The sequence below is a fragment of the Muntiacus reevesi genome, chromosome 11 (assembly GCF_963930625.1).
Source record: "Muntiacus reevesi chromosome 11, mMunRee1.1, whole genome shotgun sequence".
Lineage (NCBI taxonomy): Eukaryota > Metazoa > Chordata > Mammalia > Artiodactyla > Cervidae > Muntiacus > Muntiacus reevesi.
In genome coordinates, this window is record NC_089259.1 from 57,520,135 (window position 1) to 57,664,313 (window position 144,179).

Sequence of the window (144,179 nt, forward strand, 5' to 3'; positions counted from 1 at the left end):
GGGAGCCTCCCAATGCTAGAGAAGATAAAATGGATGGTTTTTCAAATTGATAGCCTAATTTTATTTCATAATCAAGTTTTCAATTAGTTGGTCAAATTAATTTTCAAAATACAATGAAACTGTAGAATATCTCATTGGTTTTGAAGTTGCTCTGCAGCCATACTCCTGGGCTTTTTCTAGAAAAATAAAAACATTTCCCATGGACTCAGGTTTCATTTAAATGCTAACACATTTTCTGTTATTTTAATGATAGGTCAATAATTAGGTCTAACTGAAAAGCTGCTAGTTGCATATTTCTAAATTTACTTTTATAGAACTAAAATAAAAGTAAACGTGGTTTTCTTTATTCCTCAGAAGCTTTTACCTTGTTTCATGGTGTATTGTCAAGAAATAAGGTAACATTCATTATCCTCATATCAGATATAGACTAGTGTTCATATCTGATTGAATTTAGACAATGAGAGAGAAGATCTAAATAGTTATATATGTATACATATATATAACATATGGATGTGTGTGTATATGGTTAATAAATGTGTGAGTAATAAATATGTGTAAATAATAAATGTGTTTAAATAATGCATAACTCTGAATATTATATAGGTATGTATACACATGGTATTTTTAAAAGCACATTAAATAAAGGGCAGTGTTTTAACATTTGATAGTAAATTTAATCATTTCCATTGATAAATTTGCTCTCTGATAATATATTTGACAAATAAGTGTCCTAAAATTCTCTTTAGTATCATTTATACTAATGAATAAAATTATTGTTTATTCATAAACATGTAAAAAGTATAAGTATACATCCAAGATTTCAATTGCCTCAGAATTATTTTTCCCATATGTAAAAAGCAATATGACCTAATTTTATTTAATTAAATCATTTATTATTTAGTAAGAATAATACTTTGCAGAAGAACAGGTCCCACTTTTGGTGGGTTATATTTAAAAAAGCAAATACCATAATGTGGATGGAGAGGAAAGCTGTTTGTAAGAAATGCAGCCCTATTATCTTTGGGGAAAAGAAATTAGGCTATTTCTATATGGAAGAAATAGTCAATGTCATTAACATCTGTCTGAGTTCCTATATGCTGAGTGAGAAATGTGCTTGTTTAGTAAACCACCTCAGATTTATGTCTACCATGGCTAAGTACATTTACAGAAAGAGCTTTAATGTCAACTGTAATACTGCATTTGTCCACAATATAAATCCACAGTAGGAGATGTTTTTAGATATGTAGCTCCAAGTTTTCTTTCTGGGAATACAGAGGGATAAAGATAGTGTGAAGAACTTGAGAGGCAGTCTGCTTTAAATCCCAGGTCCCAATTTAACAGCATCCTGACAGGGTGAGCTAGGATAAAGTGGAAGACTGAGTGAGGATGAGAAATAAAGCAAACAGTAACACTTTTAAAAGTTTATAAACATATAGAGAGCTGATTACGATATATAAAGAAAAAACTATATTTGCAGGTTATACTATAGATATAGACTATTTTCTTTTATTCTCAAATTTACAGATTTGGATCTCCCTTAGTTCACATGCTGTTTAATGATAATTTGTCTTTGTCTTTAGCTTGTTCTTTAAATTGTTAAAAGAGATGTCCCTAGTACAGCTCACCTCTCACTCTCCTTGCATCAGACTCTGTAAACTAAATGTCCCTCGCAGTTCCTAACTTGTAGCATCAGGAAAGCATTCTCATTTCAACAAACTGCATATAGCAATTACATTGAATCCGAGGTTGCTTCATTAGAAATTTCTCAAGGTTCACACTTTGAATCACTGACTTTTTTTTTGTTATGTTTACTTAGCAGTTAAATGAAAGTTGGAAATCAAAGAAATGTATCTGTGTTTAATTGAAGTTGCCTCTAGGATTTCTACTGAGTGTCCAGGATTCTACAGCACTAATATTAAAGGAGATCAGTCTTGGGTGTTCATTGGAAGGACTGATGCTGAAGCTGAAACTCCAATACGTTGGCCACCTCATGTGAAGAGTTGACTCATTGGAAAAGACCCTGATGCTGGGAGGGATTGGGGGCAGGATGAGAAGGGGACGACAGAGGATGAGATGGCTGGATGGCATCACCGACTCGATGGACATGGGTTTGGGTAGACTCCAGGAGTTGGTGATGGACAGGGAGGCCTGGCGTGCTACAATTCATGGGGTCGCAAAGAGTCGGACATGACTGAGTGACTGAACTGAACTGAATATTTTGTGGAGGAGAATAACTTTCAATTAGATGCAGGCAAAACACTCTTGAATTCTAGTCCTTTTCATATAAATTATTAATGTAGACAATGCATAATTCTTGTTGCTCTTTATTAAACAGTGTTGTTATTACAGCTGTGTTTATTTTATTGCCAATTGTATGTCCACAGGTGTGGCTGTGTATATGTGTGGAATCTCACTAGATGAGGCAGTGAGATAAATAGCCCAACACCCTAATATAAGCATATGAGTAAACATATTCAGAGGTTAATAAAAGTGAACTCTATTAAAAGAAATAGTATCATGTTTCTCAAGAATTCTTGTTTCTAGAGTCAAGCAGCCAGGTTATAAATTTTGGTTTTAAACATTTCTAGATATTTTAGGTGTCTGGTCTTGGACATATCACTCAAAATTTTAATTTTTAATCCCTTCCATCTCTACAGTGAAAATAACAATAACAATTACTTTATTTGTGTGTTTTTAACATTTAATGAGATAACTTGAATAAGACATATTATCTGGGGCATAGTAAACATCTGGGGTTGCACATACATATGCACTCTTTTTATATTATTATAGATATTAGCTACATTAATTTTATTTTTTAAAAGAAGTTTCATTTTACCATAGTTTACTAAGACCTTCTAGGTCTTCCCTGGTGGCTCAAGGGTAAAGAATCTGTCTGTCAATGCAGGAGACATGGGTTCAACCCCTGAACTGGGAAGATCACCTGGAGAAGAAAATGGCAACCTACTCCAGTACTCTTGCCTGAAAAATCCCATGGACAGAGAACCTAGTGGGCTATAGTCCATGGGGTTGCAAAGAGTTGGACACAATTAGTGACCAGCAACAACGAAGACCCCCTGATAGGAGATTGATATGGTTGACAAGGCAATTGTAGACAATTATGTCTGTGGCTATTGTCTGGGACACAGTGACTTTACTGGCTGTCCTGAGCTACTTTTCACTAAGCCACCTCTGCTCCAATCTCTCATCCTGAGATCTGTGACTGACTCCAAGGAACCTGGAGTTCTCAGCTGGACACTGAAACCTGTCTCACACCAGCCTCTTAAATGACTAAGCTTGTGCCCTTGATTTCTTTTCAGCTTCTCACTAAAGCCTGTTCCTTTCAGCTTCTGATTTTCTCAGCTCATTCTCTCCTCTATGTGCTTTACAATTGACTTTCCTGAGATTTAAGAGGGAAACATTTTCATAATGTCTTTCATGTAGAATTTAACAAAGCTTAGTGGCATGTGCCACCTTGTGTAAAATTTTACAAAGGTTAGTGTCATGTGTCAACTTTGTGGAGAATTTTCCATTACATAACTTCAGCATATAATCAGTTCTTACTCCCTCCTTTTGTGGTTTCCTGGTTCATATTTGCATCTAACAGAGTGCTTCATAAATTATTGTTAATAGCTCAACTTGTGCTTTTTAATTTTTATTTTGTAAGGATTATTGATATCCGGTTACACAAATTAGGCCACATTTTAAGATCCAGATTTACTGGATTACCCTAGTTCTTAGTACAGGAATAAAAGGAATCAACAATTCTAATTCCTAATTAAATTCCTTTAACATGGGTAAAATTAATACACAAATTCATAAGTAGTGGCATGGTTCCTAACCTATTCAACTGTTTTTACAATGAGTTGGGTTATATATTCACTACCTTAACTGTTAATATTTTCCCATTCTTGTAAAATGCAAATATTTTGCCAGGATAATAATTATTTATATACATATATATGTATGTGTGTGAGTGTGTGTGTGTGAAGTGAACATCACCCAGTCGTGTCCAACTCTTTGTGACCCCATGGACTATACAGTCCATGGAATTCTCCAGACCAGAGTACTGTAGTGGGAAGTCTTTCTCTTCTCCAGGGGATCTTCCCAACCCAGGGATCGAACCAAGGTCTCCCTCATTGCAGGTGGATTCTTTACCAGCTGAGCCACAAGGGAAGCCCAAGAATACTGGAGTGGGTAGCCTATCCCTTCTCCAACAATCTTCCTGACACAGGGATCGAACTGGGGTCTCCTGCATTGCAGGCTGATTCTTTACTAACTGAGCTATCAGGGAATCCCATATATGTGTATCAGAATGTTATTCCATCATTTCCTGCCTCATAGTATCAACTGCTTATGAATAGGAAGCATATCTTATTCACAGGCATATTCCTAATACATCATATCATAGTATATTACATTATATTATCTATATTTCATGAGTAAAAGTAATTTCTGAATCAAATAGTTAATATATGTCAGGAATTCTTGCTATGGTTTCTTAGTTAGTGTTCAAAAGACATGTTAAATTATGGATACAGGAAGACTGAGCAACCAGATAGAGGGTAACAACAAAATCATATGTCTCTGTGCTTTCTTGGGGGTACATTTGGAGAAATGAGAGAAAGGTTGAATCTCATTTTATTTCCTGTCTCACTGCAAGGACTTTATCTGTAGAAAGGATGCAGTGGTCTTAATAAACATCTCAGGCTAAAAAGCAGCAAAAGTAGGCCTAAGGCTATTTCAAAATTATATTGAAAATATCAATAAGTGATAATAATTATGAAAAAGGATAAACTATCAGAAAATAATCAGCTCTCTAAGAAAAAGAATTAAGTAGGATCACAATTGTCCATTTAATTGTGCATTTGATTATTAGAGGTTTTAGAAGTCATGTTACACAGATTAATTTTTTTTTCCTTTTGATATGTTCCTAACCAGCTGGGACTGTGAAACTGTTGGATAGCCACTACTGAGCAAATGAATGCTTTGTTTTTAGAATAACAGGTCAAGAGTTTTGCCCCACAGTAGTAAAGCTACGGTGTTCACTGGAAAGGGTCAGACTGTGTCACAGAAGCTAGTGAAACTGGACTCACTGTAGCCTCTGGCAAATCATGAAAAGATGTGAAATACTCTTAGATCCTCAGATGAAAGGCAATACAAGGCAAATATGGATGCTTTGAAAATGAATCTTAATTTATATTGTAATTTTCTACTTTAAAAAACACTTCAAAAAAGAGTGAAAATCAGAACAGATACTTTGCACAGGAATTTTAACATACCTCTTTTCACTAATGAAAACTAATGTGATGCAAATCAGTTTTAGAAATCCTTTAATATTACTTTTTCCTTTTATGTTTATTAATATGAGACATTTTAGAAATGATTCACATAACTCTGGCTCATGGGTATTTTTTATTCTAAACAACCACCATTTAAAATTGTGACAGACTTTAAAAGATATTACCGGTAGTCTAGTATACTTGCATTTACAGATTAGGAAATTAGTACCTAGACTACTTCTTTAATTTTCTCAATGGCATAACTGCTAACCTTTCTGTCAGCCCAGTACTTGTTTTCCAACACCTTGGATATTTTCATGACTGGGTATGAATGCTCTGATGATTATAATGATTTGAGATCATAATATGTTTGTCCTTGAATGTTGTGCCCTATTTTTCCCTAGGATATATTTACTCAACTTAATAAGGACAAAGACACATTATATTCATGATTTGAATGAGATTCTGCTTTCTCTAAAAATTTCTCCCAGAAATTTCTCATATTCTTTGTTATCTTCACCTAAGATTTTGTTTTCCATCAAGGAAAGCCAACGAATTGTGAAGTACCACCAGATCACTTAATATGGGTTTATGACCCTATGTGCATTTAAAGCATGCCTATTTTAAATAAGATGTTGAGTTACAATTAATCCAGATTATCCAGTTCTTAACATATTTTAATGAAAGTGTTGATCCTTTGTCTCTACACTGAGTCTCCATCAATGCAAGTGTTCAAATCAGTTGCCAAATAATTACTCTTGACACTTCTCTCTCTCACAACACTTTTCCTACAACTGTTGTTGGACAAGAGGACTTGGAAAGATGCTTTAAAATTTACTTAAACAGACCAACTCTGTATCTAAATATGTAATAGCTGTAAAAACTCCTCTTTATTTCCACATCTATCACCGTAGCAAAAATCATTAGCTGTGGTACTGAGATAGCTACAAAATAAATCACCTTATTTATCTAACCCAAATGATCCACATAATGTGTGCACTTGAACACCCCTTCCCCCCCCCCGCCACACACACACAGCAACTTGGTCAAGATGTCTAAATATAAGTTTTATCTGACCATAACTTTGTAGGTGTTGAGCCACACATTGGATTTGATGGTTATCACCTACATGGAGGAATATGTTTGTTTCCTGAGGATTCTACAACAAACTAGCATAAGCTTGCTGTCTTAAAACAACTGAAATATATAATTATACAGTTGAAAGTCAGAAATCTGAAATAGGCCTCACTGCGCTATAATAAAAATATTGGCAAAAGTGCACTCCTATCTGAAACCTCTAGGGGTAAATTCACTTTATTGCCTTTCCTGATTATTACAGGATGCCCCCATTCATGATCCCTTCTGTTTTCAAAATCAGTTATGGTCTGCTAATCACATCTTCCTCATTTTATTTTTTGCCCCCTTCTTCCACATTTAAAGACTCTTTATTTCCCTGAACCCATCAGGGTAATCCAGAATATTCTACCTATTTTAAGGTCAGTTGACAGAAGCCTTAATATTTTGCTACTTTCTCTTCTGTCATGAGACACATGAACATGTTCCAGGGATTAGCAGGCAAGCCTCTTTGGGGGGCCATTATTCTGCCTATCACAGCATATGATCAAAATCCATAAACGTCAAAATATGAAAAACATGAAGCTGTTAGTCTCAGTGCTCTCTCTCCAGCTACTTATATGACTTTATTTCATATCCCTCTAAACTTTTGCTACTTACTAAGATAGGGAGATTGCGAAAGCCATGGTGCAGCCATGAAATTAAAAGATGCTTGCTCATTTGAAGAAAAGCTATGACCAACCTAGATAGCATATTAAAAAGCAGAGACATTACTTTGCCAAAAAAGGTCTGTCTAGTCAAGGCTATGGTTTTTCCAGTAGTCATATATGGATGTGAGAGTTGGACCATAAAGAAAGCTGAGCATGGAAGAATTGATGCTTTTGAACTGTAGTATTGGAGAAGACTCTAGAGAGTCCCTTGGACTGCAGGGAGTTCAAACCAGTCAATCCTAAAGGAAATCAGTCCTGAATACTTATTGGAAGGACTGATGCTGAGGCTAAGCTCCAACACTTTGGCTACCTGATGCAATGAACTGAATTATTGGAAAAGATCCTGATACTAGGAAAGATTAAAGGCAAGAAGAGAAGGGGACAACAGAGGAAGAGATGGTTGAAAGACTTCACCGACCTGATGGACTTGAGTTTGAGTGAACTCTGAGAGTTGGTAATGAACAGGGAAGCCTGGCCTGCTGTAGTCCATGGGATCGCAAGAGTCAAACATAACTGAGCTATTGAACTGAACTGAAGATAGGGAAACAAATGAGGTAAATCATTACTTTGTGATGATATTTAAAAGCTTACTGATAAGGATAGAGTGGTAATAAATGCATCAACTTAATAAAAAATTTGACCCCTAAGACAGACTGCTTTTTAATCTACCTTCTACTTCAGTTTAGTTCAGTCACTCAGTCGTATCCAACTCTTTGCAACCCCACAAACCGCAGCACACCAGGCTTCCCTGTCCATCACCAACTGCCAGAGTCCACTCAAACCCATGTCCATTGAATGGGTGATGCCATCCAACCATCTCATCTTCTGTCATCCCCTTCTCCTCCTGCCCTCATCTTTCCCAGCATGAAAGTCTTTTTAAATGAGTCAGCTCTTCGCATCAGGTGGCCAAAGTATTGAAGTTTCAGCTTCAACATCAGTCCTTCCAATGAACACCCAGGACTGATCTGCTTTAGGATGGACTGGTTGGATCTCCTTGCAGTCCAAGGGACTCTCAAGAGTCTTCTCCAACACAACAGTTTAAAAGCATCAATTCTTCGGTGCTCAGGTTTCCTTTTAATCCAACTCTCACATTCATACATGACTACTGGAAAAACCATAGCCTTGACTAGACGGACCTTTGCTGACAAAGTAATGTCTCTGCTTTTTAATATGCTGTCTAGATTGGTCATAAGATGGACAAGAGAGTTATCATGACCAGTAACAGGTCTGAAACACACTGAGGAGTGGAAGCAACAATAAAATTACATTGAACTAGCCAAAAGGAAAAAACACACAAGATTCATTAATCTATCCTTCCAATTGTAGACCCTATCAGTTAAATGTGAGTACTTTGGACATTAATGTATAGAGTCACTTATTATAAACCTGGATCCATCCAGTATTTTATATTGGAAATCTTGCTAAGTAAATGCAAACCAATCTTCATATTCCATTGCCAGTGATGGAACAGAGAAGATGTCGGTGTTCAAAGAAAAGAACCTTCAATTTTTGTAATGCTTCAGTTATGGTCATAGTTTTTGGAACCACCAGGAATATTAGAATCAAATGAATTCAGTAGGAGATAATCCACTCCAGTTCCTTTTAATCTCACTAGCCATAGGAAGCTGCTATGTTAACATATGGTATCTCTATACTCCTGTGTATTGTAAGTCCTTCGCCAAACCTGTGATTTTCTTCTTTCTTTTTGAGATTCTTTACTAATTTTGTTTGACCACTTAGGCAGAGACAGGGAGAAAGTTGGGGGGCAATTTCATGTTTCACCAACATTTGTCTGCATAATCTCTTCCCAATCAAAAGAGTTCCCTCTAGGAATTATGGGACTGGGAAATTCATACATATACATCAATTCCAACTATACATTAAGATGCATTAGAAACAAAAACAATACAAGAAACTGGCCTAAAGAGTTCCACCCTTAAGTTCTCCCTAACTTCACCTCCACTTGTGAACACTGCACAAATATCTATTAGCTTAATTCAGTTACCTCTTCTTTCTGTGGTCCTGAATTTTGTATTCTTATCCAGTGGAGCCATATATTTGAGTCCACACCTTCTTGAAATTCCCCAGAAAACTCAGATCAATCTATTTGATCTTCAGTCTTCCTTGAACACAGAGAGACCTCAAGTACACCTCTAACTGTCTTTGTCCTTAAAGTGTTTGGAATCAGGATAGAGGGAGAAAGAAGAATCAAAAGGTGAAAGGAAGAGAGTGGCTCCATACTCTTAAACATGGCTATAAATACACTTTTGGTTTCAAGTGGCATGATGGAGGCTCATAACATAACCAAATACACTTCCAAATGTTTTTACTCTTCATGAGGTGATAAGATACTCATGACTCTGGCCATCTATTTTAGCTTTGAGAAACTTGTGAAACAGCTACCGTAGCCATAGTGCTGTCTGGCTTGGAACTACGTTAGTTCATTGCTATTTTTGTGAGTTTGGAAGAAGCATTCTTAATAAATGCTAAACCCAAGGCATTTGCAATCCCATTCCCAAAAATAATGTGTTTTGAGTCCTTGCCTGGGGACAAAACAATGACTGGGGTATATTTCAGTGTGTGGGGGGGCTGACTATAAGATTTTATTTTGATTTCATTTTGTCAGTGTCTCATTAATCAGTGTGTAAATTTAATCAGCATAGTAAACCCAATCTGGCATGATAAGAACACAGATACTAGTCAATGTCTCATTTCTATTTCCCCACAAGAGTTTATCACAGGAAAATCTCCCAGAAAACACAATATTCTTGTGTCAACTAGGCCCCACTAGGAAAGAAAAGAAACAAACAACAAAAACTACACATTCAAGAGAAAAAAGAAAACAAAACCTTGTGAAGTGTAGACTCACACCTTTTCAGATTGATGTACGGTAGATGTGGCAGACTGTAAGGGAGATTAGGTAGTAAAACTTCCAAGTTGCATTTTTCTTTAATGTACATTACACACTCCATCCCCTCATTTCCCAAATGAAGTGATCTGAAGTTCTGAAGTGATATCTGAAGTTCTATTAAGTGGTCTCATTTCTGACCACAGTAGTCGTGGACCTTCCTCGTTTTGAATATAGCAGTGTGTGTTGGTAATTTGATCCGCAAATGGGTCAGGAAGTTATTCCCACCTATGATAAATCTTTGTCCTATTTGATAAAATGAGGTGGACCTGAGGCTGATCATCAGATTATCAAGAAAGATCTTCTAATTCCCAAAGGTGTTAGCATATTCAGAATTACAGTTTTGGCAACATCTGTATTGAATCTTCTTTCCCATAATTTGCCACATCCACCTCCCGATTCCTCCCCATTAGAAGACAATAAATTCAAGGGCAATTTATTGACTACTTCAGCAGTAAATTTGATTAGCATGTTCACTACTTTATTCCCATAGCCTTCTTTCAAATCCCAGTAATTAGTCTGCACACCCCCTGAATTTTCTTTTCCAAAAAGTCATGTTTCTTTCAGCACACCATCATTGTCACCAGCTATCAAGGACTGTAAAGGGTTGAAGCTTTCACCTACTTGCAAGTTAATAAATATGAGAAGACAGAAGCATCCAGGATTAGAGAGGAATTTCAGTATATTTGTCCCCACAGTCAAATAGCAGTAGGCAGAGAATTTCAGTCCAAAGTTTGCTGAGTGCAAATTCCCACTTGGCTATGAGAGGTGGGTCAGCTGGCACTTGTACATTACAGAGAAAGATTGAGGTTTGGGAACTTGAATCTTTTCTGAAGGAAATCTGTTCTTCCCCTGGTAGGACATATCACTTTTCGTTACCCGTGCATGATTAGTTACTTCAGTCATGTTTGACTCTTTGTGAATATACAGACCATAGCCCACCCAGCTCTTTTGTCCATGGGATTCTTCAGACATGAATACTGGAGTGGGTTGCCATGCCCTCCTCCAGGGGATCTTCTGAACCCAGGGATGAAACCCACATGTCCTGTGTCTCCTGAATTGGCAGTCAAGTTCTTTACCACGAGCGCCATCTGGGAAGCCTCCACCTTTCTTATACTGGACAGTAAACATGCATGTCATTTATGCTGAAGGGAGGTGCTCTTTTTCTCCCAAGACCATTTGCCCTAAAAGAATTCTTTAAACATTTAATTTGGAACAAAGTGTAGTCTGTGCCTCACTTTCAAGATATGAAGAAATTTAAGAGTCCTGTGGAGAACACTTTCTCAGCTGAAACTGAGCAGGACCCTTCAGGAAGAATGTCCAGGATCTGAGCACCCACCCTGCAACGCTTGCTACTGATGATGTCTTGGGAAACTCTTTGCAGAAAGCCGTTGGTGAGTTCTGACTTTTCAAGCAACTAGCTGGCCTTTCTCCTTGCTTGGCACTGTCTTTCTCCTTGGCAGTAAGGAGTCCTTTCTTTCACCTCAACTAGGTGTCAGTGTTTAGGCTTTGCTGCCCATCCCATGAGAGTCCAGTTGGGTAACACATGGGCTTACTTAAATAAAATCATAGAACAAATTGAAGCCTCATTGATGATGGATATTCATGTACTGTGAATATGGCAGTGGTTAAATAAATGTGTATACTTGAGAAAAATTATACACTGATTTATAAAATAAATTCATGTTTATTAAATATAAAAAGGATATATTTTATTATATGCAAATTATCTATTGAGAGTTATATTTTTTAAATCATACAGTAGGTGAGGTTAATAATTCCTTGTATTAAAGCTTTTGAACTGGGAGCTCAGAAAAACAGAGTTCAAGTATACCATTTCAAACTTGCATAGTATTGACTTATGCAATTGTTAATAAAAGTGTACACAGAATATGTCTGAAGTTAGAAAGTGAAAGTGAAAGTGAAGTTGCTCAGTCGTGTCCAACTCTTTGCGACCCCATGGACAGTAGCCTACATCAGGCTCCTCCGTCCATGGGGTTTTCTAGGCAAGAGTACTGGAGTGGGTTAGAAGACTATAGTAATTTATTTATTGAATTTAAATCTAGGTAATTTAAATTACCTAATAAAGTAATTTCAAAACTGTTTTTTCATTTTGATCCTGTTTCAAGACTTTGAAACACATGACTCCCATCCCATCCCTCATTTCCACTTACATTAATTATATTCATCATGGAGAGTACAAGCTACATAGTACTTTCCAATAGAAGGTTTTCCTTACAAATCTGCTACACTTCCCCTACAGCTACTTTAGATAAGCTTTCAGAGAATACTCCCCTTCTCCTTTGGATCACTCATTCAAATAAAAACTATTTATTTATTTATTTATTGCCTTTAATTTTTTTCCGTGAAACTAAAATTATGCCTGGGTCATATTAAGGACAAATAGTTTCAAAATAATAAATCAATACTATAATATGGATATACTCTTAAAGCCTTTCCTGATGGATGTCTTTACCCTTTTAAGATTGCTTTCTCCTGGGAATGTGTTGGCTTCTTATGACCTTGGTGTCCATAGCCCTTACTTTACAGGACTACTTATGAGTGACCTACTAAAAGTTAATATTTTAGTAAGAAGGGCCATTTATATCAGAACATAGAAACTTGAAGACATTTATGAGGCCGTTTTTAAAAAAAGAGAAATAAAATTTCTTTGCCAGTGATGACCTTATTCAATGTAGAATTATAAATGATACATTTATGGTATGACATTTCCTTGTCAAAAGAACATTGTAGTCATTGTTGCAAATCTCTCAGATTCTTCAGAGAATATCCCCAATGCCTAATGCATGAATACTTTACACTTGAAGGTGGATGTTTATGAAATTGGTGTCTATATAAACAAGATATCATGGACCCCTTATGAAATAATTATAGAAAATGTATAAAATGCTTTAATACAGCTAATTAGATAGTCCTCATAGGCATAATAAAACATACCAAATAAAAATTTAGGCTGACATTTTTCTTTTCTTCGTAAAAATTTAGACAATATTTAGAAAAAGTTACATTCTTGTGACAATGGCAGACAGCATTTTACTTGCTCTGATACTTAAGGCATTATAATGAATACTGGGTGGGGAGCCATTCCCTTCGCCAGACCTCCCTGACCCAGTGATTTTCCTGACCCAGGGATCTTCCTAACCCAGAGATCTTTCCTACTCAGGGATCAAACCCCAGATTCTTGCATTGCTGGCAGATTCTTTACTGTCTGAGCATTCAGGGATCCCTAGTAATTATGTTATTCTCTCAGTTATAGGTCCCTTGCAATTAATTAATTTCTACTGATGGCTCATTGAAAAATGAAGTTTTCATATAATATGAACCATCAGATTGATGGCATTTGATTTTAAGTTGGTGCTGCATAATAATTGGAGTATTATACCAACTGATGACAAAAATTGATAGATTGCTTAGCCATTTTTATTAACCTTAAACTGTAAGCTTTTTAAGAGTACAATTGGAAATATTTTTGCTTTGCATGTATTTTAATTAATTCCATATTGGAGAGTGGGGAGTTTGAAAAAGAAATTAAGCAAAATTAAATGATTATGATTTAGCTTTGCTCACATGATTATGACTTTTAGATTTACATTTCAGCTTAGAGTTTGCATTCATTTCTTTTCATCTATTTATTTTTTTAATACCCATTGAATGCCTAGGTCTGGCCCTGGTTACACAGTAATAAAGATTCATGATATAACTTGTGTCCTAAAGATGCTTATTTTTTTACACAGATTAACTATAAATAAGTTGATAGCAAAAAAAAAAAATAATAATAAAATAAAAAACACAATAAAACCAAACAGTTGAAAACAAGTAAAATAACAGATATATTTATTCCATCTTTTTCTTAATTCAATAAAATATATTTTGCAAATATTGATACATGACAGGTAATGTGTTAGGCACTGAATACATATCAATGTGAAAAAATTCAGAAACAATGTTTTATTCACTCAGCTTACTGTGAATTAATCAAAGAAAGATTAATTAATCTTTAATTAATCAAAGATTAATCAAAGAAAGATGTAAATAAAATCCATGACATATGCATTGAAGGGACAAAAATAAATAGATGATTTGAAAATCAAACATTTTTCTCCTAGAAAGGAAACCTAAATGATGAGGTGATGTCACCCATTTCAAATAAATGAAATCATGTCTACAAGTTGAGTGTTGCAGGCATGAGGAGGAAGCATGAAAAATAACATTGTTTTTGAAGGTGGTGAGACAAGGCACTGAACATTTTAAAGCATGAATTAAGAGTCTAATTTATTGTTTAAAATAGATGCTTTTGCCATATAGATAGGAATTTGGAGAGTTGAATAATTTTAAAAAGTGCTTTTAAGTACAGTATGTATGAACTGTAGCTATGCATTTTAGTTGTACAGTTTGATGAGTTGAAAATGCATATCTTCCCATGTAATCAAATCCACAATCAAGATATGGAATGTTTCTATCATCTCAAAATATCTTCTTGTGTCTTTTTGCAATCAATCTCATTCTCTTCCAATTTCCCACAACCCATCTATCTAGATATCATGTTCTAGAATGTCTTATAAATGGAATCTTACAATATACATACTTATTCCTGTCTTTTTTCACTCAGTATAACATTCTTGATCTCTGGTTCCTCTGCCTTTTCTAAAACCAGCTTGAATATCTGGAAGTTCTTGGATCACGTGTTGCTGAAGCCTGGCTTGGAGAATTTTGAGCATTACTTTACTAGAGTGTGAGATGAATGCAATTGTGCGGTAGTTTGAGCATTCTTTGGGATTTCCTTTCTTAGGAATTGGAATGAAAACTGACCTTTTCCAGTCCTGTAGCCTCTGCTGAGTTTTCCAAATTTGCTGGCATATTGAGTGCAGCACTTTCACAGCATCATCTTTCAGGATTTGAAATAGCTCAACTGGAATTCCATCACATCCACTAGCTTTGTTCGTAGTGATGCTTTCTAAGGCCACTTGACTTCACATTCCAGGATGTCTGGCTCTACGTGAGTGATCACACCATTGTGATTATCTGGCTCGTGAAGATCTTTTTTGAATAGTTCTGTGTATTCTTGCCACCTCTTCTTAATACCTTTTGCTTCTGTTAGGTCCATATCATTTCTGTCCTTTACCGAACCCATTTTGCCTGAAATGTTCCCTTGATATCTCTAATTTTCTTGAAGAGATCTCTAGTCTTTCCCATTCTGCTGTTTTCCACTATTTCTTTGCATTGATCGCCAAAGCCTTCGACTGTGTGAATCACAATAAATTGTGGAAAATTCTGAAAGAGATGGGAATATCAGACCACCTGACCTGCCTCTTGAGAAACCTGTATGCAGGTCAGGAAGCAATAGTTAGAACTGGACATGGAAGAACAGACTGGTTCCAAATAGGAAAAGGAGTATGTCAAGGCTGTATATTGTCACCCTGCTTATTTAACATATATGCAGAGTGCATCATGAAAAATGCTGGGCTGGAAGAAGCACAAGCTGAAATCAAGATTGCTGGGAGAAAAATCAATAACCTCAGATATGCAGATGACACCACCCTTATGGCAGAGAGTGAAGAGGAACTGAAAAGCCTCTTGATGAAAGTGAAAGAGGAGAGTGAAAAAGTTGGCTTAAAGCTTAATATTCAGAAAACTAAGATCATGGCATCTGGTCCCATCATCTCATGGGAAATAGATGGGGAGACAGTGGAAGTAGTGTCAGACTTCTTTTGGGGGGGACTCCAAAATCACTGCAGATGGTGACTGCAGCCATGAAATTAAAAGACGCTTACTTCTTGGAAGGAAGGTTATGGCCAACCTAGATAGAATATTAAAAAGCAGAGACATTACTTTGCCAACAAAGGTCTGTCTAGTCAAAGCTATGGTTTTTCCAGTGGTCATGTATGGATGTGAGAGTTGGACTGTGAAGAAAGCTGAGCGCCGAAAAATTGATGCTTTTGAACTATGGTGTTGGAGAAGATTCTTGAGAGTCCCTTGGACTGCAAGGAGATCCAACCAGTCCATCCGAAAGGAGATAAGTCCTGGGTGTTCATTGGAAGGAATGATGCTGAAGCTGAAACTCCAATACTTTTGCCACCTCATGCAAAGAGTTGACTCATTCGAAAAGCCCCTGATGCTGGGAAGGATTGGGGGCAGGAGGAGAATGGGACGATAAAGGATGAGATGGCTGGATGGCATCACCAACTTGATGGACATGAGTTTCAGTAAACTTCGGGAGTTTGTGATGCATAGGGAGGCCTGGCGTGCTGTGATTCATGAGGTTGCAAAGAGTCGGACACGACTGAGCGACTGAACTGAACTGATAACATTGTTGAGATTTATGTCGTTTCTCATTTGCATCAATAGATGGTTCCTTTTTATTATTATTAACTAATAATGTTATTTATTTCATCTGATGGTTGCAATTGCAGTAAGGCTATTTGCATGTATGTCTTTTATTTTGTCCTATTTTTTATTTTAAGATTGATATTATTCCTTAGAGCTCAGTGGTTTAAACAATACAGATTTACTGTTTCATGGCTCTGTAGGTCGAAAGTTCAGTCTGGTCTGACTAGTTTTTCTGGTCAAAGATTGACATAGCCAAAATCAAGTTGTTGACTGGGTTGGTAAGAGGAGGCTCAGGGGAAGGTCCACATCCTGGCTGACTTAGCTTGTGGGCAGAATCTGGTTCCTTGAAGCTGTAGAAATAAACTTCCTGTTTCCTAGCTGTCAACCTATGACTTCCCTTAGCTCTAGAAGCTGCTCTTTATTCCTTACACATAAGCCCTTATATCAGATTCAGCTATGATATCTCAAATCCTTTCCACAAATGGAGTCTCTGGGTCTTCACTTTTTGCCATATGTCTCATCCTTCTGGGATGAGAAAGTTCTGATGTGATTATATCGGCTCACCTGGATTATGCGGGGTTATCTCTATATTTAAAGGTCTAACTTTAAATAGGTAAAGATCCTTTCTCCATGTAACATAGATATTTACAGGCATCAGGGATTAAGGCATGGCTTTCTCTCCCTCTACAGCTCCATTGGGCCTACCACACCTTCCTTATTTGTGCCATTTAGTGTATGATAATGAGGCTTAACAAGTCTTTACTAAAACTTACATCATTTTCTGCCTTAGATAAAAAGGAATCCTAATGAGTGACCTGAAATGGTCCAGTTTGCATATATCGACTGCCATGAGTGACTGAACCCTCAGCTGTGTCCGACTCTTTGCAACCCATGCAGTGTAGCCCGCCAGGTTCCTCTGTCCATGGAATTTTTCAGGCAAGAGTAATGGAGCAGGTTGCCGTTTCCTACTCCAGAGAATCTTCCCGACCCAGGTTTCACAACAGGGTGTCTTGCATCTCCTGCATTGGCAGGAAGATTCTTAGCCACTAGTGCCACATTTCCTTTTTTGAGGGAGTAAGAGTTCAGGACTGTGGCTATTGTTTATCTTCAATAAAGTTAGAGTTTCTTTTTATGTAACATTTATTTTAACTAAGTCATAATATTTCCATAAACTTGTAGATTTCTTAAGGCAACATTTTATGACTCACTTATCTTTTACTCACAGTATTGAGAAAGCAGATGTTCACTTAATAAATAATTTTGAAAGCTGATTAATCATTTAACTAAGTGATAAATAATTAATGCTTATTTATTACTAGAGTAGAAATTTTAAATATTTTATCTGAGGATAACACTTGCTACTTGAGCTAGTTGTATAAATATATGTAAGAGATCTCTAAGGAGCAGAGTTCATCCTTTGGGAAAATAAGCCCTGCATTTCTGTTCTAAGTTTCATCTCACTTATTTAACTGCTCTTTCTTTTCTTTCTTTCTTTCTTTTTTTTTTTTTTTTTTGATATTGTTTCTTCATTTCCACTATTTTCTTCCTCAAGTGAAAACATGCTTATCCTATCTATGCTAAATAATTGTGATAGACAGGATAATGCCACCCCACCTCCAAAAGATGTTCAAGCCCCATGCTCCAAAATTTGTGAATTTGTTATGTTGCATGACAAGGGAGAATTAAGATTACAGGTAGCATTAAGAGTACTAATCGCTAAAATAAGGTGATCAACCTGGATTATTCCGGCAGGCCCAAAGCAATCACAAAGATTCTTTTTTTTTCAATTAGTTAAGTATTTTTTTGGCTGAGTCAGGTCTTAGTAGCATCACGTGGAATCTTTTAGTTGTGGTATGCAAGCTCCTAGTTTGGGCATATGGGATCTGTACACCAGACTTGGAATTGAAACCAGGCCCCTTGTATTGGGGGTGAGATTTAGCCACTGGACCACCAGGAAAGTCTCCACATTTTTTTTTTTTTTTTAAGTAACTAGGCACAAGTGACAATTAGCTGTTTCAAATTTTTCATTGGATGTTTCCCATCCCACCAATTTTGTTGGTAAATTTACCATCAAGTTATCTTATTGTAAATACATATTTATACATGTCTTGTTAGTTTGTACAAAGGTTTTTTTGTTTATTTGTTTTATTGTTTTCCTACTGATTCATTTTTATCTTCTGAAGTCACTATTTAATGGAGGTTGTATTTTGATTACTTATTAGAAATGCATGGGTTGTATTTAATATTGTTTAGATTTAAGACCTCTTTAAAGAATTACTTCATGTTCAACAAATTGTGCAACCTCATGTTTCATTTTTAGCTGAGACATTGACCTGTTGAAAACATTTTTTTTTTTTTTACCTTGTATCAATTACCCACCTTTTAACATCTCCACTGTTGTTGTTCCATGCCTGTAATTTCTTGCTCATTGAGATAGCCCACTATTTTTCTTCATTTGTTTCAAGTATTATCCATATATGTATTAGGAAGAGAAGGTCATATTATAGTTAGATGGAGTCGATCTTAAAGTGAATTTAACTCTTTTCATGACAAACCTTTTCTCAAACCTCACTTTGAAATGCCCTCATGCTAACTTCACAGATTCATTTTCTTTTCACAGTTTGTAAACAGACTTACGTTCCCTAGAACAAAGGATTTTGAATATTTTCTATAGTTTTATAAAATAGACAACAGTAAACTTTGAGAATCAATTATTTATGAAACAACCAATTCCTTAATAGAGATCTGACTTTTCTGTATATTTTACTCACACTGAAACAAAACAAAGCAAAAATTACTTGGTAATTTTAATTTTTAGTTAAAAAAATCTCAATGTCCCTGAGATTAAAGTTTTTACCTACCCCTACAAATATTCACCTTTGAGTAAATGGTTAAGATATATGAGATATTTTCTCCTATGGTGGCTGGGTTTACTGACCCTGGATGATGGATGAACATTTATGTACTGCCTTGATTGACCAGCGGTGTTTTCCAGATTGAAGTTAAATGACCTTGACTTCTTCCCCTGATGCCAAACAGCAGCGCCATTAGGAATGTGAATGATTGGGCAGTTTATGATGTCTACCCAGCGTTTCTTCTTTTATGGCTCAACCTTCTGTAATTTATTGTTTGAGTTTAGTTTCACCACACTTCTAGATAACTTTTATAAATTATCACTGAGTTAGTTTCCCAGCAGTTATTCCTTGAGGAGTCTTCTGCTCTCTGTCTGACTGTCATATAAGCACTCCACACTGAGAGACAGTGTCTGCTTTTGAAAGGTTAAAAAAAAAAAAACAAAAAAAACTTCTTAACACTGAATTTCTCCCGACAGTTCAGGGTTTCCTCAGATGATAACTAATCTATCCACTAGTACATGAAAATTATTATAGGACTCGCTAATGCTTCCCTATATCATAGGATGCTAAGTCACTTCACCTTTACAGTCTTTTGTATTGCAACTCACCTGCTCAAAATATCATGCTTCACTCACCTGGGAATTATTTTTCACATTTTGTTTTTTGTTTCTCAATCATATTTCTTTTCATCATTTTTATCAATAAATAAACTTTATAGATAATTATGTCCATATTACCCATTTGAAAAACAGATGTTTTTATATTTTTATATCTATTTTTGTCTCTCTAATGCAATATATTTTTATTGGCCTCAAACATTTTTGAAGTTATGCATTTTTTTTAAAATGTACACTTTGAATTCAAAATACTATTTAAAATAATTTTAAATTGCTTTTTAAAAATCATATATATATAACCATATTTGAATCTTCTAATTACAAATTTCAAAGAAATATTATCTCATATTTGTTTACTAATTATACTCTTAAAGATCTATTAAGCATCATAATTTTTGTGATTTTCTGCACATTTAAAAATAAAATTACTGAGTATTTCAAAATTAAGTAATCTAAGTAAAAGTATATATCATAACCAAACATCAGATTTTTCTATAAACTACTTTCTTGGTTTGACAGAAACATACAGTAAATTTAAAGTATGTTGATAAGCAAATTTATTTCCAATATTTGTTTACATATCTCACAGGAAGAACAACTTTTCAGTAACCAATTTTAGAGATGGTATTTGAAATTTCTTTGCTTTTGTCTGTTTCTGCTCTAGAGACTGAAAATTTGGAGTGAACTTGTGGGTGATGACAAACAGCATGCGTGCTCTGCCAGGAACACAGGGGTGTAGTAGTAAATAAAAAAATTAAAACTTGAAGTAAGCAATGTAGCATTAATGAACTCATGACTGATCATATACTATAATGTAAAACTGGCAACTGCTTGCTCCCACTGATAATTATAGCTAGTTCTTTTAGCAGACGTTATTTGGTCTAAGAAGAATCCTTCTAGCTTTACATGACAGGCAAGTGACAAGACTTTTAATATTAATAAAGATTAATATCATATGATAACTTTTATTTAGCATTGATTATGTGCCAGTCATATCTCAGCTGGTAAAGAATCCACCTGCAGTGCAGGAGACCCCAGTTCGATTCCTGGGTTGGGAAGATCCACTGGAGAAAGGATAGGCTCCCCACTCCAGTATTCTTGGCCTTCCCCTGTGGCTCAGGTGGTAAAGAATCCGCCTGCAATGTGGGAGACCTGGGTTCGATCCCTGGGTTAGGAAGATCCCCTGGAGAAGGGAAAGGCTACCCACTCCAGTGTTCTGGCCTGGAGAATTCCATGGACTACAGTCCATGGGGTCACAAAGAGTCAAACACGACTGAGCGACTTTCACCTTCATGCACCAGTCATAACTAAACATTTACCGTGAGTTAGCACACCTAGTCTTCACAACATCCTTTGAGGTTGGATATTATCCTCTTTTTAAAAATGAAGAAACTGAGGTGTACAGTTTGGCTAACTTGTCGTATCAGACACTGAGGAAATGTCAGATCCTAATTCACACACAGGCGATCTTATTCAACTGGCAGTCTTTCTTGTATCTTAAAAGGAATGTGGATGGGAAATGCACTTGTAATGTGTTGGGAAATAACAATCCCACATGAGTCTTTGAGTCCTCACTCAACATAAAGTGAGCCTTGAGTGTGGAGCATTCTCAGGAAGAGATAGAGAGTCCACACAGCCTGTGTTAGGCTTCTTGTCTTGTGTGGGAATATCTTTCTGTTTCGGTCTCACAGTATGCTCCTTTGTTATGCTTCAGGTTATATGTCAGTGGCCCTCAGGCATGCCCCCGGCTTTTGGTATTTCAGATTCCATCTACCGTGACTTGAGAGGGATGTATGCAGGCAAATAGGCAATTGCCCTATGCCAGCTGCCAGCAGAGACCCTCTAACCATGAGAGACCTATGCCCATTATCAAAGCTGATCTTGCTATGTCTCTTCTCTGTGTGAGCAAAGTATGGTTCCGTCCAGTGTTTTGTTGTCTTATGTTTACTTTTCTGACTTCTATAGCAAGATGAAATGAGCAAAAGCATTTGAATTCACCAACTGGGATTAGTTAAATGTTCACAATGCTCCTCTTCCCTGAGGTTAATGCCTGGTGCGTGGTACTGTGTACAACAGAATCCTTGGCTGGCCTTCGGGAAGAGGTAAGTTCTGAATACTGATCTTGCAGACTCCTGGAAGCAAAAATATTTAAAATTTGAATGCTTCCACTTGGATGTTCAACATTAATAAAAACACCTCTACACCACCTTGTATCAAGTCAGTTACTCTGAAATAGAACAATACCCTGAAGAAGAATTTACCTTGAAGGATAAGAAAGTCTTGTCTGGCATTCAATATAAATTTTAGGGCATCAACACAGTATACTACCAATTCTCCAAAAGAATTGAATGAGATGATTCAATGGTAGTTCGAAGTTTTTTACTTTTAAACAAATGGTTGAAATCGTGAACAGAAAATTATAGAATCTATTACTGGATTTTTAACCATGAAACATATATAATTGAACTTGATATCACTTGTGCAGAGTTCCCCTCTTTTAAGGACTATTGTAACATAGCAGGAGAATATAACCACAATAAAACTAGGGAAGAAGCTAGAAGGGCACGATAGGGGACCCAGGCCAGGACTTTACTGAAGCACTATGGGCCAACACAGCAATCATGGTGCTCCTGAAACCATGCCTCTTGTAGGACTAATTAGAGCCTCTGATTCTCTTTTCATGGAACACATGAATTCATAATGGATCCCACTGGAATAAGAAAGCAACTGGAATTTAGATAACATCTTATCTTAATAAGCATGTATTACAAATGAGCTGAAAACCTCTGTGATTTTAATCCACTGAAATTTTAGTCCTTACATAGAGCATTGAGCATCTGAGTCAATTAATTTTGCATGAACAGCAGGCATAACAAACTCAAATGCCCCAAACTAACTAAGTGTGTCCAACTCTTTGCGACCCCATGGACTGTAACCTGACAGGCTCCTCTGTCCATGGAATTCTTCAGTCAAGAATACTGGAGTGGGTTGCCATTCCCTTCTCCAGGGGAATATTCCGGACTTGGGGATCCAACATGGGTCTTCTGCATTGAAGGTGGATTCTTTACTGTCGGAGCTAACAGGGGAGCCCCACTTCCCCGTTTGTGATTTTTCAGTGAATTGTACCACCGTCTAGTTGGTTCAGCAATTCAGACACCTTGATGTCATCTTTGACCCTCCTTTTAACTACTCCAGTATCCAATTATTCACTAAATTCTATGATACTGATATTTCTACTTCTATCTCTTCTGGCATTACACAGTTTTTACCATTGTTTTGTTGTTGACATGCAACTCTACTTTTTCCTCCAAATTATAGGAATAATCATCTTTGGTATCACAAATTCATTCAGATTAATATCCTGATTCAAATTTGAGAAATTCCATATTAATTTCTTACTTTATTTTACGCAGTGTATAAGGCCTATTGAGGTGTGTCTTTTTTCAACATCACTCTTCCTTTTCCCCCACTGTTTACATATATCCTATACTTTGGCCACACGGATCAGCTTGTCTCTTTAAGGGTTCAACAGTCCCTCATTCTCATTCTAAAACTATCAGTTTCATATAGACTACACCTCTATCCCAGGGCCTTTGTAGCCCATAGTCTTATCTTCAGGATATTGTTATTTTTCTCTATCGTAACTATATGATGTAGTTTTAATCTGTGAAGAGGAGCTATATTTGCTTTTCTCAGTTCAGTTCAGTCACTCAGTCATGTCTGACTCTTTCCAACCCCATAGACAGCAGCATGCCAGGCCTCCCTGTCCATCACCCAATCCTGGAGCTTGCTCAAACTCATGTCCATTGGTCAGTGATTCCATCCAACCATTTCATCCTCCATTGGCCCCTTCTCCTGTCTTCAATCTTTCCCAGCATCAGGGTCTTTTCTGATGAGTCAACTCTTCACATGAGGTGGCCAAAGTATTGGAGTTTCAGCTTCAGCATCAGTTCTTTCAATGAACACCCAGGACTGATCTCCTTTAGGATGGACTGGTTGGATCTCCTTGCAGTCCAAGGTACTCTCAAGAGCCTTCTCCAACACCACAGCTCAAAAGCATCAATTCTTTGGCACTCAGCTTTCCTTATAGTCCAACTCTCACATCCATACATGACTACTGGAGAAACCATAACTTTGACTGGATGGAGCTTTGTCAGTAAAGTAATATCTTTCTCTCTTATTATTATTATTATTTGCTTTTTAATATGCTGTCTAGGTTAGTCATAGCTTTGCTTCTAAGGAGCAAGCACCTTTTTATTTCATGGTTACAGTCACCATCTGCAGTGATTTTGGAGCCAAAGAAAAGAAAGTCTGTCACTGTTTCCATTGTTTCCCCATCTATTTGCCATGAAGTGATGGGACTGGATGCCATGATGCTGGTTTTTTGAATGCTGAGTTTTAAACCAAATTTTTCACTCTCCCCTTCACTTTCATTAAGAGGCTCTTTAGTTCTTCTTTGCTTTCTGCCATAAGAGTGGTGTCATCTGCATATCTAAGGTTATTGATATTGCTTTCAGCAATCTTGATTCCAGCTTGTGCTTCATCCAGCCTGGCATTTCTCATGATGTACTCAGCATACAAGTTAAATAGGCAGAGGGACAATATACAGCCTTGATGTCCTCCTTTATGAATTTGGAACCAATCTGTTGTTCCACGTATGGTCTAACTATTGGTTCTTGACCTGCATACATATTTCTCAGGAGGCATGTGTGCTGGTCTGGTATTCCCATATCTTTAAGAATTTTCCACAGTTTGTTGTGATGCACACAGTCAACGGCTTTGGCATAGTCAATAAAGCAGAAGTAGATGTTTTTTCTGGAACTCTCTTACTTTTTTGGTGAGCCAACAGACGTTGGCAATTTGATTTCTGGTTCCTCTGCCTTTTCTAAATCCAACTTGAGCATCTGGAAATTCTCAGTTCACATACTGTTGAAGCCTTGCTTGGAAATGTTGAACATTACTTTGAGAGCAAGACTGCTAGCATGTGAGATGAAAAAAATTATATGACACTGAAAGACAAACTTCCCAGATTGGTAGGTCCCCCATATGCTACTCAAAAAGAGTGGAGATGTAACTCCAGAAATAATGAACAGATGGAGCCAAAGTGAAAACAATGTTCAGTTGTGGTTGTGACTGGTGATGGAAGTAAAGTTTGATGCTGTAAAGAAGAATATTGTGTAGGAACATGAAATGTTAGGTCCTTGAATCGTGATAAATTGGAAGTAGTCAAACAGGATTTCACCATCTCCCAGAGTTTGCTAAAATTCATGCTCATTGTGTTGGTGATGCCGTCCAACCATCTCATCCTCTGTCTCCTCCTGTCCTCAATTTTTCCCAGCATCAGGATAACAAATATGTTTTCTGGTAAATGAACCAGCAAACTCTAATTACTGAGCCAAATCTAATTATTTCTATTAAAATTTTGGTTACCCACCTTGCACTATGCAAAATGGTGGTCTTTGTGTGGTTTACTTCTAAGATCCACCACCACATCCCTCTAGTTCTATAGTGTGACAATTCTTACTGAGGTTTTTTTTTTTTCCTCTGTTGCCTGTGTTTGCTAAGCAGAATCAAGCATTATTTCTGCTGCATGAGAATCAGATGGAACCATTAGACATCCTATGAAAAAAAGTAACGCTTTCTGGTCAGAATACATGTTGAAATTATGCTGCCTGGTTTTTTATTACCATGGTATTTCAATGTACCCTTCCTGGGAACAACAGTTAATGACCAATACTGTTTAAAAATGTAATGTCTTGTATTGCATACATTCTGCTTGAATTTAACTAAGACACATGCTATCTTTTTATTATTAAAAGATATAATTTGATTTCCCAAATCAAATTTAGATAGATCAATATTGCCAATCTTGTTATTTTGCCTCTGATTATTACTGTATCTAACATTATTTTTAACATTAATTTCTTGACTTAAACTCATTTTTGAAGGGAGAAATCATCTGATTTCTGCAAAATATGTAATGTATGAGATAAAAACATTGATTTATGCCTTAAAGACATATGTCTTCTGTATTTAAATATAGGGCAGATATTTGGCTACTTTTCTACCACTCCAGTATTCTTGCCTGGAGAATGCCATGGACTATATAGCCTGTCAGGCTCCTCTGCCCATGGGGTCGCAAGAGTTGGACAGAACTTAGCAATTAAACCACCACCACCACTAGCATTTTAAAAAGGCCCACAGAGATCAAGAGAAATGGAAATGCAAAATAAATATGCTATCTTACTAAAATTGAGACTATTTTAAAGGGGCTATAAAATTCTAAATTTGACTCCATTGCTTTCATGAATTATTTTCAGAATATTAAAAAAGAGAAAAAAAAGAAAAACTTCCTTGAGTTAAAGGACCCAGAAAGATGTGATCCCTCTGACTTGCTGAGCTCATCTCTCTCTCTCATTTTAAGTCCTCTGTTGGTATGCTGTGAATAGCATGGTCTCTACTAAGCTGGTGCTTCCTTTCAGCTACCCTGCTTCCACAGTGGGCAGAGAGCTCTTGATCCATGCTGCCCTCCTATTAGCAGGATCATCTTGCAGAGAAAACGCACTAAGCCTCACTTCAAATCATGTTTTAAGATGCTTGTCATGTAACCCCAGCCCTCCATCTAATAAACATCTCAGTGCTTCGAGCTTAGCTTATGTGCACAGGCATTTCTTCTGGGCTTTGTTTTGTTCTGTTAAAAAGAGATTGGAAAAATCACCACTCTCTTTTTTCATTCAGTTGGAAAAAGAAAGTGTTAGTAAGGTCACTTCTATTAAATTAGAAGAAGAAAATAAAAACTTCAGTCTTCTATTTCTCTTGCCTCTACACTTTCTTTTTGAGTGGTCTTAAGGCATTGTATTATAAACACCAAAAGGCAATGGATATAAGAAACATGGGTGCTGTGACTAGAAATGCAGAAGTAAAATCAAAGTTCAAAAAAATCAATCCATGTGTATTATTAATTTAGTGTTGCGCTGGTAATAAAAATAAGCTATGAAGCACACAAGCACAGGAAGGTAATAAGGACAATGATTTCTAAGTAACATAAACATCAAGAAGACAGCAGTGATTTCATACAGATTTTTTTTTAACCATTTCTGTGTAAACACAAAGATCTTTAAACTCTGCTTCATGTAACTGCATACATGTTTTTGAAAGACAAAAATGGCTGTTATATGCAAGTGGAATAACAGTGTCACTTAAGAAGACTAAAAGAGTGGCTTACAAAAATAAGCTATTTGTTTTTTTAAAATTAAGCACCTATAGCATTTTGATAAATGATGCAGATAGTATGAAATATATGTTGTCAGATAAAATACAGGATATTCAAATTTGAATTTCGAATAATCAAAAGATTTTTTAAATTGAGGTAAGATTCACAGAACATAAAATCAATCATTTAAAAGTGTACATTTCTATGACAGTAGTATGTTATGATGTTCTACAATGAAAACCTAAATCAAGTTCTAAGCATTTTCATCACTTTGCAAGATAATCTTATGCCCATTAAGCAATCCTTTCCCACTCCTCCTTCCTCCCAGCCACTGGGGACTATCATTTTGCTTTCCATCTTGATGGAGGTTTTCCATTCTTGGTATGTCATATATTGTATAAACTGAGATATTCTGTGTTTGGATCTTTTCAATTAACAAGCTTTCAAGATTCATTCACTATGTAGCATGTACCTATACTTCACTCCTTATTGTGGCTAAAGAATATTCCACTACATACATATACCACAATTCATTTATTTATTCGTCCAATAAGGAGTATTTGTACCATTTCCGTTTCCTTTTGGCTATAGTGAATAGTGTTGCTATGAACAGATGTGCACATGCGCTTACTTGAATATTTAATTTCAGTTGTTTTTGGTATTATATCCAGCAGTGAAATTACAGGTTCACGTGGTCATTCTAGGCTTCCATCATAGCTCAATTGGTAAAGAATCCACCTGCGATGCCGAAGACCCCGGTTCGATTCCTGGCTTGGGAAGATCAACTGGAGAAGGGATAGGCTACCCACTCCAGTATTCTTGGGCTTCTCTTCTGGTTCAATTGGTAAAAAATCTGCCTGAAATGCAGGAGACCTAAGTTCGATCCCTGGGCTAGGAAGATCCCCTGGAGAAGGGAAAGGCTACCCACTCCAGTATTCTGGCCTGGAGAATTCCATCGAGTCCTGAGTGTTCATTGGAAGGACTGATGTTGAGGCTGAAGCTCCAATACTTTGGCCACCTGAAGCGAAGACCTGATTCATTTGAAAAGACCCTGATGCTGGGAAAGGTTGAAGGCAGGAGGAGAAGGGAGCGACAGAGGATAAGACGGTTGGATGGCATCACCGACTCAATGGAGATGAGTTTGAGTAAACTCTGGGAGATGGTGATGGACTGGGAGGCCTGGCGTGCTGTGGTCCATGGGGTCAGAAGAGTCAGACACGACTGAACGACTGAACTGGCTGACTGACTGAAGCAGTCCATGGGGTCGCAAAGAGTCGGACACTTTCACTTTCACTCTTCATAGTCATTCTATGTTTAAATTTTTGATTACATGCAAAACTGTTTTTCCACAAGAGTTGTGCAGTTTACATTGCTGCCAACAGTATACATGTGTTCAAATTTTCCATGTCTTAGGCAACAGTTGACGTTTTTCTTTTCATTGCTGTTGCTTTTGTTTAATATAGCTATCCGGATGTGTATGAAGCTATAATTCGCTTGGTTATGATTTGCAGTTCCTTATTAATGATATTGAACATCTTTTCACACTCTTGTTCTCTATTTGTATTTGCATATATTTTTTGAAGAAATGTTTATTTATGACTTTGTTCACTAATTTGAAGGAAGAAATTTAGGCACTAACTCAAAAATCTAGTCCACAGCTGGGTTGGTCTGGTCTAAGGAGTAGCAATAGTAATGTTGAGACTTCAGAAATATAATATCATAAAATCATAAAATTGTACAAACTCATGCTGGATTTTTTAAAAATTCTGCATATTCACAAAGAACTCAGACTAGGCAAAATGTATACATAACCATTATGGTTTGGCCTTAATTTTCCATTAAGTCTTCAATTTATGTTAGCTTTTATATTTGCCTATATTATTACCTTTATAAATATAATATTCTACTGTAACTCCTCTTTTTTCTATATGGTTTAAGAAACAAATGAATAAAACATGATTATAACTTTATGTTATTGGCTACATAAGGTGTAAAACTAAAACTTGTGATAATAACATAAAGGGAAACAAAAACAGTATTAATTAAAAAGAGATTACTACAATTAAGGGTTAATTTTAACCCTCAGGTTACTTATGGACTTCATTTTCTAACAAAAACTGATGTGAGGCAGTTAAAATATTCAACCAGAGTAATGTAAAATGAATCTCCATGGAGAAATGATAATGTTCAAAAAATTTCATAGGATAATTTAAAAATATACTAGCACCAAATGGAGTTATAGTATTTAAAAATAATTTATGTTTGCATGTTTGTATTTGTGTAATCATTTTTTTTTAATATATGCACTCTGAGAAGGGAATAGTGCTACATAAATAAATTCAGAATTAAGTCATTTCATACTTTTAGGGGAACTTTTTTTCCCAAAACATACTCATGAAAATGATGGAATTCATTGATTGTTGAAAGCATGTAGCTAAATTATGTGATAATTTCACTAAATTGTGACGTTCAGAGTACTATACTATTATTGAGACATTAGATTTTCATCAAAGGTTAAGAAATTCAATGTTTTAGGAAGTGGCCTGGGTTAAGTAAATTATGTAAATTAATAGCTAATTTAGCCTACCCTAAAGAAATATGTTCATTTCTAACCTGCCAACTTAATCTTAGAAAATTACTAAATGCTGGAAATGTCTAAACATTTCAGCTTGAGTGCATGATTAAAAATGTAATGATAGATTTTCTTACTCAATTTGTACTTAAAGTGAAAAAGTCACATAAAATGTGACTGTAATTAAGTTCTCTAAAGCTTTCTTTGATAACCAAGCCCTCTGTAGTTACTATTTTATTAAAACCAAATAAAAAGTTACACTGATACTTAAAGTAATTTCATATGTTAATATTTTATGTGTTGTCTGTGGAACTTGGAACTCTCCATTCACTCCTTTACTTTTCTGTCATTTTGATTGTCTATTATATCTTGAAATCATATTTATTCACAAAATCAGTTATATTTTAACTTATGAGGTGGTTTCTTATCTCCATAAAATTGTCACATTTTCACCACAGGCTAAAAGCTCACAGATATAACATCTAACCTCAGAAGTTTGTCATCAGAGGTGTTAATATGAGACTACCTTCTAAATTGTTAATTATAACTTTTTACAGAAAGTAACATGCTATTTCAATTTTTGAAGATGATGCTTATCAAACCCAGGTCCCCCATATTGCAGACAGACTCTTTACCGTCTGAGCCACCAGGGAAGTCCCTATAAATAAGCTAAGTTATTTAAAAGATATTCTGTAAAAACAACTAAACCATAATAAACTATCATATATTTTACACAATATAATTTGTCAAAACACTTATATTCTTGACATAATCAAGAAGAACTTTTAAGATTTTTTAAAGAAAAGATCAAAGTGTTTATTTGCATAAATTAATTTCAGGGCAGAATTGTTATATATTTTCCAGACAGAAAAAAAAAAATGATATATAAATAACTAAAGTAAATCACAGTAAAGTAGTCAAACTTGCATGACACTACTGACAAATATGCATTATAATTAATTGAATATTTTCTATCTATTTTCCTGTTTTATTTCATTTGGATATAAATTTTAACAATCATGATTCCATTTTTGAATACAATGGGAAAGTACTTTTATGATTTATGGATATTTCACTATATTATTTATGATATAAATGTTAATTCCTTTAAGGTCAAATTATATTTCCCTGAGATAGTAATTAGTCAAATAATTCAGATATTCCATTTCCAAATGGCTGACTCTCTTTTAAAACTGAAAATATATTAAAATCAAAATAAGGGAGTATAAAATAGTACAAGTTAGTAATAATAAAAAGTATAGGGAGAGAGAGAAGATTGTCTAAAACTTCTTAGAAAATAGGAAAATAAAGACTAATATAATATGGAAAGGAGGAACAAAGAACAACTTTTCAGTGAGCAGACACAAACACAACCTTCAGTTCAGTTCAGTTGCTTAGTCATCTCCAACTCTTTTCAACCTCATGGGCTGCAGTACGCCAAGTTTCCCTGTCCATCACCAGCTCCTGAAGCTTGCTCAAACTCATGTCCAGTTGATTGATGAACTCCAACCATCTCATCCTCTGTCATCCCCATCTCCTCCTGCCTTCAATCTTTCCCAGCATCAAGGACTTTTCCAATAAGACAGTTATTTGCATCTGGTGGCCAAAGTATTGGAATTTCAGCTTCTGTATCAATCCTTCCAATTAATATTCAGGACTGATTTCCTTGAGGATTGACTGGTTGGATGTCCTTATAGTCCAAGGGACACTCAAGAGTCTTCTCTAACACCACAGTTCAAAAGCATCAATTCTTCAGTGCTCAGCTTTCTTTATAGTCCAACTCTCACATCCATACATGACTACTGGATAAAGCAAAGCTTTCAATAGACAGACCCTTGTTGGCAAAGTAATGTCTCTGCTTTTTTAAATATGTTCTCTAGGTTGGTCATAGCTTTTCTTTAAAGAAGCAAGCATCTTTTAATTTCATGGTTGCAGTCACCATCTGCAGTGATTTTGGAGCCCAAGAAAATATAGTCTCTCCCTGTTTACATTGTTTCCCCAACTATTTGCCATGAAGTGATGGGACCAGATACCATGATGTTCTTTATCTGAATGCCATTTTAAGCCAAATTTTTCACTCTGCTCTTTCATCTTCATCAAGAGGCTCTTTCATTCTTCTTTGCTTTCTGCCATAAGGGTGGCATCATATGTGTATCTGAGGTTACTGATGTTTCTCCTGGAAATCTTGATTCCAGCTTGTGTTTCATTCAGCTTGGCATTTTGCATGATATATTCTACATATAATTTAAATAAGCAGGGTGACTATATACAGCCTTGACACACTCCTTTCCCAATTTGGAACCAATCCATTGTTCCACGTATGGTCTAACTGTTGCTTCTTGACCTGCATACAGATTTCTCAGGAGGCAGGTAAGGGTGATATTCCCATCTCTTGAAGAATTTTCCACAGTTTCTTGTGATCCAAAGAGTCAAAGGCTTTGGCATAGTCATTAAGGCAGAAGTAGATGTTTTTCTAGAACTCTCTTGATTTTTTGATGAACCAATGGATATTGACAATGTGATCTATGGTTTCTCTGGCTTTTCTAAATTCATCTTGAACATCTGGAAGTTCACATACTGTTGAAGAGTGGCTTGGAGAATTTTGAGCATTACTTTGCTAGTGCATGAGATGAGTGCAATTGTGCAGTAGTTTGAACATTTTTAGCATTGCCTTTCTTTGGCATTGAAATGAAAGCTGATCTTTTCCAGTCCTGTGGCCACTGCTGAGTTTTCCAACTGTGTTGGCATATTGAATGCCGCACTTTCACAGTGTCATCTTTCAGGATTTGAAATAGCTCAACTGTAATCCCATCACCTCCACTAATTTTGTTCATAGTGATGCTTCCTAAGGCCCACTTGAGTTCACATTCCAGGATATCTGACTCTAGGTGAGTGATCACACCATCATGCATATCTGGGTCATGAAGATATTTTTTGTATAGTTCTGTGTATTCTTGCCACCTCTTCTTAATATCTTCTGTTTCTGTTAGGTCCGTATCACTTCTGTCCTTTATTGAGCCCATCTTTGCATGAAATGTTCCCTTGATATCTCTAATTTTCTTGAAGAGATCTCTAGTCTTTCCCATTCTATTGTTTCCCTCTATTTCTTTGCAGTGATCACTGAGAAACTCTTTCTTATCTCTCCTTGCTAGTCTTTGGAACACTGCATTCCAATTGGTATATCCTTCCTTTTCTCCTTTACCTTCTCCTTCTATTCTTTTCTCAGCTACTTATAAGCCTCCTCAGACATCCAGACAACCATTTTGCCTTAGGTAATCAAGTAATAATCATCATCACAGTGATAAATCATGTTGATATCATGACTTCATATAATGTGAGGAGAATGGTATTTTACCTCTATGGTCTTCTTCTAAAAAACATAACCCTCCACCACCCCCCCAAAAAAATAAAAATAAAAAAACACAATCTCATTGCCCAGTGTAATCATAAGGCCACCAGCCAAATCCTAATAGAGGGACATTCTACAAATATCTGACAAGTATCCTTCAAAACTGATAATGCTATCAAAAAGAAGGAAAGTTGAGAAACTATCACAGCCAAAAGAGTCTTAAGAGATATAACAACAAAATGAAATGTGATATGCTGTATTAGATCCTAGAATAGAAAATCATACACTAGGTACAGCTGAAAAAATTTAATCTTTTTTTTCATTTATTTTTATTAGTTGGAAGCTAATTACTTTACAATATTGTAGTGGTTTTTGCCATACATTGACATGAAATAGCCATGGATTTACATGTGTTCCCCATTCCAATCCCCCCTCCCGCCTCCCTCCCCATCCCATCCCTCTGGGTCTTCCCAGTGCACCAGCCCTGAGCACTTGTCTCATGCATCCAACCTGGGCTGGTGGTCTGTTTCACCCTTGGTAGTATACTTGTTCCAATGCTGTTCTTTCAGAACACCCCACCCTCGCCTTCTCCCACAGAGTCCAAAAGTCTGTTCTATACCTCTGTGTCTCTTTTTCTGTTTTGCATAGTGGGTTATCATTACCATCTTTTAAAATTCCATATATATGTGTTAGTATATATCTTTATCTTTTTGGCTTACTTCACTCTGTATAATGTGCTCCAATTTCATCCATCTCATTAGAACTGATTCGAATGAATTCTTTATAATGGCTGAGTAATATTCCATAGTGTATTTTAATATTGATCTAATAACTGTATAAATATTACATAATAAGGAAAGATGCTAACAACTGAGTCTGTGCTATCTGGGAAATCTCTGTACTGCCTTGCATTTTTTGTAAATCTGAAAATATTATAAGAAATAAATTTTAAAAAATGTATTTGTAAAACATGTGAATCACATAGACTTAACTAACTTGACAATAAAGTTTCTAAGAATCAGTGTTTGAAATCAGAGGAAAATTTATGAAGGACATTATTTTCAATTTATAAAGAAATATACATATAAGCCATCCCTACCTTGCATATCTGTACACCATTCACTTTTAAGGTGAATTATATATGGATATACTCAAGTCACATACTGGAGTAATACTGGGACAGAATTTTTCTGAAAAATAAAAGAGACTATTTAGAAATGTACTCTAATCAATAATTGTAGTGAAAGGAAGTCTCGGAATATTTCTTTCACAGAAAACTCATAAATTAGCCTTGACAGGTTGAAAAAGAAGATATCAGGACTTTGGAAAGGGTAATCACCAAATAAGAGATTTACATGCAATAGACACTATCACTCAAAATGGATGCATCCAGGGACTTCCCTGAGGGCCCAGTGGTTAAGACTTTGAGCTTCCACTGTAGGGGATGTGAGTACATTTCTGCTCAGGAAACTAAGATCTCGCAGCCTGACCAAAAAATTAATTAAGCAAATTAATTTTTTAAAAAAGGGCACATCCAAAGACCTGAGAACTGCATATTTGTCAGTAAAATCAAGCTAAATTTTATAAAATTAGACACTGGGAATTTAAAAAATATTAGTACTCAAAGTTATGTTCTCATTATGATATCTTTGCTTAAGGGGTTATGAAGTTGGGCACTGGGACAAGAAGTTGTATTGTATATTCTACTTCCTGTAGTAAAACATTTCACAAAAATAACATAAACCACATTTATTTTCATATATTGGCATTGGTGAAAAACTGTAGTATTGTGATAATACTATGAAAACATGACAAAAATTCAAAATCCCCAAGCTATGTAAACTTTCACATATTTAGATTATTTTCTATTTATAGTAATAAGTTTAACTCCATTGTACACACAGTTGAGGATTCATAAGATAATCATTTTTTCTAAAATGTTTTAATTCGTGAGTAAATATACATATCCACAAGTCTGTAGGGGAGAACTTAGATTTCATTTTGTATCACCATTTTATTGCAAAGAAATTCATATCTCAATTCCTATGAAATTGCGTTTCTCTGCTATATTCCCAACATACATTCTTAGTAGACTAAATTTTTCTGTATATAAAGATAAAGGGTCCCTATTCTGATTTTACTTTATACTTCAGGTTTTAAAAATGATGCCATCAATGCACAGAAAATAAAACCCAAAGCAAATCTTGCTATGTATCAGCAATCATTTCTAGATAAACAGGATTTGGCAGGGTCAAAAAGCTGACAGTGAATTTATGAGGAGACTAATAGCAACGGATGAAAACTAGTCATGAGACTGAGGTCGCATCATTCTTGTTGAGATTGCCAATGTATAGGGTTAAATTCACAGCGCATGTTTACGAGTGGTCACCCGTGCCAGAATATATTGTTGTTAATGGTATCGATACAAAAATTGCTCAGACCCTTTCTTCAAATTCAGATGGTTTAGTAGAGGAGACAGACATGTAAAATATTCCTTAGTCCAACGTGCTGGGTGTAAATATTATACAGATTTTAGGTGGGTTCAATGACAATTGAGATTTCGATGTGATTTAAATTAATTCATGTTCTGTGCAAGATTTCTCTAGATATCTATGTTCTCAGGTTCTCATGATCATCTCTGGCTCCTGGTTTCTCCCCTGGCTGCATGCATATCCTCAAAATCCACAACACTGTATTTTATTTCTGATCTGGCATAGGGTAAAAGTTGGATTTCAGCCCCTCTTATATAAGTAACAGACAAATCTCCCCCAAGTAAAGACACCAACAAAGACAAAATCAATTACCAGTCCCTGCATATGCCACACGTCTTTCAGTTTATTTTGGAGGTGAAACACAGGTGATTTAGGCAGCCACAAAGCAAGTTAAAATTTTGGAATTTTAGATATCCCAGTTCTCAAAAGTATGACAGCCAAATTGGCAGAGAGCTGAGCCAATCCACTACTCTGCTGTTTTTTCTTCTGAAAGTCATTTCTAAATTCAGTTTCCCTTCTAATGCAATGGGGGCCATCCGTCTCTACTACTATTTCCAGAATACTATTAATATTTCATACCTGTGATTCTTTTACTTTGATTGATTTATAAAATTATTTTCCTAAATATTAATAGTACATCCTTATAAGAATTTCCCTTAAAGGCATTGCAGAAACTTCTCCATATGTCTGTGTTACTATAAATTAATACATACACATAAATGTTAATGATATTTTCATTTTATGCATAATATTTATAATGCATTAAATTAGAGAATTTTGTAAATGCTACTCCAGCTTAGCAAAATGTTAAGGAGCATGGTGTCAGGAGTTAAGGTGCATGATGTTCTTCTAAAAGTGACACATACATCTTTAACTTTGAAGTATACTGTTGTTGCTGTTCAGTTGCTCAGCTGTGACCTACTCTTTGCAACCCCACAGACTGCAGCATGCCAGGCTTCCCTGTCCTTCACTGTTTCCCTGAGTTTGCTCAAACTCGTGTCCATTGAGTTGATGGATGACCAAAGAAAACAGTGAAAGGAGAGATTTTGAAGAGGGAAAGGGTTTTTAAGTACAAAGACAATGAGATGTGAAAAAGCATGGTTAGTATGGTGAAGTGGGCTTCTCTGGTGGCTCAGATAGTAAAGAACCTGCCTGCAATGCGGGAGGCCTGGGTTTGATCCCTGGGTTGCGTAAATCCCCTGGAGAAGGGTAGGGCAACCCACTCCAGTATTCTTGCCTAAAGAAATCCATGGAGAGAGGAGCCTGGCGGGCTACAGTCCGTGGGGTCACAAAGAGTCGGCTGGGCGACTAAGCTCAGCAAAACACAGTATGGTGAGGCATGAGGATCTCAGAGCGCTATCCTATTGGCGTTGGTATAATGCTGTAATATTGAGTTGGTAAATGGGCATCAGATGGGGAGGCGTATACTTCAGAGAAACGAAGCTCAGGGCACTGTGACTTAGACGGTCATGTTGAGGATATTGAAATCGATCTTGCAAGCTCTTGAGACACCAAGTAAAGGATTAGAATATAGAATATAAAATATCCTTATGAAACAAATCTACTACTTAGTGTGGAAAAATTCATAGAAAAGCAAGAAAGAAGCTGGTGTCAAAGAATATGATGGACTTTATAATAGTGTAAATGACTGATGGCAAAGTCCAGAACACGGGTAATAATGATGTGAGAGACCGTAGATTCAATGATTTAATGTGTCCTTTATCTGCTAACAATCAGTTCAGCTGATTGTTAAGTGCTAAAAAGCCATACCCTCACTATTATAGGGAAAACAAAACAAAAAAGGCAAAGCAAAGTGAAAGAGCAAAACTACTGATCATTGGTCGCTAACAAAGGGAAATGTAGGAAAGTCAATAGCAGAACATGGTAACCAACTTGTAAGCTGTTGCTTTAGTCCACATGAGACATAAAGCTGGCTGGGGTGACAGGGGTAGCTGAGGAAATGTGTAAGTCTGATTAAATTCTAGAGTCGAAAGGAGGGTGGACACGTGTTATTAATAACGAGCGTTGGAACTTCCCTGCTTCCCAAGACTCCATGCTTCCAATGCAAGGGACACAGATTTGATCCCTGGTAGGGGAACTAAGATTTCACATGCTGTGCAGCACAACTAAAATCAAAAATACAAAAACTACCAAAAAAATTAATAAAATAATTTTCAAAAAGAAATACTTTAAAAATACCATGATTTAAGACTGTCAAGATTTGGAGACAAAGGAACTGAGTAGTATAGAGTTATGAGAGAAACAGCAAGATTCTCTGTGAGTTCGGATTGAAACAAGATAAGTTTGGGACATAAGTTTGAGACATACTTGATAATTAAGAGAAGATTTCAAAAATACAGCTTTAGGTGGAAAGCTGGAGTTCAGTTGAAAGAGCTGCTGGATGGATGAAAGCTTAAATAATATATAATTAAAGCCATATGCAGAGAAGGCAATGGCAACCCACTCCAGTACTCTTGCCTGGAAAATCCCATGGACGGAAGAGCCTGGTGGGCTGCAGTCCATGGGGTCACTAAGAGTCGGACACGACTGAGCGACTTCACTTTTCACTTTCATGCATTGGAGAAGGAAATGGCAACCCACTCCTGTGTTCTTGCCTGGAGAATCCCAGGGACGGGGGAGCCTGGTGGGCTGCCATCTATGGGGTTGCACAGAGTTGGACACGACTGAAGCAACTTAGCCGCAGCAGCAGCAGCAAAGCCATATGACTGTAATATTGAGTTAAAGCCAAATGAGTGTAAGATGACTTCAGGATTAATGATAGAGGAGGAGAGATTAGAGACTTAAATTTGGAAAATTGAAGCTAAGCAGCAAAAGTGATCAATATTATGTAACTAATATGATGTATCTTCAGTTCAGTTCAGTTCAGTTCAGTCGCTCAGTCATGTCTGACTCTTTGCGACCCCATGGGCTGCAGCACGCCAGGCCTCCCTGTCCATCATCAACTCCCGGAGTTTACTCAAACTCATGTCCATTGAGTCGGTGATGCCATCCAACCATCTCATCCTCTATCGTCCCCTTCTCCTCCCGCCTTCAATCTTTCCCAGCATCAGGGTCTTTTCAAATGATGTATCTTAAGCCAAGTAAAAAAATGTTCCAGTGTGAAAGGATAGGCCACTGAGGTTAAATGCTGATGAAAGGTGGCAAAAAAGAATCGATGTTGATTCTGAAAAGTAAACATTTCAGATGACTGGGAAGAACTGTCTGTGATTTTACCATAGTAATGAGGGGAGAGTGACTAACAGGAATGGGAGTAAAAGGTAGAAATAATAAAGATATGGAGACTGCAAGTGTAGAAAACCCTTTCCAAGAGATTGGTTATAAAGGTGAGCAAAGATTTGATATGGTAGTGGGGATGAACATGGGTCAGGAAGAGTTTCTGTCTGTGTGCATTTGAAAATATACACACTGATGGAAATCATTTGAAAGAGAAGGAAAACGATAATGCAGAAGATACTGAAGTACATATTTTCCACAGAGCTAATGTCTTAAGTAGTGATTATCTACTAGCAAGTCCATAAATATATTTAAATGTTATATTTAATAAGTTATTAGTGGCGTTGCAAAGGACTAATATTTACACTATTTTCTAAGTTAAAGGAATTCCACTTTCCAAAAGAGTAAGAACAAGGACATTTGCACCATTTTACATTTTTATTATTGACTATGGCATGTGTTAATTTGGATTTTGAAATCTTAAATATATAGAAATTTCATATTTGAAATCAGTAAGATCTGCAAGTAATACAGTGGTTTAAATGGCTTAATTTAAGTCATGAAAATGTTAATACACTCATTTGTGGTTTCAAAGAATGTTAAGTTATTGACAAAATTAGAATGTGAAATTCATGTTCACAACATTTTTGTGCAAAGTTCTTTAGTTCTTCTCATCTATAATTATTTCTTAGACAAAAATTTTAATCAGACTTATACATAATCAGCAAACACTTTTAATTAACTCAAACATTCAATAAAGTGTGAGTTCATATTCTACGTAGTTTCTTGAGCAGATTTAAAACTATTTAAATAGCAATATTTTCCCAAAGAATTTTTATGTAACACAACCTGTCATAAACGTCTAAGTTTTGAAAAACACATGTATTCAGTAAAATTGAAATGATACTAATAGAAACCTATATTCATATAGAAATTCAGAATTTCTGTGGTTGACATTTAGAACACTAATATGTTGAATTGCTATGTAATTGCTATTTTTCTAGAGCAGTGATTCATCTCCAGGGTATAGTTGCCCACACAAAGGCACAATTGCCACTCTATGTGTCATAAACGTGTGTAGGGTCAAAATAAACTTTAAAATCCTGTAAATAATGATTATGTACTAGACACACTAATAGAAGAGACTTTCAAATTTAATTGGGGCCTAAATCAAACTTCACCTAATATTATCTGAAATACTAACTCAACAAGCAAACTCCAACACTATTAGTGATACTATGTATACTTTAAAGGTTAGTATATCTATATTCTTTTAGTGAAAGTGAGTGAAGTTGCTCAGTCATGTCTGACTCTTTGCAACCCCATGGTCTGTAGCCTACCAAGTTAAGTTAATTTGAAAGATCAAGGAAATTATTGAAAATTTTATAGATTGTCTTTTTTAGTATAATGATTCCTCAATCCAATAGCCTATTTTAGCTACAATCTGACATTTTTTTCTTAATGATTTGAACTGTTCAAAGAAGCAGTAAATATTGATGGAAGTTTGGAATACAGAAGGCAGAGATTTATAAATAATGTTTTAGAAACTCAAGTTATGTGAACAGATTGTCCAGCCTGAGTTCAAACAGAGCACACATCTGAATGTCACAGTTTCTCATGATGAGTTTTGATTAATTAATCTTTTTAGGGCTTAGAGGTCTCTGAATACTTAATATGGGACCTTATTCAGGAATGTTGAAACCTAATAAACAATCATCCACCAGGATGTGATTTAATAAGTATTTTTCAACCTGTCATTCATTTTCTATTTGTACTCACCTATATGCAACAGAGATATGGCAAGTGTTAACATTTACTCCAAAATAGGATATAGATTAAAATACATTAAAATTCAGAGTTGAGTTAGTACTTGGCTCATGAAAGAGTCAATGAAAACCAGTTTTGAATGATACAAATTAAACACACTACTGAATTACTTGATTTTCATTTTAATTAATCCTTGTTTTTAATCCAGTTTAATTTATAATATTAAATACAAAATACTTATCAAGTGCCATGCATTATTCTAAGTGTGTATATTAATTATCTTTTCACATTTAATGAGAAATACTCAGAGCTGCATAATAGCTACTGCTACTATCTTCAGTTTATGGATAAGAAAATGGTAAAGAGTTGTTATGTAAATAGCCACATGCCCACAAATAGGAAATGGTGAGGCTGATGTTCAAATCGAAGCAGTCTGTTTCTAGAACATCATGGTGGAACTGGGGATGTGCGCGCACACACACGCGCTTTACATATAAAATAAAAACTTAACATATAGCAACAGTTTAAGTTAATTTTCTTCCCTTTCTAAACTGTCAGTGCTTAGTTCAAAATTAACATCTTCCATACAGATAAATTTCAACATTTACCACCAAGTAAAACACTCCAAAGCACTGTGCATTTGTTGTCTTGTACTTTTATGGCTTATTTGGATAAAGTATTTGCAAGTATAAGTGAGTGCATATGCAAGCCCTAGTTCTGCATGGTTCTGGAGCAGCGAGCGGTGGAGAGGAGATACCCCATGTCCAAAGTCATGCGCTTCGCTGGACTGGCCGTGTGGATATACCCCACGTTCAAGGTCAGAGAAACCCCAGTAAGATGGTAGGCACTGGAGCGGCGGAGAGGAGACACCCCATGTCCAAGGGCAAAGGAGAAGCCCCAACAAGACTGTAGGAGGGGCGAATTCGCGTTTAGAATCAAACCCCACTCCTGCCAGAGATGCTCGGAGCGCTCAAACAAACCTGGTGTGCACCAGGACCCAGGGACCCCACAGAGGCTGAGCCAGAGCGGTGTGTGAGCGTCTCCTGCGGAGGGACGGGTTGGCGGTGGTCTGCTGCAGGGACGGGGGCTCTGGGTGTCGGTGTGGCATAAGTCCTCTTGCAGGAGGTCGCCATTAACCCCTCCACAGAGCAGCCAGAACTTACACAGGACTGAGGAAACAGACTCTTGGCGAGCACAGCAGAACCTTGTGCACCAGGACCCAGGAACAGTGACCCCACAGGAGACCTGCCTGTGGGTGGCTGGAAGTTTCCAGCGAAGGTGTGGATCTGTGGTGGCCTGCTGCAGGGTTGGGGGCATGGACTGTAACAGTACATGCCTGGGATCTTTTGAGGGAGGTCACCATCATCTTCATTACCTCCACCATAGTTTGGCCCCAGGTAAATAGCAGGGAGGGAACACAATTCCACCCATCAACAGAAAATTGGATTAAAGGTTTATTGAGCATGGCTCTGCCCATCTAACAGGACTCAGTATCCCCCTCAGTCAGTCTCTTCCATCAGGAAGCTTTCATAAGCCTCTTATCCTTCTCCATCAGAGGGCAGACAGAATAAAAACCACCATCACAGAAAACTAACCAATCTAATCACATGGAACACAGTCTTGTCTTACTCAGTGAAACTATGAGCCAAGCCATGTAGGGCCACTCAAGATGGGCAGGCTATGGCGGAGAGTTCTGAAAAAATGTGGTCCACTGGGAAAGGGAATGTAAACCACTTCAGTGCTCCTGCCTTGAGAACCCCATGAACAGTATGAAAAGGCAAAAAGATAGGACACTGAAAGATGAACTCTCCAGGTCGGTAGGTGCCCAATATGCTACTGGAGATCAGTGGAGAAATAGCTCCAGAAAGAATGAAGGGACAGAGCCAAAGCAAAAGCAACACCCAGTTGTGGATGTGACTGGTGATGGAAGCAAGGTCTGATGCTATAAAGAGCAGTATTGCATAGGAACCTGAATTGCCAGGTCCATGAATCAAGGCAAACTGGAAGTGGTCAAACAGGAGACGGCAAGAGTGAATGTCGACATCTCAGGAATCAGCGAACTAAAATGGACTGGAGAGGGTGAATTTAACTCAGATGACCATTATATCTACTACTGTAGGCAAGAATTCCATAGAACAAATGGAGTAGCCATCATACTCAACAAAGGGTCTGAAATGCAGTACTTGGATGCAATCTCAAAAACGACAGAATGATCTCTCTTTGTTTCCAAGGCAAACCATTCTATATCACAGTAATCCAAGTCTATGCCCTGACCAGAAATGCTGAAGAAGCTGAAGCTGAAAGGTTCTGTGAAAACCTACAAGACCTTCTATAACTAACACCAAAAAAAGATGTCCTTGTCATTAGAGGGGACTGAAATGCAAAAGTAGGAAGTCAAGAAACACCTGGAGTAACAGGCAAATTTGACTTTGGAGTACAGAATGAAGCAGGGCAAAGGCTAATAGAGTTCTTCCAAGAGAACTCACTGGTCATAGCAAACACCCTCTTCCAGCAACAAAAGAGAAGACTCTACACACGGACATCACCATACGGTCAACACTAAAATCAGATTGATTATATTCTTTGCAGCCAAAGATGGAGAAGCTCTATAAAGTCAGCAAAAACAAGACTGGGGGCTGACTGTGGCTAAGATCATGAACTCCTTATTGCCAAATTCAGACTTAAATTTAAGAAAGTGGGGAAAAACACTTGACCATTCAGGTATGACCTAAAACAAATCCCTAATGATTATACAGTGGAAGTGAGAAATAGATTTAAGGGACTAGATCTGACTGTTAGACAGAGTGCCTGATGAACTATTGATGGAGGTTCATGACATTGTACAGGAGACAGGAATCAAGATCAAGTTAGGCTTCAACAATATGCGAATGCAAAGATGGGCTCAATAAAGGACAGAAATGGTATGGACCTAACAGAAGCAGACGATACTAAGAATAGGTGGCAAGAATACACAGGAGAACTGTACAGATAATCACAATGGTGTGATCACTCACCTAGAGCCAGACATCCTGAAATGCAAAGTCAAGTGGGCCTTAAGAAGCATCATTATGAACAAAGTTAGTGGATGTGATGGAGTTCCAGTTGAGCTATTTCAAATCCTGAAAGATGACACTGTGAAAGTGCTGCACTCAGTATGCCAGCAAGTTTGGAAAACAGCAGTGGCCACAGGACTGGAAAAGGACAGTTATCATTCCAATCCCTAAGAAAGGCAACGTCAAAGGATGTGAAAACTGTCACACAATTGCACTCATCTCACATTCTAGCAAAGTAATGCTCAAAATTCTTCAAGCCTGTCTTCAGCAATGCATGAACCGTGAACTTCCAGAAGTTCAAGCTGGTTTTAGAAAAGGCAGAAGAACCAGAGATCAAATTGGCAGCATCCACTGGATCATCAAAAAAGCAAAGGAGTTCCAGATAAACATCTACCTCTGCTTTATTGACTATGCCAAAGCCTTTGGCTCTGTGGATCACAATAAACTGGAAAATTCTGAAAGAGATGGGAATACCAGACCACCTGACCTATCTCTTGAGAAATCTGTATGCAGGTCAGGAAGCAACAGTTAGAAGTGGACATGGAACAACTCTAGTTCTGAATAGGAAAAGGAGTATGTCAAGGCTGTATATCATACCTTGCTTATTTAACTTATATTCAGAGTACATCCTGAGAAACGCTTGACTGGATGAAGCCCAAACTAGAATCAAGATTGCCAGGAGATATATAAATAACCACAGATATGCATATGACACCTCCCTTATGGCAGAAAGTGAAGAAGAACTAAAGAGCCTCTTGGTGAAAGTGAAAGAGGAGAGTCAAAATTTGGTTTAAAGCTCAGCATTCAGAAAACAAAGATCATGGCATCCGGTCCTGTCCTGTCACTTCATGGCAAATAGATGGAAAAACAGTGGAAACAGTAGCAGACTTTATTCTTTTGGGCTCCAAGATCACTGCAGATGGCGATTGCAGCCATCAAATTAAAAGATGCTAATTTCTTGGAAGAAAAGTTATGGCCAACATTGACAGCATATTGAAAAGCAGAGACATTACTTTGCCAACAAAGGTCCGTCTAGTCAAGGCTATGGTTTATCATTAGTTGTGTATGGATTTGATAGTTGGACTATAAAGAAAGCTGAGCACTGAAGAAGTGATGCTTTTAAACTGTGGTGTTGGAGAAAACTCTTGAAAGTCCCTTGGACTGCAAGGAGATCCAACCAGTCCATCCTAACGGAGGTCAGTCCTGGGTGTTCATTGGAAGGACTGAAGTTGAAGCTGAAACTCCAATCCTTTGGACACATGATGCGAAGAGCTGACTCATTTGAAATGACCTTGATGCTGGGAAAGATTGAAGGCAGGAGGAGAAGGGGACGACAGACGATGAGATGGTTGGATGGCATCACCGGCCAATAAAGATGAGTTTGGGCAAATTCTGGGAGTTGGTGATGGACAGGGAGGCTTGGTCTGCTGCAGTCTATGGGATCACAAAGAGTTGAACAGGACTGAGCAATTGAACTGAACTGAACTGAATTTGTCAGTATACACAGTATGTTTTCAACCAAAGATTTATATATACAGAAGAATGGGAGTATGCAACTTTTTTTTCTTCTAGAGCATTTAAAATACACTGTAAAATCAATCCTTGTATTTTTATATAGAAGAATTTCAATATTTTATATAAAGCTATAAGTATGTATTTTAGAGCTTTATCAATTTTGCTCAGTGATTTGCTTGTATTTTTGCATACATCATCAAAAAATCAGTTATTTTCTAACAGAGTTTCTTAGATTTGTTGCATTATGACTTTTTAAAAATTGTGATATTTTGCAGGGTATGAATTGCAACTATAAATTAAATGTATGTGTGAATTAAAATAAATATCACAAATAAAATTATTTAAGAATTGGTAAATACACTCAAATGTGTATTTTTACTTTATACTTGAAAAAATCTTACAACCAAATTGTTTTATTTTATTCAAGTAAGAAAATCATCACAATAAAGCTCAATATTTTCATATTTTTTATTATAAATTATGATGTATATTCCATTGTTTTTTATGAAAACAATTTCTGTTACTTATCACTGATCTACTTAATACTGTAAAGGATGAGGTGAAAATATCATATCATATCAGATGTAACTTACCCTTTTCCCCAAAGCTCAGTTGTCATCCCAGCATAAAATAAAAAGTCAATTTTAAACATGCATCTTGAGGCTGTTTCCTCTTTTGCACGAATTGTGTACTCTTAGTTTTTATGTTTCAAGAAATCTCATCATGAGATGTTATCTCCAACATTGTTTTAGAAATAAAGGATGCACACTTTTAATATACAGGTTAATGCATTTTTATGTATGAATAAAGAATTAATACATTTATTAAACTCAGGTATATTCCATCCCTTTATCTATGGAGAAGAACTATGAAATAAATAAATGCTTTGATATGAAGGGTGATTTAGAGAAAGCTTTTAGTGGAATGGTAGAACAAAAAAGGTATATATCCCTGATTTAAAAGCAGAGATGGAATTATGAAATCCTAATTTGGAAGAATTATGTAGGTCACCAGGAAATGATTTAAACTAGAAGTAGAATTATGGAACATTTTGCACTTACTTGTTCATTACATTGAGGTAATCTACACTAACCACCTAATTAGTTAGATTCGAGGCACAGCCACAGCTTTGGGAATGATGATCTATCCTACATTAGTGACATTATAATAAACATCAAAATGAAGTAAAAATGAAGATGAATTAGTTATCTTGATCTTGAGTGACATTCTGGGGTTGCACATGAAAGAGTTTATGGTGAGCTCATAACCAAAATGAGGTCATGATGTAAGACATGCAGGTAATGTTTACAAGTTTAATGTGAGTGCATACTCAAGAGAGACTGAGTCTTCTGTTAGTACATAATTTGTTTCTACTTCTGACTTTATTTGAAGACACTGTGGAGACATGTTTACTGGTAGCACCTTGGACTTGATTTTTACCTTGATGCCATTCTTTGTCTGATAGCCTTTTGCTATAGGGAAATGGAGATTTGTTGCTGTTGTGCAGTTACTGAGTTGTGTCCAACTCTTTTGACCCCATGGACTGCAGCATGCCAGGTTTCCCTGTCCATTATCATTTCTCAGAGCTTGCTCAAACTCACGTTCATTGAGTCAGTGATGACATCCAACTATCTCATCCTCTGTTGTCCCCTTCTCCTCCTGCCTTCTATTTTTCTCAACATTAGGGCTAGAACTAGTTATATTTTTAAAGTCAGCAATCCCTGCTTTTGCATATTCTTCAATTTTTTTTTGAAAATGGAAACTAATGCCTATTTAGTTATTCTTTCTCCTATTTTATAATTGGCAGCTAGAAGCCAGTATATAATTTCTAAGCCCAGCCTGAAATCTTCCATGTTAGGTTATCTTCCATAAGCACACATGAGATCTTCCTTGAACTTTTCACGTTATTATAGCAGCAGCTGAATTTCTACTACTACATAAATAGGTTCCTGTTTTCTCCAGACTGAAAAAACAGCCACCTCACTCTTCTTCAAGATCTCAACAACAGCCTCAATAATTGAGGCCTCCAATTTTCATAGCACTCTCTTCCAGGCTCTTTAGGCTCTACTTGCCACCATTACAATGCATTGCTACATGTTTAAGAGTTTTTACATCACCACTTTCATTATTAAATTATTTTTCAATGATTTATTGTGGCATAACAAACTAAACTCAAATTTGATGATTTAAAATTTTGTTTTTCACACCAGATTTTATATGTCAGAAACTTGGAGAAAACTTGGCTGGGTAAGTATTTTGATCCTTACGGTATCAACTGAGGCACTTGGTCATATTCAAGCAATGACCATCCTGATATAGAGAGTTTGATATGACTTAGTTTCCATGTCTTGTACCTGGGTTGGAATGACTGGTAAAATCAGGAGTTGGTAGCACTGGTATATCACAAAATGGCCTTTCCATATAACAAGCCTGGACTTCCAACAAAGTGGGGGATGTCCAGTGCGTGAGTTAGTCAGAGGGTCACCACTACACCATGAAATGTAGCAAGAGAACAAAGGAGGAAAACCCAAATATTTGGCTCACCCTCCTCCCCATTTTGATTAGTTCTTATTGGTCCAACCCAAGAAGAAGCTACGCAGCAAGACTGGCAAATTAATGTAGAGGGGAAAGAGTGAAGTGTTGATGTTAAACAGAGGGTTAAATAGAAAAAAATTGAACATTCCACCAGTCTTGCTGTTCAGCAACTGCTCATTCACTTTATTTAGTTTAAGAAAATCTGTTCCATTGCAATGGAGATGAAAAAAAAAAATTATCATCAGGCACCATATCATTGGGCAAATATTAATTCAGTTGGCACCTCCAGTTCTAAAGTTTGTGGTCCTGGCAACAGTGTTTTGAACAAACACATGCTTATCCAGGTTATGTAAGATTCTCTTGGAGTACACATTGCAGCCTCTTTTATGAAAAAGAAATACAATATAACCTATCTGTGCCTGACTGGGTGTTGCACATTGACCTTTCCTGTGGGTAGGCTATGGGTAGGCTGAGATAGCAAGATTCTTCCTGCTCAGCAAAAACCTACATTGTTTGAGAATTTTTGCCCCTAATTACCACAATTTTGCATAAGTAAGTAAGTGTTAGTTGCTCAGTCATGCCCAATTCTTTGTAACCCCATGCACTGAAGCCCACCAGGTTCCTCTGTCCATGAGATTTTCCAGGCAAGGATACTGCAGTGGGTTGCCATGTCCTTCTCCAGGGGATCTTCCCAACCCAAGAACTGAACCCGGATCTCCTGCACTGCAGGCAGATTCTTTACCAACTGAGCAATAAAGTCATTATTCATAAAAATATTACTTATCCCAGTAATTACAGCTATATTTATCTTAAATTCCCCAGCCACAGGAAAAAAAAAAGTTACTAAAGTTATTAAACTGAAAGCTTACAAAATGAGGCTACTACTAGCTGGGGTGGAAGATTCTGATAAACAAGATAAATTTGAATTTGCAGCTACACTATGGTTGCAGATAAGATTATGACTATTACATTCTGTTGAGTTTGTTCACACTTTTCAGTTATGCCACTGTGATCACATTGTACTTGTGCCTATTAAACAACATAGGTAACCAAATGAAGGTGACTTCACAAGAAGATTTGGTTTATTTGTCTGATTATTGAGAGACATTTTTGCAATGTCCTCTAATGTGCATATTTGTGGGGCGGGGGAATGTCTTCATACTTTGCATTTATTTTAAGTCATTTCAGCCATTCAGCTGTGTCTGACTCATTGCGACCCCATGGACTGCAGCACACCAGGCTTCCCTGTCCATCACCAACTCTGGGAGCCTACTCAAACTCATGTCAATTGAGTCGGTGATGCCATCCAACCATCTTATCCTCTGTTGTCGTCCCCTTCTCCTCCTGCCTTCTGTCTTTCCCAGCATCAGGGTCTTTTCCAATGAGTCTGTTCTTCGCACCAGGTAGCCAAAGTATTGCAGTTTCATCTTCAGCATCAGTACTTCCAACGAATATCCAGGACAGATTTCCTTTAGGATGTACTGGTTGGATCTCCAGGCAGTCCCAGGGACTCTCAAGAGTTTCTCCAACAGTTCAAAAACATCAATTCTTTGGCACTCAGCTTTCTTTATAGCCCAACTCTCATATCCATACATGACTACTGGAAAAACCATAGCTTTGACTAGATGTACCTTTGTTGGTAAAGTAATGTCTCTGCTTTAAATGGCTTCTCTTTGGATTTCCTCATCATCAATTTTTAAATTTTGAGTTGGAAGATAATTGATTTACAATGTTGTGTTGGTTTCTACCATACAACAACATGAATCAGTCATAACTCTGTGTGTGTGTGTGTGTGTGTGTATATATATATATATATATATATATATATATATGTATGTATGTATGTATGTATTTCATGTCTTTGGATCATGACTTCTTAAGACCCTAACTAGCTACTCAACTCATTATGACTGCCCATAAGTCACAAACCAAGATCTGCATCTCGGGCCACTTTTTCTTCCTAACAAAGTAGAAACCATATATTTTGCTCAAAGTACTATTTTCTTCTCAACACTTTTTCATAACCAATCTTGCATAGGGTTGTTTTTCAACAGCCATCGCTTCGAGATGATACCAGCTTGAGATGCAGACTCAGCTGCAAACCAACCTGCATTGTTCCCTCTTCTGTTAATAGTCATGCTGGACACCCCATGAGGTCATCCCAGTGCTGTGAAGGGGATGTGGCAGAGCAGCAGGGGTGGGTGTTATGGTAGTCTGAGCCGCCTGTTCATGTAATTTATTTGCATCTTTTAAAACCTGCCTGGATCCAGTCTGTGTACACCATTTCTATTCAAAGAAGGAATGCCGCTGTGCATGCCTCAGATAATACTTGGTTTATGAATGGTAGCTCGGTTCAGAGACTTCTTGTTCCATGGCCAGTGTTCCTGATTACTAAAATAGTTACTTATACACCTTGAGATAATTCTAGTCAGCAGTATGAGGTCTAAATAATCACTACAGGCACAGGAAAATTACATTGCATATATATATAGTCTTGACATCCAAAATCTGTCTACTGCAATCATATGGCTACTGGTTACATTCCTTAAACACACACTTATGTGCTTATGTAGAATTATATCCAAGCTCCTGTAAATTAAAAAAAAAACAAGAAAACTAGGGAATAAAAGAAATATTGTCCCTGTTTTATAGGTGGCTTTGTGTAACATGATAGCTTTAACTTAAAGTCAATTTCTCCAAGACTTCCTGGTGGTTTTTAGCACACTTAGTGGTAGATCTCAAGGTTAGGGGTGGAAAGAAAAAAAAAAAGTCACATTTGATAGACCTTTGACCAACTATAAAGATATTAAACAGATAGAGAGATATATAGCCTCTACCTATATAGCTACATGCAGAATATGCATTTATATATTTATTGTACAGGAAGCAAAGGTACTTCATGAATTATTTTCTGACTTGATGACCAGAACTTTCAAGGAAGTCCTTCAGTGAAAGGTGACAGAGATGTCAATGGAAAAGGTATTTGGACAGAAACCTAGACAATGTATTAAAAAACAGAGACATTACTTTGCCAATGAAAGTCCATCTAGTCAAAGCTATGGTTTTTCCAGTAGTCATGTATGGATGTGGGAGTTTGACTATAAAGAAGCGCTAAAGAATTGATGCTTTTGAACTGTGGTGTTTGAGAAGACTCTTGAGAGCCCCTGGGACTGCAAGGAGATCCAATCAGTCCATCCTAAAGGAAATCTGTCCTGAATATTCATTGGAAGGACTGATGCTGAAGCTGAAGCTCCAATATTTTAGCCACCTGATGCAAAGAGCCAATTCATTGGAAAGAGCTCTGATGCTGGGAAATATTGAAGGCAGCAGGAGAAGGGGATGACAAAGGATAAGATAGTTAGATGATATCACTGACTCAATGGCCACGAGTTTGAGCAAGCTCCGGGAGCTGGTGATGGGCAGGGAAGCCTGGCATGCTGTAGTCCATGGGGGCTGTGAAGAGTCAGACATGACTGTGACTGAAAAACAGCAACAAACTAATGTAATAAGGAACTTACATTCTGGATTACAACCCAAACTTATTATAATTTTTTTTTTTAATTTTTTTCAGTAAAAGTATCAGATCTTTACGAATCTTTATGAATCAGTAAGCATGGACTATTGGATACTGCCTGTCCAAAGTTTAATAAAATTGTATTCATCCTCTTAATACATATAATTTGACTTCCTAGCATATCTTCAGTTGTAAGCTCAAATATTTATGACTTCAATAATTCAATAACATATTCTATGAAACTTCACTACCTTAAGTTATCCTGAAATTGATATATTTTCAATGAAAAAAGACATTTTGAATATTTTTAGGAGCTGAGTGTTCAGAGCTAAATTTTCTACATTTGAATCTTAGCTCTACTACTTACTATTTATTTGACTTTAGAAAGCTACTTAGCTATTGTTTCTTTGGTTTACTCAATTGTGAGATGAGGATAATAACAGTATTTACCCCATGGGTAATTGCAAGAGCTAATAAATAAATACATTAAAAGTAATTAACACAATACTTAGTACACCTCAAACAATATGTAAATGTAAGTTGTTCCTATTATTACTAATTTCTGATTCTTTTAGTGTGTATGAATAAAAATGCATAAACTGTAAAATGTATCAAAGTCACATGCAGTGTTAGAAGTATGTGGAATTGTATTTATCTTAAAATTTTGTATATCTTAAAATTGTTGAGTACATTTGGAGGAAATGTCACTCTATTTTGACAGGTGACATAAGTAAGGGTCCTGTATACATGTAATGTATTTTGTAATACTAACTCTTTGAGCAAAATAACCAATGGCAATTAGAATGATTAAAAACTAAGATAATTCTTGCCTCATCTGGTCATCTTAAGATAATTCTCAATGCTATACCACATACATTTCTTGTGTTATACAAGACAGGAGGATAGGGGTTTTGCAGGAAAAAAAATTCTAGTGAAAATCAAATATCAATTAATCTAATAGGGGAATAATTTTGTGATAAACAGAAAGGACATTTCAGATACAGCTGTTGGAAGGAATGGAAATATAGGTGTTGAAAATGTTGGGAAAACTAAACACAGTAAGAAACAAGTATTCAATTTATACTTGTTTCTTGTCTTTCTAAAGTTACATGCTCCTTTTAATGATGAAATAATTTCATTTCTTTAATATAGGCAAAGTTAACCTTGTATTCACACAGCCTATGCCAAATAGGATATTTAACATTCTGTATGAAATAAAATTCACTCTTTCTAAGCAGAAATTTATTTATTTAACAACATATTCATATGTAAAGGATATTTTAGGGAGCTTTAAGACTAAAATGCTGCATCTGATAAAGGCAGTATCATATAACTTTTTCGGGGGGAAGACGGGGAAAGGTAGTTTAAAGTGAAAAAAATAGCAGGTGTGAAATCTCAAAGGCATAGGAATGGAGAAGGGGGGGCAGAAATAAGTTCAAGGTGATATCATGAGTGTATGTAAGTAGTCATGGCAAGGGTGGGATGGGGCTTAATTTAAACTGAAAGATGTTAAACAATGATGTTGAGAAAATAGATGAAATAGTGTGGAAGAAGATAAACAAACCAAGACTTTTAGCTTAAGCATTTATTGAACCAAAAATAAACTTAAAATGGATTAAAGATCTAAATGTAAGACCAGAAACTATAAAACTCCTAGAGGAGAACATAGGCAAAACACTCTCCGACATAAATCACAGCAAGATCTTCTATGACCCACCTCCCAGAATATTGGAAATAAAAGCAAAAATAAACAAATGGAACCTAATGAAACTTAAAAGCTTTTGCACAACAAAGGAAACTATAAGTAAGGTGAAAAGACAACCCTCAGATTGGGAGAAAATAATAGCAAATGAGGAAACAGACAAAGGATTAATCTCAAAAATATACAAGCAACTCCTGAAGCTCAATTCCAGAAAAATAAATGACCCAATCAAAAAATGGGCCAAAGAACTAAACAGACATTTCTCCAAAGAAGACATACAGATGGCTAACAAACACATGAAAAGATGCTCAACATCACTCATTATCAGAGAAATGCAAATCAAAACCACAATGAGGTACCATTACACGCCAGTCAGGATGGCTGCTATCCAAAAGTCTACAAGCAATAAATGCTGGAGAGGGTGTGGAGAAAAGGGAACCCTCTTACACTGTTGGTGGGAATGCAAACTAGTACAGCCACTATGGAAAACAGTGTGGAGATTCCTTAAAAAACTGGAAATAAAAAACTGCCATACGACACAGCAATCCCACTTCTGGGCATACACACTGAGGAAACCAGATCTGAAAGAGACACGTGCAACCCAATGTTCATCGCAGCACTGTTTATAATAGCCAGGACATGGAAGCAGCCTAGATGCCCATCAACAGATGAATGGATAAGGAAGCTGTGGTACATATGCACCATGGACTATTACTCAACCATTAAAAAGAATTCATTTGAATCAGTTCTAATGAGATGGATGAAACTGGAGAGTGAAGTAAGCCAGAAAGATAAAGAACATTACAGCATACTAACACATATATATGGAATTTAGAAAGATGGTAATGATAACCCTATATGCAAAACAGAAAAAGAGACACAGAAGTACAGAACAGACTTTTGAACTCTGTGGGAGAAGGTGAGGGTGGGATGTTTCAAAAGAACAGCATGTATATTATCTATAATGAAACAGATCACCAGCCCAGGTGGGATGCATGAGACAAGTGCTCGGGCCTGGTGCACTGGGAGGACCCAGAGGAATCGGGTGGAGAGGGAGGTGGGAGGGGGGATCGGGATGGGGAATACGTGTAACTCCATGACTGATTCATGTCAATGTATGGCAAAACCCACTGAAATGTTGTGAAGTAATTAGCCTACAACTAATCAAAAAAAAAAAAAAAAAAAAAAAAAGAAACTTGGCAATCTGAGAATAACATGGAACCATATCCTTCAGGGGACAAGGAACTTAAATATTTTAAAAAGTTAAATACAGGGGGTGGGGGGGGCAAGCCAAATTTTGATTAGTACTAAGAATTGATCACTATTCAAATTTTCAGAAGACATAGAAAAACTTACATTGCATTTATCATGAGCAGGAAGAGGGAGCAGCAATACTTAAGTCACAGTTGTGTGTGCCTGTGTCCGCTTAATCATGTCCAACTCTTTTGCGACTCCGTGAACAGTAGCCCATTAGGCTCCTCTGTCCATGGGATTTTCAAGGCAGGAATACTGGAGTGGGTTGCAATTTCCTGCTCCTGGAGATCTTCCCAACCCAGGGATCAAACTTGAGTCTCTAAAGTCTCCTGCGCGGGCAGACAGGTTGTTTACCACTAGCATCATCTGGGAAGTACACTTATCAATTGGATGATTTCAATCTAGCAAGGCAAGGAGGAATAGTTGGGGTTCAGTTCAGTTCAATAGCTCAGTCGTGTCTGACTCTTTGTGAGCCCATGAACCACAGCACGCCAGGCCTCCCTGTACATCACCAACTCCCAGAGTTCACCCAAACTCATGTCCATTGAGTTGATGACACAATCCAACCATCTCATGCTCTGTTATCCCCTTCTCTTCCTACCCTCAATATTTCCCAGCATCAGGGTTTTTTCAAATGAGTCAGCTCTTTGCATCAGGTGGCCAAAGTATTGGAGTTTCAGTTTCAACATCAGTCCTGCCAGTGAACACACAGGATTGATTTCCTTTAGGATGGACTGCTTGGATCTCCTTGCAGGCCAAGGGACTCTCAAGAGTCTTCTCCAACACCACAGATCAGAAACATCAACTCTTCAGTGCTCAGCTTTCTTTATAATTCAACTCTCACATCCATACATGACCACTGGAAAAACCATAGCCTTGACTAGACAGACCTTTCTTGACAAAATGTCTCTGCTTTTTAATAGACTGTCTAGTTTGGTCATAACTTTCTTACCAAGGAGTATGCATCTTTTAGTTTCATGGCTACAATCACCATCTGCAGTGATTTTGGAGTCCCCCAAAATAAAGTCAGCCACTGTTTCCCCATCTATTTGCCATGAAGTGATGGGACCAGATGCCATGATCTTAGTTTTCCGAATGTTGAGCTTTAAGCCAGCTTTTCACTCTCCTCTTTCACTTTCATCAAGAGGCTCTTCAGTTCTTCATTTTCTGCCATAAGGGTGGCATCATCTACATAACTGAGGTTCCTGATATTTCTCCCAGCAAACTTCATTCCAGCTTGTGCTTCTTCCAGCCCAGTGTTTCTCATGATGTACTTTGCATATAAGTTAAATAAGCAAGGTGACAATATACAACCTTGACTTTCCTATTTGGAGCCAGTCTTTTGTTCCATGTCTAGTTCTAACTGTTGCTTCCTCATCTGCATACAGGTTTCTCAGGAGGCAGATCGGGTGGTTTGGTATTCCCAACTCTTTAAGAATTTTCCACAATTTGTGGTGATCCACACAGTCAAAGGTTCTGGCATAGTCAATAAAGTAGAAATAGATGTTTTTCTGGAACTCTCTTGTTTTTTTTGATGACCCAGCAGATGTTGGCCATTTGATCTCTGGTTCCTCTGCTTTTCTAAATCCAGTTTGAACATCTGGAAGTTTACAGTTCACATATTGCTGAAGCCTGGCTTGGAGAATTTTGAGCAATACTTTCCTAGTGTGTGAGATGAGTGAAATTTTGCAGTAGTTTGAGCATTCTTGGCTTTGCCTTTCTTTGGGATTGGAGTGAAAACTGATCTTTTCCACTTCTGTTGCCACTGCTGAGTTTTCCAAATTTGCTGGCATATACAGTGCAGCACTTTCACAACATCATCTTTTAGGACTTGAAATAGTTCAACTGAAATTCTGTTACCTCCATTAGCTTTGTTTAGTGATGCTTCCTAAGGCCCACTTGACTTCACATTCTAGGATGTCTGGCTCTAGGTGAGTGATCACACCATCGTGATTATCTGTACAGTTCTTCTCTGTATTCTTGCCACCTCTTCTTAATATCTTCTGCTTCTGTTAGGTCCATAATATTTTTGTCCTTTATCGAACCCATCTTTACATGAAATGTTCCCTTGGTATCTCTAGTTTTCTTGAAGAGATCTCTAGTCTTTCTAATTTTGTTGTTTTCCTCTATTTCTTTGCATTGACGCTGAGAAAGGCTTTCTTATCTCTCCTGGCTATTCTTTGGAACTCTGCATTCAAATGGGAATATTTTTCCTTTTCTCCTTTACTTTTTGCTTCTCTTCTTTACACAGCTATTTGTAAGGCCTCCTCAGAAAACCATTTTGCCTTTTTGCATTTCTTCTCCATGGGGATGGTCTTGATCCCTGTCTCCTGTACAAGGTCACAAACCTCCATCCATAGTTCATCAGGTACTCTGTCTATCAGATCTAGTCCCTTAAATCTATTTCTCACTTCCACTGTATAGTCATAAGGGATTTGATTTAGGTCATACCTGAATGGTCTAGTGGTTTTCCCTACTTTCTTCAGTTTAAGTCTGAATTTGGCAATAAGGAGTTCATGATCCGAGCCACAGTCAGCTCCCGGTCTTGTTTTTGCTGACTATATAGAGCTTCTCCATCTTTGGCTGCAAAGAATATAATCATTCTGATTTTGGTGTTGACCATCTGGTGATGTCCATGTGTAGAGTCTTCTCTTGTGTTTTTGGAAGAGGGTGTTTGCTATGACCAGTGCGTTCTCTTGGAAAAACTCTATTAGCCTTTGCCCTGCTTCATCCCGTACTCCAAGGCCAAATTTGCCTATTACTTCAGGTGTTTCTTGACTTCCTACTTTTGCATTCCAGTCCCCTATAATGAAAAGGAGATCTTTTTTTGGTGTTAGTTCTAGAAGATCTTGTAGGTTTTCATAGAACCATTCAATTTCAGCTTCTTCAGCATTTCTGGTCAGGGCATAGACTTGGATTTCCATGATATTGAATGATTTGCCTTGGAAACAAAGAGAGATCATTCTGTCGTTTTTGAGATTGCATCCAAGTACTGCATTTTGGACTCTTTTGTTGACTATGATGGCTACTCCATTTCTTCTAAGGAGTTCCTGCCCACAGTAGTAGATATAATGGTCATCTGAGTTAAATTCGCCCTCTCCAGTCCATTTTAGTTCACTGATTCCTAGAATGTCGACATTCACTCTTGCCATCTCCTGTTTGACCACTTCCAGTTTACCATGATTCATGGACCTAACATTCCAGGTTCCTATGCAATATTGCTCTTTACAGCATCGGACCTTGCTTCTATCACCAGTCCCATCCACAACTGGGTATTGTTTTTGCTTTGGCTCTGTCCCTTCTTTCTTTCTGGAATTAGTTCTCCACTGATCTCCAGTAGCATATTGGGCACCTACCAACCTGGAGAGTTCATCTTTCAGTGTCCTATCTTTTTGCCTTATCATACTGCTCATGGGGTTCTCAAGGTAAGAATACTGAAGTGGTTTGCCATTCATGTGTCCAGTGGACCACATTCTGTCAGATTCTCCACCCTGCCCCATCTGTCTTGGGTGGCCCCACATAGCATAACATAGTTTCAGTGAGTTAAACAAGACTGTGGTCCTGTGATCAGATTGGCTAGTTTTCTGTGACTGTGGTTTCAGTCTGTCTGCCCTCTGATGCCTTCTCTCAGTGACTACCATCCTACTTGGGTTTCTTTTACCTTAGACGTGGGGTATCTCTTCATGGCTGCTCCCCCAAAGCGCAGCCACTGCTCCTTACCTTGGACATGGGGTATCTCCTCATGGCCACCTCTACTGACCTTGGACGTTGGGTATCTCCTCTTCGCCACCACCAAGATAGTTGGGGTAACAGTCTCATAATAATCAGTGCAAAAATTTTAGTATATCAATACCTACTACAATGCAAATTTGAATATTCAGATGTTTTATAAAGAACTTTGAAAATCACTTGATAAAATTCAGCTTCTTAAAAAGAAGAATTAATATTGTAAGAAATGTAGACAGAAAAAATCCTTAGATTAAACCAACTGGGTACAAGGATATTAATTAAGAACCTGTTGTTCTAATCCACAGAGAAATAGTAATTGTATGAATTTGGGAAATGACACATGAAGAGAAATGAACAGAAATAAGACAGAGCTAGGTGGTCAGATGAAAAGTAATTTGTAAATAAGCATGGATGATGCAAGGAGTAGGAAGGAGTCAAGAAAATTTACTGAATTTCAAGATTAAATAGTTGGTAAAATAGTGGGATGAGAAATTGTTTTCATGTGGATACAAGGTGGTGGAAGGAGACCTGAACGAGTTGGTGAAGGGAGACCTGAATGAGCTTGTAGCATGGGGAAAATTAAGTGTTGGGCTTCCCTGGTGGCTCAGCGGAAAAATCCACTTGCAATGCAGGAGCCTCAGGAGACGCGGGCTCAATCCTTGGGTTGGGAAGATCCCTTGGAGGAGGAAATGGCAACCCACTCCAGAATTCTTGGAGGTTCTTCAGAGGAGGTTGGGGGCTACAATCCATGAGGTCACAAAGAGTCGGACACAACTTAAGCGATGGAGCATACATTCACGTAGTGAAATTGAAGCAACTGAAGACATCTAAGTAGGGATGAACAATAGAAAGGTGGATATGGATGAGAAACAAGGTTTGTGCCGGTGTTAAAGACCATTAGCATTACTAGGATAGCATAGGCACTTAAGACTAGACTCCAGAATCTGACTGGCTAGGTTTGCTATAGTTTACACAATGTTTTATCTTTGTGCTTCAAGGTACTTACTCTATTTAAGAAATTTAATGGGTATATTTACATCATGGAAATTGGCAAAACCAACAAATGAGGGCTTTTTGATGAAAAGTCTATCTTAAAACTTACCAGCAAACCAACACAGTGTAGGTTGTTTGCAGATGATGACACATCCATAAAGAGATACTGCCTGGTCTCTTTGCTGTTTTGTTTGTTTGTTTTCTTTATTTTTTTTAGAATGCCCTCATCACTGAAGGGCCTGACATCTTAAATTACTGACCATGTTGAATTAGAGGCCCACATGTATCCAATAAGTCTTCCCAGGTATTTCATTGGTAAAGAATCTGCCTGCCAATGCAAGAGATGCCAGAGAGGCAGGTTTGATTTGTAGGTCAGGAACAGCCCTTGAGTGAAGAAATGGCAACCCACTCCAGTATTCTTGCATGGATAATTCCATGGACAGAGGAGCCTGGTGGGCTACAGTCCATGAGATCTCAAAAATTCAGACACAACAGAGAGACTGAGAGCAAACACAGAACACAACACATTGACCCAGTAAACACCAAGGAACACTCACCTGAGGCAGGTATTTCTCTGTGTATAATCTGGAGGAAACTGGGAAGAAAGTGAGCTTAGACTGAATGACTTGATCAAGAAAGAATGACCTTAGGGTAAGTGCAAGAAAATCTAGTGTAAAACCCTGAGAAAAAATAAAAGGAAGAAAAACAGAAAATGGAAATAATCAGAGAATGTAAGTTTTGGAAGATGTAACATTATGTTTGTGCACCTGTCATCATGTTTCCCTGATAGCTACATTGGTTAAGAATCCGCCTGCAATGCAGGAGACCCTGGATCGATTTCTAGATCGGGAAGATTGCTGGAGAAGGGATAGAGTACCCACTCCAGTATTCTTGGACTTCTCTTGTGGCTCAGCTGGTAAAGAATCCACCTGCAGTGTGGGAGACCTGGGTTTGATCCCTGGGTTGGGAAGATCCCCTAGAGAAGGGAAAGACTGCCCACTCCAGGATTCTGGCTTGGAGAATTCCATGGACTGTTATAGTCCATGAGATAGCAAAGACTCGACTGAGTGACTTTCACTGTCACTTTTTTCACCATGCTTCAGAAATGCCCAGGTGGGTGATAATGTCATAGTGGGTGAGTGCCAACCCCTGAGCAAGACTATGCTGTTCAATGTGCCCAAGGTCACCAAGATTGCATGCACCAACCATTACAGAAATTTTAAGACTGCACACTTCCCCATTTCTCCAAACCAATTAATTTTCCAATACAAATAAATATTTTTGAAGATATTAAACCTGGGAAGTAAAGTATGGACTCCCCTTTATAGTCTTTGGGGATCCATATCAAAAGTTATGGTCTTTCTGCACAGTTGCCAAGATCATTCAAGTAGTTTTATCAGTTGCCCTAGTTGTTAACGCTTAATAAGTGAGTGAAGAAAAATAACACAGACTTTCTTGCTTTTTCCTCAGTGAAGCACAGACAACTACATATGTAGGAACATTTTTCCAATGTGCAAATGCTTTTGCTTCCTAATTAAAAATGTTATACGTGTTGATCACAAACTGTTCCATAGGAATCACAAGACAGAAATTTATCATATCCCACTGCTTAGAAACAGCAACGGTATTTTGGCAAATATTTTAACAAAATTTTATATGTAAGCAAACACACATTCTCAGGAGACAATGATAAAATCATTCCATGCACCCCGGTTGTATATTGCATTTCTCACTGAACACCTGGTACACATTTCCCAGTGAATCCACTCTTGATTGTCTCATAAATGGATATAAGACTGTATTTAGCATTTAAAAAAAAAACTTTCAAGAGGCAAGTAATCAGTAAAGAATCATTACCATTATTATTAGAATTTCAATGGCTACAATGTATTCCATTTTATGAATTTACCATAATTTATTTAACTTGACCATTCTAATCAAGTATTAGAATATTTTGTTCAGTAGTAAAAAGACCTTGAACTTTCAAATCAGCGCAATTTGATCATATATTTAATCTCTCAGAGCCTCAGTGTTTTCATCATAAAATGTGAATAATTTTGCAATTAATATTGTAGTGTTCTTGGGGGGCAGGAATAAATAAAATAATATAAAAAAGTTTCTATTGTAGGAAATAGTACATATTTACTATTAGGTAATTTAAGTTTTTATTATTATGTTTTATTATTTTAAATTTATACTCATGTTTCGTTGCATATCTAGTGCACAAAATTGCTTGTTTTCTTTCTAATTATATGATTTCAACTACTCTTCTTTTATTTTGTTCTACTCTATGACTTAAGAAAAATACTAAAGAAAAATCACAGATGTACTGATATTTGGATAATAGAGTATGTGATGGGATAACAGTACAATAATAATATATATTTATTTTTTTAAAAAAAACTATTGTATGTCCTTTTCCTTGTCAAAGTTTTAAGTATATAACATTGTATACTTCAAAATCTCTCCCTGTGGAAAACATAACTATCCTTATCTTACAGAAGAATAAAATAGGACCAACATGCAACTTATTTAAGAACTGATGATTTTAACTTAGTTTAAGTTTAGTTCCTCCACATTTTCAGCAACACTGGGAGCCAGTCATTTTAGTTTAAGCAATTCACATAAGTATGCAGTATCATCTCAATGGGATTTTAATTTGCATTTTCCTAACAACTAAAAATGCATACTAAGTTGCTTCAGTTGTGTCCGACTCTTTGTGGCCTTGTGGCCCATAGCCCACCAGGCGTCTCTGTCCATGGGATTCTCCAGACAGGAGCACTGCAGTGGATTGCCTTGCCCTCCTCCAGGGTCTCTTCCCGACCCAGGGATCAAACCCATGTGTTTTACAGCTCCTGCATTGGTCGACATGTTCTCTACCACTAACACCACCATAATAATTCATTTCTTTTTATGTGACCATTAGCATATTTGGCAAAGATTCTGTTCAATTTTTTTTTTTTCATTTTCTTTTTAATTGGTCATTTCTATTCTGATTATTTGGGTTTCCCAAGTGGCTTCATGGTAAAGAATCCACCTGCCAATGTAGGAGATGCCAGAGATGCAGGTTAGATCCCTGGGTCTGGAAGATCCCCTGGAGCAGGAAAAAGCAACCCATTCTAGTATTCCTGCCTGGAAAATTCCATGAACAGAAAGGCCTGGAGGTCTAGAGTCCATGGAATTGCAGAGTCAGGGATGATTGAGAACACATGCTGATTATTTCACTTCATGATTTATTTCTATAGCTTGATTACAAGTAATTTATGATATTTTTTTTGCAAATAAAAGACAGCTTTACTTCTCAATTTCCAATCTGAGTGTCTATTTTTCTTCCCTCATTGAACTGGCTGGAAATCAAGACAATATTGATTAGATGTAGCACTGAGGCAGGAAGCAGATGGTTCTCCCCCCAGTGTTAAAACAATTGGACATTTATTCTCTATTGAATAAAACTCCAAGACAAGATTATCAGGGTAGTTAAGGAGGGGGATTGGAACTCCTTGGAAGGAAAGTTATTTTCAACCTAGACATCATATTAAAAAGCAGAGATGTTACTTTGTCAACAAAAGTCCATCTAGTCAAGGCTATGGTTTTTCCAGTGGTCATGTATGGATGTGAGAGTTGGACTATAAAGAAAGCTGAACGCCAAAGAATTGATGCTTTTGAACTGTGGTGTTGGAGAAGACTCTTGAGAGTCCCTTGGACTGCAAGGAGATCCAACAAGTTCATCCTAAAGGAGGTCAGTCCTGAGTGTTCATTGGAAGGACTGATGTTGAAACTGAAACTCCAATACTTTGGCCACCTGATGCGAAGAGCTGACTCATTGGAAAATACCCTGATGCTGGGAAAGATTGAGGCAGGAGGAGAAGGGGACGACGGAGGATGAGATGGTTGGATGGCATCACCGACTCAGTGGACATGGGTTTGGGTGGACTCTGGGAGCTGGTGATGGACAAGGAAGCCTGGCTTGCTGAGGTTCATGGAGTCGCTAAGAGTCAGACACCACTGAGCCACTGAACTGAACTGAACTGAATTGATTGGGACCCGCCCAGATTACATATTTTTCATTCCCCAAGTCAAGAGACCTCCTGGACCACACATGCATAGAAAAAGCTCCGTGGAGGTTGTGTGAAGAGATGTTCTTCCCAGATGCCTTTTTGGTAGGATCCATCTTGGCTAAGAGATCCATGCACACACATGGAATGATTCTGAGATATACCAAATAGGGACTGTAAACTAGGCAAATCAAAATGACTGGCCAAAGGAAAACTGGAAGAAATGCCCCCATGTAAGTGTTCTAAACTGCCATGTGTGCACAATATAGGGACTCCCCTCTGTGTCTGCCCGTGTGTCTATCCATACTTATTGTACTCTTTTCCTCCTAATAAATACTTCACTTGCTTCACTACTTGCTGTCTTTGTGAAAATTCTTTCTTGCAAAGCCAAAGAGCCAGGGCCTTTGTCACTGACCACTAGATGCTAGGATCTGGGGCTCTTACCTCCACAAACCAGCCCAATTTCTGGTTGGGAACCCAAGCCCTGCTCCAAGCTTTTGCAGGTGGAGGCCATCAGAGATCAGCATAATATGACATGTTGTCTTTTTCTTGATGTTAAAGGAAGAAAGCTGTGGTACATATACACAATGGAATATTACTCAGCCATTAAAAAGAATACATTTGAATCAGTTCTAATGAGGTAGATAAAACTGGAGCCTATTATACAGAGTGAAGTAAGCCAGAAAAAAAAAGACCAATACAGTATACTAACACATATATATGGAATTTAGAAGGAAGGTAATGATAACCCTATATGCAAAACAGAAAAAGAGGCACAGATGTACAGAACAGACTTTTGGACTCTGTGGGAGAGGGTGAGGGCAGGATGATATGCGAGAATGGCATTGAAACATGTGAAATATTATATGTGAAACGAATCACCAGTCCAGGTTTGATGCATGATATAGGGTGCTCGGGGCTGCTGCACTGGGATGACCCAGAGGGACGGGATGGGGAGGGAGGTGGGAGGGGCTTCAGGATGGGGAACACATGTACACTCATGGCAGATTCAAGTCAATGTATGGCAAAACCAATACAATATTGTAACGTAAAATAAATAAATTACTTAATTTTAAAAATTAAAAAAATAAAATAAAATATTCAAAATTTCAATACTAAGTGTGATTTTTTTGGACACCCTTTATCAAGTTGAAAATTTCTTTTATCCTTAATTTACTGAGAATTTTTATCAGAAATACATCTTGGATTTTTAAAAGTACTTTGTAATAGTTGTTCTAAAAATCATATATCTTTCTTTTTAAAGTAGATGATATGACAGATTAAACTGATTTTGAGCCCTGAAGTAAACTCACATTTCTGAATTAGTTGGCCATAATATATTTAAAAATATTAAATATATTGTTGGTTTCTACTTTTTAAATTTTTAAACTTTTAAAATTTTCTTTTGTACCACAAGATATACTGATGTTCTTACTCTGCTTTCCTGATCCTGCCCTCCTTGGTAAATTGTATTTAATTACCAATTACTAAATTAAAATTTTATTAAGCATCTTTAAAATGTTGTTTTATACTTCTCATCAAACGTGGAAAAATCTAGCCAATGGCTTTTCTTTCATATATTTTGCTGTATCCCATCATCTCTTTTCTTCCAGGAATTCAAATTGCAGCTAGGATAGACTTCTTAAATTTATCCTACAGCTTAGTATTTTTCATCCTTTCTTTTCATTCTTCACTATTTCATTTTAATAGTTTCTCTTTTCTTACTTCAATTTGCTAATATTTCCTACTTTGATGTCTAAATTACTGCTAATCTCACCTAGTGTTTCTTTATTTCCTACTTTGCGTATTTACATCTGGATGTACAATTTTTAAATATATCTTTCATGCCTCTACTTACTTTTTAAACATATGAAATGCAATTTTGATAATTGCCTTAATGTCCATTTCTTCTAATTGGAACATCTATGTAATTCTCTGTTGGTTTGCATTAATTAAAATCTCTTGCTATATGATTTATATTTTCCTCCCTCTTATCATACTTGGACATTTTTGTGTCCTTATAAATGTTCTTGAGCTTTGTTCTGTGCAATTTATTCCCTTGTAGAAATTGTATCCTTTGGCATCTTGTTTTTATGATTGACTAGGCAGGAATGGGGCCATATTCAGGCTAGAGTTAGACTTGGTATTGAGCCAGTCTCTTCTCTATACTCATCACAATATCCCATGAATCTTTAGACTATCTAGTGACAACATGTAACCTTCTTAGCCCCATGTAAGCACTGGGCATTCTTACCCCTAATCTTTTCAAGATGACTATTTCAGGGGTCTCAGTTAATTGTGATACATATCTACACTTCTCAGTACACTGCTGAATACTCAGAAGCGCCCACTGATAAACTCCAGAGTTCTCCACATGCAGTTCTTTCACCTGAAATTCTGTGTATTGTAAACTGCAGTCCCTTTGTCTTCCTGCAGCCTCAGATTTTCCTCCTGAACTCAGGATGTGTGCCACGTCACAGTCATGGTCGACTCTGCAACCACATGGACTGTCCATCTGGCTCCTCTGTCCGTGGGGATTCTCCAGGCAAGAGTAGTGGAGTGGGTTTCCACGCCCTCCTTGAGGGGATCTTCCCAAACCAGGGAACAAACCCAGGTCTCCGATATTGCAAGCAGATTCTTTACTGACTGAGCCAGTAAGGAAGCCCCCTAAACTCAGTGAGGTTTATCTTCATTCACTGTGATCTTCAAACCTTATAAGGGCACTATTATGGGACAATCATAAAGCTCACCTCACTTTTTGTTTTCTTTCTCTACAGGATCATTTTCATTTATTTGCTGATCTCTAATACCTTTAAAAACATTTTGCACATTTTTTGCCATTGTTTTGATGCTTCTATGGGGAAAATAAAAACTCTCTCTTGATATTTTACTTTGGCCCAAACCTTACTATTGTGTTTCTAGTCATTTTCTAGATTTCTGTAGAGGAGAAGCACACTATGATCATCTAGGTTAACACACTCACAAGATATTTCCCTCATTTAATTTTAACATTCGTAATAATTTCATATCATAAATTATTTTGTGCTCCAGGGATTAAAAATAAAATGGTAGTTTCCATCCTTTATTTTTAGAAGATCAACATAGTAATTTTCAAAACTGCCTTTTAAGAATTCTCAAGGTATGCACATAACGACATGGGAATGTAATTGGCATTCAATACAGGTTTAATTGGGAACTTGGCAGATATTCAGCAAATGCTACCTAGAAGAGTTGATTACAGAATTACATTTGAATTGATGATTTGGAGTTTTCAATGGAAGAAGACACAGCATGAAAGCATTTCAGACATGGGTAATAGGGAAAAAAATGTGCAAAAGTGTGAATGGAATATAATGCAAAGTTTCAAACAGACTAGTTCTCAATTATGAAGCAGAGTTCTGGAAAGTTAATTCAGCATTGAAAGATGAGACTGAAGCAGCAGACTCTTGCTGGATCAAAAAAGATCCTGTATAATAGCCAAGCTGACCACGATCCACTGATGAGAGTAGGACAAGAAGCTGAATAATGAAAATAAAATCTTTGAGAAGCCATGTGGAGCCTCCAACAAACATTAGAAAACATAATTTGTAGAATCAATCATGGTGATGAGATTTTTGACTAATATCATCCCAAGTCATCATGAAAATATTAATATTATAGCAAAAGACAGACAATAGGTTAATTCTAAGATATGAGTTTTTAGCAGGTATACAAACGATGAAGCAGGATCAAGGGTTTTGTGGATGATGCTATGAAACTATGAGATGATTAGTCATGAATTTCAGCATTAACAAAGAAGGAAAATAATGTTGGGTTGCAGTGGGTACAACAAGAAAACAGGAAGTTGTTTTCTGAAAATGGGATAGAAGAATTTAAGATTCTGGAAGCTCCCCAATTCTAATACAATTAGAATGATAGCAAATGATATTTTTTAAAAAAAGATATGAGCTGGTTTTCCTTCTTATGATTTTTGTCCTAGAAAATAGTATACTCCATTGATAATGCTGTGGCTCTTTGTGGAAGGTACTGATGGAATAAAGCATAATTTCTAAGACATTTTAATGCCAAAACTAAAAGTTTTGGCCTCCTTCAATCCTCAAGCACTAAGTATGATCACCCTACACTACAAAATACATAGACTATCCATTTTTCCTGGGTGCCAAGCACTGTCTAATTCCTGAGATTTACAGTACCCAATGGTGTGTACTGAGAAACTCCTCACAGTCACCCATTTTTGAGAGGGAGGGGAGTTAACCCTTGCTCATCCTTCAGGTTTCAGTTTTAATGTGACATTTTCCAAGAAGCAAGTCATTGGACTTCCTCTCTTGCCCTCTCAGTGAGGTTAATGTGTCTTTATGTATAAGCAGAAAATACCTATACTTACACACTTTGATGTGATATTGTCAAAGTTCCTACTTCTGCCTGTATTCAAAACCAATATTGGGAAACTGATATTGGCGTATATACAGTACTGTGTATAAGATAAATAACTAATAGAACATAGTATATGGTACAGGAAATTATAATTAATGTTCTGTACTAACATAAACGAAATCTAAGGAAAAGAGGATATTTGTATACTTATGGCTGACTCACTTTGCTATATGGCAGAAACTAACATAACATTGTAAAACAACTATATTCCAATAAAAAATATTTAGAACAACTTTTAGCATTCCTTCTGAGGATCACCATTGTAAGTACGAATAAGCTGTGCACAGATTCTCAGTGAATAATAGTAACTGCTTGTGTCCTCATTGAGAAATCTTTCTTCCTAAGGAGAAACTCTTCTGTTGAATATTATGGCTTCCAAATATTCCTTAAAATCCACTGAGTCACCAAGGATTACGTATTATCCACCCAGTGATCTTAAACATAACCTTTCTATAATATATCTATGTCACCTATATTTGCTTTGCTACAGTGGCTTAAGAGGAAAAAAAATACACTTTGACTGACACAGTGGCAAATATTATTTCTCCATTTTTGCCGATGCCTGGGATGGGAGACTTATAGGCTCCTTAAACATCTCTTTCCAACACTGTTCCTTGAAGGTGTCTCATGCTCACAACAACCATTGTGAGTACCAACATTCTGGATGCAGTGGCTCGGTATTTTTATTTCTCTTTCAGTTCTAGCTCCTATTCCCTCTGGTTCCATTTACTGCAGAATATACATCTTTACTGCTGGCGGCTGCTGCAGCATGATGCTACATTAATGCCTACAGAACTGCCGCTGGTGCCAGTGTGGAAACTTGCGGAAGCTGCTCGCCTGTGCTTCTGTATCTTTGTGCTGCAGTACCATCCACAGTGGTCTAATTGATACCCAGCAGTGACCCTAGAGTTCCAATCATTCAGCAGACACTCTTTAGTGAAACACGTCTTTGGGTTTTCACTTGCTGTTAATCTCTCCCAGGAATTCTGATCCAAGTCCGTGGGAATTAGAATGGGAATTAAATGTATCCACTTGTGCAGTTACTTACTGACTTACTAGCTCAGTCAGCATACATTTATTCAGTTTCTATTAAGTGTCAGGTGTATAGCTAAGCTGTGAGAATACAATGAAGGAGTGGTTCCTGGCCAAATCAAGTGGCCAGGCTAGGGTAAGAGACAGACACTCAAGGTTTGTTTTTGTTTTTTGTTTTTGTTTTCATTTATCCCAAATATTTAAAATACAGTATCCTATGTCAGGCCTTCAGATGGAGTAATAAATAAAATTGATCAAGTCCATGCCCCTTGGAAATGAAATTTATCTCCTCTTGAAGAGACTTATTGAACATAAACTCAACTAGCGACAGCTGTAATGAAGAAAAACAAAATGGAAATATATGACACTATTACATACAGTGAATTATAGAGGAGTCTTTTAAGTAGAATATCCTCACTACCAATATGTCATTTAAGCACAGATCTGATAAGGATATAGTGAAAATAAGGATATAGTGAAAATAGAAGGATAATAGGCAATTACAGTAAAACATGAAAGGTCGCTGTTATGATTGTTTTGAATAGTTTATGCTGTTGTAGTTTAGTTGCTTAGTCATGCCAGAATCTGTGCAACCCCGTGGACTGCAGCACGCCTGGCTTCCCTGTCCATCACCATCTCTCAGAGTTTGCTCAAATTCATGTCCATGGAGTTGTGAGGTTATTTAACCATCTCATTCTCTGCCTCCCTCTTCTCCTCCTGCCTTCAATCTTTTCAAACATCAGGGTCTTTTCCAGTGCGTCGGTTCTTTGCATCAGGTGGCCAAAGTATTGGAGCTTCTGCTTCAGCAGAGGCCCTTCAAATGAATATTCAGGTTTGATTTCCTTTAGGATTGACAAGATTGATATCCTTGCTGTTCAAGTGACACTCAAGAGTCTTCTCCAACACCACAGTTTGAAAGCATCAATTCTTTGGCACTCAGCCTTTTTAATGGCCCAATTCTCACATCTGTACATGATTATTGGAAAACATAGAGTTTGATTTTATGGGCTTTTGTCAACAAAGTGATGTCTATGTTGTCTAGGTTTGTCATAGCTTTCCTTCGAAGCAGCAAGTGCCTTTTAATTAATGGCTGCAGTCACTGTCTGCAGTGATTTTGGAGCCCCCGAAAATAAAATCTGTCATTGCTTCCACTTTTTCCCCTTCTCCTGTCACAGTTTAATAAGCCATGTTTTTCTTTTCCATGTTTAATGCTTATTATTAAAAATAATTCACCTACATCTTTTTCCTCTTCTTTATTTTACCCTCTACAGTTAAAACTACCTCACAGCTAACTTGGATAGAAAAAAAAAGAAAAGAAAAAACACAATTTAATCATGCAATTTTTCAATTTGAACTTCCAGTTGGTTACTAGTTACTAAACATGGATTTAGTGCAATCTCCTCTTTTCGAAAATCATTAATTCTTTGATTGAAATCAATAGGCATAAGCAACCTAAATATGCACATTGATTAGTCAACAACTGAGGTGATTCAATCAGTGAAGTTACAGATGATCATTTGTAAAAGGTAATTAGATCCTTTCAATGCCAAAAAAAGTTCAGATCTAGTCTTTATGAATAGTGTATGCTGATAAACGGATCATGGCTTGTATTTTTATCTAAAGGGATACAACATCAGAGACAAATTAGTTATGGCTCTTATATTTTCATACATATATTTGTGTGTGAGAGAGATTTCTCACATTGAATGGTAAGATGAAATTTCCTAGTTTATGTAGAATCAAGAAACTTTTACTCACTCTTGTTTTTTAAATGGAATACATAGTATGCTTGAGTGTATAAAATTAATACAGTTTTCTTTAAGCCACAAAGCATATATATATGTGTTTAAATATCTTCTGATTCTATTAGGTCCATACAATTTCTGTCCTTTATTGTGCACATCTTTGCATGAACTGTCCCCTTGGTATCTCTAATTTTCTTGAATATATATATATGCATATATATACACACACACACACACACACACACACACACACACACACATAATTATAAATTCCAGATGTCCAAGCTGGGTTTAGAAAAGGAAGAGGAACTAGAGACCAAAATGCCAACTGTTGCTCAAATATAGAGAAAACAAGGGAATTTCTGAAAAGCATCTATCTCTGTTTCATTATCTACACTAAAGCCTTTGACTGTGTGGATCATGAGAAACTGTGGAAAGCTCTTAGAGAGATGTGCATATCAGACCATCTTATGTATGCCAGTCAAGTAGTAACAGTTAGAACCCTGTATGGAACAATTGACTGGTTCAAGATTGAGGTGTTAGTGGAAAAAAATCAAGTCAGAGTATAAATCCTCAAGGAATTTCAAATAGCATAATCATATAGTTAATTCCCAATGCCTGTTTTATTTTAAAGTGACTGGTTGCATTTATCATTAATTAATTTATTTTTAATTAATTTTTATTGGAGTACAGTTGCTTTACAATGTTGTTAGATTTTACTCTACAGCAGTGTGAATCAGCCACACATATACTGCATCTGGCACAGTGGTAAAGAATCCGCCTATTAATGCAGGAGACACAAGAGACAGGCATTTGATCCCTGAATTGGGAAGATCCCATGGAAAAGGAAAGGGCAACCCACTCCAGTATTCTTGCCTGGAAAATTCCATGGACAGAGAAGTCCAGTGGACTATGGTCCATGGGGCCGCAAAGAGTTGGGCATGACTGAGCAACTTGAGCATGCACACACACACACCTCCCTTTTGGACTTCACTCCCGTTCTGGTCACCAGAGTGCATAGAGTTCCCCAAACAATTATCCATTTTATACATAGTATCAATGGTGTATGATTACATTTGTCATTAATTACTATACTACAGATTATCCCCCAAAATGGCAGCTAAAAAGAAAAATACAACTTATTATCTGACAATTTCTGATGTCAAGAATCTGGATGCTACTCATCTGAGTCGTCTGGCCCAGGGTTTCTTACAATGCTGCAAAATCAATTTGCTGGCTGGAGTTGCAATCATCTCAATATGGATCTGCTGTTCATGAAGAAGTGCAGCGCAGTGAATGTGTGCTCATTAGTGTCCAACTCTTTGTGACCCCATGACTGCCGCCCATCAGGGTCCTCTGTCCACAGAATTCTCCAGGCAGGAATACTGGAGTGGATTGCCATTTCCTTCTCAGTGGATCTTCCCGACCCAGGGACTGAACCCACATCTTTAATGTCTCCAGCATTGGCAGGTGGGTTATTTACCACTTGGGAAGGGATAACCTCTATTGCTTTGTTCTCTTTGTCTTCTTTCTGTATACCCCCTGAAGAATCACTATAGCAAGAAACAAATGACTTCTGGCCAAAGACTTTAAATGGGAGAAATTTAGGTTACCAGAAAATGTACATGAAATCACCTAGAGAATTAAGACCTGGAAACTAACGCCAATAATAGTTTATAAACTCTTGTGCACAACTCAGACCTGTAAATACATGAATCTGATTCTAAGTAGCATGCCTAAGACTTTGTACACTGAGCAAATATATTTTCATTCACGTCTCAGATCAACCCCTGAGCAGTGCACACACACGGAAGGATGCAATACCACAGTTGATCTTTTTATTATTGAATTATAAGTTACATGTATATATGTGTGTATATATATAAGCAAATATATATGTATGCATGTACATATTCTGGTTATAATTCTTTATTAGATACATGATCTGCAAATATTTTCCTCCATTCTCTGAGTTGTCTTTCTTAATGGTATCTTTTGAAGCATAGAGTTTTAAACTTTGAAGAAGTCTATTTGTGCTTTTGTTGTCGTATCTGGGAAAATGCTACCAAATTCACATTCACAAAATTAGCTCTTCTATGTTCTTCTAAGAATTTTGTAGCTTTAGCTGTTATAGTTAGATTTATGCTTCATTTTCACTTTGAAGAGGACTCCATCTTCATTTATGCTTTTGCATGTGGATAGACAATTTGCTGAAAATACTGTAATTTCCTTTTTCAACTGTTTTGGCACATTTGTAGAAACTCAGTTGACCATAAATGCAAAGGACTATTTCTAGAAATTCAGTTCTATTCTACCGGTCAAGGTGTCTATACCAAAACTGCACTGTTTAAATAGTGTGATTTTAGTAACTTTTGCAATTGTGATTATGTCATTTAACATTGTTCTTATTCAGTATTGTGTTAGCTGAGTAGATTATGATTTTTCTAGCCATATTAATTTTTGCAGTTTGAAAAATAAGTGTAAAAGTACAAAGAAAAAGAAAAGTTGAAAATAAAGTGAAAAAAAATGGTCCTAAATATAAGTCAGAACGACCACATAAGTGATAAACATACTATATATTATTACCATAAAGTTTAGAGCTTTGGAATTTAAAGTCTGCAAAGATATAATAGACATCCTTCAGATTTTTTATGTTTAACAGTTAATGATGCTATTTAAATTATTTCATGAATTTTACATTAGACTGTACTGAACATATAATTTAAATTAGGAACCAAAGCAAATTTAAGGTAAAACAGTAAAACTTTTAAAATTTAAAAGGTTTTGTTAAAAATTGAAGCATGCTTGATTTACACTATTGTGCTAGCTTCTGGTGTAGAGCAAAATTATTGTAATATAAATATACATAAATATGAATTCATATGTGAATAAATAATATGAAATATACAAATAAAGAATATGAATTCATATGGTTGGAGAAGATATATAAATATATATACATATATATATTTTTTATGGGGCTTCCCAGATGGTGCCTATGGTAAGAACCTACCTGCCAATGCAAGAGACCTAAGAGACGTGGGTTGGATCCCTGGGTTGGGAAGATCCCCTGGAGGAGGGTATGGCAATCCACTCCAGTATTCTTGCCTGGAGAATCCCATGGACAGAGGAGCCTGGCGGGCTACAGTCCACAGGGTTGCGCAGAGATGGACATGACTGAAGTGACTTAGCGTGCACAAATATTTTTATGCAACTTATATATATTCTTTTTGATATTCTTTTCCATTGTGATTTATTATAGGATACTGAATATATCTCCTTGTGTTATACAGCAGGACATTGTTTATCAATAAACATATAAAGTCTTAATGAATATGTTGAGATTAAATTTGATTTGAAAAACCAAAATTTAATCATCAGTCTTAAAAATATAATTTCCAAGTTTCATCACTTAGAGAACCTGGATGAAATGACACTCAGAAATAAGGAACAGTATTCTACCCAGATCTTGTTTTGAATGATGAAACAGAGACCTTGGAGGCTGGGAGAGTTGCATGACTATAGGACATTTTATGCCAGAGATCAAGGAAGAACACAATAAATAATAGGTTTTTTTTTTTTTTGATCTGCTACTAAAACCAGTTTTAAGGTGTCATACTCCTTGAATGCTGAAGAATATACACACAAAATTATATATGGATTAGTCATTGGAATATTCAAAAGAGAAAAATATTTCCACCATGCTAGGTATCATGAATTCAACTTTTTTTGAGAAACAGACCATGGATGAACTAAACATTTAACCCAGCTTAAAAAAAAAAAAAAAAGTGGTGTTCATTCTCATTTAATGGCATTTTATTATGAAGTTGTCAAGTGATACAGAAAAAAATATAGTATCATGAAAATCGATATTCTGCTACCTTTAATGAAATAATAGAATTCAGATAAGGATCATTGATAAATGTTACCATTGGTTGAAAGGTGATGCTTTATTATTCCATATATATTGCTTCCTAATCAAAAAGGACAGATGTTTTTCAGGGAGAAATCTGCCAGTCATCACTTTAACTAAATGCTTAAAATAATCATTCCTAAAAGTTAGGCATTTAGATTGGCTGTAATAAGTGCTGCTTAATGGGATGTAATATTAAGTACCCAAATCACTATGAAGAGCTCTTGCTAAAAATGTTTAACCTGAGTCTAATGATGACTTAGCCTATTCTTCTCTTTGGACACAAAATTGAATGATTCAAGTTGAGGAAATCTGATCGGGCTAATTTAGCACTCTATTCAAACACATTGGTTTAAGTTGATTCCTTAGTAAACAAAAAAGATCCTCACAGGGATCAATAAGAATGCTGACTGTATAGCATGGGGAATTACATTCTAACCTATAATGGAATACAATATGAAAAATAGAATCCCTATCACTTTTCTATATGCCTGAAAATAACATAATATTGTAACTCAACTTTACTTTAATAAAAATGGGAAAAAATTAAAAGAAAAAAACAGCAACAAAAAGTAATGGAACTGGGGGAAGAAAGATGAATGGAGCATTAGTAAACCTAGGCATGTTTAAAAAGATAGTAGTAGTAGTAGAACTAACCTGCAAATTTTTTATGCTGAAATTCCTAGAAATGATTTTTATTGTTTTTACTTTTTCTTTACAGCTGAGAAGATATCTGCATGTTTGTTTCAAAGAGAGAACTAAAAGGAGTTGAGGAGTTAAACATATTTTTCTGACCACTCATTTAGCTGCTGTGTTAAGGACAAGAGTATTCAATAATAATAAAGTTAACAGTTATTTCCTTATCTCTGACTTCAATTTGAGTTGGTACTTTATGTCAACTTCACGTAGGATATCACTGGGAAGTAATTTCTGCACATGATAAATGCTTAAATTTATCCCTGGCTTCAATAATGATTCAAAACTTTCATTAAAATTATTCTTTTAATTTACAAGAATGCAATATAATCATGTCTCTTTTGATTGGTTGATTTGTAACATTGAAAAATATTTAATATTAAAATTATCCTTCATTTAAACAATTTTCTTACATGTATAGTGTAATCTTTAACTAATGTCAATGTTTAATAGAATATTTATAACTTAAAATGATGCATTTGCATTAAAATATGTATTTTCAGTTTTTTCTTACTCTGGTTTTGGTTTCAGGGTTAAATTATATTGAAAAATTAATTGATATATCTTTTCCCTGTTTTATATCAAATGACATGAAATCATATTTTTTGAATATTTGAGCAAGGAAGTTATCTTGAATTGGGGTGAATCTTCAATGATCCATTTTGTCCTCTTCATAAATTAAATTAGTATTTGTCAGAAAAGTCATCAGATTCCTTGAGGTTTTACACATTTTCCATAGAATCACACATAATAGGCCATGATTACCTTATAAAGTTGATAGAAACTAAAATATGGATTTAAATAATTCATCTGTAAAGTAGATTACGATTGCAGAAAATTGCCTCATTTCATTCTATATAAGTGATATTTTAGAAAATGAAATTAATCAATCACTCAAAATTATGACAACTTTGTATACTACACATGAACAAAATTAAGTTTTACAGTCATGAAATACTAAAAATGTACATTGAAAGAACATTTGAATTATTATTAGAAAATCTAAATGTGTATCTCTATATATAAATATCTTGCTTGGTGTATGTTAATCTATTTTATCTAGGCTAAGCTTTTGCATCAATAATTTCAAATATGTTTCTCATTTAATCCTTCCAAATGCTAGTAAATTTTTTGACATATTTACCCAGATTGTTAAACGCAAATGGCCTATTTTCTCCTTAGAGTTAAAAATAGTTTTCTGTATTTTTATCCATTTAAAAATGTCAGAAAAACTTTTTAAGACTTTATATTTATTTAAACATTTTAATATGCATATTGCATAGACCTACAGGAAAATTTTATGATATTTATGAGACAAGCTACTTAATAATAAATCCTATTAGTTATAAGAGATAAGTTGTACATATTTTTGAACTTTCTTAAACTATATTTGTATTTTTAATGAAAATATATTCCCAAGATTTTCTTCTTCATTATATATACTAAAACATTTTTAATTGCATTAGCCAGACTTACCAGAAAAGAAATATTGAAGTGCAGGAAGAAGCAGTCTTTTCTTGCTTCTGTTCCCAGTAACAGTATTGGATATTGATTGATTGGTCGTGTTCAACTCTTTGCAACCCCATGGATTATACAGTACATGGAATTCTCCAGGCCAGAATACTGGAATGGGTAGTCTTTCCCTTTTCCAACCTTTTCCTGGGTTGGAATCTTCCCAACCCAGGAATTGAATCCACATCTCCCGCATGGCTGGTTGATTTTTTTTCTTTTTCTTTCTTTCTTTTCTGTTCTTTTTTTTTTTTTTTTAACCATTTGAGTCACAGGGGAAACCCAAGAATACTGGAGTGTTCAGCCTACCCTTTCTCCAGCGGCTCTTCCAAAACCAGGAAAAGAACCTGGGTCTACTTCATTGCAGGCGGATTCTTTACTACTGAGCTATGAGGCAAGCCCATTACAGCTTTATCAAAACATTGTTGAATTACTTGCATCATTGCTGAAAATGCATGAATTCGAGTATAAAGAGATTAGTGAGAATTTGCAGAGCTATTCTAAGTTTTATAGATATATGCTTCATCTTATAATCCTTGAACGATAATATTGCACCTATTTTACATGTGGTAAAATCAAGGCATAGAGAATTATTGCAACTTGCCACTGTAACACAGATTTTGTATATGCGTATGCATTTGCATGTGCGCATGTGTGTACTTACATATATTTGTGTGTGTAATCACATGTGTAATCACACGTAATATACACATATAATTACATAACCTCTTGTTTTTGTTGATTTGCAATGTAACACTGAAAGAAGACCCTGACTGAAATCAGTTCAGTTCAGTCGCTCAGTCGTGTCCGACTCTTTGCGACCCCATGAATCGCAGCACGCCAGGCCTCCCTGTCCATCACCAACTCCCGGAGTTTACTCAAACTCACGTCCATCCAGTCGGTGATGCCATCCAGCCATCTCATCCTCTGTCGTCCCCTTCTCCTGCCTTCAATCTTTCCCAGCGTCAGGGGCTTTTCCAATGAGTCAGCTCTTCGCATCAGGTAGCCAAAGTATTGGAGTTTCAGTTTCAATATCAGTACTTCCAATGAACACCCAGGACTGATCTCCTTTAGGATGGACTGGTTGGATCTCCTTGCAGTCCAAGGGGCTCTCAAAAATATTCTCCAACACCGCAGTTCAAAAGTATCAATTCTTTGGCGCTCAGCTTTCTTCAAAGTCCAGCTCTCACATCCATACATGACCACTTTAAAAACCATAGCCTTGGCTAAATGGACCTTTGTTGAGTGGAATGGGGAATGATAAAGAAAGATGCAATGTTTTGATTCATTTGAGGAATATTAAAACAGGAGAGCAAAAAAAGACATGAATTTTTTTTAACATAGAAAGAACACTGCCTTAGTTAAGTATTATGAAAACATTTCCAGCAATAATGGAATTCCTTCAATGTGTCTCAAGAATAATATAATTTAGTAAATTATGCTTTTTTTTTTTAAAGTTCCACTGGTCTTCTTTGCAAAGTTTATTACAAATATTTTACACTTACAGGTAAAGAATAGAGTATGAATTAATCTCAATAAAAAACAAAATTTATCATTTAGTTATGGAGATACAACTGAAAGTCAATTTCAAATGATTTCTTATCAAATGAATTCAAGACATATCTGTTTGTTTAAGAACAATAAAATTAAGCCTGTTTTTACAAAATTCATTCATATTCTTTGCTCTCCTGTGGTTAGTTGTTCAGTCATATCAGACTCTTTGCGACTCCTCGGACTGTAGCCCACCAGGCTCCTCTGTCCGTGGGGATTTTCCAGGAAAAAACACTGGAGTGGGTTGCCACGCCCTTCTCCAGGGGATCTTCCTAGCCCATGGATGGAGCTCAGGTCTCCCACATTGCAGGCGGATTCTTTACTGTACCGTCTGAGCCACGAGGGAAGCCCAAGAATCCTGGAATGGGTAGCCTATCCCTTCTCCAGAGGAACTTTCCAACCCTGGGACTCAAACAGGGGTCTCCTGCATTTCAGGTGGATTCTTTACCAGCTGAGCCACCCGGAAATGAATTAATGTAATAAAAAGTGAAAATAAATATTAAGGAGACTGCTTCACTATTATTTTTATATGTTGCTATCATTAGCTGATAGACAATACAGGAAAGTAAGAATATAAAACATCATAACAAATGTTGGGATTGTACAAGGCTTATTAGAGTTATATAGCAGTAGCTATCAAAAAATGAAATGTAAGTTTCTTTTACCCAATGGTTCATGTTTCAGACATATATACTTATGATAGAGTCTGTATTATATGGATAGGAAGCTATTTAAATAATCCAAGCATGAAATAATGAAAATCCATAACTAAAAATATGAAATATATACATGAAGAATTTAATATATTTGTAAAATATCTAGGAAGTGAAATCTAAAGAGCCTCTTCTCTGCTTTAATGTGAATAGTGAGTAGAAAATGTAACCTTAGATATCTTCTGGGTTTTATTTTATGGTGACTTAATAATAGGCAATACTAATGGTGAAACAAAGAATATAGAGTAGCACCTATTTGTCACATATTGAGATGAGTTTAGATTTGGACTAGTTTAATGTGTATTGCCTAGAACACATCTGGTTACAAATATTCAGGGTATAGTCAAGGAAAATATTGTGAAATGAATAAATAAACTATGAAACAATACTGCAAGTTAGATGTCAGAGTGAAGATTTATTCAAACAATATAAATTTTGGCCTCAGCATCATATAAATGGTTGTGGAAACCATGACTATGCATGAGGGTTCCAATCTGCATAGCTTTGCCTTTTTCTCCAGTAATGTTATCAGCCAAGAAGTAGGAGTAGAGAAATCAAATGTTTTTATGTGTGATTTATGGCCACAACTTGACAACATAGCATCTGAATCCCAAAAGCACAGTCTTTTTTTAAAAAATATATCAAGCATATATTTCACCAAACTGGGTTGATGACTTTTCTATGCATTACTATGTATTCTGCTTAATTTAAGGCATACACACACACACACATGACAAAATATGCTATATAAGCATGTCCTCCATACAATACAATGCTTTTGAAATTATCCTAGTATTTCATTATTTCCAGATTGATGTCACTTTAAGAGTGTAAATCTCACTTGTATTTAAGTATAAAGATCACTTGAAGTTAAATTTATTTTTCTGTTGAGAAAGCAGAATAGTAGGCTCTTGTATTCCACCAAATGCTTACTAGGTCTGACAGTAGTACACATATCAGAAAATGTTCTCTTCAGACTATTTGGCTGATTGATACTGGAAATATATCCCACTTTCTCCAATTCATATTATCCTTTAGAAGCATGCAGCTAATTTGGATGTTGCTCGGCAGATGATATTTTACCAACCTCACTGGCTTCCAGTTTTACCCTATATATGAAAAGTAGGAGAAAATTATGCAAAGTACTATGAAGAATCGTGTATGGCAGGAATAATTCAAACATCTGAGATCAGATTGCTAACTTAAATATATGGAATGGCAAGGATAATACTATCGTGAGCTTTGGTTGTGATTAAAAAAAAAAACAAAAACAAAGTGACCATCTCTTCTCCATCCCTTTTATTATTGCCATTAATTATTTCACTTATATACAAGCACACACACACACACAAACAAACACCTATGATGGGTTAAACTTGAGATTGTCATGATTTTATGATTTCAGATAGCAGAAATTTCAACTACATAATTCCTTTTTTAATGAACAGGAAATAGAACATCTGTCTTTCCGTGACTATCTTTAAAGAATATAAACCTCCTTTCCGACCTCTTTCCCTCTAGCTCTTCCTTCCTTCTATTCGTTTACTGTTTTTCATGCTTCTATATCGAAACACATTTAGTTCAGTTTCGACCTTAGTGGGACGAAGGATTTTCCATTCAGAAGGTTAAATTCTATATCTCTTTTGAGATTATATTTTAAAGATTTGAACTTATGCATTTTTGTTGAAAAGAAGGATCCCAGATTTCTAGGACAGTAAAGATATGTGTTCTTGGAGAGAGAAGGATAAATAAAGACATTATATATATATTTTTAATTCCTATAGGAATGGAATCACAACAGAATTATTAACTCAAAGGATTTTATTTTTATGTCACACAAATTTTTAACCTGTCAGATTCAACTTCCTGGGTATAAAAAACATAAGGTAGACTGGAAAGTTGACCCACTGTGTGGTTCAGCTAAGTTTGGGATCCAGGAGAGTGCCACTGAGTAGCAATAACATTTTGCTTGAAAAGCCTCAGATTTTACCAGCTCTCAGCTACCATGTGCTCCAGTCAACACAAGTAACTTTGTAGAAGCCTTAGCAGTCCCTCCACTGAAGGTTAAAGCCTGGCTTTTTCCAATTATTTCAGATAAAACAATAAGTTTTCTGACATCCCCAGCAACTATTGAAAGAGTCAAGTGACAACTACCAAAACTACTGAGAAGTTAATACCCTACAAGATACATTTTGATGATTGTGGATAAGAGATTCAAGAGCATGCTGAGGGTTAATTTCTGCACTGTTTCATCCTTTGATAAACTGTTTCTTTACCACCTGCCCAGATATGTCCTCCACATTGATTGACTGACTCTGTATCTTCTCTGGGTCTTGCCAGGTAGCTCAGTGTTTAAAACACACACACACACACACACACACACACACACACACACACACACACACACACAAACCATCAATCTGCCTGTCAATATAGGAGTTACAGGAGATGTGGGTTCAAGCCCTGGGTTGGGAAGATCTCCTGGAGGAGGAAATGGTAACCCACGCCAGTACTCTTGCCTGAGAAATCTCATGGACAGAGCAGCCTGGTGGGCTACAGTCAAAATGGTCACAAAGAGTTGGACACAACAGAGGGATTGAAGAGGCACCCATATATCTTTTCTAGCAGTGAGTAATGTATCTGTTCCCATTCTTTCTTGCATGTCTTCTTTTTCCTCACTCTCTTTGTCCTAGCCTTACATCTCTCAGTAAAATATTAGCCTTAACTTTCACTTGGTTATGTATTTTTAGCTAACCGTAGGCTAAGAAATCCTAAATCAAAATAAAGTTTATATGATCTATCATGAGTCTAGGAATGGTATAATAAAAAGAGATCAAAACATGAGAAACATGATAGAATTAGCGAGAATGGAAGCATGCAAAAAATTAAAGGTATCTTGAAAGTATAACAGGTGTGCTTATAAATGAATGTTCAATATCTTGAAATTTGGAATTCTCCAATAGTGGAAGTATAAAAAAATATGTAGCAATATTGCTAATGCAGAAGAAAGTTTATAGTCTCTCTAGACTCATTGTAAGGAAAGGCTTCCCTGGTGGCTCAGATGGTAAAGAGTCTGCCTGCAATGCAGGAGTCCTGGGTTCAATTGGTGCCTTGATAAGTGGGGTCTGTTAGTATAGGGCAGTTTTGTTTAGTATGATTTTTCTTGTTTAGTAAGTTAGATTGGTGCAAGAGAAGCCATAGGCTCAGTTATGAAGCAGGATTCAATTGATTCTAGGTGTTGAAGAGAACATTCTGTGGAATTTAAATTTTTCAAGTCAGTTTCTTACATAGGCATAAGGTAACTGATTAGAGAAGGAAATAGTAACCCACTCTAGCATCCTTGCCTAGAGAATCCCCAGGGACAGAGGAGCCTAGTGGGCTACAATCCATAACACTGCAGAGTCAGACATGACTGAAGTGACTTAGCATAAGGTAACTAATGGAGCTCATTGAGAATTACATGCAACAAATGTGGTATGGGCAGATTGGAAAGAGAATCCTGAATGTGTTATCATTGTTTGAGCACAAAAGATGCAGAGGAAAGGTATTAATGGAATTATCTAAAATTACTAATTTTTTCACAATATTTTTGTTGCAGTTATTCATTTAGAATGGGTTGAGATCCCAAGAAGTATCTGGAGTAACTTCAAGGGATGCGGGCTGCCTGAGACTAGGGAAGGTTGTGAATGACTTGGACTGAGCAAGACTGACTCCATCTTCTATGGTGTGGTGATTGCCTTGCTTAGGAATAGATCCCCAGAAAGTCTGTATCAAATCATGAACCAAAAAGGAAAAGTAATGAGTCAAGATAAACTGATATAAAAAATGTAGGCTGATTCCTGAAACTCTGCTATTATATTCAAAGCTATGCAATTTTGACTTCAGTATAGGCTTTTATATTAATGTAGCATTTGCATTATATGGACGGCATGGTAGACAGATAAAAGAATCATCTCTTTAGGAATAGTTGGTGATATAGAAGCTATTACTTTAACACTTTAAATAACCTCTTTTCATTTTTTATTCATAATATGTAGCATCAACAGCCATGAGATAATGTTTCTTTCTTTTTTTTTTTTTTTCTAAGTCAGCTCATATTCTCTTCGAACAAACTTAGGGCATTCATTTTCCCTTCATTTCTCTACAAGATAAGCCTCTCAGCATTACCTAAATCACCATCCATTGTGGCCATAATTATTTTTACTTTTTTCATTTGTTTGCCTTTCATGAACATTCTCTTTAGTTTCACTGGCTTCATTTCCACTGTTTTCAGGTTTATTATCTACCATCCTATCTGTTTCATCATTCAGCTCACTCCTGAGTTATCAGGGAACACATTATTAATTCTATTGTTCTGTTTCTTCTGGCTGACATATTTAACAGAATTGGATAAAATTTTCCTTCTTTCATACAAGATGAAGCCTCACTGTGCTCTTTGCCAATAATGACTTCCTTGCTATAACCTTTCATTTATTATGATTGTATTCAATGTTCTAGGGAGTAACAATTTGACAGATTATCAACCAAAATTTTGTTACATGAATAGTTTGTGATCTCATTAAAGTCATGAGTGTTTCCCCAGGTAATTCAATATTAAATTAATATTAAAGCCTAATACATTATCATTGTATTTTCTAACTTTCCTAATTTATGTAGTGTTGGTGTTTACACAGTGTCACTTTGTTTAGAGTGATTATAAGTTGTTACAAGGCTAATCTTATGTTTATAATTTACTCAATAATTTAGCTATGATTTTGGGTAGGTGACAATATTGTAGCTCGCTTATTTCTTCCCGTATTTTTTGTAAATATACAAAAATGCATGCTATAGTTCAAGAAAACACTAAGATCACACAGAGGTATTCATATCATAAATACATATTCACTGATCACTTCTTATGTAACATGCATTGCAGTAAGCACCTAAAGAAACAAAAAACTCTCCTCAAGCACTTTACAGCATAATGTGAAAGTTGCTCATAACAATGCAGAAGTGTACTAAGATTTTCAATGAATATAAGAAAGGTAAATTTGCAATTGTCACTTTCGTGGTGCTTTGAGAAATATATGTATACACACACACACACACACACACACACACACACACACACACACACACACACACATATATGGATTCAAGGAAGTATTGCATATAGGTTTTTAGAAATTCACATAGATGGTGAGCCAGAAATAAAGACCTGGAATCTACAACCCTTACTATGATAGTTATTGAAGGAGAGGGAATTACAGCTCTTATAGAATATGGGAGACATGGGTTTGAGTTTGTTTCAACTTTGATTTAACTTCAGTGAAAATAATGGGTGGAGTAAAAGGGTAACTTGGAGCTCAAAAACGTGCACAGAGAATATAAAATCTTCTATTTATAATACAATCTACAATGGAAATTAAAGAGGGTTATTACTAGAATACTTTTCTTTTTAATATGGAAAGATCTGAATGTATGTAATTGATGATGTCAAAGGCCTGTAATAAAGAAGAGTCAGAGAGATTCTGGGCTCAGTCAGAAGGGAGGAGACATTTGTAATGAAATTCATGTTAAAACCAAAGGGATCAACTCAGAACCTGTATTAAGAAGGCTTATCCAATCTGTGGTACTGTATCCTAATACCAGCAGTATAGAGAATAGGGAGTCTGCATCATTCCCAGACAATCTAATGTTGATGTGAATGCCAGTAGATAAGACCTCTGTATATCAGCATTTCTGGTGTCATTAGTGAATATCTATAATACAACAGCATCCAGATCTCCTCATCTGAAAGTGAACTTTGAAGTTATTTTCCAAAAATGATGGCTAGAAAGTGCATAAAATTTTTATTCATAGGGATGTTCTGCCTATAACAGATCTGCTTACTTAACAGGGAAGAAAAGATTAAATCTATACCATTTCTGGGCTTAATACATGAATTGAGGAATATTAAATATCCTCATGCTTAAAAGAGAATCCTAAGTATGACCAATAACAGCTAAAAAAAACAAAGAAACAATAAAAAACTGAACCAAAGGAAACAAAGATAATTTAGAAAAATGAAAACTACAATAAGCTAAATTTAAATTCAACTGAACATCAAATATTTTGATATTTGAAGAAATGCATTCCTTAAGAATATGATAAAGTAAAATAACAATTAAGAGAAAGTAAAATAAGAATAAAAATTAAGTAAAAAAAGAAATCTAAAAAAACTAAATGTGGAATTTATATTTTAAAGAAAAATAAATGGGCTATGAATTACATATTAAAAAATCCCCCTTAAGATATAAAGAAAGATTTTAAAAGAAGGCATATGAATCAAAGATGAACAGATATTTTTGGAGATGCTTTATCAGTTTAGATGCTTCCAGTTGCACATAGGAAAAAATCTAACAAATTCTATTAAAAATGTGCTTGCTTTTGTATCCGAAACATCCAGAAATGAGATAAGGAATGAAATCTCCTTAAAAAAAGCACAGCCTCTTTCTCTGTGGCTGTCTTAGTTTTGTTCTCCTGTGCGTGATCTTATCCTCCAGCTGCTTTCTCTGGCTGTAGCAGCAGTTCCACGTGCCACATTTACATGACATGCTATCCAGATAACTGAATATCTTTCAAGTAGCTTCAGCACAACAGGAAGGAAGTTTCTTTTCCAGAAGCCCTAGTCACATCCAGTTTCATGACCCTGCATCCACATTTCAGAGAAGGTATGTTGAAAGCCCTTCTTGCCCTGGCCTGGGAGCCAGAGTATGCTCTGGCTGGTGTGATTAAGTGGGTGTGGGTCTTTTGCCCACCTTTAAAACGGGGAATGTCCTAGTGCAGAGTTTTCAAAACCACGGGGATCATCCACCTGTTGTTGCTGGTTGAAGCTCTGAACACTGGGAAAAGCTGATTCATTTCCTCACCTCAGGAGGGGGCAACTTATGGGCCAGTATCAGGCACAAGGAAGACAGCCAGTTGGTGTAATGAAGGGATGCATTGTCCATGTTCACTTTTGAAAAGGAAATGGCAACCCACTCCAGTATTCTTGCCTGGAGAATTCCATGGATGCAGGAGTCCAGTGGGCTACAGTCCACGGAGTCACAAAAAGTTGGACGCAATTTAGTGACTAAACAAAGAAATAATTCACTTTGCAAATATCCTAAGTGCTATCCAATGTGAGAAGCATGACATTAGATAACAGATAAAAACACATGACACATGGTCTCTCTCAGGAAAGAGACCAAAAAAGAAATGGAAAAATGTTATATTTGGGTACATTTAATGATACTTCTTCCCTTTTCTTTATGAAGAAAAGACAGACTCTACATGTTTGTTTTGACATAAGACATGAAAATTAGATCCTAGACACGACACATTTCCTTGATACACATCAGCCTAAATTGTGCAACACACTCAATCCTGAATCAAATAGGATGGGAAAGAGTGTTACACACACACTTTTAAGAACAAATAGAGATGAGTTAAGAATAATGACCCTGGATTTCAAGGTTGTATGGTACAGTCGTGATAATCTCAGTAAGAAAAGATTCAGTGCCAAGCAAATTTTCATAGTGTGTTCAAAAAAAGATATTAAAAAGAAAGGAGAGAAAAAGGATGAGAAGCACTTATGAAAGAAATTATAGAAGAAAATTTTACTTTCAATCTTAGGTGACACAAAAGAGCTAATTTTAAGATGAACAGAGTAAGTAAAAAATGCTCATATTCATACATACATTTATAAAATTTTAAAATACAAATGGTAAAGAGCAAATCCTTAAACTAAGAGAAAGAGAGGGAGAAACATTTCCTAATAAAGAGATTAAAAATAGAAACTAGAAACAATGGACTTCACAGATACTAGAATCTTGCTCTCAATTGTGTGAGAAAAAAGGTGTTTGGAGGCCACATTTAAATTCTCTTCTGAGCTAAATTATTAATCAGCTGTAAAGTCATAATAGATGCTTTCATACATAAGTGAGAAAGAAAATTATCTTCTGATGAACTTTGTTTTTGCTCTAGCTAAATGGTGTTGGTGTGTTATTTCAGTGGGGGAGGAGGTGAGTATAAAAGACATGTGGCCCAGGAGACGATGACTCTAAGTATAGAGAACAGGACAAATACTTGCAGTAGCCCAGTGGAGATCTTCAAATTATGTAGAGACAGTCAATAGTGAGATTCTAAGAAATAAGTCATCTGACAAAACATCAAGTATTATTGAAAACAGAAAAATAGTGATAGCAAAGATACAAAAATAAAATGTTAAGAAATTAGAAAATCTAATAAAAGCATTTATGCATAAAAATTAGTTTAAATAGAGATCAAAACAAAAAATGTGAAGAGATTGAAGTGTTACAATAATATCAAAATATTTGTTTTTGAAACTAAGGATAGTAATATTTGAGTGTCTGTGTGTTGACAATGTGTGTGTATGTGTGTGTGTGTGTGTGTTTGTGTGAGTCGCTCAGCCATGTCTGACCCTGCGACCTCATGGACTATAGGCCACCAGGCTCCTCTGTCCAAGGGATTCTCCAGGCAAGAGTACTGGAGTGGGCTGCCATTTCCTTCTCCAGGGGAATCTTCCCGACCCAGGGATCAAACCCACATTTCCTGCATTGCAGGCGGATTTTTTACTGTCTCAGCCATCAGGGAAGCCCCCCAGTTTTCAGGTATAAAAATCCCATTGTTAGGGAGAAAACCGAGGCACACTGACCCCCCCACCCCAGGCCTCTATTTGCAAATCCAAGGTCTAATGTATACCCTCCTGCTCTCCACCCCCACTGGAATGAGCTGCATACAAGCAACCTTTGCTACATACAGATGAAACTACAGTATTTAAATTACTTAATAAATACATCATTAAGCATAATTTTCTAACGACAGTGAGAAAGTTCTATAGCTTCATGATCTTATAGTCTAGAGACATAGAATTAGAAAAAGGTTTTTTTGAAGGCAGAACATGAAAACTCATAGCATCCTTGAAAATACTAATACAAAAATAATTGTTGACAGAAATTGGGGACATTGTGAGTAAAACCTGCTCTCAAGATAAGACTGAAATTTTGTTACTAGTTGATTGAAATAGATATAAAGCTTTTGTAGATTTTAAAGTTGAAGCTATGTTTTATAGGAAGAAGTAAATGCAAATTTTCTTACACTGACAAATAGAAAAAAAACATGGATTAAATGTGTTCAGTAAACATAAATGAATTTTAAGCACTTGCCTTTGAGGAGATGGGCTTGAAACAGGGAAGGAGAGTTTTGCAGAGATAATGTTATCTGTCTACTAAACTACTCATTTTCATCCTGTGTATGCAAATAAGATAATAATCAAATCTTTATGCCTCCATTTGGTAACATGTAACTAGTTTCTGCCAACACAATGTGAACAGAGGGAAGCAGGCCTCCTGGCCACGAGCAGCTCACATTTTCTCCTATCTAAAGCAAGAACCACTTAAAGGTGGTTCTACCCCAGCAATTCTACTAGGAACCAGTCTTTGAAAGAGCAATGAACAACATTTTCCATGTTAAGCTGCAAAAATTTGGGGATTTTATTTCACACTGGTTGGATATAATTGCACTGAATAATTCAGAATACAAGGAGACTGCTTCATGATAAACTCTTCTAAGTGCAAATGATATGCTGTCACGGGTGTGTATCACTCTGCTGAAAATTGTTTTAAAAATGTCAACAGAAGTAAAAGCAAAAAAAAAAAAAAAACTCTTTGCTCTTGTTTTACTAAAGGTTAAAACTGCATGCAGTGCAATTTTCTGAATATCATTATGTTCATAATGCCAGGTTTCAGAAGGCACTATGTTGAGACCTATGATTTCAGTGTCTTTGAAAATTTTAAAATCTTTATTTTCCTAAGAAAATGAAAACAGTAACTAGATAAAGATACATGCATCATGAGCATGCATGCCGTGTTCATTTTCAGCCTTATTTATAGTGGCCAAGATATGAAACCATCTCTTTCTATCAATGGATAAAGAATATGTGATATATACAAACACAGTGGAATGTTATTCAACCATAAAATGGAAAGCTTGCCATTTTGTGACCATATGGATGGACCATGAGGGCATTATGCAATGTGAAATAAGTCAAATGGAGAAAGACAAAAACTGTATAATTCAACTTATATGTGGGATCTAATAAGAAAGAAACAAACAAGAGAAAACCAAAACTCATATTAATAGATAGAGGGAATAGACTGATGGTTGCCAGACATGAGAGGTGACCAAAAGACACAAACTTCCAGTTATAAAAATATAAGTTCTGGAGAGAGAGAGTGTACAGCATGGTGACTATAGTTAATGATACTGTATTATATGTTTGACTGTTGTTAGGAGAGTAGATCTTAAAAGCTGCCATCACAAGTAAAAATGCTGTAACTATGTGTGGTGATGGATGCTAACCAGACTCTCTGTGGTGATCGTTTCTAATTATACACAAATATCAAATCAGTATGTGGCACCCTCAAAACTAATATAATGTTATATATCAATTACATCTCAATATAAAAGTAAACAAAGGTATATATTCATATTGAAACATAACCAAAATAGCATAAATGATTAATTTAAAATATGTGTAAACATTAGTGAAAATTTTCATAAGAAATGATAAGATCATATGTTTTGCAAAAAAAAAAAATCTTTAAATGAGAGGGACCAAATAATCACAATAGACCTCAAACAATCAGAATAGTAAAATGAGGAACACTATAGGAACTCATTGAAGAACCACAAGCAAAAAATGCATGGAATAATTTAAATACCACAAAACTGTTTCATTAATGCAGGAGAGTGTGAAAAAAAATGTTTTTTGAGTACATATTTACAGAACCATTAGACCAGGAGTCCTCAACCTCCGGGATCTAGTGCTCAATGATCTGAGGTGGAGTTGATGCAATAATAATCAAAATAAAGTACACAATAAATGTAATGTGCTTGAATCATCCAGAAACCATCCCCACCCCAACCTTGTCTGCGGAAAAATTGTCTTCCATGAAACCAGTCCCTAGTGCCAAAAAGTTTGGTGTCTGCTGAATCCGAAGCTTTCTAATTCTTTTACAGTGCACTCTGGCATATTATTAATAGTAAGCCTATTTCTTTATTCATGCAAACTATTAGCTTCACACTACCCCTGTTATAATTTAAACTTTAAAAAGAAGCGGTACAATGGACTATATGTTTATAAGATATAAAAGCATCCAAAGTATATCAGTCAGAATTTCCTGCATTGTAAACCAATGCAAACTTAGTGGTTCAAAGTAGAATCATTTTTTTAGCCCACAATTCTGTGGCTCAGCTGTGTGATTCTGCTCAGCTGGCTCAGCTGATCGCTGAGCCTCCCCTGCCAGCTGATGAGTCACCTGGCTGTTAAATGCTCCAGGATGGCCTCACGCAAATATTCCACAGCTGGTGGCCTGATTTAATAGGGGGTTGTGCTGTGACAACTCATTTCTGCTCTTCGTGTGTCCTTGTCAACCAGGAGGCTGGCCTGGGTTTTTTCATGTGATATCCCATGGTAGTCTCAGGACTCCAAATGGCAACAAGAATGCACATGCTTATGTACACTTTTCAAGCCTGGATTTGCATTTCAAAATTTGTAATGTCTCATGGCCAAAACAAACCTCACCACGAGGTCAGAGTCAAAGGATAGATGGAAAGACTATACTTTTTATTGGCAGTATCCACAAAGCATGCATACTCAGTCGCTTCAGTTGTGTCCAACTCTTTGAGACCCTATGGATTGTATCCCACCAGGCTTATCTGGCCATGGGATTCTCCAAGCAGGAATACTGGAATGGGTTGCCCTTCCTTTCCTCAAGGGGATCTTCCCAACTCAGGGATCCAATCCCTTCTCCTGCGGCTCCCACACTGAAGGCGGATTCTTTACTGCTTGAGCCACCAGGAAAGCTCAGGATCCACACTATTATAGTGCAATAGCATCGTTGCAACAAGGGGGCAAACTTGTGACCACTTTGCAATCTAACAGAAATGGCAACTTTCATATAACTAAATGTCAAGAGTTTAAATATACCTTGTGTATGCATATGTATTTCTATTTATGTATGCATGTATTTTGTAATATATACATGCACTATTATATACACAAAGCATGTGTTGCATGCACGTATTTTTCAAGGTGTTATTTGTTTATTTTCTCAGCAATAATTTATAATCCTAAACAGTTATCTCTTTCATGATGACTTCATGGACTTTTACTCATTACCAAGAAATCTTACCATAGTCAGGCTTGGAGAAATAATATTGAATTCTCTATTTCAGGAAAGCCTGGGAAGCTGTGGAGCTAATATCCTAGCATGAGAAAGACCAAAAAAAAGTTTAAAAATGAATTGCAATTTTTTTTTTTTTTAAGATTTTGCCGGGAAAGCTCTGGTTTAGTGGATCCATTAAAGCATCATAAGGACTGATGCTGAAGCTGAAACTCCAATACTTTGGCCACATGATGCCAAGAACTGACTCATTGAAAAAGACCCTGATGCTGGGAAAGATTGAAGACAAGAGGAGTAGGGGACGACAGAGGATGAGATGGTCGGATGTCATCACTTGATGGACACGAGTTTGAGGAAGCTCTGGGAGTTGGTGATAGACAAGGAAGCCTGGTATGCTGTAGTCCATGGGGTCACAGAGTCAGACATGACTGAGCAACTGAACTGGACTGAGTAGATCCACAAAAGATCTAGAATAGCAATTTATTTTAGGGTAATAAACATGTGGTGGGCTTCCCTGGCAGCTCAGTGGTAAAGAACCCACCTGCCAGTGCAGGAGACACAGGTTTGATCCCTGAGTCAGGATGATCTCTTGGAAAAGGAAATGGAAACCCATTCCAATACTCTTGCCTGGGAAATCCCATGGACAGAGGAGTCTGGCTGGCTACGGTCCATGGGGTCCCAAAGAGTCAGATACAACCTAGCAACTAAACAACAACAACAATAAAGCTAGAGATACTCCTTAACTGGTGCAGGATTACAGGTAGTTTCCTGTGGCATAATATTTTCCTTTAAACCACTACTACTTTTATAACAAAATGAATTCAATTTTCCACAGTACAAGATTTAAGTACTTTTGTGCTACCGAGAAGTTATTAAGTAAAATGTAATAAGTAGTTTAGAATTCTACAGTAGCCTCGAGTCTCTTTCTTCCTATTATAATACTATGACATCCATTTCTTGTAGTAGTCATATGCCTTTATGTAGTAAAAAATATCCTTGTCCTTCTAAGCATCTTAGCATGACAATAATTAAATATCTTAGGGTTTCTGTGTAGATCAGAGAGATCTGTGCATGGCTACTCTTGAAGGAAGTTCTCTTAAGGTGGGGAACCTTGCATGATTGACTCCACTAGGTATTACTTTACATGGTTCTAGCATTTTCAGTGGTATTAATTTGTTTGGTTTAAAAACAGATATTTGGCTTAAAGTATTTTAAAAAGGTAAAAGCAATCACTGAGTTATATATATTCCATATTTTTTGTAAGCATGAAACATAAACAGGAAACATAACATCATTATACAAAATTTTTTGAAACTTGAAAGCAACCAAAATGTCCTTCAGTAGGTGTGTGGTTAAATAAGCTGTGATACATCCAGACAATATTATACAGAGTGAAGTAAGTCAGAAAGAGAAATATAAATATATACTAATGCATATATATGGAATCTAAAAAGGTGGTACTGATGAGTTAATTTTCAGGGATGCAATGGAGAAGCAGATGTAGAGAACAGACCTATGGACAAGGGTGGAGGAGAGGAGGGTGATGGTGAGATGTACGGAGAAGAACATAGAAATTTACAATACCATAAGTAAACTAGATAGCCAATGGGAATTTGCTGCATGACTCAGGGAAGGAGCTCAGACAGGGGCTCTGAGATAGTCTAGAAGGGGAGGGAGACGGGAGCGGACATAGGTGTACCTATGGCTGATTCTTGTTAATATATGACGGACAACCACAGAATCCTGTAAAGCAATTATCCTTCAGTTAAGAAAAATAAAGTGGCAAAAAAGAGAAATGAACTATCAAGCCAGGAAAACCCATGGAAGAAATTTAAATACATATTGCCAAGTGAAAGTAGCTAATCCAAAAAGGCTAAATACCATGATTCCAATTATATGATATCTAGAAAAGGAAAAAGATAATATGATCAGCGGTTTTCAGTATTTTGGTGATGCGGAAAAGTGGCCTGACAAGTGAAATATAGGGTATTTGGGGCAATAATACACACCTGAAAAAACCCTGATGCCCTGATTGAGGGCAGGAGGAGAAGGGGATGACAGAGGATGAGCTGGTTGGATGGCATCACTGACTCGATGGACATGGGTTTGGGTAGACTCTGGGAGTTGGTGATGGACAGGGAGGCCAGGCATGCTGCGGTTCATGGGGTTGCAAAGAATCGAACACAATTGAGTTACTGAACTGAACTGAGCTGATGTAATATTGTAATGGCAGAAATAGGTCATTATGCATCTTTCAAAGTCCACAGAAGGTGTATAGAGTGACCCTAATTGATGCTTTTGAACTGTGGTGTTGGAGAAGACTCTCGAGAGTCCCTTGGACTGCAAGGAGATCCAACCAGTCCATCCTGAAGGAGATCAGTCCTGGGTGTTCATTGGAAGGACTGATGCTGAAGCTGAAACTTCAGCACTTTGACCACCTCATGCGAAGAATTGACTCACTGGAAAAGACCCTGATGCTGGGAGGGATTGGGGGCAGGAGGAGAAGGGGACGACAGAGGATGAGATGGATGGCTGGATGGCATCACCGACTCTATGGGCATGAGTTTGAGTAAACTCCGGGAGTTTGTGATGGACAGGGAGGCCTGGCGTGCTGCGATTCATGGGGTTGCAAACAGTTGGACATGGCTGAGCGACTGAACTGAACTGAACTGACAATAGCTATAAGTTTTAGTTACTAATATTGTATCAATATTGGTTCACGAAGAATCACAAACCTACCATACTACCACAAGATGTTAATAACCCGGGTAACATTGTGTATGTGTATGTACTGGAGAAAAGAGGTATTTTGAAAACTCTTTGTACTCTTTTGCTCAATTTTTTGTAAACTTACAACTATTCTAAAAAAGTAAACTAAAATGTAAACTGTAAACTTAAAAATGACCAAAAAGTTTATTTGTTATCAGATAACACACAAAGAATCTAACACAAAAGAAAATTGTAGTCAAGGGGTAGAGACATTATTTTCCTCTTATGCAGGACATAAAACCGCTCTTATTTGTCTTTAGAAAATGCAGAGTCGTATTTATTTTGAACTTCAATTAGAAAAATATCAATCCTGGTAAAATGATTAGAAGTTAATACTTCCTTCATCTTAGTACACAAAATATTGTAGCACAGAGATGAAGTTAGTGTTTGAGATCAAAACTATTATTATAGTAGCATTACTAAAAGATATTCTACCAACAACCCAATTCTACCAGCTGGTAGCATAACAATAATAAGCTGACTTAAGCATCAATCTTCAACTTTACTAATAGAATGTGATTTGCATAATATTTCTTTTTATGCATATATCTAAAATTTATCTTTCCAAAATAATGTGTAGTATTACATTATTACAGGGACTTCCCTGGTGACCTAGTGGTTAAAATTTTATTTTCCATTGCAGCGGGTACAGTTTCTTGGTCTGGGAATTAAAATTCCACATGCTGCTTGGCCAAAAAAACAAAACCTAAAACAGAAATAATACAGTAACAAGTTCAATAAAGACTTTAAAAATGGTATATATTTAAAAATCTTAAATCTGCATTATTACCTTGTTTGTTTCAAATATCTATGAAAAATATTATGAGTTTAACATTTAGGAAAAATTCCAGAAGAGATAGGTTAACTCATAAGGACTCTAAATTTTAGCATATTCAAACTTTTCAAACAACTATGTATACCTTAACTATGGTTGCTTCAAAAACTGTAGCTGCATGTAGTAAAGAAAAAATGTAACATTAGAGAATATCCCAGTTCTCTCTAAGATATATCATTTAAATGGGATTTCTGTTCTGTAAATTGAATCAAACCATTTACAAAGTAGTGTTTTCTTACTCTTATTGATGGATGTGAATGAATTCTTTATCATTGTTGCTATCATAGCAGAGTAGAGAAATCTAAACAGATAGATACAATTTTTGCCAAGAACAAGATCAATTTCACTTTTTGGCAGTTTCTAAATTGTATTTGTCAATTGTTAGTGAAATTATGGAGATAGATGATCACTGATCTTGACCTTTCATTACTCCAAGGCCACAGTGTGAAGCAGCAGGTTGCTGCTGTAAAAATTTTTGCTTTGTTTCAATTTACAAGATCTCAGGGTTATTTCTCAAAGCTCAGAATGGGATAACTGTCTGGAAAGGCTTATGGAACTTCCACTATCACATTTTAGATGTTATAGCAAGCTTCTAGACTTTGGCACATCTTTTTATCTTCTCCTACCTATTTATAGCTCACATTGTTTTAATTATAAACCTATGCAGGCAGATTTGGGGGTATAACTGCCCCTGGTATTTTCACTTATTTATTGAATTTGCTTCATAATAAATTATTTTCCTTTGTATCCAATAACTAGGTGTGTCCTTCTTGAAAAATATTTTAAGTTTAAATTTTTAGTAGGAAAAAATATGGTCAGGTGATTGAAATCCCCAAATTAATAGCTTTTTCTTATGCATATTTACTTAAAATACTAGAAATTAATTTAAAAAATGAGCAAGTCATGATCACTCAGTCACTCATAGATTAGAAAAATTAATAAACCAATTATGTGTGTGTGCTCAGTTGTGTTCAACTTTTTGCAACCCCATGAACTGTAGCCCACCAGGCTCCTCTGTCCATGGGATTCTCCAGGCAAGAATACTGGAATGGGTTGCCTTTCCTCTTCCAAGGGATCGTCTCAACCCAGGGATTGAACCCACATCTCCTGAGTCTCCTGCATAGCAGGCATACTCTTTACCACTGAGCCCCAGGGAAGCCCCAATAAAAACATAACTACACACTTAAAGATTTTATACGTATGGACTTACATTTTAATTTTGGCACATAATCACCATTCCCTCTTCCTCTCCACACCACACACACACAAATACACACACACCACACACTCAATGAAATGCTATTTTGAAGAGAAGCGCTCTCTATGCCTTTCAGTGAATAATCACTTTCTATGGAGATTGTTGTGTCCACAATTCCAGAATCACCCATCTACGCTGTGAAGGCAGACAGACTGATCTATTTTGAGGTCTAGGGATGTTGCAAAAGAAGCCCGTGCATACTCAGTTGCTTTAGTCTTGCCCAACTCTTTGGGACCCATTGGACTCTATCCTCCCAGGCTCCTCAGTCCATGGGATTCTCCAGACAATGGTATTGGAGTGGCTTGCCATGACCTCCTCCAGGGGCAAAAGAACTCCATTTTCTTTCAAATATTTTCCTTTATATGAAACCATTTAGTTACTACTTGGACTAAGCAATTCTCCTTTGGGGACTTTCTATTAAAATTCAACTATCTTCATCTGATATTTTTATTTATTTCCATCCATTTTCATCTTCAAAAGATTTACTATCAGACGTTTTAATAATTACCCAAAAATCAGAGCTCAGTGTCCTGAAAAATACAACATTGGACAATTCTTAATGTAGGAAAGTGAAGCTATTGCTGCATAACAATTGGTGAGCGTGGGAACCACCATGATTTCCTAAAAGGCTGTTCTGGCAGATGGAAGCTACATAAACCTGCATGCTATGTCACTTCAGTCATGTCTGACTGCTTGCAACCCTACGGGCCTGCCAGGCTCGTCTGTCCATGGGATTCTCCAGACAAGAAAACTGGAGTGGCTTGCCATGCCTTCCTCCAGGGAAATTTCCCAACCCAGGGATGGAACATGCCTCTGTCTCCTGCACTGGCAGGTGGGATCTTTACCATTAGCGCCACCTGGGAAGCTATAGCAGCATAGGTTGAGATTTAATCTTTCTCATCTAAAGTTGTTTCCATTACTTTATTAATTTTGTACTTTTACTTTTTCTGTTTTAGTTTATATCATTATGCTGCTGACCACACGTTAAATCCTAAATACTATTTATCTTGGATTTCCAGTATCATAGTAAGTGGAAAAAAATAAGAGATTTCCTCCAAAATGATGGAAAGGAAAAGAATGATTTTTATTTATATTGACTCCAAACTTGGAGTACCTGTAATCCTCTTACTCATTATTAGTCTGAGTTTTTATACACTGTGAAAGCTAATGAAATTTCTTTTGCTCTTGCCTATGACTACTGTAATCTTGTATGACCATTTCAAGTAAATTCTTTGGTAATAATAACAAAGCTATTTTTAAAGATATCATGTGCTTTGCCCACTAAGCTGTAGACTGTTGGAAAGCAAATCTATTTTACTTTGCTTCTTTGTTTCTTTTTTGTTTAAATCAGAAATGTTAACCTCACTATCTGACATGTAACAAAAAGTCAATTAATATTTCAAATGAATGAGAGGACTGATGAAAAATCATTTGTCATCTACAGACTTACATTTCAACTATTACACAGACTTTCTACTTAATTATCAAAGTGATTCTTCAGTAAATTTTAACAGCCTAAGAAACCAAAGCACTTCTCCCTCTATAAAAAACTGACTAAAGAGCACTGTTAGTTCAACTTATTTTTCATCATATTTAAACCAACAAACAACTGTGTTTTACTGTTTCCAATTTATTTGCCTAGGTTTTACTTACATGTAAATTTTCCTTTCTATTTAGATGTCATGTTCTTATTTTTCTCATCTGTGTATAATGCAAAGCAAAATACTTATGCTTTTCATACTTCTGTTATGGCCCATATATACTAAATATATGTTTAAAAATACTCTAAAATGTAGCAAAGGGAAATGGGGACAATATGACAACACAAAGTGGAAAGGTGGATTCATTGCTTCCAAGGAATTTATATATTTACTGCAACACTTAAAGACTCTAGCTAACAACCATTACCCAAACTGAACCCAACATGTAATGGCATTTTGCTGTGCTTACTTTTTGTATCTAGCTTCTGCTCAGCATTAAATGTTCTTTCATGTTGCAGCATGTAGTGATAGTGCCTTCTTTTTATTCTTTACTTTTTACATTTTTTTTCTTTCTGAAATAGTTATGGACTCACAAGAAGTTTCAAATAGAGTATAGAGTGTCTCCTGTCCCTTTTTGAGATTGGATATAGTACTGATGCCCCAACCAATCGAAGTTGTTATGAGATGTTATTCTTTTATTCACGGACTTACATGCAAGCATACAAAGACAATGTATTGGAAAATTAAATCCAGAAGTAAAGTTTAAAAATAAAATTTGATTAAATAGAGTTTATATTGTGACTCTAAGAAGGTACTGATATTAGAAAACTTCTTGATATAACACAATTCCAAATTCCAAAGTTAATGGAAGATATTCCTAAGATTGTTTCAGCAAATTCAGGAAATTTTTTCTAATACCATACAAGTTACTAATAACGTTTTCATAAACTTGAAGTAAAAGGGAACTTAATAAATTTCAAATACATTTTATTAGCTAAAATCATTAGCAAAGATTACACTTACTAGTGAAAAATTACTGGGGTTACTATTAAAGTGCTGGATTTTCACTGTCACTATTGCTGCTTTCTATTGTACTAGAGTTTCAATTGTCTCAATAAACATGAAAATATCAATAAAAGTAAGTTATGTGTGTATGGTTAAGGAACTTTATATAAGAATAAATGGAAAGTTCCTTTACCAATCAAAGTAATACAGCCAGGAAACAGAATACTTAGAAAACATTGCTAAATATGACTTCATAAAAATGAGAAAAATCACACAAAAATAGTTAAATAAGTAACTAACAGAAAAATAGCATTAGTACCTTTTATACTTACCTTCTGTACAAATTTTCTTGATATTAATCAAAGGCCCTTATACATCAATCAATGGTATTGTTTTTAAACTATCCACCAATAACTTTACATAAAAATTATATATTATATTATATTATTTTCACATGATATTTTACAACATGACATTAAATTTTGTCATAGTCAAGTAAATGTAAATTAAAAAAACAATGTGATGCCATTTGAAAAATGTCATTATAGCAAACCCAAATAATTTATATCACACATTGCTGAGGGAGTTTGAGAATGCCCAGGACTCTCATATGGTTTTGTTGATGCTCTGAATTCTTTATACAGGTTTTTTGGGGAGTCCAGAAATGAGGGAAATGGCCAATATTTAGTAATTTAAAAAATACATATATTTTATGACTCATGGATTACATCTTTAGGAATTTATCTTACACCTGTATTGACCAGGAAGAGCAAATAATAAGTAGTACTGTGCTATTTTTAATACTGTTGAAATAGTAAAACCAGTGAGAAAAATAAAGATAATTATATATAATTCATTTATTTTTAAAAAATTATTTTTAAAAATCCTATCAGAGCTCCCTAGGTGACTCAGTGGTAAAGAATCTGCCTGTCAGTGAAAGGAGACACAGGAGACACGGGAAGATCAGGAAGATCCCCTGGGTCGAGAAGATCCCCAGGAAGAGGGCATCGTGACCCACTTCAATATTCTTGCCTGGAGAATCCCATGGACAGACGGCCCTAGCGAGCTACAGTTAATGGGACTGCAGACAGTCGGACACGGTTGAGCACACACCTACCGTGCAGATCTATCAACATTGAATCATCCCCTTTCCCAATCCATTATTTCACCTGTATTTATCCAGTGGTAGATTATTATGTCAATAACTAACCAGTGCGTGTCATTAGAGAGTTGCTAAACTTAATTATCACACATTTCAAAGGTAAAAAAGGCAATACTGAAAATGGTCATTGATCTTCAAATCCTCAGTTCTGTTCAATAGACTATTTGTTGTTGTTGTTGTTGTTGTTGAGTAGCCAAGTCCTGCTCTGCTCTTTGTGACCACAAGAACTACAGCAAGCTAGGCTTCTCTGTCCTTCACTATCTCCCAGTGTTTGCTCAAATTCATTTCCATTGAGTCGGTAATGCCATCCAACCATCTCATCCTTGTCCCCTTCTCCTCCCCTCTCAATCTTTCCCAGCCTCAGGGTCTTTTCCAATAAGTTGGCTCTTTACATCAGTGGCCAAATTATTGGAGCTTCAGCTTTACCATCAGTCCTTATAATAAATATTCAGGATTGATTTCCTTTAGAATTGACTGATCTCCTTGTTGTCTAAGGGACTATCAAGAATCTTCTCCATCACCACAGTTCAAAAGCATCAATTCTTCAACTTTTTATGGTCCACAGTAGACTGTAACTATGTGAATTTGTTCCCTCACATTTACCAAATTATATCATTATATCTTATGTCAGGAATGCAAAAGTACAGAATCAGTTGCATAGGCAAACATAGAATAAGCCCTGTCAAATGGATGAGCTGAAAATTAACATAAATTTCACTTAATGTATCTAGATAACTCTATTTAGATGATTTACTTTGCAAACACACTGTATTGTTTATTCTTCTGAAAGATGCAAATTATAAACCATATGGCTTGTTAATGTGGCTTGAGAGCGTATGAGCTGAACCACGTTTTACTGAAATGTGTATCAATAATCTATTAAACTTTAAAAAAGTTTTAATTGAAGGGGAAAGCAGTACATCAGCTTATCTGTTTAGTGTGAATTTAAGATATTAAAGGGGACCCTTTCCTTTATAATGCTTATAATAATCATTATCAGCTATGACTTTTACAGAATTATATATTCTGTTACTGTTATTATTTCATGGAGGAAAATATTCAATAGTAAAATATTTACAGGAGTTCTTTATTTAAATCTGCAAACTTCTTTCAAAAATATTTATTGATATATCCATTTACTCCATGCTGTGCTATGCTTGGTCGTATTCATGTCCAACTCTTTGTCACCCCATGGACTGTAGCCCATCAGGCTCCTCCGTTCATGGGATTCTCCAGGCAAGAATACTTGAATGGGTTTCCATGCCCTCCACCAGCGAATCTTCCCAACCCAGGGATCAAACCTAGGTCTCCTGTATAGTAGGTAAATTCTTTACCAGCTGAGTCACCATGGAAGCCCAAATATGTTTACTGTAATTTGAATGACTACTTAATGACCATCAAATAATTCCATGAGTATATGGTCTTTATTTATAGAAATGTTTAAAGCATCCTTCATTAAAACAAAGGGCATATGTGTGATTAAGTCCATTTTTAATTGCTTAGCCTTTTTCTTTAAGAGAGATCTCTTTGGAATTACCAGTAATTATCATGCTGTCCCCTGTGGGGTTTCTATTATTCTGAGTCTTGATCCTGTCCAACTGCCTTAATAATTATTGCTGTTAAACACTGTGATTATGCTTCTTGATTTAAGAGAGTATTTTTTATCACATCAGAATATCTAAATTAAAACTATTTTTAAAAGGAAAATATTTTCTAAATGTTTCTATTTGTAGTCTAAACACCTATCTACCTATCTGTATATTAACATAGGTATACATAACTTCATATTTGGAAAGTATCTAAAAATATAAATGTTTAATTATCCAAGGATTCTTGATCCTATTTCTAGGCTTATTTCTAATGTTTTCTAAAATAGATTCAAAGTAGTTACATTCCTTGACCAACTTGGTGTCAGATGGATTAAAAACACTAAGAATTGGAGAGTTAATAAATATTTAATGGCAAAAAGAATAGCTCTTTTATATACTTTAGAGAAAAAAATTCTGAGCAAAGTATTGAACCAAGAAAATGGCAGTAGCATACTACTTCTTCAACTAAGATATAGCAAAAAGAGTTCTTGTTTTACCCAATATATTGGTTAGAAAAATGCTATTGATCACTTTCTAATTTAATTATCCCAAAGCATTAGTATTTCCAAACCAACAACAATCTGATACCTTGAATCTCGGCCTTTTTAACATTATAGTTTCATTATTTTTGCTCTGACATTTGCTCTTCAATGTTTATTAACCTTAACAGAATCTCAGGGTTAAATGCAGGTTCATGACTGCTAAAAGATCTACTGCCCAGAATGTGCATTCAATCATCTCCTTTCCTTGCTTCTGACTAGAAGATTAAATAATATTAATTGAGAATACACATGTATGAGCAAAATGCAAGACACCAAATGATGTAATACAGAATGTAAGTTATCTTACATTAATTCAAAATGTAAGTAACATTAGTGTCACTCTGTGATCTAGTTTGCTATTATGAAAAAATCCATATTTATCAGCTTCTTATGCTTCTTTCAGGAGTAATTCTAAATAAATGGCTAGATAGAAATTCTTTCTTCATACATATCTAGAATTGTTGCTGTTTTAGTCACTAAGTCATGCCTGACTCTTTTGCAAACCCAAGGACCGTAGCCCACCAGGCTCCTCTGTCCATGAGATTTCCCAGGCAAGAATACTGGAGTATGTTGCCATTTCCTTCTCCAGGGGATCTTTCAGACCCAGGGATTGAATTCCTGTCTCCTGCATTGCAGGTGAATTCTTTACTGCTGAGCCGCCTGGGAAGGCCTGTGTGCATGCATTTTTACATAAATGATAAAATAGCCTATCTACATACTCTCCTACACTTAAATCAAAAGTCTGTCCTGAAGATACTGTCATATTAGTACCTATTGCTCTGTAAAGCTGTGTTTAGAAATCAGTAGACTGGCTACATATGTTATTTTGTACACTTTAGAATGAGATTAGAGCATCAGTGGATTTATTTCCAGGGTAGAGCTTATATCTATCTATCTATCTGTATATACACATTGATAGGGATTACAATTACATATATGGCCAGAATTATAAATTCAATATTCCTTAATCTCTTTATAAACTTGCAACTGGAGAACCGACTCATTGTCCTAAGCATGCTCTTTGATGAAACCAGTTTGCAATGATTCATGGAAGATGCAATAACTATAAATGAATGGATTGTAGATAACTTATTTTGTGACTCTTGTACCTTTTGAGATGACTGACCCACATGGCAAGAGAGATTTTCAGAAATGGTTTTGCTGCTGTGTGTATAATCATAATCTAAAATCAAACCCACTTAGATTTTTTACAGTGTCTCTAATTTAATCAGAAATTGGTATTACCTGATGCGTATGCTTATCTCTCAGGGTTACGGCTCATCATCCATACCATGAAATCCTGATTTCTGGTCTGCCTTTTATTGTTCAGTTCAGTGGCACAGTCATGTCTCCTGTGGACCACAGGGACTGCAGCACACCAAGTTTCCCTGTCCATCACCAACTCCCAGAGTTCTTCAAACTCAGGTCCTTCAAGTTGGTGATGCCATCCAACCATCTCTTCCTCTGTCTTCTCCTCTTCTTCTCCTTCCGCCTTCACTCGTTTCCACCATCAGGGTCTTTTCATATGAGTCAGTTCTTCTGACTCATATGGTAGACAAAGTATTGGACTTTCAGCTTCAGCATCAGTTCTTATAATGAATATTCAGCAGTGATTTTTCCTTTAGCACTGACTGGTTGGATCTCCTTGCAGGCCCTGGGACTCTCAAGAGTCTTCTCTAATACCACAGTTCAAAAGCATCAATTCTGCAGCTCTCAGCTTTCTTTACAGTCCAACTCTCACATCCATACATGACTATGGAAAAACCATAGCTTTGACTAGATGGACCTTTGTTGACAAAGTAGTGTATCTGCTTTTCAACATACTGTCTACGTTGGTCATAACTTTTCTTCCAAGGAGCAAGTGTTTTTTAATTTCATGGGTGCAGTCACCATTTGCAGTGATTTTGGAGCTCAAAGAAATAAAGTCTGTCACTGTTTAAACATTGTTTCCCCATCTATTTGTCATGAAGTGATGGGGCCAGATGCCATGATCTTAGTTTTCTGAGTGCTTAACTTTAGGCCAACTTTGTCACTCTCCTCTATCCTTTTCAACAAAAGGCTCTTTAGTTCTTCTTCGCTTTCTGCCATAAGGGTGGTGTCATCTGCATATCTGAGGTTATGAATATTTCTCCCAGTAAGCTTGATTCCAGCCTTACATTTCACATGATATACTCTGCATATAAGTTAAAAAACAGGGTGACAATATACAGCCTTGATGTACTTCTCTCTCAATTTGAAACCAGTGCATTGTTTCAGTGTCTGGTTCTAACTGTTGCCTTTTGACTTGCATACAGATTTCTCGGAAGGTAAGTAAGGTGGTCTGCTTAATAATTTTCCACAGTTTGTTGTGATCCACACAATCAAAGGCTTAGGTGTGATCAATAAAGCAGAAGTAGATGCTTTTTCTATGATCCAAATATTTCATTGTGTAAATTGTTGCAATGCATAAACCCTGTTTAGCATGGAATAATGGTCTGAAATTCTGACCCAATTATATACTTATATCCTACATGTTCCATTGGGTCAAATTCAAAAAATCAAATAAACAATACTTTAAAACTGCATTTCACTCACTTTCTATGCAAAATATCAGTTGCTAAAGACATACTCTGTTTCCTTATATTTGCAGTCACTTTACAAATAGAAAAGGTGACCTAAATTGTGTTTTGGCAGATTTTCTTTAAACCTTGAATAAAGACAAATCATCTTTGGACAAGTTTAAGACAGCAAGCTCAATTGTGTATCCCTGTTAAGATTTGCCATAAAAAATGTGTTATTTCTACTCTCTTACCTTAATAAAAACATATTCATGAAGCAAACAAACATCCATTTGTAGCCTCCTGAGGGAAACTTGTTCACCATTCCTGTATATTGTGTATGATCTGGAGATGGTGGGAACACTCTTTGAAAGTCCTAGTACCTCAAAATCTGTTATTCACTGCCATCTTCTTCCTATAGTTCCCTCTGTCTTAGATGTCTAAGGAATTTGACACCTTAATCCCAGCTGTTCTCTTTATTACACACCCGTAGTGATTGACACTCATGGCATTTGCATTTAGATAGTCATCCTTACTTTTCTCAAAAGTACTATGACCATCCTCAGCATATGCTCTGCTGAAACAAGCCTCCTTCAGGAAACTCAGTTCATTATATTAATTGTGATTCAATTATCCAGAGGTTCTTATCCTTAATGATGGGTTCCTCTTATCTGTGTCCTTTGCTCCAAAGACTTGAGCCCATGGAAGGGATCCTGAATATTTGAACCATGGAGTGGAACTGGGGAGAGTGTCAAGCTCTTTTCTCCCAGGAGGCTACTTGCTCTGCAGTAGGTGTTTCTATTCCTGCCTGTGTGACAGCCTCATGGCAAGGATTTATGAGGAGCTCCCTTTGTCAGGACACAATAGGTGCTTTCATACCCTCACCCTGTCTAAACGTGCCTTCTGGCATAATATTTGCATGAATAAAAGAAGAAAATCTTATGTCTTCTTAGCAGAACAAAGACGATATGTCCCAAGGTGACTTTCTGCCTTGAGATACAGAGGACAAAGAAAATCCAAGCACAAAAATCTCTTAAAAATAATAAGGCAGAAAAATTTCTGTCCATTCTCTTTTCCGTTTAAAAGTATTTTGCGTGTCTGGGTGGTTTCTTTTCCTTAATTAACGTTTTAATAAATAGATATAGATACTGAAGCACATTATTATTTTTTTTTATCATAGATCCTATCTAACTGATAAGATGATAATGTACTAAACTTTTTTGTGTATGTTATATAATTAATATTTTTGAAGGATAGAAAATGACTTCATTGTTGTTGTTGTTGTTCAGTAGCTAAGTTGTGTCTAATTCTTGGTGACCCCATGGACTGCAGCATGCCAGGTTTCCCTGTCCTTCACCATCTCCTGGAGTTTGCTCAAACTCATGTCCATTGAATCAATGATGCTAGGTAACCATCTCATCCTCTAACATTCCCTTCTCCTCCTGCCTTCTTCAATCTTTCTCAGCAACAGGGTCTTTTCCAATGAGTTGACCCTTTCTGTTAAGTGGCCAAAGTACTGGATCTTCAGCTTCAGCATGAGTCCTTCCAGTAAACATTCAGGGTTAATTTCCTTAATGATTGACTGAAATCAAGCATCTCCTTGCTGTCCAAGGAACTCTCAAGTATCTTCTCTGGCACCACAGTTTCAAAGCATCAATTCTTCAGTGTTCAGTCTTTTTTATGGTCTAACTCTCACATCCATACATGACTACTGGAAAAACCATAGCTTTGACTAGATGGACCTTTGTCAGCAGTTTCTCAGAGCTATCTGGGGTGCTATCTGCAGGGTACTTATTGTGATAAAATGCAGTGTTCTTGGACAGAAATAATTAAATGCAGCTAATGCCACCAAGCATGACGGGAAAAGTATTAAACACGGTTGCTCCAAAAGGTCATTTGTTCAACTGCCCATAAACCAGTTTAGTGAGACCAGTAAAAAAGTGGAAACTTAGAGTTAAGATGTAGGTAAAATATAAGGATAAGTAAAAATGTCTGTCTCCATTTTATAAAGGACAAAAGGATCATTTTCCATGGCCAAGGCATCCTTAAAGTTCCGCTTAGCATGATTAAACTTTAGACAGGTCTCTTCTTAAATGTAGGCTCCTGACCTCCATTTCCTAGAATATTTATTTAGAAAATTTGCAGTGTAAATTTTCAACTCTTTGAAATGCAAATCTTCTCTTAGCCTCTTGCTAGTTTTACAACACTAAGATGGATGTCTTTCTCAAGAAACTATTAGGCATTATTTTAGAAATGTAATCATTAAGAAAGATAGAGCTTCTATCATAGTCTCCAAGAAAGGGTAGGGGCCTACATTTGAGAAGAACTTATTATCAAATGCACATGATCTAATGGCATTGACCAACTTCCCCCAAGAGTCCTTCCAGTCTTTCCCATTATCTCACTCTAGCTCACCTCAGCACTTGAGAGCCTCTCCCTCAATTTTCTTTCAGCAGAATTAAGTTTAGTCAGCCCTCCCTATAGTAATAGTCTTGACCTTATTATAACAGCTTTGGATAAAATCTTTCTTTCTGGGTAACTAAATCAGGAACAATTTCTCTTTGGCATCCTCTTCTACTTTTTACTAGAACATTTCATTGGAGGCATAGTTAATCTGAGTTTTTAATCTGTAGAATAGAGATCTCTCTGGGGATAGAGTTTATTTTCCAAGATTTACAATGCAATGGTATCTCCAAGATTTCAAACTAAATAACCTTTAGTCATGTAAAGATGTACTGTAAAATTAACTCATACCATAAAGTCAGCTTATATTTTTTCTCACAAAGTGTAAAGAAACCTGTTAGGAGTTATAGTTTCTGGTCTGTTAAGGAGTTAAGGGGAGTAATTTGTCTTTTGCTTTGCTGTGTAAAGTGTGTGAAATTCTATTCTAACTTGATATCCCCTTTTAGGTTGTCTTACATGCTTGTTATTAACATTTACTTTGGTACAAAGAACAACCTCAAAACAATGCCCATCCCAATTTCCAGAACCTGTGAATGTGTGATAGGGAAGAAGGGATCTTGCAATGTGATTAATTTAAGGATGTGGAGCTAGGGAAGTGTATATTAAATTGCCTAGGTATACCCAAGGTAATCACAAGGGTCGTGGTAAGGAAAAGGGAATCAAAAAAAGCAGAGGCAGAGAAGGAAGTGAAACAACACACATGAGGTTTGAATGATATAGGTTTAAGAGCCAAGGAATGTATGCAGCTTCTAGAAGTTGGAAAAGGCAAGGGAACTAACTCTCCTAGACTCTACAGACAGTAAGCAGCCTTGCCAAATCCTGATTTTAGGACTTCTGACAATGCAAAACTGTAGGAGAATAAATTTATATGGTTTAAACCACCAGGTTTATAGTATTCTATCATAGCCAAAAAAAGGTGGCAGGAGGTTCCCTGGTGGCTGAGCAGTAAAGAATCTGCCTACAGTGCAAGAGACAGAGGAGATACAGTTTTGATCCCTGAGTTGGGAAGATACCTTGGAAGAGGAAATGGCAACCCACCCCAGTATTCTTGCCTGGAAAATCCCATGGTGGGTTACAGTCCATGGGGTTGCAAAGAGCCAAACACGATGAAGAAACAAACGCACATCACAACAAAAATAAGAAAAAGCTAATGTACTTTATTTAATAATGAATTATGTAATTTTTTATCTTCCACATTGCTACAGATGAGTCTTTTGACTAGTAGGATTGTTTTGTTTCTGCAACAGTATAAGAATAATGGTTGCAAAATTATATAATAAATGTAAAAGAAAATCCCTTGATATTGTCATACTGAATATTTGTGTGTCCTCAAAATTCATGTGCTGAAATTTCACCCCTCAAAGTGATGACATTAGGAAGTCAGGCCTACGTTAGTTGGTTAGGTTCTGAGGGTGAAATTCTCATGAATGGATTTAATGTCCTTATGAAAGAGATCCCAGATATCTCTCTTGCCTTTTTTTATACCATGTGAAGACCAGTGAGAAGACCTTGTATAAACCAAAGAAGTGGGCCCTGACCAGACACTAAGTCTATGGCACTTTTATCTCAAATTTCGCAGCCTACAGGACTGTGAGAAATAAATTGTTTTGTTTAACCCATCTAGTTTATGATGCTTTGTAATAGCAGCCCAAACTAAGGTTATGGTGTTTCTTCTACTGTGCAAGTTTAAAATTGCTTCTTGGTTAACGATGTACTTTTAAAAAGCTATGGTAAACCCCTTTGGTAATAATGAGATAACAACATATAGTGGATTTTGAATAGAATATATGTATTATATTTTCTTTTGAGAAAGTTCATGATAAACAAAATATTTGTTGACATTAGCCATCCATCATGGCAGAGCGAGGTAGTGGAGACATCACTGAACCCATGAAGTCAAAAGGATCAAATCCACTGGAGGAGAATCATCACCGACTTCAACGGTGACAATATTGTCTATGCAGCTGCGGAAATGACATTTCCAAGTCACTCTGAAATTTACTTTTTATTTAGGTCAAATGGTTATTTTTCTAAATTAATTTTGATCATTTTATTCAAAGTTTCCATGTGTACATAGAAAAGTGAATAGGTATTTGTGAATATTAACTCAACTAGCAGAAGACAATATTTGTAAGCATTTAGAGTCACATTTTTTAATCAATATCATTTAATGCATTAGTAGAAAATCAGGTATCTCCAAGAATGGCTCAAATATATTAATCCAATTTATGAGATCAAAGTAAAACTTTTGAAAGCCCATTTTGTTAAAGGTGGATTATATGACACTTTAAAATATGTTACAAATTCAGTTAAAATTACATCAGTGATAAAATTCACTTTTGCAATGATAGAAAGCATTCCAAATGTGGTAAGGTTAATGTTATTGTGCAAACAATATTTTTTATTACATTCTGAAAATTGTGGAGCCAAAATGACTTTGCAATAGGTTGTAGTGATTCTATCTAAACAAGCTCTAATATTCTGCCAATTAACAATAAGTTTAAGTTATTAAAATTCATAAACACACACACGTACAACAGACACAGACATATACCCACTGCCAAATTAAAACACTTTAAATAAGGAGGCTGATGCTGGATACACAAAAATGGCACAGTATAACAATATTCACTTTCCTTTTTTTGCTTCTTGTTAATTAGAATTTATTATAAAACTTTAAGATTAGTGACATGTAATGGTATTCAATGCTTTTATTCACAAAACACTATTATTGTGTTCAAAATCATTAAATGGAAGGCCAAAATATTCAATTCTTGAAATTTTTGGTAAATTACAAATGAACATGAAAGCAAGAAGCTATTGAAATCCATCAAACAAAGACAAGACAAATATAAATAAATTAAAAATGAAATAGTATCTTACTAACATGATTGAACTTTGGAATATCTGTACATGTACAAAGAATCCTTTGATAGACCCATATTTCTAATTGGACAAATTGATGATCCTTATCTGAATACAATAAAAATGAGAGAGTCAATAATTTTGTAGCATATTCATATTACAATATATTCAAATATTTATAAATAGTGACAATTGATAAATGTTGTCTTGTTAAAAAGTGTTTGCCAAAAACAGACTATATGGGTAAAAAACAAAACCAGAAAAATGTATTTTTGAAAATATTTTGCCTCCACTATTTAAAAATTTCAATTTTCAAATGGAATACAATACATTTAATCAAATTTATCCTCAGTTTGTCAGGAACTTCAGCGTATTTAGGCAGCATACTATATTCTACAAAGAGGATTTATTGATGCTGTCAACCCTTCCAAGACTTTTATGTTGATTTAACAGAAAATGTATTTTATTTATCTTTTTTAATTTTTAAAAATTTGTTTATTTTAATTGGAGGTTAATTACTTTACAATATTATTGTGGTTTATACATTGACATGAGTCAGCCATGGATGTACATGTGTCCCCCCATCCCAAATCCCCCTCTGACCTTCCTCCCCATCCCATCCCACTGGGTTGTCCCAGTGCACCAACTTTGAGTGCCCTGTTTCATGCATCAAACTTGGACTGGTCATCTATTTCACATATGGTAATAGACATGTTTCAAAGTTATTCTCTCAAATCATCCCACCTTCACCTTCTCCCACAGAGTCCAAAAGTCTGTTCTTTACATCTGTGTCACTTTTGCTGTCTTGCATATAGGGTCATTTTTACCATCTTTCTAAATTTCATATATACTCATTAATATATTGCATTGGTGTTTTTCTTTCTGACTTACTTCACTCTGTATAAAAGGCTCCAGTTTCATTAACCACAAAATGCAATGATATAGAAAATTCTATCAATTATTTAAACATTAAAGATAATTAGGTCAAATTGACCAATCAACTTGTTTTTAAGGAAAATGCTCAGATGTTAGAAATGGCTATGCTCAGAAACTTATTGTTGTACTTGAATATGTTGTAATGCGCTGTGCTGTACTTAAGTCCCTCAGTTGTGTCTGACCCTTTGTGACCCCACGGACCGTAGTCTGCCAGGCTCCTCTGTCCATAGGGATTAACCAGGCAAGAATACTGGAGTGGGTTGCCATGACCTCCTCCAGGGGAGCTTCCCAATCCAGCTTCCCAATCGAACCAGGGTCTCTTGCATTGTAGGCAGAATCTTTACCAGCTGGGCTACCAGGGAATAGCTGATTCTTTTACGTTATCTTTTAATATTTAGATAAACAGCGTATTTTTAAATTTTGCCTTTGTTTGGATCCATAGATGTTATTTTCATTTTGAACAAATAAGTTTATTTTTGAAAAAGGATCTTCAGTAGAGTTTTTCATAGGTCTACCAACATAATACAAGAATTTGTCAAACAGTAAAACATTATCAAATTTTATTCATTTTATTACATCTTGTCATTCTAAAACTTGTGAATTTGAAATTAGATATATGATGACCTTGATCACTCTTGTTTTAAGTTCATCAAATGAGAGAGATATATCTTTTGCTGTATCCCACCCGATAAGAGAATTCTCCAGAGACACTCAGTATTTATCACTTAAGGCCATGCAATTCCCTGGCCCTTAGAATTTACCCAATTCTGACCTCCCTGATTCTGCCATACCCTCTGGGGAACTCACACCAGGGTTATTTATTTCTCACAAAGATTTTATGAGCCAGTGCACAAGCATTTCACTCTATATTCCATCTCTGCCCAGTATGTATGCCCAGATTTTCCAACTCTGTGTTATTTGGGGGTGTGTGTGTGTGTTCGTTTTGGTGGGGTGGAGGTGGGCATTGTAGCATATTTTGCAAATTAAAAAAAAATACTATTGAGAACAGTGTGGAGATTCCTTTAAAAACTGGAAATAGAACTGCCATATAACCCAGCAATCCCACTGCTGGGCATACACACCAAGGAAACCAGATCTGAAAGAGACTCACGTACCCCAATGTTCATTGCAGCACTGTTTAAAATAGCCAGGACATGGAAACAGCCTAGATGTCCATCAGCAGAGAAATGGATAAGAAAGTGTGGTACATATACACACTGGAACATTACTCAGCTATAGAAAAGAACACATTTGAGTCAGTTCTAATGAGGTGGATGAAACTGGAGCCTATTATACAGAGTGAAGTAAGTCAGAAAGAAAAACACCAATACAGTATATTAATACAAATATATGGGATTTAGAAAGATGGTTACAATGACCCTGTCTGAAAGACAGCAAAAGAGACACAGATGTAAAGAACAGACTTTTGGACTCTGTGGGAAAAGATGAGAGGAGGATGATTTGAGAGAATAGCATTGAAACATGTCTATTACCATATGTGAAATAGATGACCAGTCCAAGTTTGATGCATGAAACAGGGCACTCAAAGCCAGTGCTTTGGGACAATCCAGAGGGATGGGATGGGGAGGGAGGTGGGAGAAGGGTTTGGGACAGGGGAACACATGTTCTGCCCTGTCTGATTCATGTCAATGCATAGCAAAAACCACCATGATATTGCAAAGTAATTAGCCTCCAATTAAAATAAATAAATTTTAAAGAATAGCATTGAATGCATACACTGCTGAAGTCATAGATTAGTGAAGAATCTACACCATAGTTTAATGCATTTTTCCTTTATATACTCTCCTTGGTCGTGTACTCAGGGATAGCTAATCTTTGCTACACGTCTAGAATTTTCAGTTCTTCCACTCATTTTTGTCTTTTACAAATCTTTAAATATCTCTTGATGTGTTTTTATTAAAGGTGTGTTTTGAATGAGTAATCAATGTGTAAAACATAGGAGAAAAATTGTCATTAATTGTAGTTATTTGCCACAGACTTCACATGTGTTTACAAGTTTGCTAAATCTAAATACACTATTTTAAAAGGAAGTGATTGTCATAGAATAAGGAGCACAAATTTTAAAATTTATGGAAAAACCATTTGCAGTCTGTGGTATAATTTAAAAAATTAAGGCAGATTTAATGCTACTTTAATACCTTGAAGCATTTGACTTAATCTTCATGATATTCAACTTATTAACAACTATAATTATTAAAGATTACAATTTTCACTACTCACAAAAAATATTATGACTCATTTTTCTGTGATGGTTTTTTGATGTTGTAAGTCTGACAGAACTAATTTAACATGGAAAACACAAACTGAAATTATGCAAAAAATGTTATAATACCCATATACCCACTTAGAAACACAAGTAGAAAAAATAATTCAAACAGAATATTGTTGCATTTAAAAAATTTACTCTACTTTCAATTAGATACATGTAACCTTCTTGCTTTACTCTCAAAGTTTGCCAAATGACGATGCAAGCAAACGATTTCTTTCTTATACATTTGAATCAGTTCTAATGAGATGGATGAAACTGGAGCCCATTATACAGAGTGAAGTAAGCCAGAAAGATAAACACCAATACAGTATACTAACGCATATATATAGAATTTAGAAAGATGGTAATGATAACCCTACATGCAAGACTGAAAAAGAGACACAGATGTAAAGAACAGACTTTCGGATTCAATGGGAGAAGGCGAGGGTGGGATGTTCTGAGAGAATAGCATTGAAACATGTATATTATCAAGTGTGAAACAGATTATCAGTCCACTTTGGATGCATGAGACAAGTGCTCAGGGCTGGTGCACTGGGATGACCCAGAGGGATGGGATGGGGAGGGAGGTGGGAGGGGGGGTTCAGGATGGGAAACACATGTAAATCCATGACTGATTCATGTCAATATATGACAAAAATCACTACAATATTGTAAAGTAATTAGCCTCCAACTAATAAAAATAAATGAAAAGAAAAAGTCTTTTTCATTACAGTTCTGATGTATCTGTGCTGATACAGAATTACAAGAGTGAAACGTAAAAAAAGAAAAAGAAAAGTTTTTTAAAGGAACAAATAGCCTATTTCCCCCTTCCTCTCCTTTATGATTTCTATGTGACATGACAATGATTTTAGATATCTTGAGTTAAATACTATCAGTATTTATGTATAGAAAAAAAAATTCTTCCTTGCTGGTTAAGAGATACATGAGCTTAATGTATGGGAGGGGTGGGAAGGGCAGGAAGCAATACAGAGACGTATAAGACTGTAGAAATTAAATTATGGTCATGTAGGATAAAAAGAAAAAAAGAATCAAGGGAGACTTACAGCCCAGTCTTGTTTTCATTTTGTCTTAAGGTCTCTAGGGTTTTTCTCTGGATTTTAGACTGTGAGTTCATTTTTCATTCTTTCCTTCAGCTGGGCAATTGCTCACTCCAGGGAGTAAATCCACATGGGGTCAAACCCTGCTGTGTGCAGAAAGAGAATCTCTATAGAGATTTCTCCACCCCCCCACCAAAAGTTCTTACTCTACTTTTTGACTAGGGGGACAAAAAAATCTGACAGTTATCCTGAGAGTATTTTAACAGAAAAATGTTTGAAATATTTGACCTATATTGCTTGGGAAAATACCACTAAAAGGAAAAAAAAAAAAAAGTGATACTTCTCCAATCTCTCTTTAAGCACGAAGATTTGACATTTTTTTTTTTGCTAATTGTTAGAATCACCTAGAATGCCTTTGAGATTGAGTGTAAATTTAGCCTCTGGATGAAGATAAAAATTCCTGGGAGATAGAACTTAACTTAAAAATCTTAACTTTGGACCAAAACTATGCCTATATACCCAAGACATTCAGAAATGTAGCATCAAAAAGTAATGAGTTTGGGGGAGAATTGATACATGTGTATGTATGGCTGAATCCTTTCACTATTCACCTGAAACTATCACAAGATTGTTAATTAGCTATACTTGAATATCAAAATAAAAACTTTAAAAAAAAATTCTATTGAAAAATAGAGATACAAAAAAAAAAAAAAAAAAGAAAAATAGAGTTTTCTATGTAGAGGATCATGTCATCTGCAAACAGCGAGAGTTTCACTTCTTCTTTTCCTATCTGGATTCCTTTTACGTCTTTTTCTGCTCTGATTGCTGTGGCCAAAACTTCCAACACTATGTTGAATAGTAGTGGTGAGAGTGGGCATCCTTGTCTTGTTCCTGATTTCAGAGGAAATGCTTTCAATTTTTCACCATTGAGGGTGATGCTTGCTGTGGGTTTGTCATATATAGCTTTTATTATGTTGAGGTATGTTCCTTCTATTCCTGCTTTCTGGAGAGTTTTAATCATAAATGAGTGTTGAATTTTGTCAAAGGCTTTCTCTGCATCTATTGAGATAATCATATGTTTTTTAATCTTTCAATTTGTTAATGTGGTGTATTACGTTGATCGATTTGCAGATATTAAAGAATCCTTGCATTCCTGGGATAAAGCCCACTTGGTCATGGTGTATGATTTTTTTAATATGTTGTTGGATTCTGTTTGCTAGAATTTTGTTAAGGATTTTTGCATCTATGTTCATCAGTGATATTGGCCTGTAGTTTTCTTTTTTTGTGGCATCTTTGTCTGGTTTTGGAATTAGGGTGATGGTGGCCTCATAGAATGAGTTTGGAAGTTTACCTTCTTCTGCAATTTTCTGGAAGAGTTTGAGTAAGATAGGTGTTAGCTCTTCTCTAAATTTTTGGTAGAATTCAGCTGTGAAGCCATCTGGTCCTGGGCTTTTGTTTGCTGGAAGATTTCTGATTACAGTTTCGATTTCCTTGCTTGTGATGGCTCTGTTAAGATCTTCTATTTCTTCCTGGTTCAGTTTTGGAAAGTTATACTTTTCTAAGAATTTGTCCATTTCATCCAAGTTGTCCATTTTATTGGCATAGAGCTGCTGGTAGTAGTCTCTTATGATCCTTTGTATTTCAGTGTTGTCTGTTGTGATCTCACCCTTTTCATTTCTTATTTTGTTAATTTGGTTCTTCTCTCTTTGTTTCTTAATGAGTCTTGCTAATGGTTTGTCAATTTTGTTTATTTTTTCAAAAAACCAGCTTTTAGCTTTGTTGATTTTTGCTATGGTCTCTTTAGTTTCTTTTGCATTTATTTCTGCCCTAATTTTTAAGATTTCTTTCCTTCTGCTAACCCTGGGGTTCTTCATTTCTTCCTTCTCTAATTGTTTTAGGTGTAGAGTTAGGTTATTTATTTGGCTTTTTTCTTGTTTCTTGATGTGTGCCTGTAATGCTATGAACCTTCCCCTTAGCACTGCTTTTACAGTGTCCCATAGGTTTTGGGTTGTTGTGTTTTCATTTTCATTTATTTCTATACATACTTTGATTTCTTTTTTGATTTCTTCTATGATTTGTTGGTTATTCAGAAGCATGTTATTTAGCCTCCATATGTTGGAATACTACTTCACCCCCATTAAATGGATATACTAAAAATACAAACTTCCTGTTTCATCTCAGAGATAAAGAGAGCAATAAACAACATTGAACTCACTCATTAAAATATTCTTCTCAAACTTCAAAAAATTAATGAATATTTTATAAAAGTATCTATATAATTTTATGCCATATTCAATTGTTTAGATTCATTATGGTATTATAAATGTATACAGGCTCTTTAGAAATATTTGTAACTAATAACTTACATTTTGTGCCTTGATAGTTGTTAGATGACCCCAATCTCTGAATTTGGAACTTATATACAATTGAGATCTTGTTTGTCATGACATATTCTCAGTAGAGACTTGTTACCTCCACCGAAAGCTAGTTTTCAGATAGATAGATTCTCTTTGTGAATCATTCTTTAGGATGAATTTATATCAAATCCATCCTTATTGAAAGTTTAGACTGTTGTGATCCATATTCATGTGGCAGCCTTTGTTCGAACCTCAACCTTGGACAGGTTACAGATTTTATCACTTTTTCTCCAATTACACATTCAAAATAGAAGTTAAGATCACTAGGGTTCAGTGGATATTTCAAATGTAAAATCAAAGTCAGAAATGTGTCCTGTCTCAGCATTCAAAATCATAACTTGTTTTTGGCTTCTGAGAATATTTATTTTTTGAGAGGGCAGGTTTTTTTCTGTCTCCATCTCCACCTCCACCTCTGTCATCCATTTATTACAATTTCATAATATTTAGTGATGCTATTTCTGATAAAAATGTGTACCATTCTGTAGGACACAATTTCCTCCATGTTTGCTATCATTTGTGGCAATCAATTCAGATTATGACAATAGATTCAGATAGTAATTCATCTTTTAAATTATGTTAAATACACTTGGGGACACATGCGATAATATAAATCAATGCTAACAAGAAAATATTTTAAATGTACCCACCTTTTCTTCTTCAGTGTTATTTTATTTATTTCTGAAGTTAGATAACCACATGCTCATTTTTGTTTCCATGAGAGTTGAATGAAACTCTTTGAATATAGTTTTAAAAGTGTGACTGTTTCCTGCTTTGAGAAATTCCATGTGCAATTTTGCCTATCCTGGGAAACTGACATCACTCATAAACTTAGATAAACTATAACAGAAAGCTAAATCATTTCTACTTCTAATTTATATTTCAAATCTTTGTTCATGGCCACAGAGATAGTACTATAATTTGTGTCAGATTTTTCATACTAGTCTACTTGTTATTAACTAGTCAAAAGAATCATTTGTATCAGTCAATGGAAAAATAACAGTTGCTATTTTCAGTCACACTGGTATCAAGATTTATACCTAAGTTTTATACCTAAGATTTATACCTAAGGCTAAGATTTATAGCCTAAGTTATGGCTACCCACTTCCCTGGTGCTCTGCCAATGCAAGAGAGGTAGGTTCGTCCCTGGGTTGGGAGGATTCCCCTGGAGAAGGGAATGGCTACCCACTCTAGTATTCTTGCTTGGGAAATCCCATGAACAGAGGAGCCTGGTAGGTGATAGTCCATGGGATCGCCAAAAGAGTCAGACATGACTTAGTGACTAAACAACAACAGAGTTGTAGTAAAGAAACAAACCTGAAAAGTCTGCCTCCAATCCTATGTTTATACTGATATGAAGAAGTCTTGGAAAATCAAAGATAATTTCTTTGTGAAAATAAAAACATACCTTGGTTTCTTTGGGCTTTCCTAGTGGCTCAAACAGTAAAGAATCTGCCTGCAATGCAGGAGACCTGGTTCAACCCCTGGGTGGGGAAGATCCCCTGGAAAGGGAATGGTGACCCACTCCAATATTCTGGCCTGGAAAATTCCCTGGACAGAGGAGCCTGGCGGGCTACAGTCCACGGGTGCCCCAAAGAGTCAGACACAACTGAGCGATTAGCTTTCACTTTCTTTGGTTTCTTTAGGGCCCTAGGAGTTGCAACATGACTTTCATGGCCTGAAAGGAAAAAGAAAAAAACTAAATTGTTTATAGAATTTTTAGACTAAGCACAATTGTTCCCATTCCTGGATCTGTATTAGATTTTATAAATTTTATTCTTTACTTGATACTGCTGCATATATTCCAGGTCTGATGACATGATAAACTAAACCTTGTTCATCAATACCCCACAGCTTGACAAATATCCAATTATGCTATACAAACCCGCTGAATTTTATTGCACCTTTATCTCTCTTTTAATAAACTGATTGAGTATGGATTAATAATATGAAAAGATAGCAGTGTTCTAGGAGTTCTGGTGTGTATTATTCTGTGAGGGTGGAATCTAGTGAATGTCTAGATTTAGAGACTAAACAAAAAAATACCATTAACAAAACCAGTTTGACTGAGGACCCTTGACCTTTTCTACCTCCCACCTCCCACCATTTCAAAAAGTTGTTTCTAGAGATATACCATCACTCATCTCTTGCTTATTTGTGTCACTTTACCAGATTTTTGCTGGTCTGATTAATTATATCAGTTTTGCTTTTGTTTTTAACAACTAACCAACTTTCTATATATTCTGAGTAGCAACTATGGCCACATCATTTCTAACAAAATGCTTCTATGTGAACATTTGCGGGTATGTGGATTGCTCCACACCAGTCCTTGCTTATCCCAGTAGGCAATTGTATTTTATTGTGCATAATCTGTCAGTTTGAATTATTTTTCAAGTTATGTGCTACCAAACATATCTGTTCAAGTATATTTTTCAATAAAAATAAGGCCAAGACTTTCTCAGAGCTATAAGGCCAACATGTGTTAATAGTTTTCTTTAACTCATTATTAGCTAAGAAATAAGGCAAATGTTTACAGCAAGGTTAAAGGAGGATGCAAAGAGGAGATACATTTATAGATCAAGAACATAAACTTGCTATTTTTTTTTCCAGTTTTTTTTTGGGGGGGAGTGTAGACAGAGTGTGAATCTCTTCACAGGACTGAATTACTTCCATCTGTATTATCATTAGTTCTTTTTATATACTTAATTTTAACATATTTCAAAGGCAACCAAAGGCTAGAAACAGGTAAGCCAGAGGTACGTATTTATTCTAAACAATGGTCATTTTTCCATTGACAATATTGTAAGGGTAAATAAAAACTATTTTTTCTATTCATAAATAGATAAGATACCATTTACTCTCTCTCTCTCTCTCCATTTCTTCCTCAACTATATTTCTTTGGAGACAAAGTGAATCTGACTCTCACACAGAATAGAGATAAATCTCTCTAGGGATGAAGCCCAATCTTCAGCTTTTACAATGTAAACTTATCTTTAAGTTTCCAGGCCAAATAACCTCTAGATATGTAAAAAATGTTCCACCAGAATTAGCTCAGGTGTCTCTGAGGAGACATACAGGAAACTGTCAGGAGGTGTGACTCTTTCCTCTCCTGAGGAGATAAGAGAAGTTTTAAATATTCTTTCTTCTGCTTTACTGTTTAAATTAGTGTCATATTCCATTTTCTTTAAAAATTCACTTTTATATTATCTTATATAAATGTGAATATGTTAATGCCTACTTAGTAACTGACTTTTTCTCTACCTCTCTTCTATGTTTGTACAGAAAGGTCTTTTATTGACAAGAATATTCTACTTTCCCAGCAATACCCAATAACCATTTTTGCTTCTTCTATATTTACTCACAAATTTTACCTGATACATATGCTGTAAGGATTATAATCCTTTAGATGGCTTAAAAAAAGAGAGAGATAACTATGGATCAATTATAGTCAAATTCTTATTTTGAAATAGTTCTTTAAAAATTAATTTACTCTTTTGATATCAGTTATAATGGTCTTATTCTGACAGTTTTATTGTTATATACCTTAGAAACCAATCCTCCTGAAATATGCAAGTATGTTAATTAAGAATTATATATACTAAAATCTCCTATGTTTTAGTACCCCATTTGGTTCTCCAAATATTAGTTTTTAGAAAAAAATATTACTAAAAATTTAGTTTTGCTTCCAGAAATATATGTACTATTTATACTTGAAAAAACCCACACGTATGTGTAAAATTTTAGTTTTAATCTTTTCTGAATGATTTGAATATTTCCAGAATATTTCTAAAAAGTAATAAATGTGTTCTGTGGCAATATAATTCCTATATCTAGCATAACCTGATGTATTTATTCTTTTATCCTTATGAATTGATCTTTATTTTATACACATACACACATTGGATGAATAATCAAAAAGAAACAAAGCATATATATACACATAACTTTTTTACTTATTTCTTTCATTAATTTTCATTTCTTCTTTAAACATTTAACAGCGACATACCATGTCTTAAAATATACTTCTGTGTATGTAAGAACAACTATCCTTTTTTTACTGAATTTTCAGGGTCAAGGTTGAAAAATTGTTTTATTTCAGTAATACAAGAACTTTGCTATTATTTATTTTCCATCATTCCTGAATTTCTAGAACTAATTTTTATAGTCTTTGTGAACTTTTTTTGGCTAAAATGTATCTGTCAAGATATTGACTCATGTACATGATTGTTAAATAGATTTGCATAAAATATTCAGTTATTTGTATTATAATTAGCTCAATGCTTTTATACGACATGCTTTTGCATGTCATTTTATTCCAAGGTTTTGCTATTCTGAAGTTCTTAATTTTACTTTATCTCCCTATGGTGAATAAAGGAATATTACTTCAAGAATTAAAAATCTATCAAGTAGGGTTGCTTTTCATGATTTTGCATGGCATATAACAGATACTATGAATCTATATTAGTTGATGTCCTTTCAAACCAGAAGATAATTATTTTTATTAGAGTAATGCTATAAATACTTACCTAATAATAAAATACATCCAGAAAGATTTAAATTATAAAATGGTGGAAAATTTTTGTGATCTTCAAATTTTGATCTGTAGATTAAATACTGCTTGATAATTTTTATGTTCATATATCAGAGATCAATTAAAATATGTTCTAAGGAAACTAGGAATATTTATAGCAGCATTATTCATAATAGTAAAAAGTAAGAAACTCCAAATGTCCATTAAGGGATGAATGGATAAACAAAATATGACACTTCTATGCAATGGAATACTATTCAGTCAAAAAAAACCCAAAGTATTGATACATGCTACAACATGGATAAAACTTGAAAGCATCATGCTAAGTGAAGAAAGTCAATCACAAAGGCCATATACTAAATGAGTCCATTCATATAAAAGTCTAGAAAAGGGAAATCTATAGAGACAGGAAGTAGTATAGTTGTTAGTATATATATACTATATATAGTAGTATAGAGTATATACTACTATACTATAGTAGTATAGTATAGTTGTTGAATGGGGATGTGTGTAGTGAAGTGATAACTAAAGGTTCAGGTTGCCTTCTGGAGGTGATGAATATCTTCCAAAATTGATGACAGTAAGGGTTATGCATTGAATTGTAGTGTAAACCCTGAGAGGTGTTTTGTTTTGTTTACTTGTTTTGATAATGCAAATGCAAGACTTAATTAAGTTTTAGCTGTGATGGCATCCATATCAAAGAGGCATCATTTTTAAGAATATCTTGAAGAAATCAGTTGCGGGCCACCTCTCTACCTTGGGTTTCTTTGGTTTGGAGATATTAGTTGATTTTAATAACTGATCATTTGAGGTCACTTGTTTCTTCTCTTATTTTCCTTTAAATTATTGTTTTTGTTTTAAAGTCACTAGTACACAGTGAGTCCTTGACTTATACTCCCAATTATGCCCCTACCCCAATAAAAATAAAACCCCAGGCATGCTCTCTCTCTTTACCTATTTTTTCTCTCTCCCCAAGACCTAGATTTATAACCTCAGCTATGCTATGAAATTTCCAGGACCTGTAAATAATAAACATTTTCCCCTATGGTTTCCTGATGACTAAAGAGAAAAAATGTCTTGCAATCATAAGAACCACAAGGTTCAGTATACCCACAACACTGGTTATCAGTAGGGTGAGACAAACACAAAACCTGGGTATAATAAAAAATGTTGAACTTTAAATTTTATGTGAGGGAATTATATGACATATAAATTATATTTCAAACTACTTCTAAAAAGATCAACACTTACTTCAAAAAAACAAAAAAAAATAACTGACCATATATTTTGTTTCATCAATTTTAAAAGATTGAAAATATTCAGTGTATATTTTATGACTACTATATAATTAATAAATCAGAAAATTTTAAATTAGACAAGGTATTTAGAACATATCTTTAGATAAATATATAAACATTAAAATATATCTATATGTGTACACAAATATATATGTAAATATATGCAAATACATATACATAAATTTACACTCTATATATGTGTATGTATATATATATATGTTTATACATGAGCTTCCCACGTGGTGCTAATGGTAAGGAACCTGATGACAATGCAGGAAATCCGGGAGACAGGGGTTCCATAGCTGGTTTGGGAACATCATCTGAAGGAGGGCATGGCGACTCCATTATTCATGCCTGGAGAATCCCCATGGACTGAGAAGTCTGATGGGCTATGGTCTGCAGGATCGTAAAGTCAGACACAACCAAAGTGATTTTGCATGCACTCACTATATATATATGTGTGTATGTATATCTGTATACATATATATATATTAGAAAGTCAATATAGTACTTCCCTTAGCTAGTTCCATCAGTTCAGTTCAGTCACTCAGTCGTGTCCGACTCTTTGTGACCCCATGAAACCCATCACGTCAGGCCTCCCTGTCCATCACCAACTCTTGGAGTACACCCAAACCCACCTCCATCAAGTCTATGATGCCATCCAACCATCTCATCCTCCGTCGTCCACTTCTCCTCCTGCCCTCAATCTTTCCCAGCATCAGGGTCTTTTCCAATAAGTCAGCTCTTCGCATCAAGTGGCCAAAGTATTGGAGTTTCAGCTTCAGCATCAGTCCTTCCAATGAACACCCAGGACTGATCTCCTTTAGGATGGTGTGGTTGGATCTCCTCTCAGTCCAAGGGACTCTCAGGAGTCTTCACCAACACCACAGTTCAAAAGCATCAATTCTTCGGCCCTTAGCTTCTTTATAGTCCAACTCTCACATCCATACATGGCCACTGGAACAACCATAGCCTTGACTAGACGGACATTTGTTGGTAAAGTAATGTCTCTGCTTTTTAATATGCTGTCTAGGTTGGTCATAACTTTCCTTCCAAGGAGTAAGCGTCTTTTAATTTCATAGCTGCAGTCACCATTCGCAGTGATTTTGGAGCCCAGAAAAATAAAGTCTGACACTGCTTCCCCATCTATTTCCCATGAAGTGATGGGACCAGATGCCATGATCTTAGTATTTTGAATGTTAAGCTTTAAGCCAACTTTTTCACACTCCTCTTTCATTTCCATCAACAGGCTCTTTAGTTCTTCTTTACTTTCTGCCATAAGGGTGGTGTCATCTGCATATCTGAGCTTATTGATATTTCCCCCGGCAATCTTGATTTCAGCTTGTGCTTCCTCCAGCCCAGTGTTTCTCAAGATGTACTCTGCATATAAGTTAAATAAGCAGGGTGACAATATACAGCCTTGATGTACTCCTTTTCCTATTTGGAACCAGTCTATTGTTCCATGTCCAGTTCTAACTGTTTCTTCCTGACCTGCAGACAGGTTTATCAAGAGGCAGGTCAGGTGGTCTGGTATTCCCATCTCTTTCAAAATTTTCCACAGTTTATTGTGATCCACACAGTCAAAGGTTTTGGCAAATCAATAAAGCAGAAATAGATGTTTTTTTGGAACTCTTCTGCTTTTTTGATAATCCATTGGATGTTGGCAATTTGATCTCTGGTTCCTCTGCCTTTTCTAAAGTCAGCTTGAACATCTGGAATTCATGGTTCATGTATTGCTGAAGCCTGACTTGGAGAATTTTAATCATTGCTTTACTAGCGTGTAAGATGAGTGCAATTGTGTGGTAGTTTGAGCATTCTTTGGCATTGCCTTTCTTTGGGATTGGAATGAAAACTGACCTTTTCAAGTCCTGCGGCCACTATTGAGTTTTCCATATTTGCTGGCATATTGAGTGCAGCACTTTCACAGCATCATCTTTCAGGATTTGAAATAGCTCAACTGGAATTCCATCACATCCACTAGCTTTGTTTGTAGTGATGCTTCCTAAGGCCCACTTGACTTCACATTCCAGGATGTCTGGCCCTAGGTCTGTGATCACACCATCATGATTATCTGGATCATGAAGATCTTTTTTGTACAGTTCTTCTGTGTATTCTTGCCACCTCCTTTTAATATCTTCTGCCTCTGTCAGGTCCCTATAATTTTTGTCCTTTATTGTGCCCATCTTTGCATGAAATGTTCCATTGGTATCTCTAATTTTCTTGAAAAGATCTCTAGTCTTTCCCATTCTATTGTTTTCCTCTACTTCTTTGCATTGATCCCTGAAGAAGGTTTTCTTATCTCTTCTTGCTACTCTTTGAATCTCTGCATTCAAATGGGCGTATCTTTCCTTTTCTCCTTTGCTTTTCACTTCCTGTCTTTTCACAGTCATTTGTAAGGCCTCTTCAGACAGCCATTTTGCTTTTCTCCATTTCTTTTTCTTGGGGATGGTCTTGATTCTTGTCTCCTGTACAAAGTCACAAACCTCCATCCATAATTCATCAGGTACTCTGTCTCAGATCTAGTCCTTTAAATCTATTTTTCACTTCCACTGTATAGTCATAAGGGATTTGATTTAGGTCACACCTGAATGGTCTAGTGGTTTTCTCCACTTTCTTCAATTTCACTCTGAATTTGGCAATGAGGGGTTCATGATCCAAGCCACAGTCAGCTCCCAGTCCTGTTTTGCTGACTGCATGGAGCTTCTCCATCTTTGGCTGCAAAGAAAATAATCAATCTGATTTCGGTGTCGACCATCTGGTGATGTCCATGTTTAGAGTCTTCTCTTGTGTTGTTGGAAGTTAGTTCTATAATGGAGCTATTGATTTTGACTTTGAAAAGTTCGTGACTGGGAGATGGAGGCAGTGTTTTATTTATTATTAAGTGTTTTAATGAGTACTTGCGTTATAAAATTTTGTTAAATTGTTTGCATATGTTTCATGTAGTTTTTCCATATATATTTTTTCTTCGTAATGATAGAAAAACAAAAAATTATGAGAACGCAATCAGTGTAAGCAACACCAAGTGAATTTATTTCCATGAATAAAGTTACCCATTAGCAAGAAAATATGTGGTCTTGTCTAGAATATATCAAGTGCAAGATCTAGTCTTCTTTTCAGAAGTAATAAAATGCCAAATTAAAAAAAAATTAACAAGGAAATAGAGTAAGTACAGTTTGTGAACCTGGTCATCAATACAAGAAATATCAGAGAAAGTATTTGTCCATATGTGGGCTTTCTTTTATAAATCTAGTATTCAAAATATTTGACAAATTCAAGTCTCAAGCATCTACTTTAAGATGAACATGTGCTAAATTAATTAAACTAATGTAATTTCAGAACAATTTTATGCTCTATGTCTCTTCCCTTTGTAATAACACAATTAAAGTGTAATGACAGTTAAATAAAGATCTCGTGTTTTATAGTGTGACTTTTTTACCTTTATATGATCATATTTTCTGTATCATTACACCTTTATATCTAAAATGTTATATTATGTGCATTTTACACCACATTGTGGAGTTAGTTAGATATTACTGTCCCAAAAATGTTAATTTCCCAGCACTTCTCAGTCCAAAATTGATAAAAATCCATCAAATCATCTGGATTCCATCCAGTTGTAGGTTTGCTACTTTCACTGATTTAGTTTATTACAATGCTCTTGTCTTAACAGTTAGTGAATACCACACAGTTTCCACTAAAGCAATAAGTTTCAGCCTTAGTTATCTGACTTTTAAGTCACAGGATAGGTTGACTTTCTTTCTTTGATAATCATGTGACCTGAACTTTCAAATTATTTTACTATTATTAATTTTCTTAATGTCCCAGTAATGTGATATTTCCAAGTAATTAACATTTATAATTCAATGCTGTTAAACCACTTTGCATTTTTATAATTTATTTAATGAGTCTCAGATATGAGATCATTCATAAATGGTTTATACTATATTTTTATCTTTTATGGCTTTTCAGTTCCATTATCAATAAATAGTAGACTATACTATTAAGCACATTTAGTTTTCTTTTTCACTCAATTTTAAAGAAAAGACACTAATCTAAGCAGTATTTTAGTGAATGATAGTAAATAAAATAAATGAATCAATTTGGCACTATTTTCCATTTTCAGCAATGTCTCTTCACATGTATGCTTCTTCAGCTATACTTTGGAAAAATAAATGCTTCTGCAGTGTTAATGTGAAGGCCCTTACTAGAAGTAACACTGTCAGTGTCTTACCAATACTCCTAGCACTTACTTTGTTGTTGTTGTTGTTTTTCCTGCCCATTAGTTAAATGCCATTTACATATCATTTACACAACATTGACTGAGGTCTGTTCTGGCTACTTGAATCCAGCTCCTTGCAGAGAGATCTGAAAGCGTCAAGGGTTTAATCGGTGATTAACACAATTTGGTAGATAAAAAATGTCTACCTTCTTTCTTGAGCAGCATCATGCTTAATAAGACTCTTTTTTGAGTTGAATTACAATGGTATTCAGGTAAAAGGAAATACCATAGCCAGTATAATAGTTTTAGAATTGTCCAAAAGTAAGAAACATTTGAGAATTATCAGGGACAGTGAATTATAAAGGCAGTGAAGTCAGTTGATTTTTCTTAACAATATTTTGGCCACCTGATATGAAGAGCCAACTCATTGGAAAAGACTATGATACTGGGAAAGATTGAGGGCAGTAGGAGAAGGGGGCAACAGAGGATTAGATGGCTGGATGGTATCATCGACTCAATGGATGTGAGTTTGAGCAAGCTCCGGGAGATTGTGAAGGACATGGAAGCCTGGTGTGCTGCAGTCCACAGGGTCATAAAGAGTTGGACACAATATCAAATAATTAATACCCTTTTAAAGAAGTAACTTGCAAGGTCAGTTCAACCGAAAAGCAATTCAAAGGAAAGTGTGACAGTCAGATGGGCCTTATATAATCACTGAGAGATACCCTCTTTTCCAGCAACCAGAGAGCCAAGTGTGATGGAAAATCTGGTTGAGGAAAAATGATAGAGTAACTAAATTGCTACCGTGGTTGAACCCACAGTCAGTGCAAGTCCTTATAGGAGAGCTGGTGCCTGGTAGGGTAGGAGAGAGTTCCAACTACATATAAGGAGATGCCAGTGAATGTGCTAAAGAAACTTGAATTCCCAGATTCCCCTGAAACCTCTGGACAAGCAAAAGTGGACTGCTCTCTTCCTTGCTAGAGGAGAATTGCCTTTGTCTGGAAACTATGTAGAGGCCTCTCCTGCATTAGATAACTTCTTGATAATGTTTACTATATCCGAAACTATGAAGTGTCTGACATTTTTTCGGTGTCAGCTAACGTGTTAATATATCATAGTTTCACGATTTCTAGTAAATAACACAAGACTCCTGTTTCAGGGAGGAAAGATTAATAAAATCTTTTTTATTAATAAATAAAGTAATAAATAAGTAATAAACTCACACCATTCCAAGCATGATCACATTTGTCTCTGTGCTTCAAAAGCAAAATCTGACACAGTTTCTCACCATTACTCATGAGGTAATATTTCAGAGGATACCCTCCCATTGATCCAAGGAACAAATCAGCTTGCATGTTTAATTTGAAAACATGCACAAGTGTGTTATTGATATAAGAAGAAATAACAGAAAAAGAAGCCAATGATGTCCCACATTCTAATCTGTGTAACAAACACCTGCCTTCATTAATTGTATTAGTTTTTGTTAGACTATGCTGTAGATGAAAAGAGAAAAAAAAATCCCAGAATAAGAGAAGTTTAGGAAAGTGGCACAGATGAGCCTTTTTGCAAGGCAGGAATAGAGAACAGACTTGTGAACATGGGATTGGGGAGGAGAGGGTGGGATGAACTGAGAGAGTATCACTGACATATATATCCTACCATGTGTAAATAGATAGCTAGTGTGAGCCTGTTGTGTAACACAGAGAGCTTAGCTCGGGGCTTTGTGATGGCTGAGAGGATTGGGATGGGGTGGGAAGTAGCTCAAGAGGGAAGAGGCATTTGTATCACATATAGCTGATTCACTTTGTTGTACAACAGACTAAAACAATATTATTAAGCAATTATAATCCAATAAATAAAAGTAAAATGACAGTTTCATTTACAAATAAAATAAAAGCTCATAGGAATGCAAATAAGAGCAGGGATCCAGGCTCTGCGATATTAAGTTCTCAAAGACCCAGGATCAAGTTGCATTGATCACTTCACCTTCTACAGTGTGACCTTCACTGTTCATGACTCTGACTTTACTCCAGGAGAAAGCAGAACAAAGACAAGGAATTAAGAAAAAGAAACGAAGGTCATTCCCAAACCACTTTTTAAGGAAGGGTTCTAGAAACCACCTCTCAATACCCCCACTTTTTTGATTCATCAGAATATAGTCCTATGTATTTACATAGCTACAAAAGAAGATAGAGAATAGAGATCTTATTTTAGAAAAATATGTGCCAAGCTGATTATTATACCACAGAGGAAAGTGTGGAGAAAGGACTTCAAGAATAGCTATCAGTTTCCACTCAAATACCAGTTTCCAATTTAACAGCTGGTTGTTTATTTTATCTTACCCACAGAGCACATTTAATCCCAGAACAAGCATCTCAACAGATTATTATATTCACCTCAAAGCCCATTGTATCGAGCTGATGCAGAGTCTCTTCAATCAAGTCTGGAAATGTCTCCTCTTGGTCTGAGAAGCTTTCATAGCCAAGAGGACTCTTGACAATGAAATGTGAAGTGTAATGGGATGGTGCAACAGAAAAAGGACATTATATGAAAATTTAGATCTGAAAAGAATATAGACTTTAGTGATAATGAATCGGTATTTCTTCAATGTTTATAAAAGTTGTAACATGCCATTGTGAAATGTTAAAAATAGTGTAAACTGGGTATGAAATATACACCAGCTTTCTGTTCTGAACTATCTTCATGTCTGTTTTCCTTTTCTATTATTTTTCACTTAATTTTTTAATTTTGGCTGTGTTTGGTCTTATTTGTAGCAGACGGGACTGTTGATCGTAACTGTGGGAGGCAGGATCTTCAGCAGCTGCATGTGGGATCTAGTTCCTTGACCAGGGATTGAGCCTGGGCCCCTTGTATTGGGATCACAGAGTCTTAACCACTGGACCACAGGGGAAGTCCTCCAAGTTGATTTTTCTATCAATCTAAAATTAGTCTAAAAATAAATTCCATTAAAAGTACATGGCAACACACATGTGGGTTAAATTAAAGTCCTATTACAACTTTGATGTAGTTTTAAAGTTTTATTTATTTTTGGCTGTGCTGGGTCTTTGTCACTACATGGAGGCTTTCTCCAGTTGTGGTGAGTGGGGGCTACTCTCTCAGTTGCGGGGTACAGGCCTCTCATTGGGGGTTTCTCTTACTGTGGAGCATGGGCTCTAGGGCTCATGGGCTTCAGTAGTTGTGGGGCACGGGCTTAGTTGCTCTGATGTATGTGGGATCTTCCTGGGCCAGGTATTGAACTTATCTGTCCCCCTGCATTGGCAGGCAGATTCTTAACCGCTGGACCCCCAGGGAAGCCCCTAATGCAGATTTTATTCATATTTGTCTATAATGTTCTAAGTACTATTGCATTAGTAAAACAGTCTGAAATTATACAGGCTAAATGGTCTTTTCTTCATTCGGTTAGCTTAGCATAATTACTAGAAAGGTGTTAAAATACTACTATCATGTTCAATGATGAATGCTACGGTCATATTCTAAAATTAGATAATAAACTATTTATCCTATAGATATGTTTTATGCAATCTGAACTCTGAAAGGAGAATTTCAAATATTGAAATATTGGATGTGGAAATTACAACCTACTTTTAAAAGTTGCAATTGTTGCAATTCTTATTTCTTCACACCCCAAGAAAATCACAGTGTGCCAAAGAATGTTATCATTATAATTCCTCAGAATATATTGCTCTGACTTTTGACACTAATTTTATCTGTTTATGCCTCTCCCATTAAATTTTAGGTTGATTCATCAGTGTTATTCAAATTGTAATAGTATGTCACAGGCCATACCCTTAAATATTGTTAATTTTAAATTCTGACAGTGAAAGCTGTCTCTCCATTTTCTGATGAAGAGAAGAAACAAGATGAGCCATTCCTTCTTTAAGAAAAACTTGCTAAATTCAGACTTAAATTGAAGAAAGTAGTGAAAACCACTGAGACCATCAGGTATGACCTAAATCAAATCCCTCACATACAGTGGAAGTGAGAAATAGATTCAAGGGGTTAGAGCTGATAGACAGAGTGCCTGAAGAACTATGGACAGAGGTTTGTGACATTGTACAAGAGGCAGGGATCGAGATCATCCACAAGAAAAAGAAATGCACAAAGGCAAAATGGTTGTCTGAGGAGGTCTTACAAATAGCTGTGAAAAGAAGCAAAGTGAAAGGTAAAGGAGAAAAAGAAAGAGTTCTAAATGCAGAGTTCCAAAGAATAGCAAGGAGAGATAAGAAAGACTTCCTCAGTGATCAATGCAAAGAAACAGGAAAACAGTAAAACCAGAAAAACTAAAGATCTCGTCAAGAAAATTAGAGATACCAAGGGAACATTTCATGCAAAGATGCCCCATAAGGACAGAAATGGTATGGACCTAACAAAAGCAGAAGATATTAAGAAGAGGTGGCAACAATACACAGAAGAACTACAGAAAAGATATTTTCATGACTCAAATAATCACAGGAGAAGCCAATAGCAACCCACTCCAGAACTCTTGCCTGGAAAATCCCATGGATGGAGGAACCTGGTAGGCTGCAGTCCATGGTGTCATGGACATGCAGTTGGACATGATTGAGGGACTTCACTTTCACTTTTCACTTTCATGCACTGGAGAAGGAAATGGCAACCCACTCCAGTATTCTTGCCTAGAGAATCCCAGGGATGGGGGAGCCTGGCGGGTTGCCATCTATGGGATCACACAGAGTCGGACACGACTGAAGCAACTTAGCCACAGCAGCAGCAGCAGATAATCACAGTGGTGTGATCATTCACCTAGAACCAGACATCCTGGAATATGAAGTCAAGTGGGCCTTAGGAAGCATCACTGCAAGCAAAGCTAGTGAAAGTGATGGAACTCCAGTTGAGCTATTCAAATCCTAAAAGATGATGCTGTGAAAGTGCTGCACTCAATATGCCAGCAAATTTGAAAAACTCAGCAGTGGCCACAGGACTGGAAAAGGTCAGTTTTCATTCCAATCCCAAAGAAAGGCAATGCCAAAGAATGCTCAAACTACCACACAGTTGCACTCATCTCAAACACTAGCTAAGTCATGCTCAAAATTTTCCAAACCAGGCTTCAACAGTACATAACCTGTGAACTTCCAGATGAAAGCTGAGCACCTGGCAGATTTTCAGGTTGGCCTCTGTTGTCTTTTTAAGCTCTGATAATGTGTTAATAGTCAATCACAAGAACATGAAGAGTCTTTCCTTCCCTTCTACCCACCAACTTAAATATTTTGAGTTAGAACTATACAAACAAGACAAAATATTTATACAGCATTTTTAATATCTGTAAAAAAAAGTGCAAATATTAGCTCAAGAATTCAATCCAAATCTTTGAAACTTCTCCATGATTTTATAAAGTTAAGAAGATGAATGTCCAGACCATTGAGGAAATATGTTCACTTTTTTTTTTTTTTTCATTACATTGGAGACAGATAAGGGCTTTACTGGAGGGCAGCAGCCAAGAATGGATTAGAATTGCATAATGATTATTCCATTACAATTCCTTTAATACTTTCATTATAATTCTTCAATATTAATACTATTTATTTAATGTTAAAAATGGAACTAAATTTTGTTTGGAAAATCTTACCAGAATATTTGCCTTGCATATAGTCCAGCTGGTCAAAGTGAAAAACTGTTTGATTGGTGTGGAGTAAGTGTAACTGGAGGTTTGGAGAAATGACTACATTGATCAGTTATACTAATAAAAATAGTTGTAGGAATTTACACATGAATTTTTCCATATCCCAATTTTTAACATGAAATTGAAACTAACTACTACTACAATTAACTAACAACTTAGAGAGTGAAAAATCTGTCTTAAACCTCAACATTCAGAAAACAAAGATCATGGCATCCTGTCCCATCACTTCATGGCAAATAGATGGAGAAACAGTGGAAATAGTGGCAGATTTTATTTTTGGGGGGGGCTCCAGAATCACTGCAGATGGTGACTGCAGCCGTTAAATTAAAAGACATTTACTTCTTGGAAGAAAAGTTATGATCATCCTAGACAGAATATTAAAAAGCAGAGACACTATTTTGCCAACAAGGTCCATCTAATCAAGGCTATGGTTTTTCCAGTGGTCATGTATGGATGTTGAACTACAAAAAAAGCTGAGTGCTGAAAAATTGATGCTTTTGAACTGTGGTGTTGTAGAAGACTCTTGAGAGTCCCTTAGACTGCAAGGAGATCCAACCAGTCCTTCCTAAAGGAAATCAGTCCTGAATGTTCATTGGAAGGACTGATGCTGAAGGTGAAACTCCAATACTTTGGCCACTTGATGCGAAGAGCTGACTCATTTAAAAAAACTCTGATGCTGGGAGGGATTGAAAGTGAGAGGAGAAGGGGATGACAGAGGATGAGATGGCTGGATGGCACCACCAACTCCATGGAAATGAGTCTGAATAAACTCCGGGAGTTGGTGATGGGCAGGGAGGCCTGGCGTGCTGCAGTCCATGGGGTCGCACAGAGTCGGACAGGATTGAGCAGCTGAACTGAACTGAAATGACGACTAACACCATCCAATTTGGTACTTTTTTTCTTTTTTTAATATATATGGACTACAAATATGAGGTTGCCTGCCTCTTAACTTCTCTTTTCTACTACACACCATGCAACAATCTTACCAATGATGTTAGATAGCTGAGGAGGAAATAAAGAAAATTGGGGTATGATTTTCTGAGCTTAGATTATGATATGTCTCCAATGTTAAGCAGGCCATGTCTATTTTCAGTTCAGGCTTTGACACACTTACTGGTAGTTTGATGTTGAACAGTAGTTTATCGAAACCATCTTAACCTCAGTTACAAACCTCATTGTAAAATATAGAACACGAGGCCAGTTTTTACTGTTGGTAAGTTCAAATGACATGAATATGGCAAAATATAAATTGGCACATTTTTGTCTTACTCTCAAAAATTGTTTGGACTATTGAAACTTCTAAGTGAATTGTCCTTTTCTGACAGTCTATCAATGTGAGAAAGAAATGATTTTCTGCTTTTTGTGAAATCATCTGTTTTTGCTTTTTGTGGTTAGAAGCACAAGTATATCTATATACTTTACATGACTTTAACTTGTACCAATAATATGCCATTAGTTCACTAAGGAAATTCATTTTTTAATTATACAGAGTTACTCATACAGTATAGGATGGCACTTAACTTTTAGATAAAATATAATGCATCCAGAATTCCATCTGGGCTGTATGAAGATATGGAAGTAAGCTCATTTTTCTCTTTCTTTGCCTCTACAAGTCAGAACATGTAGGTTTGCCCTTTGACACTTAGTTTCACATCTCATCTATCTGCTGATTATTTTAGAAAGTAGATATTGCTAAATGACCCAAGAGAATTTTGCCCTTATGCCTGGAAACCATGTGATTTATTTTTCTCCAACAGTAATAATTTACCAAAATATGAACAGATACTAGGGTCCATCGTAATGAAATGATTTTATGGATGGTGAGAGGTGATATTTTGACAGCCAAATAAATTTTCCCATGTGTTGATGAAACATATAAAAATTCAATTTTTTCTACTTAGCTATTGATTATACTTCACTCTTTTAGGTCCCAAATAATAATTAGTTTTTTTGTCTATTACTTTGTTGTTAACAAAATCAAAATTTATAATTTAAAAACCTCTGGCATATCAGGAAATATCATTATCTTTTTGTTCTAATTGACTTGTATTCATTGAACTTATTGATTTAACTATATTATACTGAGTGGCCATATATCAACTATATTTTACTATATTTTAGTGAATGATAACTTCAAGGCAGACAATGTGACAAGTACCTATTGCTTGCAGATGACTTCAAAGCATTATTTATGAGAATGGAATTTAAGAACTCGTGGGAAATTAACAAAAATATAGAATGTAATAAACTCCAAAACAAGGATGTATAGAAATTTCTTAGTCAGCTCATGGTCCCATAATGCAATACCATAGATCAGGTGCCTTACACGATAGGAAAGCATTTTCTTAAAGGTCTGGAGGCTGGGATGTCCAAGACTAACACATCACTTGATTCCATTCCCAGCTCATAGGTGGCCATCTTCTCACTGTGTCCTCATACGGAGGAAAGAAAAAAAGCTCTGGTTCTTCCTCTTCTTGTGAGAACACTAACCAATCATAGGGCTTCATTTTCAGTTGTTGCTTAATCGTTAAGTCGTGTCTGACTCTTTGTGACCCCATGGACTGCAGCACGCCAGGCTTCCCTGTCCTTCACTGTCTCCCAGAGTTTGCTAAAACTCATGTCCACTGAGTCGGTGATGCCATCCAACCATCTCATCATCTGTCACTCCCTTCTCCTCCTTTATTTACAGAAAATAAACTCCAGAAAATAGTTGCAATCTGTAGCTAAATATTTATGTTACATCTGGACATGGCCCCTTTCTTTTTCTCTACTCATATTCAGTTTTACAATACAGTTTGGATAATCTCCCAAAAAGAAAATATTATTGAAGCTTACTGTGTACCTAGCACTAAGAAATCTTATCTTTGTTTCAGAACTTAGAAATCAAGCGGGATCCTACAGAGTATTGGGGAGGAGGGAATGAGGAATGATTGGATCAGTCTCACAGTATGCTTTCAAGTCAATGTTTCTGTTAGTCCCACTTAGGCAATAAATCATCTGTGTCTTTTACTTATTGACCTGGACTTTATATTATAATCTTGTTTAAATGTTTGGATAACTACCTCTTCTCTATGTAAATTCAGGTATTGTTTGCATGCCTAGTTCTCTGATTCTCCAAAAAATGGAATCACTTTGATCTACTATTATCTTCCTTGGTTAGACTATCTCTTCCAATATCAGCAGTTTCTAGAGGTACTCTGCATGCAGATTTGAATACTGTTTCAAGTGTTATCACTTATTGCCCCAACTATTGCTGAAATACAATTTATGTACTATTCATTTTCACTTCAAAATAGTCCTTCTCATCTGTATGTCTATATTCTGAATTTTATAGTGGGTGAAAACTGCTTGAGTTCTTGTTACATTTTGTTCTGTTGACTGCTACTTAATCACACAACCCATCTCTTCTCCAGTCCTGGCTTGAAACAAATTTTTCTAAGTATTAACAGGAAATATCTGACTTTTTTCTTGGTAGACACAATAGATTTCACACAAAAAGAAAATTAGGGTGATATACTTCTTTGATGCAATGTTTTAATTTACTACTTTTTAAAAAATATCCTAATTCTCCATTCCAAATAAAATTTTATTTACCTATCCTGTTGTAGTTAATGTAGCATGCCTTGTAGTGCCTTATGACAGATATTATATTTTATTTCAAAACATGTTAAGGATTTTTGGAAAACAAATGTACATATTTGACTTCATATGTATTTATTAATACATTTATAAAATTTCAACATTCACAATTCAGTGACAATCACTTTGACTCAGAATCTTTTTCAAAATAGAGTAATAAAGTGATTCCTCTTTACTTATTCTCCAAGTTATGCTCCCACACAAAACGTTTAATCTAAAATAATCTTAGTAGTACACCTACTGATATAATTGTGTGTGTGTGTGTATGTGCATGTGCCCTCAGTCATGTCTGACTCTTCGTGACCCCTTGGGCTGTAGCCTGTCAGGCTTCTCTGTCCATAGAGTTTTCCAGGCAAGAATACTGAAGTGGGTTGCCATTTCCTTCTCCAGGAGATCTTCCCGATCCAGGGATCAATCCTGCATCTCTTGTATCTCCTGCATTGGCAGGTTGATTCTTTACCAGCTGAGCCACCAGGGGAGATCACTGATATAACTAATGAAATATAAATAATTTCCTCCCCAAATCCTCAGTATATTTTCTTGACAGCTGCACTGAAATAAATAATCAAGGTAAATACCAATTAAGTGCAAGGAGAAAACAAGTGTTTTTCAAATATGTGTGTAATTGCCATGTTCATCTTCAAGGAAGCTCTTTGTTTATGTCTTGCTCTTTCTCCATCTTCCAAAAAGACTAAGTATTCATATGATTCCTTTTTTATAAGTTTTATTTCCAACTGAAAATTCATTATGTTGCCATGAACTTATGACTTGATTTTCATTAGAGATTATTATACTACTGAGAAATAATCATATCTGAGAGACAATACAAGCAGGGATACTCAGCCTTAATTACATAGCATTGTGCTTTTAAATTAATGTCTGAACACTGAGATCAATTAACATTTTTAAAGAAAATATTTCCTGCACAACAAATTGCATTTAAATTATCTTGTGAGTAGTTCATTTTCATGAAATATAATTTAAAAAATCTTATCACTGCTTGGTTATGGTGAAATGGAAAGTCTGATAAACATTAACCCCTACAATAGATGATAAGGAAATAGGAAATGAAAGTGCTCTTTAAGGTATTGAAATATTTTAGGATCGATTTTCATGCCAGATGACTAATATGATACATAAACTAAAATAGAATGTTAAAGGATTATAAAAGGAAAATAACAGTGTCAGTTTGTGCCTTGAATCTTTGAAACATTTTGCAAATTGGCGAACATAACTTTTTCTCAGGCAATAATAACTCACACGAAATTGAAAGAAAGAATATACTTTTCAGATGACTAAGATGAAGTATAAACATATATTTACCTATTGAATCAGAATACAACTCTGTTGAGAAAATGAAAACATAATGACTTTACTCATATCTGAGTTCAAATTTGAAAATGTCCTAGACTCCATGGCAAGATGTTTCAAACAAATTTGGGAAGTTATAAACAACCTCAGGAAAAAGGCACCTTACCTTTTCACAACAAACTTGTTTTCATCTTTGAATACAAGTGATAGTTCTGATTATAATCATGAAAAATGCTTTTCCTCTGGTCACAAGAACAGATACTGAGAGGAACCTTGGGATGTGGCCTACGTGATAAATTTTGTGAACTTAAGTCAAGTTTCAGCCCAATGACTCATTCTAGAGTTTTTGCATCCAATGCAAGAATTTAGAACTCAGCCTTAAGGAAAAAATAGGATCTCTTTTCACCTAAGAGTAAAGTGAATAAAACACCCCAAAATTAAGAAACACAACTGAAAATAAATGCCTGTAAAATTGCAATATACTATCTAGAACTGACATTAGTTCAGTTCAGTCACTCAGTCGTGTCCAAGTCTTTGGGACCCCATGAATCGCAGCATTCCAGGCCTCCCTATCCATCATCAACTCGCGGAATTTACTCAAACTCATGTCCATCGAGTCAGTGATGCCATCCAGCCATCTCATCCTCTGTCGTCCCCTTCTCCTCCTGCCCCCAATCCCTCCGAGCATCAGGGTCTTTTCCAATGAGTCAACCCTTCGCATTAGGTGGTGACATAAACACACCATTTAATCATTGGTACCATTGTTCAGAATGTCCAGATATTGTCTGGAATGTTGGAGAAATTTAAATTGCCCATCTTTGAGGTAAAATTTTTAAAAATATTACTTTTACATTTATCTTGCAATGACCATTTCTATTTATAACATGTGTCCGGGCAGTGTACACATTTTGTAACTTCCTTTAACAAAGGAAGTAACTCTTCCTGGCCTCGTCTAGGCCTCTTGACTCTTCTTGTCCTCATTAAATACATATCTATCTATACCTATATTTATATCTATATGAATATGTAGATATTAATAAAGACTATATATATATATATTTCCTTTTTTAAAAAAAATAGTGGTAAGATAACTTTTCAAAAAGATCTCCATGACCCAGATATTCACAATAGTGTGATCACTTAACTAGAGCCAGACATCCTGGAATGTGAAGTCAAGTGGGCCTTAGGAAGCATCACTACAAGCAAAGCTAGTGTAGGTAATGGAAATCCAGTTGAGCTATTTCAAACCCTAAAAGATGATGCTGTGAAAGTGCTGCACTCAATATGCCAGCAAATTTGGAAAACTCAGCAGTGGCCACAGGACTGGAAAAAGGTCAGTTTTCATTCCAATCCCAAGGAAAGGCAAAGCAAAGGAATGTTCAAACTACTGCACTATTGTATTCATCTCAAACTTTAGCAAAGTAATGCTCAAAATTCTCAAAGCCAGGCTTCAACAGTATGTGAACTGTGAAATTTCAGATGTTCAAGTTGGATTTAGAAAAGGTAGAGGAACCAGAGATCAAATTGCTAATGTCTGTTGGATCAATAAAAAAGCATGAGAATTTCAGAAAAACATCAATCTGTGTTATTGACTGTGCCAAAGCCTTTGACTGTGTGGATCATAACACACTGTGGAAAATTCTTCAAGAGATGGGAAAAGCAGACCACCTGACTTACCTCCTGAGACATCTGTATGCAGGTCAAGAAGCAACAGTTAGAACTGGTCATGGAAAAATGGACTGGTTCCAAGTTGGGGAAGGAGTATGTAAAGGCTGTATATTGTCACCCTGCTTATTTAACTTATATGCAGAGGACATCATTAGAAATGCAGGGTTGGGTGAAGTACAAGCTGGAAAAGACCCTGATGCTGGGAAAGATTGCAGGTGGGAGGAGAAGGGGACAACAGAGGATAAGATGGTTGGATGGCGTCACTGACTTGATGGACATGAGCTTGAGGAAGCTCCGGTATTTAGTGATGGACAGGGAAGCCTGGACTGCTATAGTCCATGGGGTTGAAAATAGTTGGACACAACTGAGCGACTGAACTAAATTGAACTTTTCAACAATATGAAAGTATCAGTTCAGTTCAGTTCAGTCACTCAGTCATGGCCAACTCTTTGGGACCCCATAAACCACAGCACGCCAGGCCTCCCTGTCCATCATCAACTCCCAGAGTCCACCCAACCCCATGTCCATTGAGTCAGTGATGCCATCCAACCATCTCATCCTCTGTCGTCCCCTTCTCATCCTGCCCTCAATCTTTCCCAGCATCAGGGTCTTTTCAAATGAGTCAGCTCTTCACATCAGATGGCCAAAGTATGGGAGTTTCAACATCAGTCCTTCCAGTGAACACCCAGGACTGATCTCCTTTAGGATGGACGGGTTGGATCTTCTTGCTCTCCAAGGGACTCTCAAGAGTCTTCTCCAACACCACAGTTCAAAAGCATCAATTCTTCGGCACTCAGCTTTCTTCACAGTCCAACTCTCACATCCATACATGACCACTGGAAAAGCCATAGCCTTAACTAGACGAACCTTTTTTGACAAGGTAATGTCTCTGCTTTTTAACATGTTGTCTATGTTGGTCATAACTTTCCTTCCAAGGAGTAAGCGTCTTTTAATTTCATGGCTGCAATCACCATCTGTAGTGATTTTGGAGCCCAGAAAAATAAAGTCTGCCACTGTTTCTGCTGTTTCCCCATCTATTTGCCATGAAGTGATGTGGCCGGATGCCATGATCTTAGTTTTCTGAATGTTGAGCTTTAAACCAACTTTTTCACTCTCCTCTTTCACTTTCATCAAGAGGCTCTTTAGTTCTTCACTTTCTGGTATAAGCGTTGTGTCATCTGCATATCTGAGGTTATTGATATTTCTCCCAGAAATCTTGATTCCAGCTTGTTCTTCCTCCAGTCCACATATGTAAGTATGTGAGTGGTGGATTTCATTAGATTGTATTATCAAAGGTGTAAATGAATATATGCCAATATGTGGTTAAATGGAAATACTGCTTACATGTACATTTTAAAAAGTGGATCTGAAATCTCTGAATGGTAGTTTACTATTTCATCAGAAAAATTAGAATTTTAGAGGAAAATATATTATTGAGGAGCCAGTAGCATACAAAAATATTTTGCTACAAATGTAAAAATAATATCCTACTGCTATATGTAGATGTAAATACTTAAAAAAGCAGTTGTTTCAAATATAGTAATAATTCTTGTCACACAGATGCTAAAATGGGAAGTGCAGTAGTGATAAAGAAACCTGAACTTGAATCACAGATCTGTCACTAACATGCTTGTATAAAACTTGACGATTTAAATTTTGTATAATTCAGGATTATTATTTTAAATGGTACTGAGAATTTTAACCTCAAACATTTTTGGTAAGGAATTTATAAGAGTAAGTGTAAAGTCCTAGAATATGATGAACATGTCAGATTATGTATGTATTTCCCCTCACAAATATATAATGCTACCTTAAATCACTTTTTAATAAATACAATAAAGGTAAAATTGAATTAAATTGATGATAATTAAAGCAATCCCATGTATTCCTACACAGTGTAAAATAGATAATTTTATAATTATATTTTTAATGAAAATCCATAAAAGATAGTTGCTTTATTTTATTCACTCTTCATACAACTTCTCCTGATATAATTCTGTATGTAGGCCCCAGAAAGGACTAATTAAGTTAGATATTTCTTTTTAATTTTCATTTAGCATATAAAATAAATAAAATATTCATTATGAAATATTAATTGACCACAACTTCAGTTTTTGAGCTTGTTTTTATTTCCATCATTTCTCCCTTGAAAGTTGCCATTTAACACTACTGACATATTGCATAAGTGGAATTTTCATCTAATGGATGGATTTCAGAGATATGCATAAAATCCTGAACAGATTAAAGAAATCTTGACTTTATCAATAACCAACTTTCTCACGGTCATTAATAAACTGGTTCTGTTACATATACTGATACACAAGGAGCCAAAATTTCCATGACACTTTTGAAGTGGGAGAGCTATCTAACTAGAAACCAGTATATACATGGGGGTAATTTAGATCTCTCGCCAACAGTGAAGACAAATCTATATTCAGAGTAAGTGATTTTTTCAGTAAGTACAAAATACAGCTCATTCCATAATGGAAGCAGTCAAATGTACCCAACCTGACTTCAGGTGGAGCTCAGTATTGGTCTTAACTGCTGACAAATTAAGTATTCATCAATTGGCCTTGGTGAGTGGAAGTCCACGTGACTGGATCCCTGCATAACTTTCATTCCTGTCACCATGGCCCCTTTGTGTTACAAGACAACTGGGAAACCACAGAGATGACTGGGGAAAGAAGCTGACTGGTATCCCAAAAATGGGGCTGACTTAGCCTCTTTATTATTAAAATTCTCTGCTGAGTTTCTTGTGGTTTGGTGAGCATTCACAGAGGACATGCATATCTTCACAGCTTCATGCGTTTTCATTTTTCTCATTCAGTCATTGCACACACCTCTTCCCCAGATTTCTTTGTTACCAGTTCTCCAATTATCTTCAGTTTAAGTCCCTGATACAACCAAGCCCATAAATGAACATATTATTGCCGATCTGGCCATTTCTGGCCATTTCTCTTTCAAAGCAAAGTAAACCACTAGAGTAAACCAGGCTCAAGCCTTCTCGTTCCCTGTTAATTTATATAGAGAACACCTGAGATACCTTTAGTATCTCAGGGAGACAGCAAGATTTTTAATAAAAATGGCAAAGGTGTTATACAAGAATTTCTTAAATCATAGCAAAGGTATCTAATATTTCCTAATGAGTATAGCAGAAGAATAAAAGATCCTTCAGATAGAACTATAAGCAAAGTTTTCATGGAAGGGGAGTAGTTTAAGAATGCTAAGAGCTAAATGGGGGTATCAACACCGTACTAAAGCAGATATGTGTGTGTGTGTCTGTGCATCTGTGTGTGTTGGTCATTCAGTCGTGTCAGACTCTTTGTGATCCCACGGACTGTAGCCCTCCAGGCTCTTCTGTCCATGGAATTCTCAAGGCAAAAATATTGGAGTGAGTTGCCATTTCATCCACCAGAGAGTCTTCCTTACTCAAGGATCGAACCCAGGTCTCCTGCATTGCAGGCTGATCCCTTATCATCTGAACCACTGGGGAAGCCCTACTAAAGCAGACAGGTTATTCTACAGAGTCATCCATTACTTTGGACTGAGAAATCAGATATTAGGCAGGTATTTTGTTGCTATAGTTGCTGCTGTTTTGTCACTAATATACATGAGGTTGTTTTTCCCAGGTGGCTCAGTGGTGAAGAATTCGCCTGCCAACATAGGAGACTCAAAAAACTCAGGTTCGATCCCTGGGTCAGGAAGATCCCCTAGAGAAGGGAATGGAAACCTACTCCAGTAATACTTGCCTACAGAATTCCATGGACTGAGGAGCCGGGTGGGCTACAGTACATAGGGTCACAAAAAATTGGACATGACTTAGAGAGTCAACAATAAATATAAAATAACCAGCCCCAGGCTTCCCAGTATTCCTGAAATACTTTCATGGAGTAGTGTTTAAAGGAAAGTAAGTTTTGTTAGAGCCAGATGTGCCGTGCTGTTCTAAATCACTTCAATGGGGATCTAACCTGTGTCTCTTAAGCCTCCTGAATTGGCTGGCAGGTTCTCTAACACTAGTATCACCTGGGAAGCTCCCTAGAGTCAGATGCGTTTGTTTGATAGAGAACTGAGTGGAGACTGGAAAGCAAAAGAAATTCAGATTAGGTATAGAACCACAGAGATGACTTCGGATTCTTTTTCCAAATATGCAAGAGGGCCAGAAATATATGCCACAAGCTGTAGCCTTCAGAGACCTTGGGAAATGAGAACAATTTGTCAAAAATAAAAATCGAGGAAAGATTGTGGCAGGGGAGCTGAAATGAACTCCAGGATTCTCAGTTGGCTTTTATTTGTTTTTGCAGAGGGACTAACCAGAATGCTAATTCCACTTAAATTACCGAAAAGGGAGTGAACAACTGTTTACAAAGAAATAATGGGATAAAGATTTAATAAAATCTTTGTAAATTCTTCCTAGCTCTTCACCTGATGGTTTACAGCAGGCATTGAGCTGCTGATTCTTGTGAATCTCACTCTGATCATGAGTTCAATTACCTTATAATGTATTTATGTTATGCCTATTATTTGCTTGGGGGAAAAACATAAGTGTGAAAGCTAAAAGAATCAAAATGATATTTGAAAGAATAAAGGCAACATGTCTTGACTATTTACATAACAGAATATTTCCAAAATTTAAAGAAAAGCTCTTCTGAGTTCTAGAGATAAGAAAGATAATGATGCTGTCACACACTGCTGGTCACTATTTCAAACACCAAAGGAGATCAGGCTAATATCTTAGACAGCAATAAAGAAAGAACCATTAGACAAGACCCTAGCTCCCTGGACACAGCCTTGATTGCCTTGGTACAAACATGGAGGGATATGCAATGCACATAATACTTTTGAAAATCACCTGAACTCTATTATTAGTCACATGCCTATCAATAATTGCAAGCAGTGACCATGCTGGGTCACTCAGAGTCATTAGCATTAGGCTGTGAGCACAGTGAACTAAAACAAAAGACAAAAAATTGGTGGCAGCCACAAAGCAGTTATATGAGTAGGCTATTCAAGGTCTAAAATTCAATATTTATGCAACTATGATAAAAAATGGAAAAACACATAAAATAGAAGAAGATATATTAGCAATCTGACTGGTAACTATTATTGGCACCATAATATGTTTATGGTTTTTCAATGTCATACTTAAACAATTGAAAAGTAAATTGACGTTTCTTTTCCATCCTTAATTTAAACGTTTATTTGTTATAATGCATTAAAAACAAATATACGAACAAAAACTTGTGACCATTATTTTGTTGGTTTGCCTAAGAATCTTCCCTTTTATCACCCTAACTACAAGTGATAATCAGATACTCATACTTCCTCTGGAGAATGCACATAGTCATTTATTTACAAATATCTGTTTTCCATAGTGGCTGTACTAGTTTGCATTCCCACCAACAGTGTAAGAGGGTTCCCTTTTCTCCACACCCTCTCCAGCATTTATTGCTTGTAGACTTTTGGATAGCAGCCATCCTGACTGGCGTGTAATGGTACCTCATTGTGGTTTTGATTTGCATTTCTCTGATGATGAGTGATGTTGAGCATCTTTTCATGTGTTTGTTAGCCATCTGTATGTCTTCTTTGGAGAAATGTCTGTTTAGTTCTTTGGCCCATTTTTTGATTGGGTCGTTTATTTTTCTGGAATTGAGCTTCAGGAGTTGCTTGTATATTTTTGAGATTAATCCTTTGTCTGTTTCCTCATTTGTTATTATTTTCTCCCAATCTGAGGGCTGTCTTTTCACCTTACTTATAGTTTCCTTTGTTGTGCAAAAGCTTTTAATTTTCATTAAGTCCCATTTGTTTATTTTTGCTTTTATTTCCAATATTCTGGGAGGTGGGTCATAGAAGATCTTGCTGTGATTTATGTCGGAGAGTGTTTTGCCTATGTTCTCCTCTAGGAGTTTTATAGTTTCTGGTCTTACATTTAGATCTTTAATCCATTTTGAGTTTATTTTTGTGTATGGTGTTAGGAAGTGTTCTAGTTTCATTCTTTTACAAGTGGTTAACCAGTTTTCCCAGCACCACTTGTTAAAGAGATTGTCTTTTTTCCATTGTATATCCTTGCCTCCTTTGTCAAAGATAAGCTGTCCATAGGT